The sequence below is a fragment of the Mesocricetus auratus genome, unplaced genomic scaffold, assembly GCF_017639785.1.
Source record: "Mesocricetus auratus isolate SY011 unplaced genomic scaffold, BCM_Maur_2.0 Super-Scaffold_100020, whole genome shotgun sequence".
Lineage (NCBI taxonomy): Eukaryota > Metazoa > Chordata > Mammalia > Rodentia > Cricetidae > Mesocricetus > Mesocricetus auratus.
In genome coordinates this window covers 504,821-648,999 of record NW_024429201.1, presented here as the reverse complement: position 1 = coordinate 648,999, position 144,179 = coordinate 504,821, and the positions used below count along the sequence as shown (strand labels likewise).

General features: G+C 40.8%; 1 protein-coding gene and 1 non-coding gene across 8 annotated transcripts; one reads left to right on the top strand and one right to left on the bottom strand.

Annotated features, from left to right (window-relative positions):
- Positions 1-39,234: 39,234 nt before the first annotated feature.
- Nnt (nicotinamide nucleotide transhydrogenase) lies at positions 39,235-132,634 on the bottom strand. Of its 7 annotated transcripts, none has more exons than XM_040728836.1 (22): positions 132,515-132,634; positions 128,127-128,329; positions 122,070-122,299; positions 118,598-118,815; positions 114,757-114,844; positions 110,524-110,612; positions 106,042-106,229; positions 91,322-91,455; positions 90,601-90,792; positions 89,952-90,105; positions 86,760-86,921; positions 85,592-85,702; positions 84,589-84,734; positions 82,331-82,526; positions 79,946-80,179; positions 78,764-78,924; positions 76,607-76,786; positions 67,133-67,292; positions 59,597-59,678; positions 44,521-44,639; positions 43,133-43,248; positions 39,235-41,188 (listed from the first exon to the last, which is right to left on the bottom strand). In XM_040728836.1, the coding sequence occupies exons 2-22, from the start codon at positions 128,275-128,277 to the stop codon at positions 41,039-41,041; spliced, it is 3,261 nt and encodes a 1,086-aa protein (XP_040584770.1). In that variant the 5' UTR covers positions 128,278-128,329; positions 132,515-132,634; the 3' UTR covers positions 39,235-41,038. The 7 variants fall into 7 exon arrangements, with proteins under 7 accessions (XP_040584770.1, XP_040584764.1, XP_040584766.1 ...); XM_040728830.1 differs by having other exon boundaries at positions 132,295-132,628; XM_040728832.1 differs by having other exon boundaries at positions 128,127-128,326; positions 132,295-132,628.
- Positions 104,720-104,795, top strand: LOC121133229. The gene has a single exon (XR_005870021.1). It is a non-coding gene; the product is annotated as a small nucleolar RNA SNORD36 (small nucleolar RNA).
- Positions 132,635-144,179: the final 11,545 nt, after the last annotated feature.

The following is a 144,179-nucleotide window of genomic DNA, read 5'->3' as shown; positions in this document are numbered from 1 at the left end:
CCTGACAATCCATTAGCTTTCCATCTTCTGATGTCCTTCTTTAGTTTCTTTCTTCAAAGAGTTGAAGTTTTTATCATACAAGCTTTCACTTGCTTGAGTTACCCCAAGATATTTTATATTTTTTGGCTATTATGGAGGGTATTGATTCTCTGCTTTTTTTCCTCAGTCCATTTGTATGTAATTGTTGTGTGTTTTCCTGTTTTATTGGCCTGCTCAGCTGGTGTGTTCCCAGGGAATGCCTGCTGGTGTTGGAGGCTGAGATACAGTGATAAGTGAGAGGGCAGAAGGTAAGAAGGGAATGGTCTGTGGGATCCACAGCGAGCAGCGGGTAAAGTATGCTACAGCTGGTTATCTTTTACAGTGCTGGGGACATGACTGAGGGGTTGGGTCTAGAGGAACAGATAGTTGTTTTAATTTTTTAAGTTCTTCCCAAAACACTCCATGATGAGATGGTTTTCTAGAAAAATTCAAACAAGACTTAACATCAATTCTTCCCCACCAAATTCCATAGAAAGAATACTTCTAAACATGATTTGTAAAAATCACATCATCTTGATATCTAAGTAAAACAAAGACACCTTAAGGAAGGAAAACTGAACAATATTACTTATTAACATTGATGCATCAGTCCTCAATAAAGTATTAGCAATACATCAAAAGCATTACATATCATAACCAATGGAAATTCATCCCTAAAATTTCAAGGCTTATTTAATATGTGTAAGTAAATTAGCATAATGCAGTATAACGACATAATTAAAGGTAAAACACAGCTATTTCGATCGTTACAGAAAAGGTATTTGACAAAGTTCAACACCAACTCTCAGAAATAGATTTTACCAATGCAAAAAAGATTTGTATGCTACAAAATACAAAATGTTGAAATAAAGAATATACATGAGTGAGAAAATATCTATGCTCATAGAGTAGAAAAATTAGTAATGTTAAAATATCAGTACTGGATACTGGCCAGGACCTATGTAAGCATTTTCTGATACCCTTGCTGTGGGGTATTCACCAGAGAAGATTGCTCAGGTTTAACCCTGTAAAAAGTTGTTATTAACTCTGAGGATGTCTATACTGGATGTTCTGGATCCCAGTGCAATCCCAAGACTTTCTCATGGTGAACTCTAACACAGTGAGCTCTTGAGTAAATATATATATGTGTGTGTGTGTGTGTGTGTGTGTGTGTGTGTGTGTGTGTGTGTGTGTGCGCGCGCGCGCGCCGGGTTGACATAGTTCTGTTAACAAGAACAGTTAACCAGACGAGGAACAGCAGAAGCCAAAAAGCAAGGTTAGTACATTTAGAGACTTTTCCAGAACTATGGACTTTAATGAATTAGGTCTTTGTTTTTGTTTTATCAGGGGGTGTTGTCTATGTGCTGAGTTTTATGGCCTGAATGGAACTTCCCTCATGGAGTCAGTTGTGCTAAGGGATCTACTGTAATACTCACAGAGTATCACAATACTCTGGGCTTCCACACTCTTTCTCTACAGCCTTCCTCCCAGTCACATGGCTGCTTGTTGCCCATGTGTCTGACTTTTATGTCAGTTTAAATGGTGTGGCTCCCCCCCATACACACTCCCTTCTTTCTTCCTTTCTCCTGCTCTGTACAGCTGCTGAAGTTACAACTTGGAAATCTTCTTCTAGGGTCTAATAAAATTGTCCTCAAGCTTCAAAAACCACCAGTGCTACACAGTACAATATGTGGATTTGAAGAAATTTATATCCATATTTCACTAGCCTCCACAGAATAGAAGCTACAATCTAGAGATACACTGTGTTGACTTCTCAGCCAACCTAAGCATATCTTGTCTGCTGGACCTGGGGTCTGAAGATCTTAAAGAATTGGCAGACTATGGACTAAGGCTATAGACATCCTTACTTCAGTTTCAGGGCACTTTTATAAGCAATGAAACAAAGAAAGCAACGATCTAAAGAAGGCTGTTTGAATTCAAAAAATGTGATCAGAAAATACATGTAAATAAACGTCAGTAAGCACATACTAAATATTAACAGAGCAGCCCTTTCCCAGAACTTTGTCAGAACAGAACAATTTAAACCCAATTGCCTGGAACGTACTAGAGATTATATCTGGGAAAACATAAAGGCCAGACAGAGACCATATCTACACTTCAGGATACACTGACGAGATTGGGTTCTATAGCTATGCTCTGACATCCAACAAGAATGAATGATTCTTATGAATTGAATGTAAATGTTTGTCACAGGAGGCACAAAATTACATCCAAGAACAATCCAGGGAACAAAATGCACCCGAGGTTAAAGGCCCTCTGCCTTTTTTCCAGGAGCCTCTGTCATGTTTCCCCAAGGCACTGTTCACCATGTATCATTCTTTTAACTGTGTTCCGATAACAGTGAACCACAAAAGACCCCAAATAGCCAACACAATTCTGAGGAAGGAAAACCAAGTTGGAGACATCACAATTCCTATTTTAAAATTACATTGCAAAGTTAGAGTAATCAACAATTTCGTGCCAGTTGAAAACACAGATACAGAGATCAATATAACAGGACAGAGAGCCAAGAAAGAATGACAGACATATACAGTCAACTTAAACAGACATTTAACAAGCAAGGAGATTGAAACAGTAGTAAAGTCTGATGACCTGAGTTCAGTTCCCCAAAAAAAACAACTTCTCAAACTTGTCTCCAGACCTCCACATATGTACAGTAATATATGCAAACAGGATATAAACCTACAGACAGACACACACACACAAACTAAGTAATAAATACATAGTTTAATGTAATAAAAGCATGAAGAATATGTTTTGCTTCTTAAAAATAAGAATACAGGAAATAAAGAATGCTATTAGGAAATTTTAAACGATGAAATACAAATTTCTAAAAACTATGTAGAGCCATTTTTCAGAGCACACAGATCTTGGAAACTCTATTTCCATACCTAGCTCAGGTTTGTATTACACAAATAAGCTGTTTTCTTGGTGTCTCACCTTTTTCTATCAATATGTGATATAGATATGCTCTAAAAAGATTAAATGAAAACTTCACACACACTCTCATTGAAACATATAATTACCCGATAAATATATTAGCACAATTAAAGTTTGAAATGCTCTATCCAGTTAGGAGGGGATGCTCTACAACTACTTTGCTACAAAACCAAAAGGAAAGAAATCAACAAACTATTCTGAAAACTAAACACTTTATGGATCACTTATCAATAATAAATACACATCTCCTTGAAGTGGTGGGAAGGGTTGTCAACTCTACAAACAAAAGGCATAATGGCGTTACTTAAAGCGCCTTGAGTGAGGAGTGCAATCAGTGGGAATTTCCGTTTGTTATAACCTACTCCCATTTCATGGCATTGGTCCATTAGCCCAGTCACTTCCTGCTCAGCCCAGTGTGAAGTTTCCATTGTTATGCCAGCCTGTGTGCTCACCTGCTACCGCATCTCTGAAGCACATTTACCTTTTTCTCTCTGGTGTATAAATATCTGATTGCCCATTTCCGTGCTGTTAATTTTTGTTGTTGCTGCTGCTGCTGTTGAAAGTATAGCATCATTTCCCCCTTCCCCTTTCCTCTCTTCAAGTCCTCCCATATCCACCCCACCGCACTCTCTTTCAAATTCATGGTTTTTCTTTCTTTAATTATTGTCACAAATGTGCATGTGTGTGTGTGTGTGTGTGTGTGTGTGTGTGTGTGTTTCCTAAATACACATATAGAACTTGCTCAGGCCATATAATGTCACTTGTATGTATATCTTCAGGACTGAACTCATCCTTCCATGTCACAGTCCATCATTGCTGTTGAATAGCCAATTGGTATTTGGCATTCAATAACAAATTATTGTGCTGTTATCCAGAAAAAAAAATATATTTCTCCCATTCTCAGCATTCCTTGGTTGCCTGTAGTTTTATGTCTAGTATGGTAGCCTCCTGAACTTTCCCTCTTCCAGGTTAGCATGTCTGTTGGTCTTTATTTGGGTCTTGTCTAGGCAGCCATGTTGGAGAAACTCCATGGTGTATCTTCTAATATTACTAAGAAATAAAACCTCATAGCAAGATCCCTGTTCCTCTGGCCCTTACAGCCTTTCTGTGCCCTATTCTACAATAATCCCGAGGTGTAGGAGTTATGTTGTAGGTATATCAGTGAATAGTGGGCTCCACCATTGATTCTGATCAGTTGTAATTTTCTGTAATGGTCTCTGTCGCAAAGAGAAGTTTCTTTGATGAGGGTTGTGCTGCCTAGTCTTATGTCAAGTTGACACCAGCATTTTGAAATGGGAAACTCAATTTAGAAAGTGTCCCCACTAGCTTGGTCTGTGGAAAAGCCTGTGGAATAGTTTCTTGATTAATGATTGATATAGGAGGGTCCAGTTTACTATGTGTGGTACCACCCCTAGGCTGCTGGTACTGGGTGCTATTAAGAAATCAGGATGGGCAAATGGATGGCACTGGAAGAAACCATCCTGAGTGAGGTAACCCAGTCACAAAAAGACAACCATACTCACTCATATATGGATTTTAGACATGGAGCAAGGCATTGCCAGCCCACAACCCACCGCCAGAGAGTCTGGGGTGCAGGGAGAACCTTAAGTGAGATATGCATAGTAACCCAGAGAAGGATTAGGGGATATGATCTTCTAATTGGATTAGGGGGGAGAAAGGGAGGGTAGAAGGAGTTGGGAGAAAGAGAGAGAGAAAAGAGGAGGGGAGAGGAGGACATGGGAGAGCAGGAAAATTGAGCCAGGGTAAGAATAGAGGAGAAAAGAATGGGAGATACCATAAAAGAGGGAGCCAGTATAAGTCAGAGGAGAGACCTGGCACTAGTGAGATCTTCATAGATCTACAAGAATGACACCAACTGGCATTAAGGCTACCTTAAATGCCCTCCCATGATAATGAGAATGATAACTACCTTATATGCCATCCTAGAACCCTCATCCAATGGCTGAGGGAGGCAGAGGCAGACACCCACAGCTGTGAACCAAACTGAACTCCTGAAACCCAGTTGCAAAGAAGAGTCATGACCAAAGGAATCAAGATCAGGCTGGCAAACCCACAGAGGCAGCTGACCTAAGCAAGGGGGAACACATGGACCCCAGACTGATGACTGAGGGGCCAGCATGGGACTGATCCACACACTCTTCCACCAAACCTGGGTGACAGAGAGGAGGCCTTTGCAATCTGTGGAACCTGGAAGAGTGGAGCAGTATTTATTCCTAACATACATAAGGACTCTGGGAACCCATGCCACGTGGAGGGATGCTCTCTCAGCCTGGACACATGGGGAAGAACCTGGGCCCTTCCCGGGATGATATGACAGACCCTGAAAATACCTCATGGAGGCCCTTGCCCTCCCTGGGGAGTGGAGGAGGGGTGGAGTGGGGGTGATGGGTTGGGAGGACTGGGGAGTAGGGGAGGAGGGGAGAGAGAGGGAACTGAAAGTTTCCTTCAATGGGGAACTGTAATATGGAAGCATAAGTGAAATAGACCCATTCTTCCTCAAGTTGGTCATGGTATTTTATCACAGTAATAGAAACTCTAAGACAAGGAGTGAGAAATAAATTTATCTATGGGTATAAGGACAAACATTTAAGACATAGTTATGGATTATGCTGGTTTGTTACAGTGGAAGTGGTAGGTTCTCCTTCAACATTCAATACATCACTAGCCCTGGGTCGTTGGCTATGTTCCAGTAGTAGGCATGATTTCCCTCTGTTGAAGCAGTTATTAATTTCAATTAGAGAGCTGTTGGTTACCACCAAGGTATTAATGCCACGACTGCATCATTGGGGTCATTGTGCCATGCTAGCTGTTGCAGTTCACCGGTGTGACAGCTGGGTAAGACTGTTGGTTGCTTCTCTCCTTCGGGAGTTTGAATGGCACCTTCTGATTCCAAAATAGCTAGTCCACAGGGAGGAGGTTTTTAGGCAGATACATCTCAGGGCCTGTGGGCCCTGTGTCCAAAGTTCATGGTGTCTTTAACAGTAGAGACCTGCTTTTCACCATTGAGGAGTATCCAAAGGCTGTATCAATAGCCGTTTTTAGAGTCTCTTGGACAAGTCTGACCAACTATTTAAAAAAGAGCTTCTCATGCCTAGTGTTGGGGCTTTTGTTAAATGATCTATGACTCTTGGGGGGGCATTGTCAGCTTGGATGGGAAATTTCCATTTAAACAATGTATATATACTAATATACTGATTTATGTCTATTATAGTTATTTTTAGGTAGGTAATTAATGAGATGATTCTTTATGACTTGTTCAGACATTCTTATTTTTTATAGTTAAATACTTTAATAAAATTCACCAAGTTAGACAGCTTTGCCTGTCATGTCACTTGCCTATGCCAAATGTCTAGATTATGCTATGAATGCTGGGATACTTAAATAACTGGTTTATATCATCCTAGGTAGGGCAAACTTTAAAAAGCTCAGTGTTCTGAAAAGACTGTGAACTTGTATTGGATACAGTCAGTAGCAGCCTTATTGAGAGTCAAAATCAAGAAGGAAGACTCCATTCTTGAGTGTTGCAGAACATGTGTCTAATGTGTTGGAGCACTCCTACAGTCACAGCGTTTTAACTGAGTATTTTCCCTTCCTTCTGTTACATGGCTCAGACATTCTTATCTTATCTTAGCCTCTTTTTTTCTGTATTTATCTCCCTTCATTTATCCCTAATTAGTCTACAAACACAATTTCCCATTTCCCTCTTTAGATCGCTTGTGCTGATAAATTTAATTTTTTATAACAAAATTTATTTAAATTAGAAACAATCTTATTTTACATATCAATCCCAGTTCCCTCTCCCCCCCCATCCTCCCATGCCCCTGACCAACCCCCTCATCCCATCCTCCATCCACTCCTCAGGGAGGGTGAGGCCTTCCATGAGGGATCATCAAAATCTATCACATCATTTGGGACAGGGCCTAGGCCCTCCCCCATATGTCTAGGCTAAGAGAGTATCTGCCCATAGAAAATGAGCTCCCAAAGTCTGTTCTTGCACTAGGGATACATCCTGGGTCCACTGCCAGAGGCCCCATAGACTGCCCAGTGCTCCTAGCTGACACCCACATTCAGGGGGTCTGGTTTGGTTCTATGTTGGTTCCCCAGCTGTCAGACTGGGGTCCATGAGTTCCCACTTGCTCAGTTCAACTGTTTCTGTAGGTTTTCCCAGCATGGTCTTGGCCCATTTATTCATCACTCCTCCCTCTCTGAAACTGGATTCCAGGAGTTTGGCAGTGTGCTTGGCTGTGATTTCTGTTTCTGCTTCCATCCACTACTAGATAAAGGCTCTAGGATGGCGTTTAAGGTAGTCATTATTCTCATTAATCATTTCACTAGATGCTGAAGATAAATTTAATTTTTAAAATAACAGTATTTTTCTCTGTGAAATACCAAATTAAAATATCCTAATTCAAATGATTTTTTCCATAACTGAGAATAAGACTTTAAACATTTTTTTTGCTATTTCAATGTCATTCGTAAAATTTTAATACTGATAGTAATAAGTTGTCAGAGAACTTGCTGTAGAAAATATTCACATTTTACATTTTATTTTAGCTGATATATGAAATGCCAAATGACACGTATTAGTATGGTACCTATGACAGGATGTTCAAGTCAGTGTTCAAGTCAGGTTAACATTTGTATATCTGCAAACTTTTATCATTTGTGGGGGGAAAAACATACAGAATTCAATCCTTTCCTATAGCTTATTTTTAAACATGTGGTACCTAATTGCTGTCTATAATCCCCCTACTGTGGTAATGCACACCAGAACTTCTTACTTCTAAGTATTACTTCCTACCCTGTAATCAACCTCTCTTAATCCGTACCATTCTATTACTTCTTCTGCCTTCTACAAATCACTATGCTCTCAACATCTGTGACAACCACTTTTTCAGTACTTCTGGTTCTATGCCTGGCTTATTTTATTGAACATAATGATTTATAATTCCATCCACATAGTCACAAATAAAAGAATTTCATCCTTTTCGTGAAAGACTGGTATTTTATTATGTATATTTACATATTTTTCTTTATCCATTTATTAGCTGACAGACACTTAAGTTGTTTTCTTTGCTGTTTTTCAATTGTACTAAAATAAACATAGAAATGCAGATGTTTTGTTGACATGTTGATTTCATTTCCTTTGACTATGAATAACCTTGGGTGGTATTTCTGGATCATATAGTAGTCCAAATTTTGAGAAACAATTTTGCACAATGGCATTGTCACCAACAGTATACAAGGGTTCCATTTTATGCTTTAAAATGTTCCTTTCTTTGCCAGGCATTAGTGGTGCACACTTCTAATCCCAGCACTTGGCAGGCAGAGGCAGGCGGATCTCTGGAAGTTGGAAGCCACCCTGGTCTACAGAGAAAGTTCCAGAACAGCCTCCAAAGCTACACAGAGAAACCGTGTCTCAAAAAAAAAAAAAACAAAAAATGTTCCTTTTTAATATGTTGTCTTAGTCACTGTTCTATGGCTGTGAAGAGACACCATTACCAAGGCAACTCTTACAAATGAAAGCATGTAATTGAGGGCTTGCTTACAGTTTTAGAGGTTTAGTAAATTTGCATCATGGTGGAAAGCATGGTGTCATAAAGGCAGATGCTGAAACAGTAGTTGAAAGTGCTGTGTCCTTGACAGAGAGTCTGGGAAACAGGAAAGAAGCTAAGGGATATGCATGGTACCCCAGAGAAGAGGAATGAGGCAAGATCTTCTGAACAGATGGGGAACAAAGCGAGGGGTGGGGGGGAGTGGGAGCTGGGAAAAAGAGAGGGGGAGAAGAGGAAGAGAGAGTAGGTCATGGGGGAACAGGAAGGTTGAGTGGGGGGTAGAATAGAGGGAATCATAGGTTAGAAGACAGATCAGGCGCCAGTGTGACCTCTAGTGATCTAAAGGGATGACACCAACGACACCAACTGGCAAGCTAAGCAATAGTGGAGAGACCATCTTAAATGCCCATTCCTGAAAATGAACCTGATGTCTATAACCATCCTGGAGCCTTCATCCAGTGACTAATGGAAGCAGAGGCAAACACCCACAGTTAAACACTGAACTGAACCCAAGGAACCCAGTGACAGAGAGAGGAGCAATGAGCAAATTGGCAAAGAATGGGCTGGCAAAACCAGCAGAGACAGCTAATCTGAACAGGGGAGAGCTCTTGGACTCCAGACCAAGAGCTGGGAGGCCAGCATGGGACTGATCCAGAACCCCCTGAATGTGAGAGTCAGTGAGGAGGCCTGGGCAACCTATGGGGCCCTGGGCAGTAGATCAGTGTTTATCCCTGGCATACAAACAGACATCGTGTGTCCATAACACAAAGAGGGATGTTCTCTCAGCCTGGACTCTTAGGGGAGTGCCTGGACCCTGCGCTGAGTGAAATGACAGACTCTAGATATCTCCTATGTGGAAGGAAATGGCGACAGGGTGGGAGGCTGGAGGGCATGGTTGGGGGGTGCGGGAGGAGGGGAGGGAGAGGAAACTGGGATTGACATGTAAAACAAGCTATTTAAAATTAAAATAATAAAAAAAAGAAAGTGCTGTGTCCTGATCCACAAGCATGGGCTTTTGAAACCTCAAAGTCTACCCCTAGTGACACACTTCCTCCAACAAGGCCACCATCTCCTAATCCTCCTAATCCTATCAAAGAGTTCCACACTGCGGTGACTAACCATCCAAACATATGAATCTGTGGGGGTTCATTCTTATTAAAACCACCACATATGTGATAATTCTGATAGTCTAGCTTTTTCCTATTGCATTGTAAACTTATCATTTATGGATCAATCTAATAGTGTAGATATACTTTCATTCACATTCTAAAGATAGATTGAATGAGTCAACACTAACAATGCAAATAGCAGCCAATGATGCATAAAGTTCTTACATGTGCAAATAATGCTGAATAAAATACATATGAATCAATATAGGCCAAGTAACAACCTTATAAAGAAAATATTGTCACTCTCTCCATTGTATAACATGGAAGCTAAGACTGAAAAGTTCAAGTCTCCCTGGTGCTTGAATCACACAGCTGTGATTACAAGTACAAGGATTAGAATAAGAACACTGTATGTCAGCAAAATGCACAGAGTTATCCTAGGTCCAAAAATATCCTTCTTTAAAAAAAAAAAAAGCCGGGTGGTGGTGACGCACGCCTTTAATCCCAGCACTCGGGAGGCAGAGGCAGGCGGATCTCTGTGAGTTCGAGGCCGGGCTGGACCGATAGCCTCCGAAACAATACAGAGAAACCCTGTCTCGTAAAAACCAAAAAAAAAAAAAAAAACCAGACTCATGGGGCTGGAAAGATGGCTCAGAGGTTAAGAGCACTGGCTGCTCTTCCAGAGGTCCTGAGTTCAATTCCCAGCAACCACATGGTAATTCACAACCATCTGTAATACGACCTGGTGCCCTCTTCTAGCATGGGCAGAACACTGTATACATAATAAATAAATAATTTTAAAAAAAAATAACTCTGTATGTCATAGAAACTTTTCTCTTTCTCTCTTTTGTGGTCCTACTAGATGAGAGATTTACCACTGAGCTATACGCCATCCCAGAATCTTTCCTCTTAACCATGGTTCTTTAATATTTAGAAATATGTATCTGATGTGGGATGTCCTTCTGTATACTGCAAATATGTGTTGTTTTTATTGGTTGATGAATAAAGCTGTTTTGGTCAATGACCAGGCAGAATATGGCTAGGTGGGAAATGCAAGCAGAGATAGAGAGAGAAAGAAGGCAGAGTCAGGGAGATGCTGCCATGTAGCTGCCAAAGGGGTAAAATGTCAGAATATTACTGGTAAGCCACAGCCACGTGGTAATGCACAGATTATTGGAAATGGGTTAATTTATAAGAGCTACCCAGTAATAAGCCTGAGCCATTGGCCAAACAATTATATTTATATTAGTCTATAAGTGATTATTTCATAAGTGGCTGCAGGTGTTGGTACTTAGGCATTTGTACTGGCCTGCCTTTGGAGTTCTAACAAGATACACCCTCAGCTGCTGCCACTAAGAGCACCACCTGTGCACAGTCACTATGTTCTCTTTTAAGAGGGCCCTGCTCACCTTCCCTGCCTCCCTCTTTCTTTCTCTCCCTCTCTGCTCCTCTCTCTTCTCTTTCCATTCTCCTGCTTCTCCTGTCCCTAGAGGTCAGTCTCCTCCCGCCCCTTCCCCGTTTTTACAGTCCCTTATTTTTTGCTAGGCATTGGTGTCAGAGGCAATTAGATCTCTGTGAGTTGGATGCCAGGCTGGCCTACAAAGTGAGCTCAGGAGCAGGTTCCAAAGCAATACAGAGAAACCCTGTCTCGAAAATCCACAAAAAAAAAAAACCTTTGGCTTGAACTCTGTCAAATGGCATCTTTCTCAAGCTACTTTTTTTTAAAATTACAACAGTGAGGACACACAAGTAGAAGAGAAACTGGCCCAGGGGGACAGAGAAAAACATTCAACTACATGTATCATAATTACTATATAAGCTTTTCATACTATTTGTTAAATAATAAAAATACAAACCCACATCTATAAAAATCATATCTCAACATCTGTAAGTTCACAGTACTTTCAGTTAGAGCCTGACATACATGAATGAACAATGTAATTGATATATTTCTCATCTTGTATACACACACACACACACACTCAAAATGAGCCAATGACTCCATTCAAGACTTGTGAGAAAATCATAAGGGAAATACAGAAGGAATGTTTCAAGAATTTCTGAATAGGGCTTTTATAACACAGTAAGTAGTTGCAAGAATTGACAATTGAGAATATATGAAGTTAAAAAGCATTTTCTCAACAAAAGAAACAGTCATCAGAGTTGTGGCGATTTGAGTAAGAATGGTCTGCATGGGATCATGTATTTGAATGCTTAGGGAGTGGCACTATTTGAAAGTATTAGGAGGTCTGACCATGTTGGGTTAATATGGTCTTGCAGGAGGAAGTGTGTCACTGGGGGGTAGGTTTTGAAGTTTCAAAAACCCAAGACAGGCCCAGTGGCTCTTACTCTCAGCTCCCATGCTCCCCACCATGAGGGCAATGGCACTAAACCTCTGAAACTTTAAGCAAGCCCCCAATTAAATGCTTTCCTTATAAGAGTTGCTGTGGTCATGGTGTCTCTTCACAGTAACAGAATACTGACAAAGACAAGAGTGAAGAAACAACCTACAGATTGAAAGGAAATGTTTTGTCAACTGTACACAGACAGATGATTAATACCTAGGGTATTTAAAAAACTTCAATAATCAAGCAATAAAAATTCCGGGTCATTCAATCAACAAATGGAAAAATGAGCTAAATAGAAAGTTCTCAAAAGGAAAAATGGAGGCTGTAGAGCAGGCTCAGCTGTGAGTTCTCTTAACACTTACAGGGGTCTGAGTTCTGTTTCTACACCCCGCATTATGGCTCATAACCATCTGTAACTGTAGTTCTAGTGGATTCAAAGACCACTTCTAGCTTCTGTAGGCACAGGGCACACACATGGTATATATGCAGGCAAACATTCATACACATAAAATAAAAACAAATATTCTTACAAAATAATAAATAAAAACTTGAGAATGTTTTCAACATCCTTAGCCATTAGGGAAATGCAAATTGCTTTGAGATTCCATCCCACTCTAGTTAAAATAGTTATCATCGAGAAAATACATAAAACAAATGCTGGCAAGAATGTGGGGAATGGGGACTGGAGAGATGGCTTAGAGGTTAAGAGCACTGATGGCTCTTCCAAAGGTCCTGAGTTCAATTCCCAGCAACCACATGGTGGCTCACAACCATCTGCAATTGTGCCCTCTTCTGGCCTGCAGGCATACACGCAGACAGAACACTGTATGCATAACAAAATAAATAAATAAATCCTTTTTTTAAAAAAAGAATGTGGGGAATTGTGATGGAATGCAAACTTGTGTATCCACTATGGAAATCACCACAGCGGTTCATTAAAAAACTGAAAATAGAATTGCACCATGTTCCAAGTACACAACTCTTAGGTATATACACAAAGGACTCTAGATAAACACACTACAGAGATACTTGCTTATCCATGTTTATGGCAGTACTGGTCACAAAAGGCAGGAAACTGAACCATCCTGGATATCAATCAACAGATCGATGGATAAAGAAAACATAAAACTAGCCCTGTGGACAGTTAGTCATGGATCCCTGAGGGGTCCAAGAAACCCCAGTCCTTACTGCTAAAGTGACATACTCTGGGAGAGGGGGAGTCATTATCTTCAAATGTGGACCCACAGGTGAGTTCACCAAGTTCCAATGGATAGTTCCAAATCCATGGGCATATAGTTGGCCATAGTTAAACTCCGTGGGTCAAAACAAAAGACATGAATGTGGGAAAGAGCTTTGCAGAGCAGAAAAGCTAACAGAAGTGGGGAACAGGGAAGAGACAAGGGAGGACGGTGAAGACAGCAATCAAGATACCTTATACACAAATTTTTGAAGAACAAAATCTGTGTCTTAAAAAATAAAATACATGGCATATATATGTATATGTATATATATACACACATTGGAATTTTATGCAACTGCAATAAAAATTAAATCATAACATCTGGAGGAAAATGGATGTAACTGGAAATAATTATGTTAAGTGAAATAAGCCAGACTCAGAAAAATAAATATCCCATGTTCTCTTCTGTTGTGGAATCTTAATTCAAACTTGCAGGTAGGTGCATGTGTATTTGTGTATCAGTGTGTCTGAACGCATGTGTTCGCTTATGTGTGCACATGTGTGGAACTTACAAGACTAAAGGAATTATGGGAAGAGAGGGAAAGCTCACGAGGGAAATGGGACATAAAGAGGGTAGTGGAATACGTGCAGTGCAATAGCAGGAGGAGGAAGGACTCGCTAGAGAAAGAAAGAGAATGCGTGGAAGTGGAGAAGGCTCAAGAACAGCAGTGGATGATGGGAAAAGACCAAAGTACACTGACCGACACGCCCACATGAAGGAGCCGTTTGTTCCTCTTCTCGTGGATTCCTAGTGAAAGTGTGTTTCTACCTAAATGCAACTTTCCACATATTCTGTACACAGAATGAGCAGTTCATTTTGGCTGCAGAGAAGAAAGGAACCACACAACAAGTCTCACTGCACACTTACTGTTAGTAATCTATAACAAAGCTCTTGAGCCGGGCGTTGGTGGCGCACGCCTTTAATCCCCGCACTCAAGAGACAGAGGCAGGAGGATCTCTGTAAGTTCGAGGTCAGCCTGGTCTACAAAAGCAAGTTCCAGGACAGCCTCCAAAGCCACAGAGAGACCCTGTCTCAAAAAAAGCAAAAACAAAAACAAAAAAAAGCTCTTGATACCATATCTTAGCTACTCCATTCACTAAACAATGCTCTTAGAACAATTCTCACTTCAAAAACACCTCCTCCACCTCCCCGCACTCACCTAGAATGGAATCTATCACAACAGTAATTTCTACATGTTCCACACACTCCTTCTACCACTCTGTATTCTGCTTTTCTGACTACTACAAATTATCACTTAACCATGGTCTTATTCAGGGTCAACTCGTCCACATGATTGCCATCTATGGTCAAATAATCAAGACCATCACCTCTATAGTTGTCCCTACTCTTTTCTGTACTGCCAACTTCCCTTCTTCTGAGTCAATAGTATTTTTTCACTTAAGGTATCTTCTTCCCTTTTCTTAAGAGGTGCTCTTATTTCTTGGTTCTCTTGGATGATCTTATTCCATCTCCCTTGATGTTTTTTCTTTATCCTCCACGGTTTTAAGTGTAAGAGCAGAGGGCCTCTTCTAGTCTCTATTCTCTCCCTATGTGAACTCAAGTCTCTTGTGTTCCATTTATAGTTTCACGATCTCCAGTCTCCATTTCTCTTCTGGATTATGTCTCTTACACCAAACGTTGGAAGTTAAAGATTTCGTGGAAGAGGATGAGTCAAAAGAGCATCCATAGAGAAAGATGACCCAAGATAAGAATCATAGCCCAAGTACAGAAAAAGGGAGATCCAATGTGGAAGGGACGTCAGTGTGAGGTGTAAAAACCCAGACATGCTAAGGAAGGACAGGTATTCAATGAATGAACGGTCAGTACAAAATAAGTAAAGCATGAGTCTATCTGTCTGTCTGTCTGTCTGCCTGCCTGCCTCTCTCTCTCTCTCTCTGTGTGTGTGTGTGTGTGTGTGTGTGTGTGTGTGTGTGTGTGTGTGTGTGTAATGGATCATGAAACACAATAAGTCAAACATGTAGAAGATCCCTCAAAAGAGTATGGGCAAGCACATAGATCACGCCTAGCACAACTGAAGTAAAAAGACATCTGTGTTTCCATACTATCGTCAGTAAGTCTATCCTTTCAGGCAAGAGGCCAAGTACAGAGATGGGACCCAAGTACCAAAGTCAACACAAACTAGTTTATGAAGGATCCCAAGACAGGTTTTCATCCAGTGAATCTGTGCTATGCAAACCATGCAATACAAAAATGCCATGATAATTTGTTGGAATGGGAGCAGGTAGTCATTTAAGTATGACCACATTTAGATCATAAAAGATGCAACGCTGTTGCTCAGACAATAAGTACCTGTTTAACTCACTTCCCGTATATAGAAAAGGGGAACGAAGACGATATAGGCAGGAACAACAGCAAGTGCAAAGGACAGGAATCAGTTAAATGCAATTTAGGGCTGAAAGTACTTGAATAAGTCTAATAGGATACTTTCAAAAGAAGAATATAGAACACACATATTCCAGAAAAAAGCTTGTAGTAGTGGTGAACATGACTTACAAATGTGACATCCAGTTCTGGGGTTAAATTTTTATTATTCTGTCCCATTCAGAAATCACCTTTCACATGGCTCTGGGCAAACGCTTAACATTGTAAGCCTCCATTTCACCGCCTCTAAAATAGGAAGTAGGAAACTTGATCTATTTCAAAATTCATTATGAGAATTAAATTAGATCATATTAATTGTTCAGTGGTTCACAAACGTAACTTTGCCTTAAGGGAGATTTAATAGTGTTTGGAAATATTTCTCTTGACTATAGAGATAGGAAGGCTACTATTGGTTTGGTAGGTAGAGATTAGGGGTAGTCTTCATATACTATTACTCACAGGGCAAATTTCTAAAGCAAAATATTATTTGAAACAATATATGAAAAATCTGGAGGTTATGAAGCTCTCACTTAAACAATCTCTGTCTTGGAGTGTGAAGTTGAAAAATGCCATCCAGAAAGAAAGGAAGGAGAGAGGGAGGGGAAAAAAGAAGAAAAGGACGGGAGGTGTGGAAAAGGAAGAAGGATGCTATACAAAGCCATGAGCTTCCCGTAGCTGCTTTTTGCTCCTGTGAATGCCAAAATACCACCACTGTCCTGTACCCTTGCTTGCAGCCATTCCCTGTCCATCTACGTAAAATCAGTTTCAAAGTGACTAGAAAATAATTACAAACTAGGAGGCTCCAGAAGGGAAGTTGAACACTTGACCAAACTGAAGCTTTATCAAGATAAGGAGGGGTGAGTCACCAAGCTGTCTTGTAACTGCAGTGCAGTCTGTCTGGGCTATGTAGGGAGAAGACCTTGTCTCAAGAGGGAAAAGAAGGAGGGAGGGGTGGAGTGAGGGCAAGGAAAGAGGGAGATAATGGGGAGGAGGAGAATAGAAAAAGGGAAAGAACGAAGAAAGAAAGCAAGGAGGGAGAGAGGGAAGAAGGGAGGGAAGGAGAAATGAAGAGAAAGTAGGGAATGAAAGAAATGAGGAAGAGAAAGATGAAAGACATGAATGGGGAAAGTAAGGAAGCAGGGAAGGAGGGAGGGAAGGAGGGGGAAGAAAGAGGGGGAAGAAAAAGGGAAGAGAGAAATCGGAAGAGGAAAGACTACACTACCCTAAAAGTTTTCTCATAGAAAATACAGTAGTAGTGGGGCAGAGACCTCCGAAGAGCATGTATTCCAGAAGACAGTCTGACAAAGGCAACAATTGCTGGGGACAAGAACCCAGGGCACCCTGGCGTGTCTATAGGATCAATGGTAGCACAGCCTTCTTCAAACAAAGCTTCAACCGACCACACTTTGGCAGAAAAAGACACAGAAGCAAGACTCTGCCAACAGAAGCTTGCACCGCAGACCAGAGAGCAATCAGCATGTATACATGATGTGGAAAGAGCCATTTGTCAGACACTGGTTTTTCCCAGCCACAGGCTCATATGTGGTGGTGTCATCTTCAAATTATGGAGGACAGTTTGATCCTATAACTACACAGGCATGCAGAACACCAAAGAAGGATAGTCACCTACAATGACGAGTTAATGCCTCAATAAGACAAGCCGATTATAGAATGTGTCACTTAGGTTGCTGCCTATATTTCCAGAATCAAGTTGATTTTCTTGTTTGAACTGGCATCCCAGGAAAATGGATAAATGCCAGAGCGAGACAGTTTCAACACTAATTTCACTAATTTCACTAATTTCACCATGCATGGACTCTTCAGTCTAGGAAAAGCTTTCGAACTTCTCTAAGCCTCAGTTTCCTTAACTCTTCGATGGGGTGACAATTGTCACTTTGTAAGGATTAAAGGAGATAGCTCAGGTGGATTCCCACCACATCTTGCACCATAGTAGTGTTGGACAAACACCAGCTGAGTGATTGTCACTGGTGCTCAAAAAAGGAATAATTTATTTTACATTCACATATTATCCCCTCCATTTGGAAGCAATAGATCATAGGCCCTGTCAATCATATCACATGATAACAGTAAGGTGGAATGCAGGGGCTCACTCTGGACAAAAACTGTACCACTTGAATTACTCACAATTCTTATGGCCATTAAGAATTCTTTAGTTTTTTTGTATCTATTAAAAGACTCCTTTTTTTCCACACGTGGGAAGGCTTTTCTAACAGGAAGGATCTCACTCTGCAACCCAGGCTAACACCAAGCCAGCAGCAATTCTCCTGCCTCGGCTGCCTAGATATTTTCTTTTGAATCATTTGCCCCTTGTACACTTCTCTTTTTCCTCTGACACTGGCCACCCAGTGACAGCAATCTGTCAGCACTAGCATCCCCCTGCCAGAGGCTCCTTGTCCATCAGCAATAGTTCCATTTCAGTAACTACGACATAAAAATAAACCCATTCCTTTCAGCTTAGAAGTTAAACCCCCTAAATCTACAATTAGACCATAACGGCTTTAATGAAAACAGAACTTAGTACAATGCAAGTGAATTTCATACAAGTAGGGAGAGTAGTAATAATTTCAAACCCTAAAGAGAGGGGAAATAAATGAATATGAAGTGAAGTAGACGTTTGCTACTATTGATGTATGATTTGGGGTGTGCCGGTGTCCTTTAGAAAGTGAAACAATAACACACGTCATTACCATTAATTTTTTGGGTGCCCAGTGTGCCAGACATTGTCCTAAGTCTTCCATATACATTGAATTGTAGTGATCGTATGAGGTGGGAGCCAACGGCGCCTTCATTTTGCACATAAGAAAAAGAAAACATACATGGGCAAAGTACCACCTTTGCATGGTTCAAGTTGACAAAGAATCACAAAAAAGGTCTGGAGCTTAAACTCAAGAAGCATGGGTTCAGAAATGTCTTCTATAATAATGGGATACAAATAAGAGAATGCTACATTAAAAAAAACTGGACAACAAAATAAGATTGCTTTTAATTTAAATTAAAAAAAAAAAACAGGACAACAACCTAATTCATAAAGTATCTTAAGTAATGAATCACTCTCTGCTATTACCAAGTTAAATGTGTTTGCTTCCTGTGAATATTAATTCTGTATTGTAATGAGAGAAAAGAGTAAAGAAACCTTTTAATTCACTGTGTTTAGACAGCCCACATCCAGAATTTGATGATTGCAATTGTCTTAATGAGTAATTTTTTTCTTCTAAGAGTTTGACATTTATACCAGGAAAGACAATAAGGCTCTGTCCAAGTAGTTGAACTTAACTATAAAGGGCTCTCTTAAATTGTTCTAATTTTCATTGCCTTGTTTTATTTAATTCACAAATTTCTCATTTCCTCTTGAGTGAACAAAACTTAATTCTTCTTCTCTTAGCCCACAAGCACCATCTAGTGACGAAGTGGGATAATTGCAGGACGGTTCCAGGTGACGGGTCCGTCCTGTTTTGTTGTATTAACAAAGCCTAAAGCATGCTAATCTGAGGCCAAAAGTACTGTATGTTTTGGATTTTCATTGTCTTAAGGTTTTGGAAACTGGAGCCAGCCTAAAAATATCAGTTTAACATGAAAATAGTCCCTACTGACCTTTCTAGTCTCAGTGGCTATAGATGATCAGTTACTGCACAGTGCCAGCATCCCAGGATAGTTTCTGATGATCCTTTTGGTTTTATGTCCCCCCTCATTCTACTTTCCCCCTTTATTTCATTTATCACACCATGAGATGTTTATTAGCTCTTTTAGAATTTCATACAGTGTGTGTCTATCATATTCACACCCCTCCTCCCACTCTTCTTAGGTTCTATACACTCGTCTAATCATATACTGAGGGTAAGATCTCCCTAAAAGCCCTTGTTCCAGTAGACTGAGTCTTTGGGGAAACAGATTGTGTTAAGTGTTATGGTAGGCATTGGATGCTGTTTCATAGTTTCAATGAAAGCTGATGAAGGCATCTTCTCATCCTAGAGCAGACGTTTTCTTAGCTAACTCTCCCCTAGCGACCTTGTCACATTCGTTGACGAAGTCCACTGTATCTGTAGAAACATTGATTTGTGCCAACTGTGCACTGAATGTTCAGGGCTAGAGGCTTAATCTGAATACCCATGAGTCACTGTCCCTACTAGCTGGCGTATCCACCTAACAAGAGACAGCCAAGGGGTGGGGCTATTGGTATATGTTTCAGTGGTGGAACGCTTTCCTCACATGTAAGGTTCTGTGTTCAACCACCAGCACTGCAAAAGTCAAAATAAGAGAGAGGAGTCAGCCGGGCGGTGGTGGCGCACGCCTTTAATCCCAGCACTCGGGAAGCAGAGGCAGGCGGATCTCTGTGAGTTCGAGGCCAGGCTGGACCGACAGCCTCCAAAACAATAGAGAAACCCTGTCTCGTAAAAACCAAAAAAAAAAGAGAGAGAGAGAGAGAGAGAGAGAGAGAGAGAGAGAGAGAGAGAGAGAGAGAGAGGAGTCATTTGGATTTTCTTTCGAAATATAACCATGCCATATCTATATTTGCATAATGTTAATTGCACAATTGAAGTAATTAAGACAGCAACAAAAATATGTGTATAAGAATTGATGATAAGTCCAACAGAAATAAAACAACTGTAAAAGATGAAAGAAAAAGGTAAAAAAAGAATTATACATCCAAACTAAGCTAAAGAATCTTTTAGGTTTTTCTATAATATATAAAATTGCCTGAAAACTTTAGCTGATACTTACAAATACATTTTATGCAAAAGAGACTATAGCATTTCTAAGACCTCAAATTTTAAAGTAACATGATATTTTTAAAGTGGCATGAATCTATATAAACTGTATTTCTAAAAAAGCAGAAACATAAAATGAGCTAAACATTATGGAAAAATAAAAACAATAAACTTGGTTATTTAATCTGTATTTAGAGAAAAAGGGAGTATGGGAGATAGACATCTTTGGAGACAATGCCATAAAAGCAAGAAGAAAGTAGAAAAGTGTTTCCAAGTACCATATTGCTTTGTTTATTGAAAATACCATTTTAAAAACTGCTCTAAAATAGAAGACTTTAGATGGGATCATAAAACAGAAGATTTTGTAAAAGACCTGTTCCCCTTCAAACTGTTTTTGGGACATTGGGTCTGTAATCAGTCATCCTTGGGGCACAGGGAAGAACACGAGATTGACCACAACAACAGAGGAGGAAAATCACATTCCTCGCTAAATATCCAAGAAGAGATATCACAAATTGTAATGGTTAACCCCATCTCTAAATGGATTATTAAAAGCTCAGACTATGAAATATGAAAGGGAGAACCTGCTAAATGTGGATCAGATTTAGTTCATAAGAAACAAGTGCTACCAGAACTAACTCATTTAGGTTTGGTATGAGTATTGTGCAAGTTAGTTTTCTGTATACTTTTAGAAGACATTTGACAGAGCCCTAACAATATTGACCTGGGAGACTAGTTGGAGAGAGGAGGACCAATGGGAGGAGGAAAGGAAGAGGGGTAAGGTTCATGAATACGACCAAAATGAACATATCTGTGTGAAAGGTCATAATGAAATCAATTGTTATTTATAATCAATATATACTAATTTTTGAAAGTATCGCCGTTTAAAAAAGTTATCTACCTGAAAAAAGTGAAGGAATTAGAGTTCAATATACTCCATTTATTACTATTTCTACCTAATCATCCCAACAGATCACAGGCATGTTAGAAAACAGTTTCAGCACACACTATTCACTTTGCTCTAATCTCTAGGCATGAGGTTGTCTTTTTGGCCTCAGTGAATGCAACGGGATGGTGGACGTTACCCTGCAGAGGACACAAAACTAAAAGGAACAGTCAACTTGGCAGATATCAGACTCAGGGGCCTGATCTCAAACAATAGAAAGCTAGCCCAAGCAGTCAAGATTCTGAAAACTACAGGACTACAAAGGAAAGCAACGAAGATTGCCAGTGACATCTGTGGGGAAAAGTTTAGGGTTTTAGTTAAGTTCAATACTGGGGGGGAGTATCAAAAGAGTTAATGTGCCTACAGACTGTATCAATGAAGATGTAATTCCTAATTAGATGTTTTCCAGTGTTGGCTCACTGGATATTCTTACAGGAATGCCCAAGAAAAAAAGCATTCTTACATCCATATTTAGAAAAAAAAGAGGGTTGTGGTGGGCTTTCAAGAGTGATTTCCCTTAAATAACTAAGGTGAAAGCCAGCAGCAAATGTGTCCAAGGTCTTAAGAGAACATGAGCAAAAAAGAAATTGCCCCTTTGTAGTTTTGATTCATAAACAAAATAAAACAGGGAGTTGGAAAGTCGGCTCAGCGGTTATGAGCACTTGTCAAGCCTCACTCTGCTCCCACCATTCAGATCTGGTAACTCACAGCCACCTACCTGTAACTCCAGTCCCAAAGGACCCCACACCCTCTTCTGACTTCCACAGGCACACACACACACACGTGCACATGCACGTGCATGCACAGAAATTTAAAAACTCAATCTTTTCTAAAAATATATATATAATAGTTTTAAGTGCAAGTGCAGAATTGGACTAGTATTAGATTAATGTTACATTTTCATGATTTAAGCACTGAGAATACCATCAGTTAGAGGGGGAAACTATAATTAAACTCAAGCACTATATGCTTACTACCCCTACATTATCATCCAGCTTGCCCTGTGCTTTGCTTCTAACAGTCAATAATTTTTGGAATTTATTTTTTGTTTTACACTTATTTTATGTAAAAGCCTATCAGACAGACAATGTTTTGTGAAAAAAAATCTTTGTCATTTCTGCCTTAAAGAAAGATCCTATGCAGGGAGCATGGACCAGCATGAGACAGAAAATAAGGGAATGATGAAGAACCTAGAAACTAAAAGAAGAAAGAGTAGTCAGAGAGAGATCTTATCCAAGCCAGGCAATACTATTGGCTTTTTAATTTCCTAGTAAGCTCAGCAGTTAGTGCAAGAACAAAGTGCTTTTGTAGTTAAAGTGTTTGTAATCCACGGCAGTGCTGTGTGTAGTTAATTATAGAATACGGTGAAAAGAGAGCATGAAAGGAACAGGGAAGAAGATAAAAGAGGGAAGAGAGAGACTCAAGAAACAAAAACTCACCTGAACTTCAAAATTAGTAGCTCTGATGCTAGAAATGAAACACATGAACCTCTGACGACACCCGGAAAGATTCTGCATTTCTCCGAGTTACAAAGAATCTTTGAGGGGAAATCAGTCCAGCCAAGTGCATGCGTAAAGTCAAGCAAATGTGTCAGATGAACTTTCCTTTGCTTCTTTGTGCTGTATCCTGGAGACTTCACAAATTACAAGTAGCTCCCATCTTAGCCAAAAACTGTTTCCCCAGAAAATCAGTTCTGACACCATAGTGTTGTGGTTTCAAATGCAGCCAGATGGCCCAGGTTCAAATCCTGATTCCATCATCTGCTTAATTAGTTGGACTCCTATCTGAAAACGGGACACCTACAGGAGGATTGTTCCGCTGTGGTTAACGAGCTGTAACCTGGAAAGTCTTCCAGACCATGGATGATGCTCAGTGAACGGAACGCTTCATAAATGTTAACTGTTGTGATCATCTGCAACCAAGACTGGAAGACAGAAAGGGAGTGAGATCATAGGTCTGTGGTGACGGGAAGGAACAGAAATACCACATCACTGGGAATCAGATCACATACACACCTCTCTATGTGAATAAGATGAAACTTCTCTAAGTTTCTTCAAAACCATAAGGATGCCAAAGGACTCACTAAACCAAATCAAAATAGTTTTTAGAAAAAGAAGAAAAAAAACCACTTAATTAAGTTTATAAATTCCATGATCAGATGGCAATAGGAAGTTCAGTTCAACATATCTTTTCTTCTTGGTGATTCACAGTCCAATTATTAGTTAAGTGACTATAAGAAGAAAAGCATAAAACTTTAATCCAATATTTTCAAAATTTATGTTACCATGGAAGCCATTTTTTCTTTTACCTGCCATTAATATCACACTGTGTGTGGCAGGAGAGGGGTCTCTTCTCTAGGTTAGTCACTTCCCAGATATTCTGAACTGTAGAACAAACACAAGTCACCCCTGGGCAAGTAAAAGCAGGGGGTTTTGATTCACACTGCCCAGAGAATTATAGAAATGTTATTCATAATTTGAATATTGGTTAAGCCATGATTGTCATTCTTACTCAACCCATTCAAAGTCAGAATAGCAATGTTTAAATAAAATCTAAAGCTCTGCCGCTTCCTTTTTTCAGCTTACATTAGTAAACCCACTATAAATAAGTTTGCATTTAAGCCAATTACTACAGACTTTAATGAAGATTAATTTGAGAACTGCAAAGTGTATTAAAGCACTTTAGCTCTTCCTTAACAAAGCTGAAATTATTTAATTGTAAAAGAAAGGGAAGCTTTTAAACTATTATTGCATGGAAAATGGGAGCAATATTTATGGTATCCCCAGTGATGGTTTTACAATGCATGCCAGTACAATGCATGCTAAGTCTTGTTACTTCTGCTTCTGGGAAGACCTAGAATCTAAACAGATGAGACATTGTAGGAGCACCCTCATTTTTCCAACAAGTCTTTATTTTGGTATTTTGGGCTGTAATTTCCCTTCTTTAAACGTCATAGAGTTTTAGAACAGCAAACTTTCTTACCCCCCCCCCCCGCCAATGAAGCAGGAAATTCATCGTGAGAATTTCTGAAGTGGATGTGTATGTGTGTAAAATTGGGAAAGAAAAAAATTTACTAATAGAAAATGATTTCTAAAATGGGAAGGCAAGGGGGAATTTAACTGTTCATAATTTTTGTTCAGGCCTTCATTTATTCCTTTAGCTAATTCGGAATGAGTTCATGGTCAGTGTACGCAATCTAAAGGAGTAGGTCCCTTAGCACTTCGGTTCCCATGGTTTCAGTTACACACACCTAGGCACAGTTGAAAGTTATTCATGTTTCCTAATTCTTCCACTTCTTTTGTTGTTATTATTTTGGTATTGCTTTGTCTCATATGGGGCAGTGTCCTATAACCTAAATTTGTCTCAAACTTGCTAAGAAGCCCATGGTAGCCTTCAACTTCTCATCTTCTTGCCTCTGTTACCCAAGGGCTGTAAGGACAGGTGTACACTACCAAATCAGACTTGTCTTGACTCTTTCAAGAGAGAGAACACATGCACATAACTTTTAATATAACATTTCACTTTAATTATCATATTTTATTATTAGTTTTTGTTAATATGTGTTAATTTGTTAATATAAATTAGCATGCCTAATTTATAATTTTAATTTTATCATATATGTGTCAGTGTGTGTGGTTTGATATTGTCCATGGTTTCAGACGTCCACTGGGGTCTTGGAATGTATTGTCTACAGATAGGTGTGACTCACATAGTGTAGTGAACAAAGCATGCAAGAGCTCTATGCCCTTGGAACTTTTAACACTTCATAGATAAACACATATAAAGACGGCTGATCCAGAGCAGTAAGGGTTCTGAAGGTGAGATATTTTGTATTATGAGCATCTATAACAAAAAAAACTGACTCAGATATCATGAAGGTCAAGGACCATTTCTCTAAGGAAATGTTAGTGGAGTCGACGAGTCAAAAAAGCTAAGCACAGTGATGCACACATGTAGTTCTAGTTACTTGGGAAGCTGAAGAAGGATTGTTTGAGTGTAGGAGTTTTACATTAGCCTAGCCAAGCAATATACCAATCCTGCCTTCCCTCCCTCTGTCTCTCTGTTTCTGCCTCTCTCTCTCTCTCTCTCTCTCTCTCTCTCTCTCTCTCTCTCTCTCTCTCTCTCTCTCTCTCTCTCTCTCTCTCTCTCTCCCCCGTGTGTGTGTGTGTGTGTGTGTGTGTGTCTGTCTGTCTGTCTGTCTGTCTGTCTGTCTCCTTTACACACAGTTGCTAAAAAACGTCATGAAATTTGAAGGCAAACTGATAGAACTAGGAAAAAAATTCTGAGTAATGTAACCCAGACCCAAAAAGACAAACATGGTGTGTACTTACTTTTAAGTGGATATTAGCTGTAAATGATAGCCATACTACAATCTACAAACCCAGAGAAGCTAAGCAACAAAGAGTACTCAAGGGAAGAAACACAGGAATCTCCCAGGGAAGGAGAAATAGACTAAACATTGAAGATAGAGGGAGTGAGGAAGATGGGGACAAAGGAGATCAGGTGGGGAAAGGATGGAGGGAGAGAGTACTGGAAGAGACAGCTGGAATGGGGGGCGGTCTCAGGAATAAGATAGAAACAAGTACAACAGAAATTCCCAGGAATCTGGAAGGATGACCCTTGATAAGATTCCTAGCAATGGGGTATATGGAGACTGAACTGGTCATCTACTGTAACCAGGCAAACCAACCTAGCCACATAATTCGACCTACAATTTGTCCTGTCTGTAGGATATGTTAGGGTAAAGTTGGCACATAAATTGTGGGAGTGGCCAACCAATAACAGGTCTGTCTCGAGATCCATACCATGAGAAGAAACCTACGCCTGATACTGCCTAGAAAGTCAGGATTTAAAGGCTGGATAGCCCAGAGATCTAGAATAGAATCAAAACAAAAAAAAGCCAAGGAAATGGTTCCTAGTGATATTCTGCTATACTCATAGATTGGTGCTTACCCCAGTTGTCATCAAAGGGGATTCATCCAGCAACTGATGGAAACAGATGCAGAGACCTGCAGCCAAACATTGGGTGGACCTTAGGGAATCCTATGGAAGAAGGGGAAGAAGGATTGTAGGAGACAGAGGAGTCAAAGACATCATATAAAGACCCACAGAATCATACAAGCATGGTTCATAAGGGCTCAACAGAGACCAAATTGACAACTAGGGAACCTGAATGAGACTGACCTAGTCACTCTGCATATATGTTACAGTTGTGTAGCTTGGTCTTCTTGTGGGACTCCTAACAGTGGGAGCAGGGGCTGTCTCTGATTCTGTTGCCTACTTTTGGGACCCTTTTTTCCCACCGGGTTGCCTTATGTAGCCATAATAGGAGAGAACGTGCCTAGTCTTACTACAACTTGAAATACCATGGCTGGCTGATATACATAGGAGGCCTACCCTTCTGAAGAGAAAGGGGAAGAAGAATGGGTAGGGGTTCTGGGAGATGGCAGAAGGGAGGTAGGGGTGAGAGATTGGGAGGAGAGGAAGGAGGGGAAACTTTGGTTGGTAAATATAATAATAATAATAAAATTTAAAAATTAGTGTTTAACTGAACTGAACTCCTGTAACCTAGTGACAGAGATGGAGGAGTGATGAGCAAAGGGGTCAAGACCATGATGGTGAAACCCACAAAGACAGCTGACTGGATAAGTGGGAGCTCTTGAATCTCAGACTGATGGCTTAGAGGCCAACAGTAGACTGATACAGACTCTATGAATGTAGTGTCAGTGAGGAGGCCACAGAAATCACTGGGGCCTTGGGTAGTAGATCAGTATTTACCATGGTGTATGAATGATCTTTGGGAGCCCATTCCAAATAGAGGGATGCTTTCTCAGCCTGAACACATGGAGAGGGGCCTAGGTCTTGCCCTGGATGAAATGATAGACTTTGGAGATCCCCCCCAAGGAGGGCCTCACCCTCCCTGGGGAATGATGTGGGGGTGGGTTGGGGACTGGGAGGGCTGGTGGAGAGACAAAGGAGGAGGGGTGGGAGAGGGAGCTGGGATTGACATGTGAAGCATTCATGTTTCTAATTTAAATAAAAACATATATTGAGGAAAAATAGTGTTTAAAAAATGAAAGAAAATCTAAAAATAACTGTATAAAAAAAACAAAAACAAAACAAACAAACAAAAAACAGAAGAGCCTGGAAAGGAGGAGTCAAAACACAGACAACACTTGTTTTTTTTTTTTTAAGTTTAAATTTAGATTAGAAACAAGGTTGCTTCACAAGTCAGTACCAGGTCCCTCTCCATTTACGTCCCCTCCTCCCGTGTCCCCCCAACACCCCCCATTATCCCCTCATTTCCCCAGGGAGGGTGAGGCCATCCATGGGGGTGTCCATAGTCTGTCATTTCCTCCAGTGCAGGGCCTAGACCCTCCCCCAAGAGTTCAGGGTGAGAGTGCACCTCTCATTGTTGGATGGGAGTCCAAAGTCCATGTGTATACTCGGGATGAATACTGATCTACTACCCAAGGCTCAATAGATTACCGAGGCCTCCTCACTGACACCCACATTCAGGGGGTCTTGAACAGTCCCATGCTGGATTCCAAGGCATCAGTCTGTGATTCAAGAGCTAAACCTTGTCAGGTCAGCTGTTTCTGGGGGTTAAACCAGCCCAGTTTTAATCCCTTTGGTCATCAGTCCTCCCTCTCTGTTACTGGCTTTCTTGAGTTCAGCTCAGTACTTAACCGAGGGAGTTTGCCTCTTCTTCCATCAGCCACTGAATGAAGTTTCTGTTTCCCAGACTCTCTGGCCATGGGATTGTAGGCTGGCACTCCCCAGATCTATGTCTAAAATCCATATATGATTGAGTACATACCATGTTTCTCTTTTTGTGACTAGGTTACCTCGCTCAGGAGGTTTCTTCTAGTGCCATCCATTTGCCTGCAAATCTCAGGATTCCATTGTTTTTTTCTGCTGAATAATACTCCATTGTATAAATGTACCACATTTTCTCTATCCACTCTTCGGTTGAGGGGCATCTAGGTTGCTTCCAAGTTCTGGCTATCACAAACAATGCTGTTATGAACATAGTGGAACAGACATCCTTGTTGTATGAATGGGCATCTTTTGGATATATGCCTAAGAGTGGAGTTGCTGGGTTTTGTGGTAGGTTTATTCCCATTTTTCTGAGGAATCTCCATACTGATTTCCAAAGTGGCTGAACAAGTTGGCACTCCCACCAGCAATGGAGGAGTGTTCCCCTTTTACCACATCCTCTCCAGCATAAACTGTCAATGGTGTTTTTGATTTTAGCCATTCTGACAGGGGTGAGATGGTATCTCAGAGTTGTTTTGATTTGCATTTCCCGGATGGCTAAGGATGTTGAGCACTTTCTCAAGTGCTTCTCAGTCATTTTAGACTCCTCTATTGAAAATTCTCTATTGAGTTCTGCAGCCCACTTTTTAATTGGATCCTTTGGTGTTTTGGAGACTTGCTTCTTGAGTTCTTTGTAAATTTTGGAGATCAACCCTCTGTCAGATGTGGGGTTAGTGAATATTTTTTCCCATTCTGTAGGCTGCCTTTTTGTCTTGCTGACTGTGTCCTTTGCCTTACAGAAGCTTCTCAGTTTCAGGAGGTCCCATTTATTAAGTGTCGATCTTAGTGTCTGTGCTACTGGTGCTATGTTCAGGAAGTTGTCTCCTGTACCAATTCGTTCAAGGGTACCACCCACTTTCTCTTCTAAGAGGTTCAGTGTGGCTGGATTTATGTTGAGGTCTTTGATCCATTTGGACTTAAGTTTTGTGCATGGCGATAAACATGGATCGATCTGCATTCTTCTACATGCCAGCCTCCAGTTATGCCAGCACCATTTGTTAAAGATGCTTTCTTTATTCCAGTGTATACTTTTAACTTCTTTTTCAAATATCAGATGTTCATACGTGTGTGGGTTAATATCAGGGTTTTCAATTCGATTCCATTGGTCTACCTGTCTATTTTTGTGCCAATACCAAGCTGTTTTCAGGACTATAGCTCTATAATAGAGCTTGAAGTCAGGGGTGGTGATGCCTCCAGACGTTAGCTTGTTGAACAGGGTTGTTTTGGCTATCCTGGGTCTTTTGTTTCTCCATACATAATTGATTATTGTTCTTTCAAGGCACAGACAACACTTCTTATCAATGGTATCCTGGGTAGGTAGCTACTCTCAGCTGTTTTCTGGGAAAATTAAGTGACAAATTGTGGCTTAATAATGCCTGACATAGAATACTGTTCCTCATCCAAGGATATTTGCATGTTTCATCTTTAAGCTAGAATTCTTAGGCAGAGTGGGAAAACTTGTATTTGCATGATGTTGACATTTTCAAGTGGTAGTGCAGGCTATGAAAAATATTCTGTGGTAAGTAGGGCTTGCCTGTGTCTCCCAAGCCACACTGCCCAAGAATGGATCAGCCATCCAGTCTTCCAGGGGAAGATGGAAATGGAGACAATAGGAAGAAATTAAAAGGAATTAAGGAGCAAGTTAGAAGAACTGTCACAAATGAGTAGTAGACAATTTTATGGGAGTTGTTTTGTTTTGAAGAACTAAGTTTACTGTTGAGTCTGCCATAGCTTGTCTTCCACTGCTCTATGACAAATTATTCAGAATGTTATTTATTGTTTTCAGGAATTCTGACTGGATTCTTCTCCTGGTAATCCTGCTCCATGTACAGTGAACTCAAGCAGCTGCTTTCAACAGATATGCCTGACACAAAGACTAATCTCCAAAGTTCTGTGTTGCCTCTCGTGACTCCATCAAGTATAACATAATAACACAACACAATACAGCATATCATAGTGTGGTGAAATATTGTTTATGATCTAATAAAGCTTGCCTGGAGGCCTGAATGCAAAGTTAGCCACAGCCATAGAAGCTAGACAGTGGTGGCACACCTTTAATCCCAGAACTCAGGAGACAGAGGCAGATGGATCTCTGTGAGTTCAAGGCCACCCTGAGCTACATGAGAATGAATCAATCTAAAAGAGAAACAGAGCTCACACCTTTAATACAAGCACTAGAGAGAATATAAGGAGCTCAGTGCAGTCTCAGGAGAAGTCTGAGATTTGGTGAGGATCAGTGCACTATGGAGATGTAATCTGAGGTTCAGTGAATCACTCCTTCAGTCTGAGCATTGGTAGAGGTAAGAGCTCTCTAGTAACTTGGCTGTTTTGCTTTCTGTTCTTCAGCTTGAACCCCAATATCTATCCCTGGGATTTTATTATTCATGCTGCAACATAGCATAACATAACAAAATTGATTCCCAAGAAGGAACTTTCCTAAAGACCTAGTCTCAGTTCAGAAATACGACTCAAGTTTCTTTTTGTATGTCACTTGTCAGTATCTCATAGGCTAACACAAGCCATTTAGTCAATCCCAGAATCAAGAATGAGGAGGTGGCATTTGTGAAAACAAGTGTTCTTAAGATACATGTGTACACTGTCACAAAGATGCTATTTAAAACATCTGGTTACCTTTTCTCATATCTATAAATGTGTACTTCTGTGCTCTGCCAGAGAAAATAGGTGCTGGGAGTGTTGAAGTGCTCTTGGTGTTGAATTGTTCTTTTGAAAAAAAATCCAATTACTTTGTTAGAGGTGGTTGAAATTATTAAATGTGATATTTTTATTGTCTCAATGACTTATCGTATGAATAACTATAAATTAGCTGAATTCCCACTCTTAATCTGTTGCAAAGGAATTGTATCAAAATAAAGCTCAATCCAAGAACTGTTAAATAATGGGAATGAAGATATTTACTGAGAAGGAGACTAAACACAATTGTGAGTATCGGTGTAAGTATCTATGAAAAGTTCTCAGCTGTTTCTGGTGGTGGCTCTAAAGCAACTGCCATGAGGCAAGTCTTTTGGCTGCACATTAATCAAGAGAAGCAAGGACAAACTGGAGCCCTTGTCTGCCTGTGTACCTCCCTGGTACAGACACGGGGAACCTGCAGAGGCTGCTGCCCTTACATGGGCAGCTGTCAGTAGCCTTTGTCATAGGAAAAGCAGCTAAGCAAAGATATCCACCAGGGGCTTGGGAAGCACACCCATAAGCCTTGAGATGAGTCACACTGCACACAGAGCTCAGGGCATGACCAGGACTTGACCAAACCTCCATGACAAAATGGTAGCTGTTTCACCTCATGCTCCAGATCTCATACAGTTTCTGTTGGAACCCAGCTAAAATTGAATGAGGAAAGAAAATTGTGACCAAACTGACCCCAAACTACATAACTAGAGCCAGTGGCAATCAAAGTGAGGCTGCTCATTGTCTAACAGTCTGATCCTCTGAGGTCAAAGGGAGCAGGCAAACAAGACCCCAGAAGATACACAAGCTGGTACAACTGAATTGCTGATGCCTGGTTTCAATTGGCTCGGTGTTTTCTTGGTAAATTGAGCAGTCTGGAAGGCAAAGAACATGGTGTTCTTCCTTCACTGGTGCTCTGACAAAGGCTGAGTAAAGAACAGATTTTGAGAAATACTGGGATTTTTTTTAAGTTTGCCTTAAAACAGAGCTTTAAAACATGAAGTTGGTCAATGTCAAAATCAACAAATAAGGGCATACAAGACACCTTAGCAGGTAAAGGCTCTTGCCAACAAGCCTGACAACCTGAGATACATCCCTGCAACCTCTGTGGTGAAAGGAAAGAACCAACTCCCATGGGTTGACCTCTGTCCTCCAGACATGCACTCTAGCATATGCAAGTATGCATACAGTCACACATGTATGCAACACACATTAAAATAAAATCAATAAATAAGTAAATATATGAAAAGAACTTAGTAGGCCTACTAGTTTATAAACTAATTTTGAAATATAAAATATTGGGATTGGAAAGAAACTTAAGTGAACACAGTTCTTGTTCTTGCAAAAGACCAAAATTTGGTTCCCAGCCATACATCAAGTGTCTCACAACCACCTGTAATTCCAATGCTCTAGGGTTCCAATGCTCTATTTTGGACTCCAGGAGCACCTACACTTACACATAAGCACATACAGGGGGAGTCTGATCATGGTACCTTGCATGGGTGGGCAATATTACTCCCAGAAGACATGTTATTTAATGAAAATCCAGTTGCCAGACATGAAATACCTCCCTTTAAGGCATTTCTCAAGGAGGTCCCAAAATAACACAGCTATTGCCATTGATCTTAGTTGGTTACCATAACTAAATGATGAGACCATATTTCTGAACACACCCACACTTCGTTGGTAGGACACCAAAAATAAATCACAAACTGATCAAGAATCTCTTGCTCTGCTGACTAACTTGCATAGTGCTGGGAGGAGCTGTGAAGGCTGCTGGGGGAGAAGAGACATCAATGGTCTTACTCAGGGCTGCACTCTACCAACCAACCCATATTCCCAGCCCCAGCTTCTAGTTTGAATTGCAGCTCACTACATCTCTTCCAAAAGTGAAATGAAACCCCCATTTGACATCCTCTGTCCCCATCTTTTTTTCTTTTGTTGTTTGGTTCTTCAAGACAGGGTTTCTCTGTGACTTTGGAGGCTGACCTGGAACTAGCTCTTGTAGACCAGGCTGGTCTCGAACTCAGAGATCCACCTGCCTAAGCCTCCCGAGTGCTGGGATTAAAGGCATGCACCACCACCACCCGGCCCTCTGTCCCCATCTTTAATCCAGAACTATAATGGTTTATGTTCTATTCCATCTCACAAATGTTCCCTTTGTTTCTCCTCTTCTTTTCCTCCCTAACTCATATGAAAGATCCTTTATGCTTATCAGTGGTCACTTCACTCTCCCCACCTGGGTTCAATAAGGCCTTCTCATCCTACTGGGTGGAGTCTATGAAGAATACCTGTCATGCTGCTGCCATGTGTCCTCCTTACAGCCTGTTCCGAAGCCATACTCAACGTGGTATGAAAAGATTAAATCATGGCAACTGTAAACATATTTATCTCTGTTTCATTTTACTCAACTACATTTCTGGAAGGGATATTATTCCAGATGATCAAAAGGCTTATGCATAATATTGAAGCCATGACATTTCCAGAAATGACTAAGAACTCACAATTTAAGGGAAAGCTATGACTTTTGCTTTTCTATCTGCCGCAGAGTAATTACAGGATGTTTGTGGTATGTTTTGCTCCAATTTCTCTAGTGAAAATTGCAACTAGTAACATACAGAGGAATGGCTTTTTTAAAAACTACTTCATGAGTAATACATCAGTACAGAAAAGCTGCATGGCCTAGAAAACAAGAATAATTATCAGTAGAGTTGTGTTTTGACCTTTCTGTCTTTGTTTCATATGTGCTCCAACTACAAATTAATGATTCTTCTCAAATTTTGGCTGTAGATGTAATACCAAAGTATTGCTGATAAATGACTTGAAATTAGATGATGAGGCACTTTTTAATCCTCATAGGACAAAAGAAAAACGCTTCCCAAAACAGTTCAGCATCTCACTACATTTCCTAAAATACAAACTTCTGAAGCTATTTGGCTCATCTCAGCTGATGAAGTAAATGGATCTTCATTAAAACCTCTTTGCTTAAAACAATGGGATGAATTTCAAGCCAAATCATTTAAATAGAGTGCCCAGTATTTTCCTCATGGGAATAGTATTAGGAATAGTCTCATATGAAGGCCATTAAATGTTTTACCCTAAATATAAATTGGAGAAATTTTTCAGAATATTTTGAACTGATCATGCCCTCTGCCTTGTATAGTTAGTTTTATTAGTATTTAGTATTATTTCTGTATCAAAACTCCTTTGTTTAAACCAAAGAAGACTAGAGGCAAGAGGTCATAACATGAAGAATGACAAAAATACATCTCCAACTAGACACATGATGATCCAGGACCTCTCTCATTCCACTCAGTGACAATATGTCACTGACTTTTCCATCCCACTTTGTTTCCAATGTGTCCTCAGAAGAAAGACATGAACAAGGAAAGACCCTAACTTAAAGTCAAATTTCATTCTCTAGTGAATATTCAGGACTCTAAGGAGTAATTAAATTGAGTTGTAGGAGAACAAAGCCCTATTTTGGCACATCTGAGTTTGTGAACTATTGAGAGTCAAAACTCTTTCGCACAAAGTTGGGCTGCAATAGTTAACCATAAAACTATACAGGTCAAGTTGAGTCAGGAGGTGTCACCGGGAGGATCACATGATATGAAACCCAGAGAGGTAGAGGTTCAGTTCTTAAAGATGAAGTGTTCTCACACACACACACAGTTAAATAGATTTATGAAATGTTATCACACACAAAAATGACTATATTTAAAAATAAAAAAATTGTTTTTAGTTTTTTGGAGGTGAATTTTTTCAAGACAAGATCTCACTATATAAGTCCAACTTTCCTGGAACTCACTCTGTAAACCAGTCTGGCCTGGAACTCACAGAGATCTCCCAGATTCTGCCTCACAAGTGCTGAGATTAAAAGCATATACCACTATGCCTTTAAAGGTTTTTTAAGAGTTTAAATATAGTAGCATATTCTTGACAAAAGAATAGATGAGAGCACAAATAATGACTCTATTACTGATAACCTTCCTCAAGTTAGAGAAAACAATAAGAACTCTGAAAATTAACATTTTCTCATCACTTTGTAGGTAGATGACATCTTTTACCAAAAATATGACTTGGATTTTAAAAATGTTTTTGCTTTTGTTTTTGGGGTTTGTTTTTTGTTTTTTGTTTGTTTGTTTTGGTTTTTCGAGACAGGGTTTCTCTGTATTGTTTTGGAACCTGTCCTGGTATTCACTCAGTAGACCAAGCTTGGTCTCAAAGTCACAGAGATCTGCCTGCCTCTGCCTCCCGAGTGCTGGGATTAAAGGTATGCACCACCAACACCCGGCTAAAAATACGTTTTTAAATAGTTTTGTGTGGCATGGTCCTGCCCTTTCATGAATGTCATCATTTAATTATTTTTGTTTAGCAGTAGTCAAGAGACTGGTTAAATGGATTTTACTACCAGCCAGATCTGAAGTTCTGTGGCCATCTCAATGACAGGATGCACTGAAAGCCAAAGGAGGAAGAAAAGATGTTGACCAGCACTGAGTAAGTATTCGTTAACCAGCAGTTATTCTTCCTGGTGTATATGTGAAGAGAAGATGAGCAGAGTCTTTCTATCCAGAATCAAAGAGAAAAATAAGACAAGCCTTCAGATCATGGGTCTTGAACAAAAGTGAATGTGAAACCAGAGTAACTGCCTTTATCCTTCTGTTTTGATTTCCTTCCTGATGCTGAGAATAAGACACTCTGACCAAAAGCAACCCAGGGGAGGAAAGGATTTACTTGGTTTATATTTCTAGGTCATCGTTCATTACTGAAGGAAGTTGGGCAAGAATGTAAGGCAGGAATCTGGAGGTAGTAACCATGAAGGAGGTTGCTGGCTGGCTCTCTAGCTTTGCTTACAGGATCGTGTTTAGCTAGTGTTCTTATACAGTCCTGTACCACCTGCCTATGGATGGTGCCGAGGATGTGAGCAACTCCTCAAGTGAGGCTTTCCTCTCATAAGACAGTAGGCTGTGTCAAATTACAATTAAAGCTAACTAAGATAACCTTTTTCTTCCATACAGTTTTAAATGTGCCTGTGTTGATATTTATATAAACTTAGATAGAAATGTCCTCATGCTTACTTTATCAAGAGGTAACACTCTAGAAATGGAAACATGACCCAAAGTGGTTCATTACATAGAAAACATGCCACTCTGGCACTGTTACCCTTTGTTTCAGAACCGGGCTTCTTCAGACTTTTATTTGGGCTGAAGACCTGTGGCTTTCCAGGAAATTCTCTAGGCTTTCATCGCTGGGCTGGAATAGCTGAGACACCCAGACTTATGGACTGAGCAGCTACCGTGTTCTCAGCCTCTTCAACCTACGGACGGCCATTTTGTACTCCCCAGCCTGAGTGACATAAGCCAACCCCTTCCATATATAATCATTCCACCAGCTCTGTTCTTCTAACAACCCTATTACACCATGCTTATTTTTCTACCTCTATCATAACCATTTTATTCAATACCTATCATATCTAGTTTCTTCAGCCACTTTATATTTAAAAGTTTCACATATCAGTACTTCAGTTACTGTCTCATGCATCACTATGTTGCCAGTATAAATAGCTAAACTGGTTTAAATAGTGGGGAAAAGCTTGAGTGATTTCCTAAAGATAAAACTGAAGAACGAGAATTTTGAGTGCTTTGAAATTCACTTGAGACCGTTTTTTGCTGCTTGGTTGGTCTAGTATTTTTGAAAGCTTTGCTTAGGAAAGTTTTGCTTTCTCCTTGCCAATTAGCTGGCTCTTCTTTTGAGAATCCGATGAGCAGTATGGTTGTGCAAGTTGCTACCACCAGAGTAAAGGACTTTGGTTTGGGATTATCATGTGTGGAGGGGGTTCATATTTCTTACCATTTCTTATATTCTGACTCAATATTTGCTAGCAAAGCACTCAAAAATTGGCAAGAGCTCTAAATTAGACACTTGAACTACTCTCCTTAACTATACTAAAAGCTACCCAGCTTTCCAGTACTAAAATGCTTTAATTCATGCAGCCTATGCCTTGGGGAATACAAAATTTGCCTCTAAGTTAGATGAATATATGAGTTATTAATTACAGAATAAAAGATCTGGGATCAGAAAAACTGAACAACCCCTAAAGCCAGCTGAAACATAATATATTCCACATTTGTGTTGGATCAGAGAATACCCTGGACCATAAAGTATAAGGCCATGACTTGGGTGGAATTGGAAGAATGAAGACTCATTTTCTAGTCAGTATCAAATGCTTACTGATATTCTGTGACTCTCTGAAGCTCTGGCACCTGCTACATAGAGGTTTTAGTGCTACCTGTCTTCTCTATCCTAGTGCCCAGAATTCTAATGTCCTTCTCTATTAATGGAATGATAGCATATCTATATATAGAAACTGTCTAAATATGCTAAGACATAAACATGTATTCGAGTAAAGGAATATACAACTTTCATTTGCATGATTAATTTAAAAACAAATTCCCAAATGAAACAGATGAGAGAAAACTAAAGATGGTCAATAAGACAAGCAAATAAATGGTAGAATTTCAATTATTTGGAGAGGAACATATTGTAGGATACATTGGGCAATACAGTATTACACATAAACACACACACTTGTTAGTGTGACTTATCTTCCAAAGGTTCAGTCTCAAGAACCACTAAGCCCTTTTAGGATGGATACCTAGTGAGGGTAATTAAGTCCACTCTAAGAAATGGATTGCTACTGTTCTAGGGAGTGTAACAAGTCTCCTAAGGTTAGATTCGTTTACTCAAGAACAGGGTCTTATAAGAGCATAAGCCTGGCTTTATCCCATTCGCTAGCTTCCTACCTCCCATCTGGGCTCCTGGCTAAGGCCAGTTTTTGTGCTTCTCTGCCGTTAGATGCCAGGTCAAATTGTTTCAACTTTCTGACCAACCAGTATCCTGAGTCAAATAACCTTTGTTCTTTATAAAGTATTCATTCCTAAGTATTTTGCTAAAGCCCACAAAACAGATCTAAGAGAGCTGACTAAAACAATAATGTAAACAATAATATGAAATGAGTCATATCTATCACCTGTATGACTTCTCAGGAATGGAGAAATGAAACGAGGTTTTATAAAAGTTGTTCTTGTGATTTTTAGAGTTTACCACAAATAATAACCCCAAACCATCACCCTTTTGGAAGTATTTTTGTTCTTATTTGAGAAGTTGCTTTGGTTTGGATTTTGAGATAGACTCCTATGTAGTCATTTCAAACTTGCTAGATGGCTGAGCCTGGCCTTCAACCTCTGATCCTCTTGCCTTTATCTCCCCAGCATTAAAGTTGAAAGCATAAGCCACTACTCCTTTGGAGGGACTGACGTAAGGAGTTAAACGCTTGAAAATCTTTTAACTGAATCTTTTAAATATCTTGTGCAATAAAGTTAAATATAACCAACTGGATCAACTAGATGGCTAAGGATTGGCAGGCATATGTGTGTGTATGTGTGTGTGTGTGCTCATTATAAATAACAAAAGTAAATAAATGTTACTGTGATTGTTTATTTGGGTTTTGTTTTTTTTTTTTTACTTTTTGAGACTAGTGACTATGTATCCCAGAATGGCCTGGAACTTGCTGTCCTACTGTGTAGTCTCCTAATTGCTGCTATTGCAGGCATGAGCAAGCATGCAGCCTGTTCCTGTTTCCCAGTCACTTGCTTTCTTCATTGGAAGGTTTCCTAAAAGCCATCGCAGCAAGAGAGTACAGTCTTAGTGCCCAGTGCTTGTCTTTAGGACTAATGCCAGATACAAAAGAAACCAGGCTACTGTTGCCTTCAACCAAGTGATTTGCCCCTCCCTTCTGGAAATCAATGGCCAGTAATAACACAGAGACTGCTCTGGGTGTGTGTACCATGACTCAATTTCACTTTCCTGACTCATCAGCCTCTGAAGGAGTCATATATAGTATATATAACATATATGATGTATATTAGCAAAGCTCTTCAGTGTGTCTCAAATAGTCCCTCAGGGAAAACAGAGGTCCCCTACCCATTGACCTATTAGGGTGAAAACCGAATGATCAGTGATTAACTACAGCTCCTACTTTGCCCCAGCTTCAGAAAAACAAAAGCCTCAGCCTTCAGTTAGGCAAATACCCCTTTTTTTTTCATATAAACACTATGTGCCATAAACTAAAATTGCTATGCTTTAGATATTGTAAGTAGTATTTAAGCCAACAAGAAAGACATCAGAGTAGAACAGACCAAGGTTCCTCATTCTTGGCACTGTAGACATCTGGGAAGATAATACTGTGCAGCGCACGGTGCAGGAAGGGGTCCTGTGCATTTAGGATGATCACTCCACAGCATCCCTGACCTTTTACCAATTGGGTGGCAGTAGCATCTGCCAGTTCTGATAACCAAAACTGTCTCTAGATACACACCAACAAAAGGTATCTGGGGAAAGAAACAAAATCCCCCCTCAATTATTTTTAGACTTAAATTGTTTATTTGGATATTTTTTCCAAAATGAACTTGCTACTTTCTAGAAACGCCTATGGGTACTTTAAAAGAAGGAAGGGGGCATGAATAAAGATAATTGTTTAATCTTTTCTGATAGACCTTTTATGACAAACCCAACCCTGAAGTTATTAGTGATCTCAGATTTATTTCTTTGACATTTAAAAGGAATCTTTGCTGCTCTAACATCTCTCCCCCCACTCCCTCCTCTCCTCCCTTCTCCGCCCATCCTCCCCCTCCTTCATTCACTCCTCCATTATCCTAGGCACAGCAAAACAACTTGCTCATCAAATCAACAGATCTAGTACTTGATAAGCTTGGTAAAGATAAGCAAATTTTGCATCGATAGTCTTCAGATTTAGAGATAGTTTTGTATGTGTCAATAATTTTGTGTTTGTTTTGTTTTTTCAATACTAGGGATTGAGCTGAGAGCCTCGTGCACACAAAGCAAGCAATCTATCAACTGAGCCATATCCCCAGGCCTCATATGGGTTAACAATTGCTTTGAGAGTTACCAAGTGGAGAGCACAGAGAGACAATTAAGGTAATGTACCACATTTGTCTCCACTTTAAGCACTTTTGAAATAAAGGTAAAGTTGCAAAGAAAATCTAGACTTCTATAAAAGACATGATTTTTTTACTGGTTCTTAAAGATATGGCTAAAAAGTACTGCTAACCACTTTTGAGTATCATCAAATTACATATGACCTCAAAAGTCACTACGGTTTTGAAAGACAATTTGGTCTTCTAAACAATGAGGAGAGATTAATTCAGCCTATTAGGCCTTCCCTCCATATTAATAATGAGTAGAACCATTCAATTTCAGCTCTTTGTCATCAGAGACAAGTCTATATCACTTTGAAAATATGATGAACTCATTTATTAGTCAAATGGCTGCATTCCATTCAAGAGCAGTTAACACAATATCACATTATAAACTGAAACTGGAGTAATCTCCAGTTGACCATGGGGTTTTTAAAAATAGTTAATTACTTTTAAGTTACGTTTTACTGATCATATCAAGTAGACTGCTTCCAGCATCTCTGGAAGGTTATATAGTCCTTTTATGTATTAAAATAGAGGTGAGAAAATAGATCTTTGGAATCTAGAATCTAAAGTACAGCCTGATAAATTGAAACAGATTTGGTATGATTGTTCAGACTATGGATAAAATGCAAGGGGACAGGCCGGGAGTTGATAAAAGTTTCAAATTAGTCACATTTGGTGAAGAAAAAAAAAAACTAAATGCAGGTGCCTGTAATGTTCATACTGTCTAATATTTTTCAGACCAAAATACATCCTGAAATCCTACACATTCAACTTCTGAACTCATTTCTAGCTACTGAAAGAGAATTTAAAAATCCAATATGGTTGCATCTAAAATGAGGCTATTCTTTCACTGTCAACAAAATATTTTTGCCTTTTAGCGACAAAAACTATAACTAGGTAGATGTTGAGACTTTTCAATGCTTTTTGGGGATCAGGGGTTGCAGGTCTTAACAATCTGTTGGTTTGTGGGGCTTCTTTTTGGGGATCAGGGGTTGCAGATCTTGACAATCTGTTGGTTTGCGGTGCTTCTTTTTGGGGATCAGGGGTTGCAGATCGCGACAATCTGTTGGTTTGCGGGGCTTCTTTTTGGGGGTCAGGGGTTGCAGATCTCGACAATCTGTTGGTTTGTGGCGCTTCTCTGGGGCCTTGGGAGCTTTGCTCATCCACTCATGCTTCATTTCTCTGTTCCTGTAACTGAAGACACCAGCTTAACTTTAACATTCACTTCTGATAGGATTCTCTAACTTTGGCCTGAAGAGCATCACACGTCTTCTTGGCATCCCCCAGAAGCATGGCCGTGTTAGGTTTGTAGAAGATTGGATTGTCCACTGCGGCATAGCCAACACCCAGGGACCTCTTCATGACAATGACCTAAGAACCAAAGAGAGAAGAGAATCCATTCAAGAGGACCTGATAGGTGCAAAGTATTGCCCATTTCTGGTTTTGTCATTGTTTTAATTGTATATTATTTCCTTACTTTTATTTAGTTATATGGCATATATGAAAATATAAATGCACAGTTATAGGGTATAGGCAGTATCTCAATACATGTGGGTATCACTCAATACTTAAATCAGGTAAACATGTCTATCTCCTTGGACAACTGATCATGTATTTATGGTGGGAACAGTCAAACTACTCGATTTCAGCTTTGTGAAATGTACAAGTCATTACTCATAGAATCCAGTTGTGCAATAACACACAGGATTTCTTCCTAGAGCGTTAAAAAGACATGTCTCACTATTAATTGTTCTGTACAGATTATTTTTAAATGTATGTTTACATTATATTAATGTTCATTTTTAATCTTATGCCTGTTAGAGGGAAGAAGTTCTTGTTGAAAGTTTATCTCTAAGTGGTAAGATTAGAGTGATTTCTTTCATTCTTGTGCTTTTCTCTACAAAGTCTATGAATAACATTTTCTAATTAGAAAAACAACACTATGAAGTCCATCCATTTTTCTACAAATAATATAGAGAAAACAAACTTAGTGCACAAGCATCCACATGCAAATTCTAACATACATGATTCTTGTCTGTCACTTCAGCATAAACTAAATCAGAAAGTTCTAGGACAAAAACACAGCAAAAATAAAGTCATTTCTCTTGAGGATATAGCTAATAGACTAGAATACATCAACCAAGCACAAAGATGAAGGTTGGTTGACAGAGAAACACTGACATAACATAGATATACATACTGATATTTATCACAGATTTTGGCTATCCTGCCAATATCAAGTTGGTTCTCAAGAAATTAAAAGCCTCTGCATGTCTTCGGGAACATGCCATCTACTCAAAAATGGAAGAAGTGAAAATGTGTTCATGCATCATATGACATTACTACATTTCACATATTGACTACTAGTACGATAATAGCCATATATACAAGAGCAAGGACATTTTGGGTCTACTCATCTCAAACAGTATACTTTAAGCTCATGTATTTGCAACAAAAGAAACAAAATTAATGGGGAATATACATTATATTACTATAATCCCCTTTAACTTTACATTTTATTTTAGTTTAATTATGTGTATGTAGCAGAGTATGTAAATGCAAACTTTACAGTCTGGAAAGTGTTGGACAGCTAGGTGCTGGAAATACTGGGGGTGGTGAGCCTCCCATTGTGGGTGTTAGGAACCGAACTCTGGTCCTCTGTGAGAGCAGTATACACTTTTTAATGGCTAAGAATCCTTCTGGCCACAGCACTGCTATAATACTTACAATAAAAGCATGGCTGTAGATCGAAGAGCATTTAGAAGTCTTCAAATTCTCTAAAATCTAGCAGCTAGCTTTGTGCAGGAGCCATATGCATGAGCGAAGTGTCCTTTCTTGTGCCATGTTATTGTTTGGATTTTAAAGCACCTCTCTGTTGGACAGTCCATAACAGCATACAAATACCCCATAAAAAATAAACTGGAAAAAAAATGTGCTCGTCTTGGTATATGAAGGCGATGATACTGACTCACTGTCCCAGAGGGAAGCCATCTGCTTCTCTGGACTCAATCTGGAATTGGGCCAGACACATTCCAATTGCTTACAGCCCCCTTCTCAGCTGTGGCAACAGATTTTGTTAATCCAGCCACATAATCTCATCTGGTTCTACTCACGATGCAGCGTTCACTCAGGTTCTATGGCGGCCAAAGAACAGAAGGGAGTTGGACACAGGGACCTAGCCCTCAGCTATGCTTGCATGCCTGAGCCTCCTAAAAGGCTTTGTTAATTCTCATCAGGTAAGCAAAGAAAGTTTTGTGTGTATATACTTCAAGTGATGTTTGATCATGAGAATGCATGGTAAGTCTAAAAATGTACCTGCTTAGACTTCCAGACCTCAAGGACTGGCATGCCTGCAATAATGGAGTTGGGGTCTTCTTGAGCGGCTGAATTCACAGTGTCATTAGCTCCGATGACAAGAACCAAATCCGTGTCTGTATTTGAAAACAGAGGAGAGACAGAAAGTATAAAACGACGGAGCACTTACACTTCTCCTTAGGCAAACTACAGTAATGTATTAACAAAAACAAAAATAAATACTTAGACTCACTTGTGCCAGGAACGACACACAGCTTTACCAGAAAATGTCACCACCTCAGAAGTCAGAAGCCAGCAGCCGGGCCTGCACAGCACTTCATGCCCTCCAAAGCCCGCTTTACGCTTACCCTCCCATTGGATCTACCTACCCCGACTTTGATTCTTTTATTGTCCCCAAATTATCTTGCTATTCACATGATTTTATAAGATCTGAATCCATTTTCAACTCTTAAAATGACCAATTAAGATGTAATCTAATGTCAAAAAAAAAACAATGTCTAAAAGTCTGTACTGTATTAAAGCTGTGTCCATAATTCCTGGAACTGGCTGGTTTTACACATAATTTAACAACAGTTAAATTTAAAAAGGAGCATAAAATTAAAATGGCCTAAATTCTCTCTTTAAGGACTATAATTTAAATTACCTAAGGATGCTTCCAGAAATGCCATGTGCATCTAGACATACACACAATTTTGTTGTTGTTGTTTTTTTCTCTAATAAACAGTGGGATGGTTTTTTTTCTTTTTAGTTTACAGTGGAATCTTGCCAGAGGGAACTAGTCTAATTTTAACAAACATGATATTGGCCAAACATCATTACCATTCCACATCTACACAATGACAGCTATAAAGTGCAGTGCCTTATCTTCTGAAGTCCCAGTACTTATAAATGAAGGGGAGAGGAAGGAAGGGAATAGGAAGGAGGGAGGGAGGGGAAGAGAAGGAGAAACAGAACACACGAGCTACTTCACTGTTCAAGACTTGGTACAATTGGGAAATAGTAACATTTCAGACACCAAGAACTGGACCACAGAAGCACTTCCGTAAATGAGGAGTCCGCGGCATGTATGGCGTTCAAGGCTACAAGTTACTGACAGCAGGCACCGGGATTCAAAAGCCAACCCTGTCCAGGCTTCAGGTTCACCTGGGCACTATGCTCCAGGATTTTCAGCATCCTTCAGCTCTTGCAAAAGAGTAAAATTTAATAACACTTTTGATAAATCTATTGCAACCTTCACTTGCCTAATTGTGGCCTTGTATCTACTGTATGCACATCATTCCTTAGCTTGTCAGTCTTCACTAATGCCACATTCATATTCTAAATGTAGTACCGCTTCATGCACAACATTTAAAGGGTGTCTGAAGTGTGCCATCCTCTCCACTGCTTACCTGGGAAATCATGGTTGATCTCATCCATTTCAAGCACAATATCATAGGGCACTCCTGCCTCGGCCAGAAGCACGTTAAGCTGACCAGGCATTCGGCCGGCAACTGGGTGAATTCCAAACCTGGACATAAAACAAATGAACAGCTGGCCTTACTTGATAGGCCAAGTGCACCGAGGTCCCAGCATCCCCTCTGAATCTGCACGCCTTGTTCTTGGCACCCCAGCTTTCTCCTAGCCTTATCTGATTTCTGCAAGCAGAAGGGGAATTCGCAGAGGAGTGCAGTCATTCTACAAATGCTGAAGTTAGAAATCCTGGGTCTTAGGACTTATAAATTATAACTGCATAAAAAATAACAGTTACCCTATTCTTCCATATACATCTTAGGTGCCATGACCTTTCAACAGTATTAATAAATAATATCCCTTCACATTTAAAGACATTATATTCTCTTAGGGTACTTTCTAAAAACTCCTAATTTCTTAAAACAGTAAATCAGTCTGGAATTGTTTCCAATTTAAAGTCAACATTATTCCATCAAATGTAGCCTCCATGTTCCATTTTAGCCCCTATGATAGAAGGTGGAGAAAAAAATACTATACACATAGTGTTTATGGTCCATGGTTTTTCAGAGACTGATAAAAAAAGAAACATGATGGTTATACACTGGAGTATTTAAGAGAACATAACACATGGAGTTCTGAGTTTAAAGCAGAGAGATTAAAGTTTCAAGTGGTTTCTTCCAACCAGACACACTGTCTTTTGTATATTAGTCCTATTTCTTGGCCGCCATATATCTCTCTCAACACCTGGCACATAGGAAGAGATCCCAAAAAAGTAAATGAATGAATTCAGAGAAGAAACGTAATTTGTAGGTCTCTTAGTAGGTATTCATCCAACCTCAGCTTTAGTAGAATTGAGAGAGGATAGAGAGATGGAAAAGAGGACACAAAAAGAGAAAACAACCCTCTCTCCAACCTCAGCTAGTAGAATTGAGAGAGGATGGAGAGATGGGAAAGAGGACAGGGAAAACAACCCCCATCCCAAAGTTTGGACGGAGCTTCTCACAAGCTCAGAGTCAGGAATTCCGGCACAATTAACATTTGCTGTGAAAGGTGCCTAGAGAGAGACAATATTCCTTTTTGCATATAGACATTTCTAATAAGAATGTTAAAATAGCAATGAATTATCCTTAAGACCAATAGATCAACCCTACATTTTGCAGCCGTAATTAATTCAGAGACCCACAACTCAACAACACGTAGGAAATGAGAGACTGTGGAGTATTCAGCCCTAAGTGGGATATCTCTATCACATCCCTCTCCTCAAGGCTCGGGGATATATGTGCAAGAGGGGGAAGAAAGAGGTAAGAGCCAGCCAGAGGTAGTGGATGACTCCAGGAAACAGCACTTTCCAGGCACAACTGGACAGATGCACACAGGAACTCACAGAGACTACACAGCACACACAAAAACAGTTCATGTTCAAGCCAGAAAAAAAAAATCCCAGCACAGAGGAGGGAAAGTGGACACAGACTCCCAGCCGTAGCCAAGAAGCTATTTGCAATTGATAGCTGCTTGGAGAGGAAACGTCAGTTCTCTTTAATGGGATGACATTGAGTATGTCAACCACATGCAGGCCTCATGCTCAGGAGTAGATGGTTAACACAAACTAAACCCCACAGGGTTCTTTGCTAGTTTTTGTTGCTGTTGCTTTGTTTTCTCTTTTTTTTTTTAAGAGAAAGAAAGAACATGAAGTTGGGTGGGTAGGAGGTAGAGGAGGACACTGGAAGAAGGGAAGAATATAATCTAAATATTGTATAAAATTCTCAGCAAATGAATTACAACATTGGAGGAGAAACTTACACATATATGGTCTTACTCTTTTCCTAGACAGAGCCCTACAATTTTTTTTAGAAATCTCACAGAAACCCTACTCACAGCAAAGCATATTTAATAACATCCCCTTACACAACCCTTGTCACTTACATGTGTATTTTACCAGATTAAAATCCTATCCAGATGATTACCACAGTCACCCTATAATGTCACTCAATCAAAAAGAGGGCAAGAGGTCTAGAAACATGGCTCTTCCCAAGGACTAAAAGCACAGCTCCCAGGATCCAAGGCTGTTTGTTCACAACCACCTACAACTCCAGCTCCAGGGAATATTGCGCCCTCTTCTGGCCTCTGCACATACTGCATTCATGAGCACACATTCCCACAGTCTGTGAAACTAGAGTTTCTGTTTCAGCTGACAACCCAATATAGACTCTGTGCTCTCCTTTTAGAATCCAATGCTGGGAGCCTCTTTGCTTCCAATTTTTTTATTTAATTTTATTCTAGTTTTTGTTTTTAATACTGCCTTTATTATCTTTAAATTTCTCTGTCTACCATTTTTATACTTTAATAGTGACATCTTGGACCAAGTTAAAAACTCAAGACTCTTGAAGTATATTAGCTCTTGTTCTTGATTAGCTACAGACTGCATAAAGACAATATTTCTGTTTGGCTAGTTGTGAAGGGTAAATAATCACAAAGCTAACAATCATGTTACAATGACTATCCCAAAGGGGGATCACTTTATATATCTGTTTGCATAATAATTTATTACACTAAGCTTTAGGGCTGTGTGTTTGGAGCAAACTACATGTAAGATTATTAAAAGAGAATGCCAATGTTTTGAGAGAAATAACAGAACACATTCAAATTTGTAGAAGTATATACGCATGCTGATGAGTCAATATGAGTTTATAACAATTCTGGCCAATGTAGCTGGCCAATCTCCAAAGTACATATTAAAATTAATTGTATTAGACACAGGTTGGCTATAACCAGCGATTTCCATGAACTGACCAGCCAAAGCTCATCAATGCCCCATCACCACATAACGAACATCCAAAACTCTGACACAGAGAGACTACCAGCCTTGTAGCTCTTCTCTTTGGGCCGTGAAAATGATCCTTTATTGTGCACATACCTTAAACACTGAGTCAGCTGTCCCTGACCACAACAGGGTTCTACAAAAGGAAAATAACTGATAGCATGCAATCACAGAATCACCATTCACGCACCCAGAACTTTCTTCATCTCCACCTTCCCCTCCTGTACCATTATTACACTGTGCTGTACCCACCAGGGGATCCTAGAGCACAGGAACCATGAGGAGTCCCCACATCCCTGGCCCTCAATGAAAAGAAAAGGGAATTTAGGTAGCATATCCCAAGAAGGTACAATTTTAAGTCTTTTTCTAATGAAAGGATTTAGGCTTTGGGTAACAGTTACAAGTTTTCAATTGCGGGGCTGGAGAGATGGCTCAGAGGTTAAGAGCACTGACTGTTCTTCCAGAGGTCCTGAGTTCAATTCCCAGCAACCACATGGTGGCTCACAACCATCCATAATGAGATATGGTGCCCTCTTCTGGCGTGCAGACATGTCATATTCATAATAAATAAATAAACAAACAAGTTTTCATTTGCACAAGCATTTGGACAATTGACTTCTACGCCCCTTGGTTTCCTCATGAGGATGATGGAACTGAAAGGAGAGCCTCTATGGAGAGTTGTGGGATTTAAATAAGACAGTTAACAAAGAACTTTACCTACACAGTGCTTTTCACCAGCATCAAACAAATAAAGGCCTTCATAACGGTGGCGGTTTGAATAAGAATGGCCCCCAAATCCCAGCAGTGGTGGCGCACTCAGGAGGCAGAGGCAGGTGGATCTCTGTGAGTTTGAGCCCTGACTGGTCTACAGAGTGTGATCCAGGACAGTCAGGGCTACACACAGAGAAACCATGTCCTTAAAAAGCAAAACAAAACAAAATGGAAAAGAAAACGAAAAAAGAATAGCCACCATATATTAGAGTACTTGGTCATTAGGGAGTGGCACTACTTAAAAGGGATTAGGAGGTGTGGCCTCAGCCTCACTGGAGGAAGTGTGTCACCAGTTGTGGACTTGGAGGTTTCAAAAGTGTCCCTCATTCTCTGCTGCCTGTGGATTCAGATGTAGAACTCTCAACTACTTTTCATCACCATGTCTGCTTGTGTGCCACCATGCTCCCCACCATGATAAAAATAGCCTAAGTATCTGAAATTGTAAGCAACCCCCAGTTAACAGTTTTCCTTTATAAGAGTTACTGTGGTCATGGTATCTCTTCACAGCAATAGAACACTAGCTATGAAAATAACCCAGCGCAGTAATTGCAGTATTCTGTTCAAAAATACCTGGGTTACATAAATGCTCATCACACTCAACAATTAAGTGTATATTTTCTAATGTTCATGTATTCCAAAGCAAAACACATTTTACCTTACAACAAATGTTGGTTTTTTTTTAACAACAGTCTAGGTCGCTTTTCTAATTTTTGCCTGGAAATGATACTATAGTATATAGTAAATACTGATATGGTCCCCCAAAAGCTAGAAGTCCTTTGTACTTACAAAAAATTAAAGAAATGGCAATCAATATAATTTAAGACCAATAAGTTTTATCATTAGATACAACTGGGAACTTTGTAATAACTAATATTCAGAAGCATATTTATGCTGACAGAGTCAAATTTCAGAAGTCCACAGCTAATCATTCAACAGATACCAGAAAACAGGCAGAAAAGTCTTGATTTATGACAGACATGGCAAACATCACCAAAGTCAGAGTCTCTGCAAGTATCTTCCATACTTTTTGTTATTTTTGTCTTTCAACTATGAAAATTATGGTCTTTGGGTAGGACCTTATATAACAAAGATACCTAGCACTCAGTTACCAATTAAAAATAGGCTCAAGTAGAAATTGTAACATTGTTACCAGAAATCACATATATTTTCTATCATTTTAGCAACTGTTATGGATATCTTGAGCTATTATTTCTATTCATTGCTACTTTGCAGCCATTGGGCTTTCTGACTAGAACTTGTTCTTCAGTGTATCAATAAATGGATACTTAGTAAAAAAAGAAAGAAAGAAAGAAAGAAAGAAAGAAAGAAAGAAAGAAAGAAAGAAAGAAAGAAAGAAAGCAGGGGGGTGGAACAATCTACTCTAATGAAACAACCCAATCTTCTGGGCTTTAATTAGCCGAGAAGAATAAAAACAAGTAATAATGTACACAGAACTATTCATGAATATCAAATAACTGGATAAAATCTTGGAAGGGAGCAATTCAAAAGTATCATTTTGTAATTGATGATGACACAAACCCCATTCTTGCAGTTTAATTTTACAGACTTACATTAGATTTCAAACACTGCATGTTTTAAAGGAGGCATAACATGAGTTCCCATGATCACAGGCTTTGAAGACAGTATGTCCTAACCAGGGTTCACTGTAGCAGTTGGTCTTGGACATGTGAAGCTATTAAATATTATAAAAAACATTCCCCCACATGGGTTCTACCACAACTGTTCAAATAAACCCTATTTTCCTTTTGACATTATGGAAATGTCTGTCTTGGTCAGCTATGAAACATGAAGAATGGCTTATTGAATCGAGCATTCTAATTCAACAATCAGACAAAGAAACTAAGTCCAGTGGGGCGCCATCCTAAAACTTCTAGTATTTTTTTCCAGCTTGTAGACCCTAAAATTTCAAATACTGAAAAGCTCTCTGGGCATTTTTATTTGTTTGTTTGTTTTGTTCTTTTCTTTAAAGATGTACTTTATAACCTTCAACCACTTGGTTTTAACTCTTTTTAGTGACTGTGAAAAATTATTTCCATATTTAGTATCTTTAAAGGTTAACTTCCGTTGCTTCATGGTGATTTTCATTTTTAAAACAAACTGCAAAATTGGGGCATATTTTGGAACTCTGCCATCTCAAATCCATTGCCTCATAATTCTCATGTTTTGGTGACTAATAAATTAGTAAAAACACAGAGAGAAAAGTAAAAAAAAAAAGGAGATTCACTGTCTCAAAACTTACATCTATCTTAAAACCTTAAATATTTCTTTTTATTAAATAATTAAATATTTTTTAGATTTATTTATTATGTGTATAGCATCTGACTGTATGCCCACAGGCCAGAAGAGGGTTCAGATCTCACTATAGATGGTTGTGAGCCACCATGTGGTTGCTGGGAATTGAACTCAGGTCCTCTGGAAGAGCAGCCAATGCTCTTAACCTCTGAGCCATCTCTCCAGCCCAAAACCATAACTATTTCTAAGTCATTAAAATTGCTGTCATAACTCCTACAGTGGAAGTGGAGACCGTCTCTGACTCTTTTCCCTGCTTTTGGGAACCTTTTCCTCCTACTTGTTTGCTTCATCCAACCTTGATGTGATGATATGTGCCTAGTCCTACTGTAACTTGCTATGCCAAGTTTGGCTGATATCCCTCAGAGGCCTGCTCTTTTCTGAAGGGAAACAGAGGAGGAGTGGATGGGGAGAGGGATACTATATGAGAGAAGAATGAATAAACAAACAAACAAACTGTTGCCATAAATACTTGTAGTTTTATACTACCTCCGTGACAGGTAGACAGAGCTAACTATCACATTCAAGAAACACAGTGTGGTAGTTTGAATGTAATTGGCCCCCACAAACTCATAGGGAGTGGCACTATCAGGAGGTGTGGCTTTGCTGGGATAGGTATGGTCTTGTTGAAGGAAGTGCATCACTGTGGGACTGGGCTTTGAGATCTCCTATGCTCAAGCTAAGCTTAGTGTTACAATTCACTTCCTGTTGCCTGCTGATTAATGTTGATACAGAACTCTCAGCTCCTTCTCCAGCACCATGTCTGCAATGATGATGACAAACTAAACCTCTGAAACTGTAAACCAGCCTCCATTAAATGTTTTCCTCTATAAGAGTTGCCATGGGGCCTGGCGGTGGTGGCACACGCCTTTAATCCCAGCACTCAGGAGGCAGAGACAGGCGGATCTCTGTGAGTTCGAGACCAACCTAGTCTACAGAGCTAGTTCCAGGGCAGCCTCCAAAGCCAAAGAAACCCTGTCTCGAAAAAACAAACAAACAAAAAAGTTGCCATGGTCATGTGTCTCTTCACAGCAGTAGAAACCCTAAGACACACAGCTTAGTGGTCCTCGACATTGTCCAACTTTCTATTAACTCCTTCTTGAGGCTGATCCAGATTCGTCCCCAAACAATTGGTGCTATGCTGCTGTCTCACTGTAGCCCACAGATTCCTATCCATACTTTCTCTAAACTCATGAAACAGAAGTCATCACAGAGAATTTGTTTGGGTACTGCCTTGGACCCAGCAAATAACTGGGCTTATGCTCTCTCTCTCCTCTCTCTCTCTCTCTCTCTCTCTCTCTCTCTCTCTCTCTCTCTCTCTCTCTCTCTCTCTCTCTCTCTCTCTCTCTCCCTCCCTCCCTCCCTCCCTCCCTCCCTCCCTCCCTCCCTCCCTCCCTCCCTCCCTCCCTCCCTCCCTCCCTCCCTCCCTCCCTCCCTCCCTCCCTCCCTCCCTCTCTCTCTCTCTCTCTCTCTCTCTCTCTCTCTCTCTCTCCTCAGCTGCTGACAGAACTTGAGAGTTACCCTCTAATCTTCCCAGCTGGCCGTAATCCATGGCCCACTTTACACTGGGATTTGTAGGTAAGAAACTGCTCCTGTGATGTCACACAATTTATCAGGTTTCCTCCTCTGTCTGACCCGGCCAACACACCCTCTTCATCGTAGGCCTCTCCTAGGGACTGGTCATCATGATAGAATTTACTCCGCATATATCAATCAAGAGACACAAGGGCAATAACCTATTATGAATTAATGTCACAGGCTGGCCATTCAGGCATTAGATCATCCATCAGGAAAACAATGTCATATGAGAGGCACACTATGCACAACCATTGTGCCACCTACCCAGGAGCCCTACCAGGAAAGGGCTAGATTTAAAACACCCTTCTGGCAGAGACACTAAAGCCAAATTAGAGGAACATCACACTCTAATAGTGCAATTAGACCTTAAAGATCCTCCTAGGATCTCAAAGTCACTCTAAGAGAAGAAACAGTTATTTGGAGTTACATCAATTATATAAACACAGTAAATGCAATAAATGGCCTTTCAAGGACCTCTGTATTCTTTATTTGCATGTGACAATAACCTATTCTGAGGAGGGTCCTTGGAAGTAATAAAATAATTTATTGCTAGAGTTAAATATGGCCGATTAACTAAAAAGAAAAGGGCTTTAGGTCTATCAAATGCTTGTCAGAATTTTTGACTGACAATCATAAGTCTCTTATAAACATAAGGAAAGGGAGGTTTTTTAAGGAATAATTTTAGCAAATTTGTTAGAAAATAAAAAAACTTTTTAAATATGAGGTGAGCACAGTAAATGTTATCTAAATCATCTCTGGTCACTACCAGGACCAGCTGGGCAGGTCTAGTCTTTTCATCTAGAGAGAATCACAGTAATGAGATGAATAATCTTCATCACAAGACAGCCTGTACATCAAAATCAATCACCACAAAAGGTCATACAGTTGTTCTCTCTCTGTGAGGTTTCTCAAACTAAACAGATACTGCACTTTCTAAAATGCTGAGTGTTCTTAGAAGTTCAGACAAAGTCACTCATACAATTCCAAATGAAAAGAAATACTTCATTTAATTTCCTATGTCTTGCCAGCATGGGGATAATGCTTTGTACCTTCCTTTCTTCATTTGAAGGCAATTAAGAGCTACTCTAGTTCTGAAATCTGTTATTCATCCATATTCTTTCCTTCCTTGGGGAGGAAAAAATGTTATGCAAGTCAAAGAGCTTATGAAAGTGTCTCAGGGGCACAATTTTTCTAACATAGAATAATGGGCCATGTTCTGCGAGTATGAGTGAAGAAACACTTGACAATCTACAGACATGCCTTCCATCTGTCCGTGTAGCATGCAGCATTGGGCTACTCAAGAGACAATCAGTCTTCCACATGGATCAGGTGCAAAAATCCCATTTGAATGTCAACCCAGTCCTCTGTCTTTCTCACACCAGGAACACTGTGATGCAGCCTGGCCTTTCTATGCCTGAGCTGAATCCAGCTATCTAGTCTAGAGTGGTAATTTCCCAAAACTACTGACGCTCTCTGTTTCCAAAATAATTAACAAGATTGTGAATGGTAATATCAGAGTGGAAATTAAACTTCCATTTCTGACTAATGTTCTAGAATATTACATTCTGGCATATTGTAGTGGTTTAGTTAAAATTATACATAATTTCATCCATTTGCCTGGATAATAATCCTGTTGAATGTTCTTGGAATGCAATAGCTAACGAGCACCGTAAAATGACAATTATAAGCAAGCTACAGAAGAATCTGAACATGAAATAAGAAGAGGACTTTTATTTACACTGCTCTGTCCACATGAATCTCATTGAAGAATTAGAATGAACTGAATTAATAATAACTAATCTTGAACTACAAGTCAAAAACCACCCCTTGGTCAGAAACACTGACTTCATCCTATGGAAGTGCTCTTCCTCAAGTTGCTGACATACCTGGGGGTGGGGTGGGGTGGGGTAGCGATTCTAAGGAATGAGTCCTAGAGAAGACATTACAAAGTGCCTGAAATTATTTGTTACCAGACAGTCTTCGCTACACCCATCTGGAGAGGGTGGAGGACAATAAACCGCCAAATAATCTGGAGAGACAGCTGCGACTTCCAAAACTCTTCCCTGACACCCTTGATCTGGGGGACGGCTGATGAGCCTGTGCAAAGGGTTCAGATCTACATGAATGTATATACTTGCTTTGCTGCTTCTTCCTCTCTGATGCCAAAGGTTTACTGATTTGCATAACTGCATAAATAACCTCCCTCCTGCCCCCGTTCAATCAGGCAAGCCAAGAGCAAAGTAACAAAAGTACTAGCTAAGTCATCACTACCAGTTGCAGCTAGAACTGACCAAGTAATCTATGATACCTCTCTTCTGTCTCTTTTCAGTTAGTTATCTGAAGTTCCAGTTATAAATGTCTCCCAATTCAGAACTGAATTCAGGAATCTACCACCTAGCCTCTCAGTGAATGCAAAGCCCTAAAGCACTGTCGTGGTTTGAAAAACAATTGCCCTTATAGGACTCATATGTTTGGGTGCTTAGTCCCCAGTTAGTGGAACTATTTGGGAAGGATTAGGAGGCGTGGCCTTCTTGCAGGAGGTTGTGTCACTAGGTAATGGTTTTTGATATTTTCAAAAGCCCATTCTCTCTCTCTCTCTCTCTCTCTCTCTCTCTCTCTCTCTCTCTCTCTCTCTCTCTCTCTCTCTCTCTCTCTCTCTCTCTCTCTCTCTCTCTCTCTCTCTCTCTCTCTCTCTCTCTCTCTCTCTCTCTCTCTCTCTCTCTCTCTCTCTCTCTCTCTCTCTCTCTCTCTCTCTCTCTCTCTCTCTCTCTCTCTCTCTCTCTCTCTTCTCTCTCTCTCTCACCTGCTACCTGTAGCTCAGGATGTTAGGCTCTTAGCTACTGCTCCAGCACCACACCGGTCTGCTTACTGACATTATGATCATGGACTAACCCTCCGAAACTGTAAGCAACCCCCCAATTAAAGGCTTGCTTTTGTAAGAGTAGCCTTGGCCATGGTGTTTCTTCATAGCAATAGAACAGTAACTAAGGTAAGCACTATGAAAAAAATGTTTTACTCACTGATCGATCTCCAGGACCGAGAATAGTACTCCATGACTATTTGTTCAGTGATTGATCATAAATATGAATGATCATGTCTTTAAGAAAAGAGTGCTTCAGAACTATCATGAGACTGCTAGATAATGTTGATCTTTATTCAAATACTCTACTAGATCATTCACCTGGCCCACTTTCCATTCCCTTCAGAAGCATGTGCCTTTATAACACCACAAATCTATATGTGGTAGCTTTTTTTGTACCCTAAACATAGCACATCACAGAAAGTTGAATTCTGTCTATTTGAATCTAGTTAAGAGACACAAAAGAAATCATCTTTAAGTGTGTTGAAGAACTGATTTCCTAGGGGAAAAAACATACATTTAAACCTATAGACATACGACATAAAATTATAAAACACCAATAAACTGCAAATACCATAGGCAACTTGATGTGTTAGGTGAAGTGGAACAAACACACACACACACACACACATTTATTTTTAAACCTGAAAATGAAAACAGTTCCTGTTATTAGGACAGATAATTGAAAATGTTCCCTGAGCAGTATCTACTTTATACTCCTGGCTCTACTCCTCTTACTAACATATACTAAATGGAATTTACTCATTTATTTATAGTTTTTATAGTTATATTTATAATTTATGAGACAGGGAACTGAACTTTATAGCTTTGTATTATCAATACCTAGCAGATAAAATACTGTTGGTAAGCTGTTGATAGATTCAGCTCAATATTAACATAAATAAAAAAAGCTGGAGAAATGGCTTAGCAGTTAAGAGCCATTGCTGCTCTTCCAGAGAACCAGGGTTTAATTCCCAAGACCCACAACCATCTGTAACTCCATTTCCAGGGTATCTGATGCCTTCTTCTGACCTCCACAGGCATCAGGCATGCAAGTGATGTTTAAATATGCATGCAGGCAAAACACTCATACAAATAGTATTAAACTAAACTTAAAAGTAACCTACAACATACAAATAGTTAAAGAAATCAAAGTGTTTCTACAAATTCAAAAGGACTTCTACAGTAATGCAAATAATAACACTTTAGGAAAATAAAATCAAGTATTTATTAATTACAAATGAGAAAAAATGCAACTTTCGAAGATTTACTCATTAGAAATGTTATCACTGTTTTATATTGAAAAGGCTATTGTATAATCAATACAAAATTTGGGACATAAAGAGAAAAGAAATACCTGCACTCTTATACTCTAAGGTTTTTGTCTTTAAAAAATGCTCAAAAATCAGCATGAGTTTTCTAAGCTGAACAACTGAAATGATTCTCACTAAATTTTCATGACATCAGTGACCAAAAATGAGTTCCTGTCATGAAATGTCGTGTGCTTCATTATAACCTCAAGTCTTCATGAACATGTTATGACTGTGGCCTAAGTAAAGGGAAACAGTAGTGTCTCTAAATCAATCGTGGGCCATGAAGCCAGACAGACTGTATGACAGATGCAATTTCTCCTGGCACCACGTGGGCGTAACTAATTGATGACAATCGTATGTCCACATTGGCATGTTTCCACAGGGGATGTGTGTGAATATGTCACCACATCTGGATGCTGGGCATGTTGGGGTCCCAAGGCACAAAGACCTGCTAAACCAGAGGCTCGGCAGCTGCTCTCAATGAGCACCGGGGGAGCCGCACAGAGTGATGAAAGGAGTCCACTACCACAAACTGTAAATACAGATTTGTTTCATTAAAAGACGAGGTAACTGCCGCAGCCACCTCTCTCATTCACGCAGACGTGTGCCTCTTCATTAAAAAAAAAAAAGCTACAGCATATGCACGCGTGCATGCGTGTGTGTGTGTGTGTGTGTGTGTGTGCTTTATCAAATTTTCATTTCTCCTATAAAAGGATAACACATACGTGAAGCAAAATCAAAGTTTACCTGATTTCCTCTAATTACAGAAAATCCACACAGAAATTAAACTGGAGAAGTCTGACAGACCACTGTCACCATGTTTGTAAGAATAGTTCCCTTCCATTTCATTCAAAATGTCATGTCCAAAGCCTATGCTGATAATAGTAAAAAATACAATGTATCACATGTAACTCCATTTTTAATATGAAAGGCAGATGAGCATAAACCAGTGTCTTTTTAATGCCTTACAACTAGAGAAATCAGACTGAGCAATAATTTTATTCTGATCCTACATTATGAGCTACCAAGAAATTTGATTATTTTTAACAAGTGTTTTCAACAATTATACAAGACTCTGTGGTGTTTTTTATGAAAAGGTTTCTGTTATATGCAGAAAATCACTTCAGTAAAAGAAAACTTAGAGCTGAGAACCCCCTTTGTATGTATAATTAAATCTCTCATAAACCTTAAACAATTACTCTCCCTATGCAGAGTGGCAGAAAGCATTGTATACAGCAATAGTTTATATATGTCATCACGGATAAAATTCTCATTTTAACCTGATAAGAAACTAAACATTCATTTGCCTGATATCTTTTCAGACTTCTTCATCTCTCTTATCCAATTCCCTAACTTCTTTCAAGTCACTCAACAGTCGTGAGGACCTTCTCTGGGAGGAGGGATACGTGCATGTGTGCATGCATGAATGCACATAGGTCAAAAGTCAAACCCAAGTATCAGAAACTTACTTCACAGGAGTGGGGCTTGCTAATTAGGCTAAGCCGGCTGGTCCATGAGTACTAGGTCCATCAGTCTCTACTTCCTCAATGCTAGGCTTACAAGCACAGGCCACCATGCCCACCTTTTTACACGGGTGTGGAAAATCAAACTCAGGTCCTCATGTTAGGGCAACAAGCACTTTGCCTACTAAACTACCTCCTCAGCCCTTCAGAGTATAACTTTTACACTCCTCTAGCACACAACTGACTTTCTAAGCTGTCTTGTTCACCTGGTTGATGAGTGATTAACAAGAGAGGTATGCCGAATTAAGGACTCCCTTCGCTGACGATAACCAAAACATGAAAGCCACCTTCCATGCTCTGTTTTATTATGATTGCCACTCACCCTCTAAGTGTTCACATGGTGATGGGAGGCGTTACTAATATATTGGACTTGTTCGCATATGGATTGCATTAAGAAAGTAGTTTCTTCTTTAGGAAAATCAGATAAGGCTCTTTAACACATCCTTTTCACTTGTAGGCTTGCAAGTGCTTTTAAATGGCAAGACAGTGGCCAAAAAAGAAAGGACAGCTTAATAACTGATGCAGAAATAAGAATGAGTAACCAAAAATGAGTTCTGTTTTTATACTTTGATGAAAAGCAAAAGTCAATAACTTTTCTCATCCTCAATTTTATTTAAGATCATCACCAAATATGAAAATCCTCCACATCACAGCAATGTTGGTCCCTCCCACCACAAAAAAAGCACCTTGACTCTTTCTGTATTTAAAGACACAACTACATATTTTAGGAAGGGACAGGGCAGGAGTGATAGAGGAAAGGGTAGGAAGGAAAAGGAAAGGAGGAAGGAAAATTCAGCTGACACTAAGACCATCTAAGTAACCTCTGACTTTATGGTCTATGCCTCTTTTATAATTATAAGTGGATAGGGCATTCGAGTATTGAGAGTGAATCTCCATCCAGTTTGGCATAGATACTCTGACAAGAACTAGGCCCCCTGGTTGGGTTTATTTCCTTATCATCTGCCCCAAGACATAAGCGTAAGGTTGACATCTTAAAGGAATTATCATTAACAGACATCAACATCCTAATAAACTAACTCCATTCCATGAATTATCTTGTGTCTGTGATTTATGGTACCAACTCAATTCAACTGCTAAGGAACCCACAAGATGAACAGCAGTGTTCCTATGAAGGAAGACCCCAAGATCTCCCACTGTCTTAGTAGACGCTAAGAAACAACGTCCCTTAACGGGGACTCAGAGGAATAGAACATAAGCACAGCACTGCAACAGCCATGGAGTTCTTCATACAAAAGCCCTGTTTTTGTGCTCCTGGAGACCCATGGGGAATGATCTAGGTGTGCACAGTCCTCCACTCCTTGGCTTCACACCCGCCCAAGAGCACCCAATGTTCCCAAGGCAAAGGGCAGAAGCAGCAGTGAGAGTACAGTTTTCAAAAAGTTCCCGGCTTCAGAAGAGCATTCCAGCAGTCCTTCCTACACACAGCCTCAAAACTATAAGCAGCCTGCAGGCTTTGTACAGGGCTCACTCTCCAAATAAACAAATAAATAAATAAAACACAACACTTCTTTGGAGGCCTGAAACAAAAAGAGCACAACCTAGTGCAACTCAGACTCTTGGCATGACCTTGTCCCAAATCAAAGCACAAAGAAACACAATTTCTAGCTATTCCCATTCATAAATATCCTGGAATTTGGGACAATAAAGTTTCTCTTTCTAAAATGAGTCTATTAGACAGAGCAGCATAACACTAAGCAGAGAGAGGTTTGGAGGCGTTTTGACAACTTCATCTCTTCACTGAGCGTTACTCATCTTAAAAGCCACTTGGAGAGGCAGCCATCCCTCTCTTCCACGCCAAATACTTACACACAATGCTCTCACCTGACTTTTTTGCCTTGCTCGGTAAGCATCTTCACCAAATCCGCGATGGGGTACTGAGCTTTGGCTGCGCAGAGGCCATAACCTGAGACAGGACATTAAGAACACAAAAGAATGTGGCTTTACTTTTTAAATCTATGGATTAAAACCTCTCTCTTGATGAAAACATATTTCTCTTCCAACATAGGCTGTTAACTAGACCAAATGAAAGCAGATTTATTATAAATAATCTTTGAAAAATAAAAACTTAAAATTCTTATTATTTCATATTTTTTATATTTTAGTATTATCCCTACTGTGCCTTTTTTTTTTTTTTGTCTAATGAGAGGCAGAAAGGGTGTGGATCCAGATGGGAAGGGAGGTGGAAAGCAACTCGGATGAGTAGGGAAAGTGAAAAATAATCAGAATATAATAAAAGAAATCAAACATAGGACAGAAAAAAAAAAACATGGTCCGATAATATCCAGGGAATCTGTTCAAGAACATACAGGCATTCATTGCATTTTTCCATAGATTTTCAACACATATTCAAAGCTACTTTTTAAAGCTTAAATAAAGTTTATTTATTCAAAAGAAAAATATTATCCTGCATTTGAAACCCAAAATCTAATGACCCCCTCCTCAATTTCCCAATAAGTCTCATGCTACAGAATATCCCTGCTACACCCCACGCACACACTAGTCTATGTCCCTGCTACATACACCCCACGCACACACTAGTCTATGTCCCTGCTACATACACCCCACGCACACACTAGTCTATGTCCCTGCTACATACACCCCACACACACACTAGTCTATGTCCCTGCTACACCCCACACACACACTAGTCTATGTCCCTGCTACATACACCCCACACACACACTAGTCTATGTCCCTGCTACATACACCCCACACACACACTAGTCTATGTCCCTGCTACATACACCCCACACACACACTAGTCTATGTCCCTGCTACACCCCACACACACACTAGTCTATGTCCCTGCTGCATACACCCCACACACACACTAGTCTATGTCCCTGCTACATACACCCCACACACACACTAGTCTATGTCCCTGCTGCACCCCACGCACACACTAGTCTATGTCCCTGCTACATACACCCCACACACACACTAGTCTATGTCCCTGCTACACCCCACACACACACTAGTCTATGTCCCTGCTACATACACCCCACACACACACTAGTCTATGTCCCTGCTGCATACACCCCATAAACACACACTAGTCTATGTCCCTGCTACATACACCCCATAAACACACACTAGTCTATGTCCCTGCTACATACACCCCACGCACACACTAGTCTATGTCCCTGCTACATACACCCCACGCACACACTAGTCTATGTCCCTGCTACATACACCCCACGCACACACTAGTCTATGTCCCTGCTGCACCACACACACACACTAGTCTATGTCCCTGCTACATACACCCCACACACACACTAGTCTATGTCCCTGCTACATACACCCCACACACACACTAGTCTATGTCCCTGCTACATACACCCCACGCACACACTAGTCTATGTCCCTGCTACATACACCCCACGCACACACTAGTCTATGTCCCTGCTGCACCCCACGCACACACTAGTCTATGTCCCTGCTACATACACCCCACGCACACACTAGTCTATGTCCCTGCTGCACCCCACACACACACTAGTCTATGTCCCTGCTGCATACACCCCATAAACACACACTAGTCTATGTCCCTGCTGCATACACCCCATAAACACACACTAGTCTATGTCCCTGCTACATACACCCCACGCACACACTAGTCTATGTCCCTGCTACATACACCCCATAAACACACACTAGTCTACGTCCCTGCTACATACACCCCACGCACACACTAGTCTATGTCCCTGCTGCATACACCCCACGCACACACTAGTCTATGTCCCTGCTACATACACCCCACACACACACTAGTCTATGTCCCTGCTGCATACACCCCACACACACACTAGTCTATGTCCCTGCTGCACCCCACACACACACTAGTCTATGTCCCTGCTGCACCACACACACACACTAGTCTATGTCCCTGCTACATAAACCCCACGCACACACTAGTCTATGTCCCTGCTACATACACCCCACACACACACTAGTCTATGTCCCTGCTACATACACCCCACACACACACTAGTCTATGTCCCTGCTGCATACACCCCATAAACACACACTAGTCTATGTCCCTGCTACATACACCCCACGCACACACTAGTCTATGTCCCTGCTACATACACCCCACGCACACACTAGTCTATGTCCCTGCTACATACACCCCACGCACACACTAGTCTATGTCCCTGCTGCACCACACACACACACTAGTCTATGTCCCTGCTACATACACCCCACACACACACTAGTCTATGTCCCTGCTACATACACCCCACGCACACACTAGTCTATGTCCCTGCTACATACACCCCACGCACACACTAGTCTATGTCCCTGCTACATACACCCCACGCACACACTAGTCTATGTCCCTGCTGCACCCCACGCACACACTAGTCTATGTCCCTGCTACATACACCCCACACACACACTAGTCTATGTCCCTGCTGCACCCCACACACACACTAGTCTATGTCCCTGCTGCATACACCCCATAAACACACACTAGTCTATGTCCCTGCTACATACACCCCACGCACACACTAGTCTATGTCCCTGCTACATACACCCCATAAACACACACTAGTCTATGTCCCTGCTACATACACCCCACGCACACACTAGTCTATGTCCCTGCTGCATACACCCCACGCACACACTAGTCTATGTCCCTGCTACATACACCCCACACACACACTAGTCTATGTCCCTGCTGCATACACCCCACACACACACTAGTCTATGTCCCTGCTGCACCCCACACACACACTAGTCTATGTCCCTGCTGCACCACACACACACACTAGTCTATGTCCCTGCTACATACACCCCATAAACACACACTAGTCTATGTCCCTGCTACATACACCCCCCACACACACTAGTCTATGTCCCTGCTACATACACCTCACGCACACACTAGTCTATGTCCCTGCTACATACACCCCACGCACACACTAGTCTATGTCCCTGCTGCACCCCATAAACACACACTAGTCTATGTCCCTGCTACATACACCCCACGCACACACTAGTCTATGTCCCTGCTACATACACCCCACACACACACTAGTCTATGTCCCTGCTACATACACCCCACACACACACTAGTCTATGTCCCTGCTACATACACCCCACACACACACTAGTCTTATGTCCCTGCTACATACACCCCACGCACACACTAGTCTATGTCCCTGCTACATACACCCCACACACACACTAGTCTATGTCCCTGCTACATACACCCCACACACACACTAGTCTATGTCCCTGCTGCACCCCACACACACACTAGTCTATGTCCCTGCTACATAAACCCCACGCACACACTAGTCTATGTCCCTGCTACATACACCCCACACACACACTAGTCTATGTCCGTGCTACATACACCCCACGCACACACTAGTCTATGTCCCTGCTACATACACCCCACGCACACACTAGTCTATGTCCCTGCTACATACACCCCACGCACACACTAGTCTATGTCCCTGCTACATACACCCCACGCACACACTAGTCTATGTCCCTGCTACGTACACCCCACGCACACACTAGTCTATGTCCCTGCTGCACCCCACACACACACTAGTCTATGTCCCTGCTACATAAACCCCACGCACACACTAGTCTATGTCCCTGCTACATACACCCCACACACACACTAGTCTATGTCCCTGCTACATACACCCCACGCACACACTAGTCTATGTCCCTGCTGCATACACCCCACGCACACACTAGTCTATGTCCCTGCTACATACACCCCACACACACACTAGTCTATGTCCCTGCTGCATACACCCCACACACACACTAGTCTATGTCCCTGCTGCACCCCACACACACACTAGTCTATGTCCCTGCTGCACCACACACACACACTAGTCTATGTCCCTGCTACATACACCCCATAAACACACACTAGTCTATGTCCCTGCTACATACACCCCCCACACACACTAGTCTATGTCCCTGCTACATACACCTCACGCACACACTAGTCTATGTCCCTGCTACATACACCCCACGCACACACTAGTCTATGTCCCTGCTGCACCCCATAAACACACACTAGTCTATGTCCCTGCTACATACACCCCACGCACACACTAGTCTATGTCCCTGCTACATACACCCCACACACACACTAGTCTATGTCCCTGCTACATACACCCCACACACACACTAGTCTATGTCCCTGCTACATACACCCCACACACACACTAGTCTTATGTCCCTGCTACATACACCCCACGCACACACTAGTCTATGTCCCTGCTACATACACCCCACACACACACTAGTCTATGTCCCTGCTACATACACCCCACACACACACTAGTCTATGTCCCTGCTGCACCCCACACACACACTAGTCTATGTCCCTGCTACATAAACCCCACGCACACACTAGTCTATGTCCCTGCTACATACACCCCACACACACACTAGTCTATGTCCGTGCTACATACACCCCACGCACACACTAGTCTATGTCCCTGCTACATACACCCCACGCACACACTAGTCTATGTCCCTGCTACATACACCCCACGCACACACTAGTCTATGTCCCTGCTACATACACCCCACGCACACACTAGTCTATGTCCCTGCTACGTACACCCCACGCACACACTAGTCTATGTCCCTGCTGCACCCCATAAACACACACTAGTCTATGTCCCTGCTGCACCACACACACACACTAGTCTATGTCCCTGCTACATACACCCCACGCACACACTAGTCTATGTCCCTGCTGCACCCCATAAACACACACTAGTCTATGTCCCCGCTGCACTCTACACACATGCTAGTCTATGCCCACTCTCATGTGTTTTTAAACTCTGAATGTGTCTTTGATGACACTGTAGTCCTGCGGATTCTTCCTGGCTTTGCTACTATTCTTCCTCTAATACCTTGTATAGTTTTTCTTCTGTTCTCCTCCTTAAATGGCCTAGTCTTCCCTCAAGGCTTCCAATTTGTCTGTTACCTCTCCTTAAATCATAGCTAACCCAAGGATTTCAGCAATCGTTCCGGGTCCTGCTGGCTCAACTTGCCATTTGAGCTCCAGCATGCCCACCGTCCACACTTCATGTCTTCAAAGGAAGAAGAAGAACTGAAAACCCTTCTCCTCCAACTCTACTCCCATATTCAAATATATAACAAATAGTTCTTCCTACTTGAGGGTTGCTTAAGTATAACCAACAATGTCAGTCATGTCCCTTCTCCATTAACTCTAAGACTATGTCCATATTACCTGTAGAGTGACTCATCATATCTGTTCATACTTTCCTAGCCCTTCTTTCCAATTGCCAACTCTTTACTCTAAATATCACTTCTGCTTTCTCCTACCCACAGCACCATCCATCCTCTAAGGCTCAAAACAAATCCTAATTTCCCTTCAACCCTTCTTGGGTTCCTCATGAGAAAAAAGAAATTCTATGTGGTCCAGTTTAGCCACTGTCATAACACACTTGACATTATTTATCTCCCTATCTGACTTCTCAACTCGGACAGACAGTGCCTGGAGGAAAGAGACTATGATAAATATATACATACATACATATATATTCATACATATATATATTCATACCTTTACACACAAGCATAGCTTTTTAATAGGCCACACGCTCGTCATTTGGCTAGAACAATTCCCTATGCAGGCATGTCCCATACATTACAGCGTTTCACACACTAACTGGCAGCTCAGTAACAACCAAAACCCACCATTCAGATGTCTTAAAAAAGGAATACATTAAGTTCACGTTGAAATATCACATTTGCCTTACATTTCTTAATCTTATCATAGTACATTCTCAACCAGTAAATTGCCCACATGTCAAGTCAGTAGTCTTTCTTCATGGAAATCTCCTATAATGGCATGATAGAGTTAAAATCTAATGTGATGCTCTGTGACAAACATGACAAACTGGGCTAAGTCTTACACGTTGAAAACTGGGACCAAGAGACATTAAATGGCTTGGTCTGCACCGTACAGACTGCTAGAGGCAAAACTGAGTACAAAGGTGGCGTACTGGCACTCCTATGACAAGTTCTTTCCAGTCTGTCACTTCACCCACTCAGCCAGGACTACAGCTGCAAGATGAGCTCTTTCTCCTAAGTCACACTGGCTACTGTGATCAGAAACCACTTATTAAGCCAGCAAAATCCCTAACAACAATCTAAACATTTGCCCATGCCCACAGATAACTGCAGTTCTCACCTCTTCACTTTGCAACAGAAGGAGACCGTTACAGAAAACCACAAAGATTCTTGATGTACTTTTAAACAAATGGCTTTTGAAAAGAGACTAAACTTACTGAGTCTAATGAATGAGTCCCATGCTTCCACATGCTATACCTAATGTAATCTTCTAGAGCCTAAAATTCACCATAAACAAGACTCACCAATAAAATCACATGTGTCCAGAGCTCAAAAGGATGGGTAGAACATGCTACATCAATTGACAGAATATTTATGTTACTCCAAAATATTAACCTAAATGGAGAGTTTTCAATATTCTCACTCAGTGACCATTCAGTTGTTACTGTTTTAATTGTGTTTTCAAAAATAAGGTTACTATGGCTAGACAGGTCATAGGCCCTAGAGGAAAATCTACTCCTATTACGCTGCTAAATGGACATGGTATTAAACTGACTCCTAAAGACTTGATTTTATTCCCATAGCATCTCTCATCTGTGAACCTTCTAATTGCAACGTGAATAGCACAATGTCTCACTTCTGCTCAAGGTGCAGAGTAAGAGACTGAAGAGTGCTCAGTGAAATGGAGCTTATTTACTGCGGCCACTCTGCCCAAGGCTCCTGGGATCATTGCAGAAGGGACAGAACGCCTTGGTTAGAAGTGACCATGAGGAGACATTATCCACTGGGCACAGCAGGGCAGCTGCACATGCAAATTCACAGTGGTTGTCATAGCTTGCTCTAAGCCTATGCAAATCCAATCCAGACCAAATCCCAACCTGGAGATGGCAGCTGAGCACAAAGTTCCACTCATAGCAATGGGGTTACTAGCAACTGTTAGCTGCTAAAGACAGGGCTCCTGGTGAGTCGGTCAAGTTCCACGAGAGGATCACACATCCACTAGTACTTGGGTAACACAAACTGGTCTTGATGAGGTAATAAAACACACACACACACACACACACACACAAAGTTGAGTGAGTAGAGAAGAAAGAAGGGTCTGGGGATGGCTGGGGATGAAAGGGCTCAAAACCTAGGTGAAATTCTCAAAGAACTAATAGCAATCTTGAATGAGGAAGTTTCGATTTACCATTTTCCTATTATTCAATGTAATCAATTAGAACAGCCATTATAGCTTGTTTTGTGGTGTAGGTTTTACTTTTATTTTACCTGGAGTAATAACAATGCTGTTGGCTTCCCGGATCATGTCAACTGCATTGTCAAGGTTGATTTCTGTATGTGTACCAGAGATTTCCATCGGTTTCCCACCAGCTGTTGAAGTTGTACCATAGCCTCCGAGAATCACATTAGCCAGGGAGCGATTCATTGCCTAAAGAGCAAAATCATCACCTATGAGAGTTCAACCCATGGAATTATTTGAGAAAAGAAGGGTATGTACATGAAACTCAAATCATTTTGAAGGTATTTATTTAACTATTTAAAGAATTTTAGCCAGGCTTCTAAAATTAGTTCAAAATTTAATTAACAGAGACATGTAAGAACCATACCAATTTTCTAAACGGGTCAACTGCACACTAATATGTTTTCAGCAAAAAAATTAAACAACTATTTTAATGCAAAGTATAAAAATTAATGAAAAATTCAGATGTACTATTATCATCTAGATATTGAATAAGCAACTTCTCTGTCCACATTTAAATGTACTTCACTAGAGTGAAAGAGAACTAGAGACATTTATTTGCAAGAAGAAAATGTTCACAAAATAATCTTATCTCTCTCTCCAGTAGATTCTGCTACTGCATGCATGCCATCAGAAGACAACTAGAAGGAATTCAAATGATAATTGCACATTTCATTGGGAACTCCATAGTCCTTCGCATTCAAACAAAGTATGGGTAGGGACACTCTTACTTTCCAAATCTATTACAGCTCCATGAAATCATATGTCTGATTCTCCTAGAGGCAGTTGGATTCATCATTCTAAATGCTTCTAAAGGTTCCACCTACACGGAGGTGGATGAACAGGTGCTTTATTCTTTCTGTCTGGGCCCACCCTTTCACTAGTGAGATAATCTCAGGGGAAAATTCAGAGAAAGGCATCTCTCGTTCCTGATGTGCTCACATGTAATCATCCAAGAATGGTCCTTATATATGCCCCAATTACACCATGAGACAATAAGTGTTCCAGTTTTGTGATGAACAGCTGGAGGCGAGCTGGTAAAAGGAGAGAAACTAAATGTTTTGAGGAACAAAACACATTGTAAGAATTCAAATGACTTCCTGTTTTAGTTAAGGTTTCCCTTGCTGTGATAAAACTCCATGACCAAAAGCAAGTTGGGGAAGAAAGGGTTTATCTCACTTACATTTCCACATCAAAGTCCATCACTGAGGGACTTCAGGATAGGAACTCAGGGCAACAGCTGATGCAGAGGCCATGGAGGACCTGATGCAGAGGTCATGCAGGAGCTGCTTACTGGCTTGCTCCTCATGGCTTGCTCAGTCTGCTCCCTTATGGCACCCAGGACCAGCCCAGGGGTGGCACTGCCCATAGTAAACTGGACCCTCCCACATCGATCATCAACCAGGAAAATGCACCTCAGGCTTGCCCACTGACCAGGTCTGGTGGGGGCATCTTCTCAACTGAGATTCCTTCTTCCAAAATGACTCTTGCTTATATCAAGTTAACATGAAACTATCCAGCACATACACTATCCATGAATCAATGTGTTTTACATGATGACCATTTCATGGGGAACAAAAAAATTCAAAACCATTTAAAACCTACTTCAATGGTTGTAGTCCATCCACTATATTACTTAAAAGTTTACAGTTATTAATCTATTACTTTTTCAAAGACAGCACTCTATTTAAAAAGTTAAAAAACATACAAAGTGTTTAGAAATCTTCGCTAATACCACATCATAAAAATACAGGGCCATCCATACAACAATAAGTAGGCCAGTGACAACCTTACAGAGACATTTACACAGCTGGGGAGGTCTAGCAATAAGAGGGGAGAAGGAATGTGGAAAATAGCCACATTTTAATAAATAACATAAATTTCAAAGATGATGGATAAGGGGATAAGAGAAAGTTTGATGTTTTGAATTAACATCCTAATCCCAGCCTGGCAGGAAGTTTGTAAACTCCTGAATAAAAACTGAAACAGTCACAACTGGGACTCCCCAAATATTCAATTTTTAATGTCTATAAATCTTTTCCAGTTTTGATTGTAAGATTCAGAGATTCAATTATCAAAAATAAGTTATACTAAACTCTCATCATTAAAAATTAAAATTTTAAAAACCTATTTTGGGGGCTGTAGAGGTTGCTCTGTGGTTAAGAGTGATTGCTGAGGAAGCATCAGACGGGAGTTAGATCCCCACCCCATCCCAAAAGTTAGGAGGGTCCCACACAACAGCAGCAATCAGTGCACTAAGAAGCAGCCCTGAGGTGGGTTGCTAGCCTAGGCAAAACCATGAGCTCCAGCCTCAGCATGAGACCCCACCTCAAAGGATCAAGGCAGAGAATGAGAAAGGAAGACATTCAGTGCCCTCTCTGGCCTCCATACATACAGGCCCAACACGCACATGTGCAAAGGCCATACGTGCATATGCTTCACAGGTGCACACACACAAAAAGACTATTTAGACATTGAGGCTGCTGTTACAGCAAACCTTTTTGTCTGATGGACAAAGATCCTCATCTCTTTACGATAGCACCAACAGATCACAGAAGCACATGACGCAGACAGACTTGTGAAGACAGGAGCCTATCTCTCTAGCTTGGCATGAGAAGAAGCATTATTCCTCCTATGAAGCGGAATGGGAGAGGAGGAAGGAATCTCCGAGGACATTTAATTAAAGTGTGCTCACTTGGAATGGAACTTAGGGAGAAAAAATAGTGGCTTAGCCATCAAGGTCTACTCATTAAACACATAAGCAAAATTATATGACAATTATGAGGATTCCATGTGGCCTCTTTAAAATTGCATTACTTTTCATCTCTTAATTTACCATTGCAACATCGTGTTCACCACAAATGTTTAGGGTCTACAGCTTTGTGCCTCTTTTTTTTCCCCCTTATTTTATTTGCTTCCTCATGTGATTCATGAGACTATCCTGTAGCCACTTATTCACAGACTGAGTGGTTCTCAGATTCCAAGACCAAAAAAATAAAATTGTCACACTGTCCAAGGCTGTTCTTTTTGAGCTAATAAGTTCTATAATGCAAGTTGTGTCCTACATTAAAGAGATTATTAACTCACATAATTCTAGTTACACTGAAAGAAATTAGTCTGAAGACAAAAGAAAGGTCATAAAATAACCAAAACTGAAGCAGTAGTATACATGCCATGTAGTACTGCCTTTTGTTTCAATGCTCTCTCCGTTAATCAATCACAAAGAAAAAAACAAAATACAATTCTATTTGGCGTAACTTTTGACTTGTTCTAATTCCACTTGAAAAGAAAGAGGGATTTTTGGGGTTTTTTTTTTTTGGTTTTGTTTTGTTTTGTTTTTTGGTCTGAAAAACAAATGCTTTTCCTGTTTGCTAAGAGCTCCATCTCCCAGGTGATATTACAAGCAGAAGGACTGAAGAATCATAAAGAGATTGGTTATTATACTGTGGTATAAAGCAAACAATGGATATGTGTTTGCTGTTTGGACAATGTCAACTTTTTTTAAGTTTTTATTATATGACTTGTTGTGTAAGCACACAGCACTGGGCTCAGAAGGTACCCAAAGGAATTCATTGTCAGAAGAAAAAATGTGATTTTAGAGATTGTTGGTTAGTCACTTGGAGAGCATTCCACTGCCTCCCACATAATAAAACCACCCTACTTTGGTTTGGACTGCCATGCTTGCTTCAATAAACACTACAGAAGGCCAGTGTGCAGGCACCTTACGGACTCTAACAGCATCTGCTACTATTACCTACCCACAGATGACTCCAAAATAATAAAGAAACTAACAAAACAGCCCTTTAATGTCCTTTAATGAACATTCAAGGTTCATTTACCAAGCAGTGTGTTCATTGACTATTCCAAGTACTAGATCAGGCTTTGTAGGCACACTGATGAGTATATTAAAATACTTAGTCTACAAAATGAGACATTTCCTGCCTCCAAAGCTACTGTAGGGATTAAGCAGAGTCAGCATTTCATCATTTTTTATTCTAAACTACCTTGAGCAATATATTAAACACAAATCATAAAAAAAACAGTTTCTTATACTAAACCAACCTGCTACAAATCAGTGACAGTGGAAGAAAATGTCAACTACAAGAGATATTTGGGATGAGTTAAAAAGCATCTACTTTTAATGCCTTAAAACGTGGCAGGCTTGTTTTTAATCTTTTTATTGGTTTCTCACTGTTTTGTAATTGTGTGTGGGACTGTGGGGAGCAATGGAAGACGCACAATGCCCATCACCAATAAGAGCTTAAGTGTGAAGATCTGAGATCCTTTCATCAGCATCAAAAGTCAACAAAAAGACCCCACACCCTCAGACCACGTCCTTGTACTAGTAAAAACTTACAGAAGGAGATAAAGATGCTTGGAGGAAAGCTGCAACGAGACCAAGTTCAAAACATTTCACACTGCGAGTCTGGATATAGAATGATAGAGCTGCATTTATACTAATATGTAGGCATTAAAAATATATGAGTCAGGAAATTAAACACCAGGGGCTGGAGAGATGGCTCAGAGGTTGAGAGCACTGCCTGCTCTTCCAGAGGTCCTTAGTTTAATTCCCAGCCAACTTCACTTGTGGCTCACAACCATCTATAATGAGATCTGGCGCCCTCTTCTGGCATGTAGACTTACATGATGGCAGAAGACTATGAATAATAAATAAATCTTTTTTAAAAAAGAAATTTAATATTAGAATAGCATAATACATTAAAACAGAATGGACATGAACACAATGATCTGGAATTAGAATATCAAATGTTAACGGTTAAATGATGAGTAGGAGTTATGTCTTTTTATTTTCCCTTAACCTTTTCTATTCAACCGAATTCCTTATATCTTGTACATTTATAACTTCCTTTCTGAAATAAGTTCTTCATAGGTATAAGCAGGCCTTGAAGTCTCTATGCAATCCCAGCTGCCCTCAAAAAGCAATGATCTTCCTACTTCAACTTCCCAAGTGCTGAGATTATAAGTGTGTGCTGCTATGCTTAGCTCATAGTAGGCTTTTTATTTTTGTTTGTTTGTTTTTAAACTGCGTGGTCTTGGCTGGCTTAGCACTCACTATATAGACCACATTAGCCAAAACTCTCATAGATCTGCCTGCCTCTGCCTCCCATGTGCTGAGATCAACGGCACACACTACTGCATCTGGCTTTGGAGTAGTCTTTTTAATTAAGGCTTTAGCTGTCCTTAAATCCAAATAAATAAAAACATAATATTACAGACTACTAATCTTATATCATATATTTATGATCCCAGACAACTATAAGGATATATTAGTATAAGAATTCAAAACATCAAACTTTCTCTTATCCCCTTATCCATCATCTTTGAAATTTATGTTATTTATTAAAATGTGGCTATTTTCCACATTCCTTCTCCCCTCTTTCTTATTGCTAGACCTCCCCAGCTGTGTAAATGTCTCTGTAAGGTTGTCACTGGCCTACTTATTGTTGTATGGATGGCCCTGTATTTTTATGATGTGGTATTAGTGAAGATTTCTAAACACTTTGTATGTTTTTTAACTTTTTAAATAAAGTGCTGTCTTTGAAAAAGTAATAGATTAATAACTGTAAACTTTTAAGTAATATAGTGGATGGACTACAACCATTGAAGTAGGTTTTAAATGGTTTTGAATTTTTTGTTCCCCATGAAATGGTCATCATGTAAAACGCATTGATTCATGGATAGTGTATGTGCTGGATAGTTTTATGTTAACTTGATATAAGCAAGAGTCATTTTGGAAGAAGGAATCTCAGTTGAGAAGATGCCCCCACCAGACCTGGTCAGTGGGCAAGCCTGAGGTGCATTTTCCTGGTTGATGATCGATGTGGGAGGGTCCAGTTTACTATGGGCAGTGCCTCCCCTGGGCTGGTCCTGGGTGCCATAAGGGAGCAGACTGAGCAAGCCATGAGGAGCAAGCCAGTAAGCAGCTCCTGTATGACCTCTGCATCAGGTCCTCCATGGCCTCTGCATCAGCTGTTGCCCTGAGTTCCTATCCTGAAGTCCCTCAGTGATGGACTTTGATGTGGAAATGTAAGTGAGATAAACCCTTTCTTCCCCAACTTGCTTTTGGTCATGGAGTTTTATCACAGCAAGGGAAACCTTAACTAAAACAGGAAGTCATTTGAATTCTTACAATGTGTTTTGTTCCTCAAAACATTTAGTTTCTCTCCTTTTACCAGCTCGCCTCCAGCTGTTCATCACAAAACTGGAACACTTATTGTCCCGTGGTGTAATTGGGGCAGTGGAAACAGAAAAAAGACAAAGACTAGGAAAACATCTAAACTGTGAAAGGACAGAACAAAGGGGGGAAAACGAGATCATTTTACAGGAACACACAGACGCGAGTGTGTGTGACCGGCACCTTTTCCTGGGTAATTCATTCTAGTTACTGTAGAAGTCACTGTGCTGCTGTGGCCATAATAACAAAGAGAGGAGAAGACAAGAGGTAAGGGGCACAGAACAGGAACTGGGAACAAAAATTGCTGCAATAATAGTAATAATCTAAAGAGAACCATTAAAGAATAAAGGGTAGAAATGGGAAAGGCGTTCGGGATGCCCTCTCAGGAGCCACATACCAATCCTTCCCCCAGCCTCCTGCATTGATAAGCCACTAGCATTGATAGAATTCAAATCTTATGCCAGGTGTGGTGGTACATGCCTATAATTCCAGCATTCAGGAGGCTGACGCAGGTGGATACCTACTTTGAGGCCAGCCTTGGCTACCCTGTGATATTCTGTCTAAAATAAGCAAGCAAAAAAAGATAAGATGCTCAAATCTTGCAATTTGATTTTAAAATTCATTTTTCCTTTAAGTAATTGTAAAAGCCTGCTGCCCCCTGCTGGTCATTCAGATTCTCCCAATGAAACAAAAATAGTTTAGAAATTCACTTTTGAAGGAAACTCTAGAACTAAATACAACTTTTCCTTTAAAGGTAGCTGTAACTTAGACACCAGAGAGTCTGGAGGTTTTCAACAGGAAAGAAAATTTCCCAATTCCAAATCTTCCAGACTACTTGGAAACTACTACAACTAGCATAATAATCAGGCTGTTTTAAACGTGGCCTGTCGAGCCCTGTGTTTTACAAGATGAGCAAAAGCACAAAAATACTTTCTTTTACAAAAAGGTTACTTCAGTACTTTAATTAGTGTGATTATCTCTCAGGACAAGAAAATGCCGAGATGTTCAAATGAAGGCTTTGTGTAACTGGAGGTAACCAAAGAAGCAAGGTGAGTGTAGCTCTCATCCCTTACCCAGAAAGCTTTTAGGTTATTATGGAGATCCACAACTGATCAAAATACAGAGAACAAGTGACCACAGGGTGCCCAGCCCCAAACGATGCATCTGCAATGCAGACTGTACACCTAAGCCACAGGGACAACAGAGAAGAGGGAAGTAGAAACTTTGTAAGAACCAGAGGGTGGTGTCTGCAGCTAGACAGTCCCCCAGACATGACAAGGAGAATGCGCCCTTGAAATCTCAGCAATATGGTTGCCTGAAGAAGACCAGCATAGTGACAAGGCCAGTTGAGTGCCAACATATATGGGGGAAGTTCCTCAAGATCTCAGCCCTAGATGAAGACCTACAGGAGCTCGACAGCTACTGAGGAATCCATGTCCTCCAAGGACTTCCAAGTGGTCATCCCTGGACATATGTACATATAAGCAACACTAAATGGACTCAGTATGTTGTCTATACACATGTATCCATATATTACAAAGAAAAGATCTTGAATTGAGGGGGTAGGCATGGGAGAAGTCAGAGAGGGGAAGGAAGGGAGAATGACATGTATAAAGCTCTCAAAATATTAATTTCTTTAAAACTAAGTGGCTGGAGCGATGGCTCCGCAGTTAAAAGCACTGGTTGCTCTTCCAGAAGTATACAGGTTTGAGTCCGTGCACCCTCATGGTGGCTTACAACTATGTCACTCCAATTCCAGCCCTCTTCTGGCCTCTGCAGTTACCAGGCATGAAAGTGGTACACAGACATACATGCAGACAAAACACCCATAACACTTGAGTAATCCTTTTAATTAAAATTTAGTTAAGCACAGAGGTGTATAATTGTCCTAAATATATTATTAAGGTGTCATACATTAAGGTTATCTACAAACCTGAGATGTCTTTGTAAACCTTGGAGTAGGTTTTTTAAGAGACATTTTAATGATTTATTTATTTTTATTTTATGTGGTTGGTATTTTGCCTGCATGTATAACTGTGTGAGAGTGTCAGATCCCCTAGATTTGGAGTTACAGTCAATTGTAAGCTGCAAGGGAGGTGCTGGGAACTGAAGCCAGGAAGTGACCTTTTTTAATTCAAATGTTCAGAGTTATATCTTACATGGTCTTAGTAAAGATATAGACATTGAAAAAATGTTTGGTTCTTTTTTTAAGCCTGTTTGCTATAAAGCAATGCAAGTGGGCTTCAACAATAACCCAAAATGATTCTGTAGAGAATAACAACAATTTAAGCAAGTTTTCTAGTCAAATTTACAGTCATTTGCAAGCTACCATCTGCCATCAAGAAGAGAAATAATTAGGAACAAAGAGGAAGGTGCAAGTATTTACATTGCTACTGTTCTGTTCTGGGTTCTTCTTTAAAAAAGAAAAAAGTCACATTGCGCATAAACCTTCACGGCAGGCATTCTCATAGGTAACCAGGAGGAGGTTGGTCTGAACAAGTTGTCGGGAAATGAACAATAAGAAAAAGCCTCTAACAGGAAATGCATTTTTTCTAAGAACTGTATCTTCCAAATGAAAATGGATGAATGCTGGAGGGAATCATGAAGTCCCACCCAGCTGAGGAACTACCGTTAACTGATGGCCTCTCAGGGCCTCAGGGAGGGAGGGAGATATAGTCTCAGAGAGTCTACCAATACTCTGGCAGATTGTCCTACACTATGCACAGTAAATGGACTTAGTGACAAAAAAAGACAAAACAAAACAAAACAACAAAAACCAGCATGAAATTGGGAAGGTATAGTGGTTGGGGATGAGGGGGAAATGGGAGAGGAGAGGAAAAGGGAGGTGAATTATGCATTCCTGTAATCCTAGCACTTGGGAGACTGAGGCAGGAGGATCAAGAGTTCCAATCCCAAACTCAAGGCCAGCCAGGGCTATGTAGCAAGAACCTGTCTCACAATACAGGGTTGGGAAAAAAATATCTGAATTGAAAAATTCAATATGGTCAAACATGTGAATACACAGTACTATACAAACAAAAAGAATGGTAAAAATAACTAAACTAAATCTTATGTGTTACCCTCAAGATGAAGAAAGACATTCGAAGAGTTTTACTTTTAAGTTTTCCTAATTCTTTATAGTTGAGGATCTTTAAAACAGTCTCAGATATTTGCTCTGGAAATCCTCATATTTCTGCTGAAAATAATTAAAACCAATAGATTTACTTTTACTACAAATAGAAGAAAGAACAAGCACATTCATGTCTCCAGGACATCATTTTTGTTCTCTTTCGCTTGTGTTTCTTACCACACACATGATGTATGACAAGATCGCACCGGAGGAGCCAATAAGCGCACCCACAATGGTCAGCAGGTTGTTGTTTAGCAGGAAGCCCTCAGCACACAAGGCCCAGCCTGAGTAGCTGTTCAGCACAGTGATGACAACAGGCATGTCAGCACCCCCAATAGCAGCTGTCAAAGTCACACCCTAGTGAGAAAACCAAAGGAGAACCCCAAGTGAACATATACAATCAAACCTCTAACACTCCACATCTTGGTTCTTAATCATTCCAGTTTTCTAATTAGTATATTTCCATAGAAGTTCTACTTCTGGTGATGACCAAGTCTCCCATATGACCAACTCAATCACTAACACAGCAACTTGGGACATTTAGTCACCACCACCCCCAAAATCCCCTGAATAAAAGTAGTGATAAAAATTGGCAGAAACTGGAAAGGATCTCCACTAGGAAAAATTAAATGATACCAAGTGAATGTCCTAGCTCTTGATGGCTTTAGACTGAAGTCGGGCCCCTGCTGGTATCAAGTGGAGGAGATAAAACTAAGGCCATCAGACCACAGTCTTACTTGTTTGACGATCCAGAGGACATAGTTTTGATGACAAAGACAGCTGGAAAGTGAAAAAGAAAATCCTACAAAGGAGCGAGCTAGAATGATTTGAAGGTGCCCCAAATGCTGTGTGCAAACACTACCCAAATCTCTGACTGAGAGCACTGAATCCTAACCACTAGACCACCTTTGTCTATCGTGAAAATAAAAAATTAAAAAAAATCTCTAGCTGATACTTAAAACTCTGGTTTAGACTGCAGGCAATCTGTTAAGGATGAAATAGCAACAGGTTTCAGCTGCTGTCCTGCAAGAGACAGAATCTGAAACTTTAGTCTAACCAAGTGAGCTGCCAAAAGTCAAAAATAATATTTAAAAAATGTAAAATAAATTGTGAATGGTTACCAATACTCTAGATGAATACAACAGAATCCAATGTGTCTAAAAAACATCATTGACAACATCCATGATGCAATTCAAAGTTATTAAATATAAGAAAGTAAAGAAGATGGAGAGGGCAGATTTTTAATATTCATTCCATATACGCCTCCATTTTGTGTTTTGTTATCTATGAGAATATATAAGCCAGAAGCAATTTAAAATATCATTTGCATTATAGACACATTTTCATACTGGGAATAAATTCCTTTCAAAAATAACAATTCTTTAAAATTTAAATTTCTATATTATAGGTTTGATTTTTGAAAACTTCTGATTAGATTAAAATACAAAAATTATTTTATTTAAAATAAAACAAAAAAGTCATCACCAGATAAGACAGAAGAAAACTGGATTGTAAATCACACCAAGGCAGAATTTCAAGCCTTTTCCAGTGTCCTAAAGTGCCTGTACTGACCCATGACCTAACCTTATGACCACTCATAAGTCCCATTCATATACTACAGATCTTGTGTTTCTGAATCAGAGAGTCAGTATTTGACAAGAAATCACTAGATGGCTAACTCTGTTCAAGTTCAAATGTAAAGGCTATCTACAAAATATAAGCCAGTCTAGAAGACCGTGAAGAAGCAAAAGTAAATAGGAGAATTCCATGTAATCACATCTTCTATTAATAAAATGCCCAACTGTTACCACAGACACAGAGTCTCTGTTTATATCAATATATTATATACAAAATCAGACAGGGGAGGAAGGGAAAAGTCACAAAAGGAAGAACTCTCTGAGTGAATACACTGGGTTTATTAACTGTAACTCATTTTATGTAATTATTGGACTCCATATCATATTTTCTGTGGAATGTGAGAGCAACTTACAAGCTGTGGCCGCCTTACACATATTATACAAACTTGTTATATAGTAGGTGCCTACTGAACAGAGTTTAAGTGCTTGGCTTTTAAAATTCTTTCTCACCAGCATGTTGGTACAGTGAGAACTCCAAGTACTAAAGCTATCAGATGTAACAACTCTTAAATAGTCAAAAAATAGAATTTCTCATACTTCTTAAACTTTCTATATTCTAAAGTGACGAGCCTGTAGCTGTTAGACATTTTTATTCCCTCGGGGATCTTGAAGAGACAAAAACACAATCAGATTGTAGTCTAACAATATATCCCCAGCTCTTCCCGAAGTATGTGTTTCTCCATCTCCAGCAACTTACCATGACAGTAGAGAGGGCAGCCACAGAGCCCAGACAGGTAATGCCAGTGGTAAAGCTGGGGTCGATCATAAATGGGATGGTTCCACCCACACTAGCAGCCAGCAGGCCTGCGTTGAGCAAGTGCCTTCCAGGGAGCAGCAGAGGGGCTGATTTCAGAATACCTGGGCCAAAGCAGATGTTACTCAGAACCCAGAGTTGTCACTTAATCCTCTTAATAGCAGAATAATAATGTGGTACTTCAGACATCACTTTGCAGCACCAGATATGGAAACATAAAGGCATGTTAAAAGTTCTACATCACACATCAGCAGAGCAGAGACGAGAAAATATGGTTCAACTTAACTGTTCTTTTCCCTACTTTTTGACCACATAATTTCTTTACTCTGTCATGGAATCTTAAAAACCGACTTTTTTTTCCTGTATGACCAACACAGAAGTTGTTAAGTGTGGTTTTGTTTATTTACAACCTCAATACAGAGTCCTGGAACATTAGCATTCCCAGTGCTATCAACTGAGCCCAAGGGAGAAGAACCCGTTAGCTATTTCTAAAGAAAAAGCCCGAGACAAGAATGGGTGAGGCTTGAAGTTCATTTGTGACTTTTTTTTTCATTTAATAACTTGATTGTTCAGAGGCAAAACCATATTTCTACATCGCACACAACTTTCTCTAGGGACTTGTTTTGTGACCACACTGCACAGAGGCTCTCTGGATTTTTCTTTCTGCTTCCATATCCATGATTCAACATTGCAGGAATAAAATTTGCCAAGGCAGAATGCTCAAAACATGTGCTGTTTTTCAGAATGAGTTCTGTTAACCAAACTTAGTGGATAATAAGCATCTCTCTATTCTAGGAAACACAAGTTCATTTCTGCAGACAATACATAGACATCTCCAAGCAAGAGCTATGGAGGTGCTATTTTGGTCATATGTATTATCAAATATTCCTTAGTGTCTTAAAAATTTCTGTGTACTAATTGCTACTATTAGCTGTCTGCAGAAAAAATGTAACAAAGCTTAAAACCTCTAAGAATTAAAACGAATTATCTTTTTACAGGGAAAATCTTTTACATGTGCCTAATAAAACCCCTTCTCTACTGTGAAGGAGTTTTCTAAAATTGAAGCAAACCCATGGATACCCTGAATAATAAATATTTAGCACTATGTTATATCAAATCACTTACCCTGTAATTTTCCATAGGCAATAAGAGACCCACTAAAGGTTATTCCACCAATGTAAGTGCCAAGGTAGGCCACGATCTTGGTGAAATTTGATGCTGCGTCCATTGCAAAATGTGGGTATTCTACAATGTACTCAGCAATGCAAGTGAGCACTGCTGCCAAACCCACTAAACTGTGGAAGGCAGCAACCAGCTGAGGTAAGTCAGAGATCTGGATGCGCTTCGCAATCGCCAAGCCTGTTGGGAAACCAAGGCCAGAGAGACGTAAATGTGACAGGCCTTTGAGAGCAGGGTTTGCATCATTGTCACACATGAAGATTGCCTGGCTCCTAGTATTAACTAAATGCTCCTACAAAGACAGTGTAGAGCAAAAAGCCACTGGCTATATACACATCATGTCAAAATACCTCATTATTTTGCCTCATCTCACCAACATCAAATGACACCATAACACTACACTTCTCCCAAACTTCTAATATTCCCCTGGACAAAAGTTCATGAGGGTATCTTAAAGCTCCAGTTATGTCCCCTTATGGTGTCCCACTGAGTGAATATTCCATGTTTTCTTCTCTATAGCCAATGCTTACACCTGTATGCACAATTAACAGATGGAATTTTGAAGAAATAAAATTAAACTTGGGTTTTCAGGAAAATGGAGCTAAGGGTAAAACTGAAGAAAACTTCTGGGTAATAAACTCTCTAGTGCTAAAGGATTTTAGCAGTTGCAGTGAGTGAACAGAACTACTAGTTGAGATCAGAGTACTTGGCTATAGTCCTGTGTAAGCAATTTCCTATCAGGAGCCTATAGTGCAACCATTTTCCTTCAAACGTCTTTCTTGGGATTGTCACAAAAGAACCCACATCTTTCCTGAGGAAAGGGCAGCCAAAAGCAAACATTCTGCTGGGAAATATTTAACAGTCATCTCACAGAAGCGAGGGGTTGCATATATGAGTTTATAAAAAGGTGAGTGCACAACCTTCAAGTAATAAAACGTGTGAGAGAGAGAGAGAGAGAGAGAGAGAGAGAGAGAGAGAGAGAGAGAGAGACGTGCACTCATGCTCTGTGTAGATATTTATAGAGCCAGAAGATAACATCAGATCCACTGGAGCTGGAGTTGCATGTAGTTTTGAGGTGCCTACATAACATGGGTATTGGGAAGTGAACTTGTGTCCTCTGGAAGAGCAGCAAGAACTCTTAACCACTACAGCAGCTCTCCAGCCCCAACATATGCAGTACCCTTTATTCCAAATTCCAAAAAGATTATGGACTTTCATAGGATGACTTTGTTGATTTTCGCTAAGCTCTTGTGCCTGTAGCAATCCTATAATTTTCTGCTAATAAGCAAACTCCCCACATACACATCAGCAAATATTTTATTTACATTTAAGAGGATAATGAAAGAAAAGCTTCTGCTTGTAGTCTGAATTGTAGGATGCAAGAGAAAATTTTGTTCCTACAACAACCATGTGGGGAACTTTTTCACTAACTATGGTAACAGTTTTTGAACACAGGAAGATTATTTGCTTATTTTTGTACTAATCACAATGTAATCACCTTAGTCACATTTTAAGCTTAAGTTATATTAATTTTTTCTAACACTTTCTTAGGTGTAGACAAGAAACAACAGATTTGTAGTTTGTCAACCCTTCCACCAAGAACAATTCCAAACTGCCAAATGAGGAATGGGGAAGAAATTACAACAGCTTGCTATTACACCGCTTTTCTACTCTTAGCATACAAGGGATATGAATAACCTCAAGTGCATATTAAAAAGTCTAGTACATTAATAACAAAGGGATGCATATGTTTTATTAGTATTATCTTTGTTTCTGAAGTAATTTAGGTTATTTTATTTAATTTTTACTTATTTTTGCTTTATGTGTATGGATATTTTGCCTGCATGTATGTCTATACACCATGTGCGTGCCTAGTACCTTCAGAGGCCAGAAGAGGTAGCTGTGCCCCCTGAAACTGGAGTTACGATGATTGTGAGTCACCACATAGGTAGTGGGAATTGAACCCAGTTCTCTGGAAAAACAGCTGGTGCTCTTAACTGTCTCTCCAGCCCCTATTTAATTTTTAATAATGGCTTTATTTTTTAAAACCAGATCACAAAATTTCTAGAAATCTGCATACTACTAGAGGAAATTAAAACAATGATTTTCCTACTCAGTCACATGTTATTTAAATGTTCAACATTTAAGAGCAGAGTCTACCGATATTTATAATCAGCGGAACAAAAGATGAACCTACATATATAAGTGTTTCAATCCCCTATCCTATATCAGTAAGAGGACACAGTCAGTAAAAGAAAATAAGAGCCTAACCCTCTTCAGATACACGAAGGACATGAGAGCATCTGAAGGTAGAAGCCCACCAGTGCTTACCGATGGTACCACCCATAGCCATTACTCCGGACATCTGAGCTAACAGTTGTGGATCTGGTTTCAGGCCTCCAAGTGTGGCTGCCAGGCCTCCTGCAACTCCAATCATGCCCAAGGCATTGCCGAGTCGAGCTGTTCCCTGAGTGGAAAGGCCGCCCAGAGCACCTACACAGCACAAGCCTGAACCCAAGTACATGATCTTTGCAAAGGAAAGAAGAGAAAAGAGATTATTAAAAACTTCAGTCTGTCGGCTCACAGAAGACTTCTCCTGTGGAACACGATTCTCCAAGGACAATTTAAAGTCAGACAGTCAACAGACAGACCTTCAGCTCTTCGGCTAACATTTCAAACCATTTTCCTATCTATTAGGAATATAAATATATCACATACTTTAAATTGTACATATAGTTATGCCATTTATAGGAGTTGGTTTCTTTCTGGATTTGATAATGTACACAAATACATAAAAGTACTTAAACTTAAATGGGGTTATTGTCAGATTGTAAAACACTAAACGTGTCCAAATGCTATAAAATAGCCAATCCATGTCACTGGTAGCATGAATTGTGCCTTAATTACACCGTAACAGTCGCATGACAGCCACGAGAAGAAAGAACCGTTATCCTCACTTTCTAAAAGGGAGAAGTGAAGCTTCCAGGGATTACAGGACTTCTCCAAAGATCAGGAAGCTGCACATCTGGAGTTCAGACTTGCGTCTCTCAACTCCCTGCTTTATCCCTGTTCAACACAAGATCATGCCAGTGATTTTCCTGCTGTCAGAGAAGCTGTGATCTGGTGGTGCTCGCTGGGAAGAGCTGTAAACTAGGGAAACGCACAGCAAAGCCTCCGTTTGTTTTCTGTTTCACCTAGGAGCTTTCGGAGCTCACAGCTGATTATTTCTCTCTTATTCTATAACATAAAACTGTGTGTGCGTGCACGTGTGGGCATGTGTGTGCCTATGTGCACATGTGCACACGTGCATGCGTGTTCATTGTATACATAGGTCAAAGGATAATCCCATGTGTCCTTTCTGAGGTGCCACTCCACCTTGTTGGAAACAGGGTTTCTCACTCTCCTGGAGCTCTCTGGACAAGCTATCCCTCCAGGCATCGGCCTTTCTCCACCTCCCCGGTGCTAGGACTACAAGCATGTGCAGTACCACACCCAGGCTTGGTGTTTGTTTTTTGTTTTTTCCCCACACAGGTTTTGGCGATCAAACTCATGTCTTCATGCTCACGCAGCAAGCACTTTACCAACTGTGTCACCACCCCAGCTCATACAACTGTGGTTCTCAACCTACGGGTTGTGACCCCCTGGGATTGAGTGGGCCTTTCACAGGGGTCCCCTAACACCATCAAAACACACAGACAATTCATAGCAGTAGAAAAAGACAGTTATGAAGTAGCAATGACAATAATTTTATGGTTGGGGGTCACCACAACATGAGAAGCTGTACTAAAGGGTCACAAGGAAGGTTGAGAGCCACTGCCCTACAACATAAATATTTTAAATTCTATGTGGCTGGAGTGATGGCTGAGTGGTTAAAAGCACTGGCTGCTCTTATAGAGGACCTGGGTTCGATTCCCAGCACCCACACAGTGGCCTAAAACAGTCTGTAACTCTAATAACAGGGATCCAACCCCTTCTTCTGACTTCTTGGGGCACCAGAAATGCATGTACACAGACATGTATGCAAGTAAAATACCCATACACGTAAAATAATAATAAAAGGACAAAATGTGTCTTTAATTTTTTTTTCAAGACAGGGTTTTCTCTGTGTAGCTTTGTAGATCAGGCAGACCACAAACTCACAGAGATCCACCTGCCTTCTGCCTCCTGAGTGCTGGGATTAAAGGTGTGTGCCACCACCACCCGGCTGTCTTTAATTTTTTTTAATTACTATATTTTCATAAGTGTATTGCATAGTGTCTTTTGTTATAAACATTTTTGTTATAAAAATTGTGATATGTTTATGGAGGAGGAAAGCATAAACATTTTCAAGTTGACTACTGGTTACTTCACTGTACCCTCATAACAACCCAGGCAGGCACACAGGGAAAGCACAGTTTCTACACGTGAAAAACTTAAAACAAGCAGGCCACGTCAGCTCCTGGTCTGTTTGAACAGGACGTTTCCAGGTTATTACTGTATTTGCTGACAGAGCTTCATAGTCTTGATAGCTTGAATTCTGCAAGTGGCATTAAATGTTAAAGGAAGAAAGCCATGGTGGTAGAAACAAAATCTCCCCAAAGGTCTCTTACCTCTTCAATGTTATAACCACTGTAGAGGGCAGCCAGATATCCACCCACGAAAGTGCCACCAGGGAGCAGATACAGATAATTGTATTCTGGGGGATCTGTGGGTCGCTTAAACATGTCCAGCATTCTCTGAGTTACCAGAAAGCCACCTTATCGAGGCAAGAGAAACACAAACAGGTAGAGGAATCACACAGGACAACATGACCCTTTTTTGTGTGCTCCAATATACTAGGTATATCTTTATCACCAACCATCACAAAGTGACAACTATTATTTCAAGTAATATCTTTGACCCTCAAAAACAAAAGTCAATCTATTATTAAAGCCAGTCCCCTTAGGATGGAAGAAGCATGGGGAACCCTCACTACAGTTAAGAAGAAAACTTGCTATCAGAATGCAGGGCCAACTGTTTCTGCATGACTAATAGTAAATAGCCATTTAAAAGCTTGAAAATACAAAGGATCAAAAGTCAGTATTTTTCTCTGATGGGTTACTCTGTTTGCCAAACTCTATAAAAAAATGATAAAGGGAAAAACACTGCATCAACAGACACCAGGTTTCTTGGACACATTAAGGAATTTTTAGCTATAAACTAGCATCAAATGAGTGATGTGCTAACCTTTCAGTTTTCAGGAACAAACAAAGTGTGATAAGGCAAAAGACTAAAAGTTTATCTGCAGCTGTACTTATTCAGAGATGTCACGGTGATAGCAGAAGTCAACATAATTCAAGGCTATGCATTCCACAATTTTCCAGTTAGTTTCTAGCAAGACTCATTACGCGGTTGAAAGTATGGACGAATTGGTTCTTTATCAATACAGTTTCTAACCATTACAGATAGGCAAAATATTTGACTTTCCTTCAAAAGGAACGTTAGTGGTCTGAGAGAAGTCATTTGTAATGGTACAGTTAAATGCTTAAACTCAGAAAGTCTACTTTGCATGACTTGATATTTGCTTCCTATACCATCAAAACAGCAATCTGAGTGCTTTCTTCTTCCTCCTACCTGCAATGTTGACTGATGATATGAATGTAGCAAGAGCAGCAAGACTCTGTGGAGTTGTGGAAGGATAAAAATGGCCTCCCATCAATGCCAACCCCCCAACCGCAGTCAAACCTAGAAAGAAAACATCGATGTGATGAATAAGTCCAGTACCCGCTCCAAACTCAATGGGATAACTGAAATACCAAAACAAGACAGCCTTCTTACATCTCCATGAAAATGATAAGAGCAAGAACAATCTCCTGATCTAAACTGCTGACAACACACCTGTGCATCTTTCCTACTTGAAGTACTATTGCGAACAAAGGTTAGCAAGCCTTGCAATCTTTGGCATAAGAATATGACCTTCAGCTTCCTACCTGTGTTCTCATCAAGGTCAGTCAGCAATGTCACTAGAGCACTGCTTAGAGGGAAGTGTGACTGTGGATGGATACCTTGCAACCAAACTACTACAAGGAGCTAGTCATGATCTATGGGTATTGATCAGGTTGCTACCAATTTGAGCTTTTCCTGTATGCTGTACTTTTTGAAACTGGATGTGCTCCCTGTAGAAATCCTAGGAGCTATGCCTGAGACGTCCCAAGAGATAATTATGTGCTCAATCATGTTGGCTACTCAGATGGCTTCTATTCCCTCACATCTAAGCCGCTGATGGAGGTCAAAGAGAGGAGTCCCTAGCAGCTTCAAGTACTCTTCTGAAAACTCTCACCAAAGAAAGATGCCTGGTACCATTCCCTAGCAAGCTGGTTCCTTGTCCCTAACCAACATGGTTAATCCAAACCATACAAAGTCTACTATAGCCTTGTAGATTGAATGTTTAGTTGATTCTAAGAAGAGACCCTAGAGGGTGTTGCAACTGATTCTGTGAAACACACTTTGGTTTTTAAATTTCATCAATGGAATCCTTTCCTTAAATTATATGATAATTGGAAGAAATATTAATGGATCTACACTGTTTGAAATGGGAACACAGGACGGGCTAACATTCTATGGCATCCTACTTGACAAGCCCACTCACCCTTGGGAAACCCCAAGCCACTACAATAGCTGCAGTAGACTCCAGGAGTCAAGATTTGAAAACTGGAATTTATAAAGTTCATTGAAACTACTCGTAGAGCTGAGAAGCCTATGACAGACTAAAAGCAAAGAACAAAAGAAGCAAAGAACAAACCTGAGATCGCATTAGTCACAGACATCAATGGTGAGTGGAGAGCAGGGGTCACTCCCCATACAGTGTGGTAACCAATAATGCCCGCCAAGCCAAAAGTGGTCACCATCTGAGAAAAGGCTAGATTGGGGGCCACAATGCCCAAACCCAGCATCCCAGTGAGACCTAGAGGAAGAGAGAGAAAGTGAGATTGCCTGCAATGACCATGGTAAAATAAAAGTACATGTACACACACACACACACACACACACACACACACACTATAGAATAGTCAGTGTCTTAAATTCTGTCCCCCTTTCCAATAACCAGCAAGTTATTAAGACATTTGACCATTAAGATGCAAGGGAGATTATGGATGAAAATCTACCTTACCTGACCACTCCCCCAAAATGAAATACAAAGCTCTAGTAATATTTATGAGTCACCTTCATAACAATTTGCACATTTTCCTGTGCCTAACTTTGTCCTCTTCTCTGTTTTAATGTTGACTGACAGTGTCGCGTTTGTTTATACATGCATTTTCCATCCAAAAATGACAGGCCTACAGAAGAGCTACCAAGCACTTTCTGCTCAGGCAGGATATAACCTTTATGAGACAGGACTTTTATGAGGCCAATTTTATGTCACTCTGAGTTATGGCTGAGCAAGAGAGGTTTCCAAAGACTAGGAAGGATTTCATTCACTCCAGCGCCTCCCTGAAACATATGGCCTCCACCCACCCAGGACAGAAATTTTGCAATTGCTCCTGAATCTGGACTGAACTGCTAGCCAGGGCAGTCAGCTCCAACCTCAACACCAAGTCAGCAAACAGTTTTACAAAGAAAAGAAGGGGGAAAAAACCTACAAATTAAATTAAGAATGCGCAGAATACAAACAGTCAGTCCTGAACATACATCTTTAATTATCGCCTTCCTTAATAACAAACATGTGGATGGTTGCTCTGCAACAGAAGAAAGGGTTACCAAGTGGTCAGCGAAAACAGAGACACTGAGCTGTGCGGGAGCTGGAAGGACCCTTTCCTGAATGAGGGGTCTTGATTTCTCAGCAAGAGCTACTGCTTTATCAGTGACGGGGCTGAAGGAACAGCTCTAAGTGGGCATTCACTTTGCTTTAAGTTGACGATTCTTGATGTAAATTTCTCTACTCACATTCTGAATCTCAAAAGTTCTAACACATGGCTTGTAAAATCTCTGGAGAGTCAGATAAATATTTTGGCTTTCCAGTTACTGATAAGACACTCTATATAGGGTTAGGATTAGTCATGTTTTCTTAAGTCAGATTGCCTAATTCAAATCCTCGCACTGCTGCTTGCTAATGACTGATCTGAGACATGTTATCTACCTCTCTCTGTTTCAATGTCCTCATCCATAATATTATTAACCCTCCATTGTCTTCCTCTCAAAAAAAAAAAAAAGAATATGATAACGGTCCACATCACTGAGTTGCTATAAGGCATAAATGAGCTAAGGTATAGGAAGTACATAGCACAATGACTGGTACTCATTAAATGCTAGCCATGATTCCCATCACATTAGTCGGAAATTGCTAATTCAGCAATACCCACAGTGTCTCGCAATGGGCAAGGACACAAACAACACCACATATAGGAAGGTTTTCTTATCAAGTTTTTAATTATCCAGCATAATGCCTTGCCTCAATAAACATGACAGAAACCTGGAAAAATAAATCATCACATATGCCCTGCTCCATTTTCTTCTGCACCTCAAAGAGAACTGGGAATTCACAGTCCTGCTTAGAAAACACCCCACCAGCAATGCAACCATCGCACTTCCTTTTGTTTTTTAACAAGTGAGTGCAAGCAGGGACACTACCCCGTCTCCTCACGATGTGTACCCAGCAGAAGCTTTCCAGTTGTTTTGCTGAGCCTTGCTCTTTATTCAAGGGGAGTTACACATTTAGCTTTAAGGCATCTGGGCTCACATGGGAATTCGGGGAATGCTGAGCCTACAAGAATCCTGTGTGCCTGCTGCTGCTCCCTTAATTCGTTATAGTTTGCTTGCATTTTGTTTTTGCTTTGACACTAAGCAGATCTAAACATGCTTCATTCCTTCCACCAGGAAGAAAGCAATTTCCAATCAAATACCCATATTTTAGCCCCTCACAATGCATAGAGCTAGAAAGAATATGTCTCAGTGTTTTATAGTAATTCTTTAGTGATTTCAAAAGAATGACTCTTAAAAAAAAAACTCATGATCATATTAAATGTTAAAGCTTCTTAGTAGGTAACTTAGTATGTTAGTCTAATATTCAAGGTTACCCCTTGCCTCATATTATTTATAATTCCAACAAGCATTTGGTTTCCCAGTCTTACCCAATTATACAGATAGCCCCAACTAGTGTTTTACAAAGCACAAAAGGATGTTGAATACATTTACATACGTTCAACATCAGCACACTCAGATACCATTACTCAACAGTTTATATAGGCAATATTGATGACTATTATTGAAGATGTTTTCTGTAAAATGTATTAATACCCTATGTTATTTCACATCCCTTCACTCCAGTATTTAACACAGTGCCTGTGTTATTTTGGGTAATCAATGCAATCTCCAAGTCCACAGAGGAGGAACAGGAAAAACACAGTAAAGTCAGACCTCTCAGGCCCAGTATAATAGGATCCAAAGAACAGCAACAGTATTCTATTAACTAATCATGAAAATTAACATACTACATACAAAACTCAGTTAGTACTAGGCCTTAATAAATGTTAGCCTCCAAAGGAGTGTAGACCATGCTGAGGAAACCCACAAAACAGTTGACCTAAGCAAGTGGGAGCTTACAGACCCCAGTCTGACAGCTGTGGAGCCAGCATAGGACCAAACCAGGCCCCCTGAACATGGGTGTCAGTTGGGGGGGGCATGAGTAGTCTATGGGGCCATCCCTAGTGCATGAACTAGCTTTTTGGAGCCCATTCCCTATGGAGGAACACTCTCTCAGTCTAGATACACGGGAGGGGGGAGAAGGCTAGGCTCTGCCCCAAATGATGTGACCGACTTTGATGATCCCCATGGGAGGTCTCACTCTCCCTGAGGAGCAGATGGGGGATGGGATGGGGGATGAGTGGGGGGAGGGGAGGACAGGAGGGAGATGGAACTGACATTGGTATGTGAAATAAGATTGTTTTTAATTTAAATAAAAAAGGGAAAAAAGAAAAATCAATGCTATGCTCACCTGATGCATACATGGATGCTGTGGTCAGTGTCTTCGTGTACTGTGACACAGTGCCTGCTTTCTCTGCGTCCAGTTCAGCCACTGTCTTCTGTTTCACTGGCGCTTCTGCAGGGATATTTTTTGGTGTGGGAGCTGGGAAAATCACATTGCCATCCTAACAAATATTAGAAAATAATATTTTCAAAGTCAAAATTACTTACAAAGATGGCTTATGCTGAAAAAAAACTTTTGTGTAAATATAATTTAATGTAAATTAATGTATATGTGCAATAATGTGTATATTTAATTTTAATGTAAATTCATATAATTTACAAAATGGGTATGTAAGGTATAGTGATAGTGTTATACATATATAATTTTTATATCTCTGGGGCACATAAAAAAGAATTATGATCAAACCCTGCAAAGTAAGTACATGAGAGAATAACTCATTTTCACTCTATTAAATGTGTTTCTGGTTTTCAAAAGGGATGTATATTTTCAGTGCTCATACATACTCAAGTCTTTGAAATGCCTTCCCTAAATTATTCTCTATTTTTAAACAATTCTCACTGATGTGCCAATGCTTTACTATAATATATCTCTATTCTAAAATGGGGTTCCTAAACCCAAGTTACATTAAAAACACAGGAGGAGGGGAACGTCCTACCTTCATCACCACAGTTCCTCGAATGACATGACTCATTGTACCAAAGTCAAAATCATCCTTCACTTCAAAATAAAAGTTATCTTTGTCAGGGCTGATGGCCTTAAGGAGTTTGGTGATGTTGTTGGAGTACAGAGTGCTGGCCTGAGTGGCCATCCGGCTGGGAAGGTCCGTATAGCCAATATGAGTAATGCCCTAAATGAAAAAGCATATTGTCACAAAAGTCAGTCCCCTACCCTTACATCCTCTCTTGGACAATTCTCACTCACAGCTGAAGCTCGGTTTACAGAGTACATATCTTTGTAGATACATACATATATATTTACAAACACAAACATGCATTTCAAAGTGAGCTTTAATTATGTCTATTTTTTAAATCTTTCCCAGCTTTTTTTTTAACTTTCTGACTTCACTTTTTACAAACACTTAAGAGGAATAAACAACTCCCACAGAGGACTTGGGGTACAGCTTGTAGAAGAGTACTTCCCTAGCATGCATGAAGCCCTGGGTTTGAGCCCCAGCACTGTAAAAGGGAGGGGGGAAATAAACCCTTAATTCGGGACTGGGGCTAGGACCCAGGAAGCCTTGGGGGAAGGAGTATATAGTCAATACAATCCTAATACATTGTATTTGTATATTAGATTCCCAAAGAATTAGGAAAAATATCTTTTTAAACCTCACAAATCACTAGAATCGACAGGCAGAAAACGATTTCTTGGTATACCTTGTGGACATAAAGTTCTCCGGGCTTAGTGGTCTCAAAATTCCCGCCAGCCTCAGCAGCTAAATCCACAACAACTGAACCTTCCTTCATTGATTCAATCATTTCCTTACTAAATAAAACGGGAGCTTTTTTACCTGATGAAATCAAAGAAAACGGCACAAATTAGGATATGCTTCTCACTGCTTCAGTACGCTGTGTGTTCAAGGCTTGGTTATATGAAAAGTCCATTCTTTACAGGATACACGTAAGACTAGAGCATGAACGAGACCAGCCATCCACTTCCGGCAAACATGTACGTGAGGGCTGCAGAGAGGGCACTATTCAGTTGGCAAGCAAGCCTGGCCGAATGCTTGGCCTGAGTCATCCCAGCCATGCTCTTCCCAGCTGGCTTACATCTAGGGCCCATTTACTGAGAGGTTTTACTTGTTTAAAAAGAATACGTAAAATAAGCCATTATGGAAACCATGTCCACCCAAGCTGAACAATTCGAAAAAGGTCATACATGTCAAGAGTACATTCAGTACTAATTTATGAATTACAAAATAGGATATTTCCATTCCTTTTAGAAAATGTCACCAGATTTTCCAAATCATTACGCACCTTAATTTAACCCAGGATAGCAACTAGAAGAGACCAGAAAGGGCCATGAAATAAACACTGTAGCATTGCAGGGCTCCAAGTAGTTGGGAAGCCCGCCGGTATTTCCATTCCCAACTGCTGGTGCTCTGCCTGCCAAGCCAGGCCTCTCTGTACCTGGTGCTGGGAGGGCAGAGAGGTAAGCAGCAGCAGTCCCTGTTCTCGAGGGACACGTTCTGCTCATGCGCTATTTCACAGTTTAAATTAAAGGTGTTTTAGGAGGCTCACTAATTCCTATATGAGATAAATTCCCAACAAATACCTGAGCCAAAAGAGAAAGGAAATGTTTTTGCAAGATCGGTAGACTTTTAAAAGCTGGGCACCAATAGCTTCGTCTCTATCCCTCCTCATTTTCAATTTTACACTTACCGGCTTTTTGTAAACATGCCGTCTGTTTCATATACTGATGTCAATTATACATTACATTTACATTAAAATCATCTCCCATTAAAATTATCAAACCACTTGACTGAGATTCATATGATTCCAAAAGGAAAAAATAATATTTAGTTGTAATACACATGAAAACAATTATAAAGATATGTGTGGGTGTTTGGTGTTACCTCAGTCTTTTTGGTACAAACTTCATAGAAGATAGAGTCCAAATCCTTGTTCCCGAAGGGTTTTCCCCCCTGGGTGCACAGTTCTTTCTAACATCCCCACTGGTTGCTTCCCTTCTGGGCCATCCAATTCAGCAACCCTGGACCAGCCATACCATAAGATCCCCTGATGACATGATTCTCCCTGCCGAGTCCCCCATTAATGAGCAAGAATCAAGAAGCATTTTCTCCCAGTCAACAGCCACCAAGTTCTAGTAGCTACAGTGTTTTTTTTTTTTAACTCCTTGGCAGTATTCCTACTCCCCTTCTCTTCCCAGGTAGTAAACAAAGGCACCTTGGATGTTTTTCTGAACCTTGAGAATCTGAGAAGGGAAACCATATATATCCAGAACTTTTCCCATAGAGAAACCCATACTTCTCAGTTCCCTGGAGATTGGTAACCGAATCAAGGTAGCTGAGTCCATACAAAGGCAAATCTAAGGTGCGAGCCTATACTTTTCAGATGTGTGCCGTCATCGCCACGCCACCGTTTTATGCAGAGCTGCTGCTTAAACTGGCCACATTCTTGCTGTAGCTTTTACTCCTACCTTATTTATGGCCCACAGGCCTAAATGCAGGATGGTCCCCTCTGGCTTCTGACTAACACACACTGTGGCTACTGATGCCACAAATCTTATTTGTTCTGCTACGGTAATGCTGGATTCTTTTTATGTTCGTCTATACCTGACAAAAAAAATTTAAGTGTAATTGTGTATGGGGGTAGACCCTTAAAGTGTCAAGGGTCTGAGGCCAGCTGTGGGAGTCAGTTCTCTCTTCCTATTGTATGAGTCCCAGGGATCAAACTCAGGTCATCAGATTTTGTGGCAAGTGCCCAACTCTCACCAACTCTGCTATGTGCTTTTGACTTGGAAGTATTTGTTTGTTTGCGTTCAGTTTGTTTTTTTTTAAGGGGGATTTGGGTTTGGGTTTGTTTTTTGTTTTTCCCTTTGGTGCTAGAGGCTGAATCCATGTCCTCAGGCAAACTAAACAATTGGTTGACCTCTGTAACTATATTTCTAACCCAAATTTCATCTTTTTGAAATATACCTCCATGGCTTATCTATAACTTCAGTTGCATTTGGGGGACAGAGGATGTGATTTGGGAGAAGGTCTCCTATAGCCCAGGCTGGTCTTAAAGGCACTATGTAGCTAGAGCTGGCCTTGAACCTCTGATCATACCACCTCTGCGGTACGAGTACTTGGGTTACGGGAATGTGTCACCATACCTGGCTAGATCAAATGGTTCTAGTGATACCCTATGCTCTTTACACTAAGTAAGTAGTCAATGTGAAGTAATATACTATTGTCTCAAAAAATGACTGAATTTCAGAACAATAGTAAAAAACAAACCATCTAAGTTATATCAAAACACCAAACTGGCAAAGGTATCTTTTGAAGGCTGTGTCAGCTATGGCCAAATTTAATATATAAAGGTTGAATAAATAAAATTAGAGAAGCTGGAGTCCAAAAGTTTAGGCCATGTGATGGCTTGCTCAATGGCAGTTTTCAAGTTCAGTCACTGGTCATACATAACAGAATATGCATGTTTAAAATACATATACCTACTTTATATGTGCATATGTAAGTTATCCATAGACTATATACCCTGTAATAAATTCTGTCATATAGCACTCACCAACATCAGAGTATATTTAAGTGGTAAGACTGTTTTCTTCTCTGTACTTTCGCTTATCTCCCAAATGCCCAAATGTCCTAACTTTGAAATTAAGAAATCTCAATAAGGGCTGGGGGGGGGGGCGGGAATTAACAATGAAGGACAGCAGCACAGCTGCCTGCAGGCACTCACATGTGGATTAGCATTTTTTAATTCTGGAAACTTCAAAACTAAAAATTAAAAACAGAAGGGGAAAGAATATAGCCAAAAAAGAAGCAGGAGAGTGAACAGTGTTCAAAATGAAAGATTCCCAAAAGAATAGTGGAGAGGGAGAAAACTGGGAAGGCGATTTCAGAATAGGATCTTCGTGTAAGAGTCTGTAGGATGAAAGTGCAACTGCATGATCCATCAAAACATAAAGAAAGACAGGGCGATGAATGGCTTAGGTAGGTGTGGGGGCAAATCTTCTATTCAAACTGAGCATCGTATTTTAACTACGGTCCAGGTAGGTTATAATTAATTGTAAGAGAACTGACCCAGGAAGAGAAAGAGGGAAGTAAAACACTTTAGAATCTTTCTCTAGTCTGTGGACTTAAAATGGGATTTCCTAAACTTAAAACAATAAGGAAAATTACAAAAGACAAAAGTAGGCTTAAATAATTCCAACTCTATGCACATCTGGATGCTTACACAAACACACACACACCAAAAAACAAAAACATTTTTTTCAGGTCAGACTGGTTCACATAGAGAACTCCAGGTCAGCAAGGCCAATAAAGTGAGATCCTGTCTCAGATAAATAAAATTTGGGGGAAAACAAAAGAAAGTAAATAAAAAATAATGTCATTCACGGAAATTAAAATAAAAAACAAAATACTAAGAGCTTAATAGAGAGTTAGAGAGATGGCTCAGTGCTTAAGAGCACATATTATTCTTGCAGAGGACCCGAGTTTGATTCCCAGCACCCACATCAGGCAGCTCACAACACCCGCTAACTCTAGTTCCAAAGGATCCAATGACCTCCTCCTACACAAACACACACAAAAATAAAAATAAGTGGAAAAATTTTTAAAGAAAATGGTTTTGAATCATTTCTAAAAAGATCTTAACATTAACTGACAATATAAACAAATGATCAATTTAAAAACAGTGACTAATTTTTAACAAATGTTTACCCCCAGGAAAATTATAGAAATATTAAGTATAAAAAGTGAGAAATTGTTTTGGCTTCTCAAAGTAAGAGCCTAAAACAATACAAGAATAGAGATGGGAAAGAGAACAGATGGTAGAGGGCATAGGGGTGGGTAATAAGGAGGTGAATATGATCAAAATACATTACATGCACATATAGAAATGCACAGTTTATATAAGCTAATAAATAGAAATTACTATACTCTATATTTAGATGAAACAATCGGACAATCTCTTAATGAGATTATGGACTACAAAATCTTAAGAAAGTCATTGGGTACATGTAAATTAGCAAAAAGCAATACCGGAACTCATTAGTTTTACCTTTTATTTTGGAGAAGTAAATGAAAATGCAGACATACGAATTATACAGAAAACGTTATCAGAGTATTGTGTCATCTCTCCAGCATCATATCTTACTTTTGTTTAGCAAAAGTAAAGTATTCCTGGATTATCACAGCCAGTTCTCATTTAAGAACTCGGTTTAATATTTATTACCGAAAATATTAGAATATCTTAGGGAGAAAAAAAATGGGCTGACCTATTTACTTACCCTACCAATCCAAAAAGTGTGCAGAGCTGTGCTTAGGACAACCTGACTGAAGAGGGTGGAGACAACTGTGTAACAGTGACCTCCAACACCCACTGCAAAACCTCTCAAATAGAAGGTAAAACAAAAGAAGGATAAAAGGCAAAATGAGAATTTCATGTTTCCTAAGATGTAAACGCAGAAGAAAGAGGTCTGGGGAGGGCGCTGGGGGGTTCTTGCTTTTCAAGGTACAGTTGGGCTTTCCCATCCTGAAGCCCAGGGTTAAAAATTTAGTCACTTCTCAGCCAGGTGGTGGTGGCATACGCCTTTAATCCCAGCACTCGGGAGGCAGAGGCAGGCGGATCTCTGTGAGTTCGAGGCCAGGCTGGACCGACAGCCTCCAAAACAATACAGAGAAACCCTGTCTCATAAAAAAAAAAAAAAAAAAAAAATTAGTCACTTCTCTAAAAAAGATAGGATTTACAAACAGGCCAGGATGGTTACATTTCCAAACACCACCCATCTAAAAGTTAATAAACAAATATTTTTAAAAAGTAACAAGGAGAGAAGATCATTACATATTTCCTGGCAAGATATGAACTCAGTGAAAGATTTAACACAATCTTCATGAAATGTTTTTTTGGCCCTTCCCAGTTCAGGGACATTGAGTTCCTCCTCCCTCTAGTAAAGCTACTCAGGTCCTCCCATTTGGGAGTTATTTCCATTCTTCTGCCAAGACCACGGTAAGACATCTGTGCTCAAAGTCAACACTCAGATGTGCATTCATTCACAGACTCAGCTGGTGACCCACTGTAGGCCACCTGACCACTGTAGGCCAAATCTGGAAGGAAATAACTCATTTAAAACCCTTTTTTTAATTTTAAACTGCTTTAAATTTTAAATTAAGGCTTTCAAAATAGATTTAAAAGATAACTACTTAGTCATGGATTCACAGCTAACTGAGATGAGCGCCTGGACACTAGGGATCCTTTCCCTGCTAGAAAAGCAGCAGGGTTCTAAAAGCACTCATCTGGTGTAGTGGGGGGGAGGGTCTGTAGCTCAGCGTGAGAGCAATTGCCTAGCATGCAGGAGGCCCTGGGTTCCATCCTCAATCCCTAGTGCCCAAATAAATAAATGAAAATTCTAATTATGCCATTTTCTGTTCGATTAACTGTTGCGTGAGATGAATAAGAGTGTTTCAGGTGCTTCCTGGAATGTCTGTGTCGCACCATAAATGTAACTGTATAGTCTGTACAACCTGTTTTCTGATATAAGCATATAAGGTTGTAACTCATCTAAATTGTGTTTGAGTCACAGTCTCGTGGCACTCAGCCTGGTTTCAAACACTGAACTGGTAATCCTCCTGCTTCTGTTTTCCAAGTGCTGGAGTTGCAGACATGAGACTACAAAACTAGGCTCTTCCTGAATTTATTTTTGAAATGTTAATAAACTTACAGAATCTTTTCATGATCATGAGTTCCTCAGTAAGTTTATGCTGAGATGTATGTAGTTTGAAAGCGCTGAAATTAGAAGCTACTAGAAAAGTTGCTCATTTCTGCAAACAACTTCAAGACAGCTTACTGACATAGAGCAAAAGAATACATCCTCGGCTCCTCTACAGCACTAAATTCAAAAAGAGTGATTTCAGCTAAGCTAAATAACAAACTATTTAACTATTTACTGGAAAATCTTGTAATGTACCTCTCTGAATAAAAGAAGGCAAACATGATCATCTGAAATCAATAGATTCTCAGAGGCTATCGTATAGGGAAAAGAATCAAAGCCTCACAGGCAACTTTGATCAAGGAGGGAGCAGGGAGGGAAGGAAGGTGGGAGAGGAGACAAGACGAGAAGGAGGAAAGGAGGGGAGGACAAGGAGAGAAGGAGAGGGGAGAGGAGGGGAGGGGAGGGGAGGGAAGAGGAATTAAGAAGCCCCTAAAACTATTAAGAACAAAAAGACACCAAGATGAAGTGGATTAACCACAAGTTTTTATAATGATTCCAAAAAGCACAGAGAATTATTTACTGGAATTACTCAATGGCATGTAATCATGGGGAAATTCCTAACTTCCTGGCCTGTAAAGCATCAAATTAGAGGCTCAAGAAAAACTTTCTGCATTAACACAGCATGATAAATTTGACTCCATACTCACAGACGTGTAATATAACTCATAGAAGCTGCTTACCTAAAAACAGATTCCTCACCAACACACATACTACAAAGCAATGCCATACTAAGTGTTAACTAAACAAAAAACTGAAAACAGTAAATAAACTAGTTTGATCATCAATCAGTGCTCTACATATTTAAAAACTTCATTATAAACTGGGTATGAGCAGTAGGTGGTGGCGCACGCCTTTAGTCCCAGCATACGGGAGGCAGAGACAGGTGGATCTCGGTGAGTCTACAGGGTGAGCTCCAGGACAGGCTCCAAAGCTACACAGAGAAACCCTGTCTCAAAAAACCAACCAACCAACAAACAAACAAATAAACTGGGTATGGTGGCATATGCCTATAATCTTATCACTTGGGAGAGAAAGTCAGGAGGATTAGGGATTCAACCTAGTCATCAGCTACAGAGCAAGGTCAAGGCCAGTCTGCAGTATATGAGACACTGTCAGAAGAAGAGGAGGAGGAGGAAGGAGGAGCCAGTATAGCAAAAATTTTGCACTTTTATGGTTTGAATATGAACTATCCTCCATAGCCTTGCATAATTGGGGTTTGATTGCTAATGGGATGGAGGGAGGTGACTGGATCCTGAGGGCACTGGTAAATAGATCAATCCTTTGGCAGATTCATAATATGACGACATTTTTGGAATTTGGGGGAGAAAGGGAGATGGGTAGACTTCTTGGAGAATGCAGATCACTAAGGACAAGCCGACAGAGACAGCATTCTCAGTCTCTTTTCCCTCGCTTCTCTCCTCCTCGCCTCCTTCCTGTCCACCATGATCTAAGGCGCTCCACCACAGCTGGTGAAAGATGCATGAGTACCCTCTCTTAGAATTGATATGTTGATTCCTAAACCCCAGCAGTACCTATGAAACTGATTGGGTTAGGAGATAGGGTTGTTAAAGGTGTGACCGAATTAACCCTGGGCCTCAGCCTAACTTTATTGATATCCTTAAAGAAGGAGAAATGAAGTGGCACCAGGGATGCATACACACAGAACAGAGGCTTGAGAAAGGCGCCCATCTTCAACCAAGGGAAGCAGTCTTGGAGAGACCAATCCTGCCAACAACCTGATAATAAATTTCTAGACCCGTCCCCCAAAGGGTGAAAAAATAAGTTTCTGTTTTGTTTTGTTTTTAAGCTACTCAGTCAGTTGTACTTTGAGAAGGAAGCCTTCCCAGACTAACATATGTCACCTTATTCTTAGGCACACCACTAAACAAGAACTCCTAGATTCCTTCCCAGATGGCTCTGACCATGTGACTGGGCTTAGCAAAAGAAAGTGGAAATAAGAGTGATATGTGACACTTGCGGTGACACAGCATGCACCTGATGTGTGACACCACTCATGCACACTCCTCAAAATAGACACCATGCCCAGGGGAACCTTCAGAGGCTCATGGTGGTATAAGCAACACTTGGTCACCCCATGAGGTGAGAATGAGAGCTACCACCTGTCAAAGTTAAGTGTACAAAAAGTAGATTTCTACAAGAACCAAACAGTTTTACACTCTCAGATTAATGTGTTACAGCAATGATGGCAAACCCCTAACAAGAAAGGATGGCAGATGGAAGGGACTTGGGATTCAGAATTGCTATGTCATAAGGATAAGACAGTAATGATAGGTCCTCCTAGAAGTAGTGTCACCTCCCGAGCCTCAAATCAGGGACTGGCAGGGAGAGGAACCTTAATACTTTTCCATCTTGCAACATACTTTTGGAGAAATAACAGACCAAACCAGAATATAACTCTGTGGCAAAAATTTTCCTAACAGAACATTTGTTAAACGTGGCTCAGCAATTCACGAAGTGTGTCAGACACACCCTAAGAAATCAAAACTGACAAATGGCAACAGAAAACTCCAGAATTCTGGCACCCTCCATCTGATGACAAGTGGCCCTATCTGTGTTGAAAGCTACCAAGAGGTATGGAGGCAGTCTGTGGTTAGCAATCCTTGATGTTGTAACACGGAAGCATTCTTCTCTGTCTTTCAAAATTCTCAAAATGAGTGGTAGTGTGCAAGCAGTGTTTTAAAATTCCATAGTCATAAATGACATGAAAGTGAGGGGAGCATGAAATATGAATCAGTCAGAAAAAAGTAATATAATCTCTAAAACATTGGGAGTCACTGACCTACATGGTGTAGTTTTGACTCTTAAGATCATAATGTCCACCAAGAAGAAAAGACTCTGAAAGATAAATCTTCTAACTTTTTAAAAGATGTACAGTTGTCAAAACAAAAATTATCTCAGTAGAATTCCACGAGCTGTTGTATTATTATACTATCTAAAATCACAAGTCTGAAAGCCATCTCTTTGGATTCTTATCCTATCCTATGAATAATGCATTCGAAAAAATATATGGGCAGCATTCAATGCAGAATTGATGTGGACTTCCCAGGAAGCTGAAACATCTCAGGTTGAGCCCCATCAGTGGAAAACAACTGCTTCCCAACTCTTCCCCAGTCGTGGAGGGTTTAAATGTCTGTGACAAGGACATTTTATAGACTCTAACCAGCGTAAATGCAAAAACACTGCTACCTAATTGGTATTAAGTCTAAAAACAAATTCAAGTATACAATGGCCTAAGACATTATAATTTATAATCAATGAATATCTTCCTTCCTGCCAAAACACTTCACAGGTCCTGAACACACCCTCCAATACTCCTGATTCAAGTGCCTGAAAGGTCTAGCTACTAGCCACCTCAAATGCAGACTGAGCAGGTATCCTAGTTTTGAATAATTTAAGAAAGCTAAGTTTCCAGTCATAAATTAGCTTCCACAATGTTCCTACAAAAAAAAAAAAAAAGCGAGCCAACAGAATGTTCTATCCACCTCTCTTTAGATAGACTTGAAAAAAATAAAAATGACCATGTCAACCAAGACCTAATAAGGACATGCAGGATTATGAGTTGAGCAATATTTGCCGAGCCACTGTTGTGTATGAATACTAGGCCCATTACTGGCCATGACAGATGATTGGAAAACTTGTCCTGTGTTCACAGGAAGACAGGACAATGAAGGGCAGATGGGACTAAGCGCCGCCGCCGGGATGTGGAGCACAGGGAAGTGCTTTGAGTGCATAAAAATTAATATCTACTGTGAAAGAGGTGGCAACTGACTGGAGTGGGACTTCAAAAGGCAGGGAAGAAAAGGGACAGTGTGACCAAGCAGAAAAGCAATGTACAAGAAGTTACGAAAGTATCTTAGATTATTAGAGGTGCTAACTGACCGGCGTTGACTGACAGCAGACACTAGATGGACATAAGTTCAACAAAAATAAACCAAAGACATAAACTTTATAACACAGGTAACTGGGAGCAGGGGGCCATCATCTAACCTTGATCAATCTAGATACCTTCTAATGACGCTGGGAACCTGAGTGGACCAAGAAACAGTCACCATTACTCAATAAAATCTCAGGAGTAATGGGCCATTAAAAGAACATTGAAAAGAACAAGGCCTAATACTGGGATTGGAGAGAAGGAAAGCCATATAATCACAGTCTTCGTGAACTTTTATTATTTTGTGTGGACAATATGTGCATGTTCATATACATATGTGTTGTTTACATGCACGTGTGAGTGTGTGCCTGTTGGTGCACATGGGAAGAGGCCATGTGCGGTGACCAAGGGTCAGCATCAGGTGTCTTTCTCCACTGCTCTCCACCTTACTTTTCTTGAGACAGGGCCTCGCACTAAACCTGGAACTGCCGTTTGGCTAGACTGATTTGCCAGTAACCCTCCAGGATATACCTATCTCCACCCTTCCCCTCCAGTGCTGGAGATGCATGCGCATGTCACCACACCGGGTTTGTGTGCCAGTGCCCAGAATCCAAACTTGGGTCCTCACGCTTGCATGGTAGACATTTCACCTGCTAAGCGATCTCCACAGCCCTGATCATGAATTTTTAATTGGGTTATCACCAGGAATGGTTCTCAATGTGAAAGAGGTCATTTCTGCCACAGTAAACCTAGCAGAGGCTAGACAGGGAGCTTGGTCACTTTCTCCTGTGCATTCAGCACCACTGAGACTGTAAGAAGCCTATCCTGAAGCTACTAGCATTAAAGTAAAATTCTCCCCTTTAGCCCATCACCCGACCCAGTAGAGGCTGCAGCACAATTACCTCATTCCACATACAATCTGTACTAATTAAGTGCTCTCTCTCTCTCTCTCTCTCTCTCTCTCTCTCTCTCTCTCTCTCTCTCTCTCTCTCTGTGCCTCTGTCTCTCTCTCTCTGTCTCTCTGTCTCTCCCTCTCCCTCCCTCTCTCCCTCCCTCCCTCCTCCTCAGGATTTAAACCATCCGGCTCTGTGAGGGACAATGTGCTGACCACAAACTTCCTGCAAGTTTAACACAAAGATCATGGCTTCAGAAATGCAACAAGAAATACAGTGAAATGGGATGGCAACACCTCTTTAGACAGTCTTCAAGATTACCACACAATTGACCTTCTACTACAATACACTGAGTGGAAACTACTTGCAAATAAATAAACAACAGCCATCTAGAATCTTGTAAATCCAGCACTTAGGAAACTTAAGCAGGAGGATCACAAGTTCAAGGCCCATCTGGGCTATATAGTAAGATCCTGTCTCAAAGCAAGCTGCACAGGTAGGCCCAAAGCTCGGTATATTTACCTAAGAGAGCTTGAGTTGTATCACTCATAGTTTTATAATCAATAACATAGCTATACACTATGTCAAAATTACTGCCATTTCTTTATTAGGAGTTTGAGTTGATTAATACTAGCTAGCTTTCTGTCCTAATCATTTACTCAATGAGCAAATGTTTTAGCACCATCTACTGGCCACTTGTTACATACTCATCAGCTCCTTAGGTGCTCCTAAGACAGGTGACGGCTACAGCATGGATCGCCTAACTTCTTCGGAGTCACTGTCACAAAAGGGGGATCCTAGGGTGCTCTCCTGACACTGCTTGTGTGTCGTTTCCATCCTAGCTAGCAGATCCTACAAATACTGTACTGGATGGCTTTCAATATGTATCCATGACAAATTCTCAAACATAAGCCTCATTTCTATACTCAGAGACATGCCCATGGGCGGAGCCCACATCACCCTCCTGCCTACCTGCTTCATCTAACAGCACTCTAGTGGAATGATGGCATCTGGAGAAACCAGCTCACCTAGCATTTGTATAAAAAGAAGTCATTATAATAATAATAGTAGTAGTAGTAATAGTAATATAATAGCAATAATAAAGGAATTTTGGCTTGAGACAAGAACAGAATTTCCATCAATGACCCTAAACAAAATTTTGCCATTTTCTACTATGTACTAAGTATGCAAATCAGTATTCTCAAAATTGATGATTATAAAATGAAAATATCAATCAACTCTGAAAAACTATTGAAAACTATCTAGGTTCTGTAGTATGGAATGTTCAGCCCAAATATTCTTTATGTAAAACAAACAAGCATATTTGTTTCCTTAGTATGCAAATCTACTTGCATCTTAATAAATGCTAAAATACATATATACTAAAAATTGCTTTAAAATAAAATTCTTTCTGCTCTATTACCACTAAATGTCTGATTCATATACCTATATACCTAGGTTCATGTAAAAATTTCTCAGGCAAAAGAGTCATGAGGAGGAAAATGTAAGTTTTGATATAAAGAAGAGGGAGGCTCCCTGAGTAGAATCAAATACTAGCAACTATGGACTCTAAGCTCTTTTTGTCTGACTCATTTTCTTTCAGGAAGCAGAAAGAAATTAAAGGCAACATGGTAGTCATTGTTCAACAGCAGAAACAAAGGATGGGGAAAGAGGTAAGAGAACACAAGATGGAGACTATCTTCTTCACTCTACAATTTACCCATACCAAACTACTGTTTACCCACCAATTAATGTGTATTGGTTTGACATTATGAACTTAGCACAAGTATTATATAGAAAATAGTAAGATCTGAAAGCAACCCCTGCCGTCACAGATCTCACAATCTGGTTGAACAGAACAAACACACAGTGGCTAAGAGCACTTACTGCTCTTGGCAGAGGACCAGCACCCACATCAGGTACCTCACAACTGCCCCTAACTCAGCTCCAAGGAATCTGCTGCCCTCTGCTGGCTTGTATGCACTACACTTGTGTGGCACACACACACACACACACACACACACACACACACAGGGACACGTGCACATAGACGCAAATAAACATGATAAATCTTTCCACAAAAACATGGCAAAGGAAATAATAAGGAAAAAAGTGCCATATTCTTAAATAAAAGCATCTCCTGGAAATCCCATAAATACATACACATACACATAAACACCTTCTCATATGGAAACATTATCATCAAAATATTAGTCATGATGATCTCTGACGGAATTTCTGACTTGTTTTTAATTCTTTAGATGTTTCAGTGCTTTCCAACAATGAAAACATAGTGTCTTGAAGAGAGCAGAAACAAATTAGCACTTTATCAGAAACTTAGTAAAGACAACACTTAATAGAAAGTTGCACATAGAAAATAACCTATGATATAAACACGGTTACATGAAAATACACTGAAAGAATGCGATGTTATTAATGACTTCTGTGCAATAGGGTCTACAGAGACTTTTGTCATGTGCTTTTTCACTTTCCTAGTACACACACACACCTCACTTAAAGAAAAGAAATTTAAACAAGTACAATGGTGTGTGAATTTCTTCAAACTGAAATCACTATGGAGAGTGAAATCCAGCCTTTAAACCCTGAGTCACAGACAGCTTCTATAACTGCTTTTTTGTGAATATAGCAGCCCAAGCACTCAAGCAAAGTAGTTGCGAGTTCCAGGGAGCAATACAGTCACCACCTTGGCGAACAAGAAAGCTCAGCTGGTGGCAAATGCTCACAACACAGACCCCGTTGGGCTGGTGGTCTTCCTGCCTGTCCTGTGTTGTAAGATGCTGGTCCCCTACTGCTGCATCATCAAAGGAAAGGCCAGGCTGGGGCAGCTGGTCCACAAGAAAACATGCTCCACCACGGCCTTCACACAGGTTAACCCGGAAGACAAGGGTGCTCAAGCTAGGCTGGTGGGAGCTATTAGGACCAATTACAATGACAGATAAGATGAGATCCGTTGCCACTGTGAAGATATATCATTGTCAATAGTTTAGTAAAAAGATGAATGGTCAATAGCTAGGCAGGAGAGACTAGTCAGGACTTGGGGCAAAGAGGACTCTGGGAAGAAGAAAGGCAAGATACCAGCGAGACTCTGAGAAAGTTGGACAAACAGTACAGAGCAGAGCCACATGCCAGAATGTAGATTAATAAGGACAGGTTGTAAGAACTAGCTGGGGAAAAGCCGAAGCTAAGGCCAAGCTTTCGTAATTAATAAAAATTCTCCGTGTCATTATTTGCAGGTTGGCAGTCCCCTCGAGAAATTACTACTGCAGGTGCTAAATCTGTGACTCTCATTGCAAAGCTGGAAAAGGCAAAGGCTAAAGAACCTGTCACTAAAACGGGTTAAAAGTCCACAGCTAAGTTTTCTGTACATAAGTATAATTACAAAATTATCTTCCATGTGTTTCATCAACTTGATACAAGCTGGTGTCATCTGAGAAGCGGGAACCACGATTGAGAAGATGCCTCCGTAAGACTGTGCTACAGGAGAGACGGGAGCATTGTCTTAGTGAGTGGTGTGGGGAGGGCCCAGCTGATTGTGGGTGGTGCTACCCCTGAGAAGGAGGTCCTGTGTTGCAGACTGAGCAGTCTTGAGGAACGAGCCGGTATGCAGAACTCCTCAGTGGCCTCTGGTTCAGTGCCTGCCTCCAGGTTTCTGCCCTGACTTCATTCAATCAGTGATGTCACCTGAGAACTGTAAGCTGAAATGAACCCTTTCCTCCCCAAGTTGCTTTTGGCCATGGTGTTTTATCAGAGCAACCAAAAACCTAACAACCCTCATCTTACATTTCGAATTATCATTTGTAAATGCACCTTAAAGACAACCATTTTCCCAGTAGCATACCTGGAATCAGCGCTGTACTGATAAGGATGTCCACCTCCTTGCATTGCTGAGCGAAGAGCTTCATCTCAGCATCAATGAACTCTTTGGACATTTCTTTCGCATACCCTCCTTGGCCCTCGCCTGATTCCTTCAAGTCCACCTCCAAGGGTTCAGCACCAAGAGACTTGAACTGTTCCAAAGCTGCAGCTCTGGAGTGTTGAAGGGAAAACAGTACATAATTAGACCCCTGATAAATACATCAAAATCCTCACTTACATATCCACTTTTTTTGGGGGGGGAGGGTTCCAAGACAGGGTTTCTCTGTGTAACAGCCCTAGCTATCCTGGAACTCACTCTGTAGACCAGGCTGGCCTTGAACTCACAGAGACCCACCTGCCTCTGCTTCCCAAGGGCTGGGATTAAAGGCCTGTGCCACTACCACCAGGCTTTCAGTCAGGGTTGTCAACCTTCCTAAAGCTGCAACCCTCAAATACAGTTCCTCATGTAGTGTCTCATAACCATAATATTATTTCATTGCTACTTCATAACTTTAATTTTGCTACTGTTATGAAACATAAGGTAAATTTTTTGGAGGGAATAGAGGCTTGCCAAGGGGTTTGCAACCCACAGATTGAAAACCACTGCTTTAAGTAAACCCTACAGAGTCAAAAACCGCAAAGTTTATTTTGTTATCTCTGGCTTGACTGCTTCAGTGATTTTTTAGACTTAGGCAATTCTTACATACTCTTTCTTAAGGGAATAAAGAAGAATCCCAACTTCTATTAAAGAAGAATGTTACTACTGCCATATCAGTTATGGTCCCAATATTGATAATGATATGATATTTGATATACATTGAGATTTGATATCACTCACATCATACACATTGAGGTTTTACTTTTACAAATGCCCTGAGTTTGTTCTCATTGTAACGTTTTCCACATAAATGACTTTTATCAGAAATGCTTTACAATTTAAACAAAGTGATTTGGGAGCTTCGGTCCTCATAAATTGGTAAACTGGTTTTTAAAAAACAAATGGATGTAGTGACACATGCCTGCAATCCCAGAATTAGAAGGTAGAGGCGCAGGAGGAGGACTAGGACCTCAAAGAAAGTCTAAACCATGAGACAATGTCTCAAAAGAAAACTGTAAATGAATAAATGGTAAAATGTGAAGAGCCAACATATTTAAATTATGAAAATATATTCAATTTAAAATAAATAAGTGGCATGCAATCACTATTTTCTAGTTGGAAAATGAAAGCCAGTAAAGGTTTCAGTGGTGGAAATCACTAACATCTCTGCTACTACAATAAATTCCACACCTCCTTAATAACAGCAAATATAGTCATCAAATATTTTACATAAAGAAAGATATTAACCAGGTGTGCTGTTTTGAAGGAAAGTCTCCCACAACACTCAGCTTCCTCCTCCAGCCACCATGCCACCGATCTGCCTTACAGCACTCTTATCCCTGTGGAATCATCAGCCAAATACACCCTGTATTTGGTCATGGTGTTTTATCACAACAGCAGAAAAATACCTGATCCACTAGAGCTAGTGTGCACACCTATAGCAGGGCTGATGTACAATGAACTCACAGAGGTTGTGATGGCATGCTCAGGGCCTACAGCAGTTCCAAACAAGACAGGGTCCCAGCACTGAGATGGAGAAGTAGACAAAAGCTCTCATCTCCAACCAAGAAGTTATCTCTAACTAACAAACTCTCATAGTGAAGCCTCCCTGGGTATACAAACCACACTTAAGGGTATGGCCTATGCCTAGTAATAGATGCCAAAAACAAGATGAACTCAATGATATTTTTGCTCATATTGTTTTTTTGTTTGGGCATTTTCTACCTTACTAGTCTTCTGCTTTTGTATTATGGTTTCTGATTTTGTGTTTTTATGGGGGGGTGTATTTTTCATGCTCTTTCTGTTTTTTTATTAGTTTTGTTTGTGTGTGGAGAGTTGTTCATTTTGTTTTATTCTTGTTTGTTTGTCATTTTTGATTTGCCTGTTTGTTTTCCTGAGAGAAAAAGAAAAAAAAAGGCATGAAGTTGGAAGGATGGGAAGGTGGAGAGGATCCAAAAATAGTTGAAGCAGGGGATATGTTGTATGAAAAAAATCATTCTCAATTAAAAAATGAAATCGAAAAGTCTGCAGGAAAATGGACTTGGAACGTATAATATTAAATAAGGAAAGTTAAACCCACAAATAAAAAATAATAATAACCTTGTGTTCTCCCTCACATTCAGACCCTAGCCTGTAATGTATACATGAATGTGAATGTATGTATGCAAATGTATGTACATGTGGGTACAGAATAATTTAGAGAGGAGAACAAGAACGGACAATATTAGGCGATGCAGGCAAAGGACACATGAGTCACAATAACTATTCTTCTAGGCTTAACTCAGTCATGGTATTTTTTATGATGCACCAGAAAAATGTAATTGATAATAAAACTATAAACCCACAACTTCAGAATGGCCATTCCAACTGTATAGAAATTCAATGAGATGGATGGAGTTTGGGACTGGGCAAGGGTTTGCTTGGGTACCTACATTAAGCTAGCTGCATGATGTTTTTATTACATTACAATGTAATCTGTAACATTATGGTGGTTTTTATATTAAGTAAATATATTACAAATAAAAGTAGAATCTTAGTTACTTTTCAATTGCTGTGACAAAGCACTACAACCAAGGCAACTTAGAAAGCATCTAATCTGGAGCTCACAGTTGCAGAGGGTTAGAGTCCACAACCGACATTGTGGGAAACATGGCAGCAGGCAGGCAGGCTTGACACTGGAGCAGTGGCTGAGAGCTGGCCTCTCAATCCACAATCATGGGGCAGAGAGAATGTTAACTGGGAACTGTGTGGGCTTTTCAAACCTCAAAACATGCCAGAGGAACACATCTCCTCTAACAAAGCCACACCCCCTAATCCATCCCAAACATTTCCACCAGCTGGGGACCAAGTATTCAAACATATGAGCCTTGCAGGAAGCGGGGAGGGTCAGTCCCATTCAAACCACCACAACCAGACATACACAACAGCAGGACTCTAGCTGCCTATTCAGTTCACAATTTGAACAAGGACATCACTACATTAAATGCTCAGTAGCAAACCGGGCAAGTCTCAAGTCATCTCTAGGTCAACCTACCACTACTTTAATATCATTATCCATTATATTGAAAATGTAAACAATCCACTTTCCAAAGGCTTCAAGGTTTGGGGAAAGGTTTGGCTCCAAAACCACAGAGAAACCCTGCCCCGAAAAACCAAAAAGAAATAATAATAATAAAGGACAAAAGCAATGTCACTTTTGGCCCCAACTCTCCCTAGCTGATATCATGGCTATCCTGGAAATGCCTCATTTTCTCATTGAGATGAACTGGACTTTATAAGCACCTCACTTTTCTAAGGTCAGGAAAGGGCTGTTGGTCATATTCCATGAATGTTTAGAAGTCACAGTCTTGCCAACTTTTTTTTCTATACTCATAATTGGCAGTGGAAGGATATTGTTCAGTTGGCAGGGGATGCGCTGAGCATACAGATGGCCCTAGAATGGATCTCTGGCACTGGAAAATAAATAAGTAAGATTGGCAGTAGTGTTATTACTCTAGTGCCCTCGTTGATGATAAACACCTATGTGTTTTGAACTGCACCCCCAAAAATGAAACAACAAAATGATCATTGGACTTAATAAGCGTTTAATAAATGCTGGTATCTAGCATTATCAGCAATAAAGAAGAATTTTAATTAAACTTCCTTTTGCAAACAACCTAGGAAAATGTTTTATGGCTGTCTTAGAGAAATACAGTGTACACAGAAAAGTAGTTTCTCCCACATGTTCTATAATCTTCAGAATTGTCAGTTCACTCTATATATCCAAAGCAGATGCCTTAGCATCAATAGTACAATTAATAGTCCATGTGCTGCTATTCCTAGGTAAGAAGTGATTTGAAGGCCTTATATGTATATAGCTCAGTGATACAGCACTTACCAGCATGTTTGAGAACTGTGTACAATACCCAGTCTCATCAGACAAAAAAGCATTTGGAGATTGTCAGCAGTCAGTCCTAGCTGCTTCTATCCAGTTAATGCTTAGCATAGTCTCTTCTCGATGTACACAATGGCTTTGCTTATGCCCTCCCTAGTACCAAAAGTATTCTGAAGATAAAAAGGACACAGTAAAGCAACATGCTACAAGCACAGAGACAACTGTAGCCCCATTGTCAATCTACACAAGGAACAGTGGCCTATTAATTTTCAATTACTTTATTATTTCTGCTATGCTGAGGTTAAACTTGTCTCATTTTTCCCAGTAAACAATACATTTTTTATTGAGCCAACTTTTAAAAAGAAAAAAAAACATTTTTAATTGGAAAGAGAAAAATAAAAAAACTTCCGTGAGCTATTATTATCTCTAATGTAATGGGCCCCATTTGAAACAAGTGTTTTCAGTTAAACATTAATTACTAGTTAAGTGTTCACCTTGTATCAAATCCTCGGACAACTGCGCCCATTGACTTTGCTGCACCTGCAGAAGCGAGTCCAGCAACACCACCACCAACTATCAGGATCTGAGAAAAAAGAACAAGGAATGTTTTTTGTTCTGGTTTGGTTTGGGTTTTTTCTTGTTGTTGCTTGTCTGTTTTGCTTTGTTCTTTTCAAGACAGGGTTTCTCTATGTAGCTCTGACTGTTCCTGGATCTTGCTTTGTAAACCAGACTGGCCTCCAACTCACAGAGTTCCACCTGCCTCTGCCTCCCAAGTGCTGGGACTAAAGGTGTGCGCCACCAATGCCTGGCATGGAATGTTTTAAAGCTTGTTACCAGATGATGGCAAAAGATCACCGGCTGGCAACTCCTGGGGTCTGGCACATAGTTAGCACTCGATCAACAGTGGGAATGGCGGTGCGGATCGCCACATAGATGAAGCACAGGGTCTGGCCTTCAGCTGAATCATCAGTGTTTTTAAAACCAATCAGAGAAACAGCCTCTGCCAGTGACCAACAACTTTCCCTAAAAATCTGGCAGTCAGCATCCCAGAGCAGGAGCCATGCAAGCACATTCATTGCCCCACATGTCGAAGACTAACAAGCTCATTCTCACTGTACAGAAGCCACCACCAAAGCGCCAGTGGCACTCCAACTACCTGTCCCTCTCTCCAAAACCAAGACATTCCTGGGTTCATAAAACACAAAAAAAAAAGGCCGTGCAGTGGTAGCGCACGCCTTTAATCCCAGCACTCGGGAGGCAGAGGCAGGCGGATCTCTGAGTTCGAGGCCGGGCTGGACCGACAGCCTCCAAAACAATACAGAGAAACCCTGTCTCGTAAAACCAAAAAACAAACAAACAAACAAACAAAAACAAAAAAAGTGTCACAGATGGGCACAACTTTGACAAAACATCCATGCCAACTGATATTTTGAGCTCAAATGCTTCGGAAAACCTGGTAACCAAGTACCAAACTGAGACCGGTCTTGAGTGACTCACATCCGAAAACTGATGCAGTTTAAGTGAATCTCCCTAACCACAGGACAATCAGAGCTGAGACAACCCAAGAATCCCACAGAAACTCCAGCCTCCCCCGCCTGCACAGAAACACAGTGAGAACAGTGTAGCTTCTAGCCTTGAATGGGCTTTCCTGAGAAAACAACACTTGTTGTGTCTCCCATAAATGGCTCAATGAAGGCAACTCCTTGTTCCTGTAGGAACAAACAAATGTCACCCACAGAAATAGGGAAGTTTGTAAATTCTCACCCACCCATCAGGCCCAGGCTCCTCCTGCTTTTCTAACAAATCTACGCGGTCAAAACCGTATGCTCCAGTGTCCCCCTAGGCAGCGCCTCAGAAACCAGGCCAACGGATGTTGATGATGGTGGTTTGTTCAGAAGAGGACAAAGTTCACAGAAATTAGGTCCAGAAGGGACCTTGGCAAACAAACACCAGGGACTAAACTCCAAACCAACCCTGTTCTACACAAAAGTTCCAATAATGCTAATAACAACACCCAGTCTTAAAAACGTACAGGACTAGGCCAAATCTCCTGTCAAGAAATAGCACAGATACATAAAATCATTCTAATCATATTCTAAAGCAAGGAGGATTAGGAGTTGAAGGCCAACCTGAGCTATTAAAGCAAGAAGGATAAGGAGTTGAAAGCCAACCTGAACTACAGGGCAAGACAGTCTCTCAAAAACAGAGAAGAATGAAAAGGGCACATGATTACAGTTAGGAGGAAAAAAAAAAAAGAGTCAAGAGATCTGTTGTACACCAAGATAACTAATAGTTAGGCTAGGAAGACAGCTCATTGCTTGATGTACAAACACAAGGACCGGAGTTCAGATCCCCAGTTCCCACATAAAGAGCCAGGCACAGGGAGGCACATCTATCTGACCTGCAATAAGATAACCTGTAGGGACGGCCCTGATTCACCCAGCCAGACCTTGGTTTCCCACATCACCTTGGATCACCCTCCCCCTTGCTCATCATCACTCTACAGAGCCAATAGCCTTCTTTTCCTAGAACACACAAAACTGTTTTTCCATTTCAGTATTTTATATGCGATGTTACCTCTGGCCAGCATCTTAGATCCTTAGTTTCAGATGACAGGGAAGGCCTCCCCGTGGTGATATTTTGTTTATGATCTAACAAATAAAAAGCTTGCGTGAAGATCAGAGTGCAAAGCTAGCCACACTAGTTAGCCATAGATGCTAGGCACTGGGGGCACACACCTTTAATTCCAGCAGCCACACTAGTTAGTCACAGAGGCCAGGCAGTGGTGGCACACACCTTTAACTCCAGCACTTGGGAGACAGAAGTAGATGGATCTCTGTTAGTTCAAGGCCACCCTGAGCTACATGAGATTGAGTCAGTCTAAAAGAAAAACAGCTCACACAAAAGTGATCGCAGCACTTGGGATCCCACACCTTTAATCCCAACAATAGAGAGAAATATAAGGTGGGAGGAGACAGAAGCTCAGAGCAGTCTGAGGTCTGATGGACACATGCAATCTGAGGCAGTCTGAGGAGCAGTGCTGTCTGGAGATGGAATCTGAGGACAGGATTTCTCCTTTAGTCTGAGCATTGGTAGAGGTGATAGTCTCTAGTGGCTGGCTGCTTTGCTTCTCTGATCTTCAGCTTTAACCCCAATATCTATCTCTGGGTTTTTATCATTAAGAACAAGTAGAATTCATGTTACACCTTCCTATCCCATAGCTTAGGAGGTAGAACATTGTCATCGCACATCATCCTATCATCTAGTTCATTTTTTATAACTACATTTATGTCGTATATTTATCTGGGTTTTCCCATCCTCGTGACCCACACTGGAATGTAGTTTTTGTGCAGTAGGGGTGGTGTTTATGTTGTTCAGACTTGTCTCTCATTTTTAAACTGAGTACTCGACACATCGTATGCATTTCAATGATTTTACTTCATTCTAGACAAGTTTAAAAACAATTTTTAAATATTCTACATGATAAGCCTCAACGGATCTAATTCTTCAATTTTAAAGAATTGTTTCTCATATCAAGTCAAAGCTACTTAAGCTGAATTTACTTCTTAGTGACATGTTTATTTATTAGTGTGCAAGGGGGAGGGGAGGGGAGATCACGCCACGGCACACTGGTGGAGGTCAGGGGACAGCTCACAGGTGTTGGTTTTTTCATTCTACCACTTGGTCCCAGGAACTGAACTCAGGTCATCCGACTTGCAGGCAGAAGCCTTCACCCCTGGGCTACTGAATTCTAACACTAGGAGACAGTCACCTTTCCACCTTTTACTAATTCACTGGCTTTCCTGTTCAGTCTCTTGGGTTTTGTCTCACAGTTTTAATCCCCTATTAGAAGTTACCTCTAAACATCCACACCTTTCTACAAAGATCCTAATCAAACCAAGTTGTTGGCTCACACAGCGACACATTGAGCCAGCTTAGGAACGGCATCAAGTTTCTGGCCAGTTTGCATGCCAGACATTTCCTCGTGATCTTATGCAGTAAGATGAACTTTCATATGTCAGACATATGCAGTATAGAGTCTCGTGTACCAGGCATCTATGGAGTTCACGTATGCATTCTTGCTTGCTAAACACCAGGCCTTCGTTTAAAGGACTTGCTTCCCGCCCGCCTTGGCCTGCTTTTATTTTTTCCTTCATAAACTTTATACCACCTCCTGTTACTTCCTGTCCTCTTGCCAAACCTCCCCATAAACAGACAAGGGTGAAGAAATCAAAGTGTTTCCTACAAGCTATGATGTTTCAGGAATCAAGAATCCCAGATTTACTGAAAAATACCTCGAAGCATTTTAAAAAATAATAGTAAATTGGCCCACAGATCAACCCAGACAAAATCCATTTAAGAACTGAAATAAGTCAAAAAAATGAAAAAAAAAAAAAGACACCGGGAGTTGGTGCACGCGGGAGGCAGCAGCAGGTGGATCTCTGTGAGTTCCAGGCCAGCCTGGTCTACAGAGCAAGTTCCAGGACAGGCTCTAAAACAATACGGAGAAACCCTGTCTCAAAAAAAAAAACAAAAACAAAAACAAAAAAAAAAATACTAGACCCAAGCCAAAAGTTTCTTTCTCAGGCAGTATTAAATGTTCAACACTAATGCTTTACTAAGTACAAAAGCATTAGTGAAGCTAGCACACAGCAACGTCTTTAAAGATAATTATTTTATGACACATTTGATTCATCTCTTGAATAAACACTGGAAGTTGTACATACCTTAGCTGGGGGTACTTTTCCAGCAGCTGTGATCTGACCAGTAAAAAACCTTCCAAAATGATTCGCTGCTAAAACAACAGCCTTATAACTGGAAGAAAAAAAACAGAAAGCTCCATAAAATAAAAGGCAAAGAGTCCACAGATTATTATAACCTGCTAGCTCCATAACTGCAGAAACATAATGTTTATATGTTATTCTATGACAAGATTATTTCTTATCATTATTTATGTACTTACCCCTTCAGCCTGCTGTGGGATATTAGTTTAAGATGTGTTACATTTGTTCGTGCTATGGAATATTTGTTTAATGATGCTAGGGGACTTTCACATAGGCATTAGGGATTGAACTTGGGTCTTTCAGGCATGTGCACCAGGCACTATGTTGACCGAGCTACCACTGCAGCTCCCAAAGCATGTTAACCTTAATAACTTTAATATATGACAACCCTCATGAATGGAGTGAACAGCTGAAACACAAAGTAGATTCTGTGGCATATTTGACACATGGCATAGTTTAAATATTACATCTAAAACATAAAACTTGGGCCAGTGAGATGACTCAGAAGATAAAAGCGCTTGCCATGTGAGCCTCACAGACCGAATTTGATCCGAGAACCCAAGTTTTCAAAGCTGAATGGCGGCAGAAATCTGTGATCCTAGTACAGCTCTAGCATGACAGGAGGTGAAGACAGGAGAATCGCCTGGAAGACGAAGCAAGCCAGCTAGCCTGGAGCACATAGCTCAGTACAAACAAGAAAGAGGTCTTTCCTCAATGAGGCGGAAATACCTACTCCTGTAAGCTGCCTATGACCACCGTACATGCATGCCCAAACTCACACATTCACACACAGAAAGAATGACAGACTTAAAAAATAAAAACCTAAGAACCTTCCAGGTCACCCAAGATTCTGTGAAAGACTTCATTCATATTGTTGTTTTTTGCATGGACTGTTTTCCCTTTTAATACTTTCATTGATACCTCACTCACATTAGCTGAAAATCTAATTCAATTAGTTTCTTTGAGAAGTTGTTTTGCTACAAATTACCCTACTCCAAATGTTCCCACCCCTGCAGGAAGTCGATGGTCAACCCTGACACTAATGACATGACAGGCATTGTCATGGGCATACTTTCTGCAAGCAGAACGAATCTGAGCAAGCCTTTCTAACATTCCATAGAAGACACTTGGAATCTCTCCCATTCTGTGGGCTGCCTCTTTCTTTGATTAATAGTTTCCTTTTTCTGTACAGAAACTTGTTCATTTCATGAAGTCCCACTTGTTGATTGCTGGCCCTATTTCCTGAGTGACTGAGGTCCTATTCCGAAAGTCCTTACAGAGCCAGACCCTGAGTGTACTCCCTCTTAGAAATCTTAGAAATTCAGATCTAACAGTGAGGTCTTTGGTCTACTTGGATCTGATCTGAGTTCAGGATGAGAGGTAAGGACCAAGTTTCTTCTACCAGTAGATATGCAGTTTTGTAAAAGATGTTATCATTCCTCATCTTGTGAAAAACCAGTTGACTGTAGGTATATAGAATCTGGATTCTTAATTCTATTCTATTGATCAATATATGTCTATTTTTATGCCAGCACCATGTTATTTCAATATGAATCTGTAGTATAATTTGAAGTCAAGAATGGTGATGCCTCCAACAATGTTTTAATTGCTAAGGATGTTTAGGAAAGCCATATGGAAACCTACTACTTTTAGAAGTTTTTATAAGCATATACATATGAGTTTAATTGAAGTTATTCTACACATGGAGATAATGCTCCTCCCAGAAGCCATGAATTGCAAAAAAAAAAAAAAAAAAAAAAAAAAGTCAGTAGTGAGGATATAATAGTGGTACAAATGTTATAGTAGTAACCAACCTGGCACCAGGGAAATTTCCAGAGATCCACAAGGATGACCCAAACTAACAATCTAAGCAATAGTGGAGAGATTGCCTTAAATGCCCTTCCCTATATTGAGATAGATGACTACCTTATATGCCATCCTAGAGCCTTCATCCAGTAGCTGATGGAAGCAGAAGTAGAGATTCACAGCCAAGCACTGAGCTGAACTCCTGGAATCCAGTTGCAGAGAGGAAGGAGTGATGAGCAAAGGGGTCAAGGCCAGGCTGGAGAAACCCACAGAAACAGCTGACCTAAACAAGGGGGATCTCACGGACCCCAGACTGATAGCTAGGGATCCTGCATAAGACCGAACTAGGCCCCCTGAACGTGGATGTCAGTTTGGAGGACTGAGCAGTCTATGGGGCCTCTGGCAGTGGAACAGTATTTATCCCTAGTGCACGAACTGACATTTTGGAGCCCATTCCCTATAGAGGGATACTCTCTCAGTCTAGATACATGGGGGAGGGCCTCGGTCCTGCCCCAAATGATGTGACAGACTTTGGTGATTCCCCATGGGAGGCCTCACCCTCTCTGAGGAGTGGATGGGGGTGGGATGGGGAGATGGTGAGGGGAGTGGGAGGATGGGAGGGAGAGGGAACTGGGATTGGTATATAAAATAAGATCATTTTTCATTTAAATTAAAAATCAATAAAAAAGATTGTTTAGAATTATAAAAACATTATTTTTTAAATAAAAATAAGGTTCTAAGGGGGGTTGACACACCTTTAATCATAGCACTCTGGAGGCAGAGGCAGGAAGTTCAAGGCTAGCCTGGTTTATAAAACGAGTTCCGGGACAGCCAAGACTACATAGAGAAACCCTGTCTCGGAAAGAAAAAAAAGAAAAAAGAGTTCTAAAAAAGAAATATAAACAGGGAAAGTAGCAGTGCTGACAGGCAAAATGAAGTCCATCATCGTTGTGGCCTCAGAAGCAGGAGGACAGGCTTATGCCAGAAACACAGACTTTGACACCAGGTAAAACTCCACTCTAATGTGGAAATGCTCTTAATTCATTAACTGTTCTGTGAATTTTCTGGAGGAAACCTAAGCAAGATAATCACCTTAGGCATCATAACATGTGCCTGGAATTTCAGATCTCAGGAGGCCGAGAGGGGGTGATCACAACTTTGAGGCCTGAGGCTACCCTGAACTACATATCAAGTTCTAGGCCAGCCTGAACTTCACAGTTAGACTACAAAATAGTTAATTAATTAACCAATAATACAGCATGCCAAGCACTCCTAATATAAAATCCAAAGTCAGAACTGTTCCACATTGGGCACTGACATTATTACTAACAGAAAGTCCCATACCTAACCTCCCAGAAAACATGCAACAGGTCACAGTTCAAATACAAAAATGCTCAACACAGTATTCAAAACCTCTCAAAGGGAAAAAAGACCTTCTGAGATGCACCATTTCATGGACAATATTACCAAAACTTATTTACAAACTACCTATGTATATAAAATGCATAAATTTCAGGTGTACACTTGGAACCCATGCCCAAGACACCTTATTATACAAATACTCCAAACCTGAAAAAGCCTGAAATCTGATATGCTTCTGGTCCCAAATTTTCAGTGGCTCTCAACCTGTATTCCATTAAAACACATAAAACTGCCAGTATTCAACTACTAGTGACCTATAAAAACAATGATTTCAATATAATGCATGTATACACAACATAAAAATATAGCTTCCTCGTGCAAACTCTCTGGCAGCTATTTCCTTTGGTAGGTGTAGATATTTTCTTCCAACTACAAAGATAAGGCATGTAACATATATTACTATAAAAATAAAATGAATAATAAAAGCTAATTTAAGTGCAAAAAGCTCAGTGCCCAACAGTTATGACAAGTTAAAACTCTAGAAGACATGCAATATGAATGCCCATGCCCCCTTCCTGTGTTTTAGTTCAACTGAATGGAGAAAAAATATACCTACCCAGAAATGTTGGCCATGGAGCTGAGAGCATCGTACCCCTGAGCAATTGTGACTCTTGGAACCTGGTCCATTGCCAGAACTGTAGTTTTTTTTTCAGAAAGTTTATTTAGCAAGTCTGGATTTTGGGCGGGGTAAATGAAGCTAATGAGAGTTCCTGATGGCTTTAAAAAGTCAACTTCATGAGCGCCTAAAGCTGGATTAACCATGGGTGCTCTCACCTGAAAAAGTCAAACCACAGATTAAAACCATCAGTGCCTTCATCATGTCTTTTAAGTAAACAGAATAATTTATGTAAGACACTGCTGCTTAAATAATACTTCTGAGGTAAATCTATAAATGTCTGCCTCTACTTAACCACATGAAGATATATACTACCTACCCTGTGACTCACACCTTTTTTTTTTTTTTGGTTTTATGAGACAGGGTTTCTCTGTATTGTTTTGGAGGCTGTCAGTCCAGCCTGGCCTCGAACTCACAGAGATCCGCCTGCCTCTGCCTCCCGAGTGCTGGGATGTGACTCACATCTTAACCACGTGAAGATTTATACTGTCTACCCTGTGATTCTCATACTTAACCACACTTAAGTGTACACTACCTACTCTGTGACTCACATCTTAACCAGGTGAAGATGTACACTGCCTACCCTGTGACTCACATCTTAACCAGGTGAAGATGTATATGAAGATATATACTGCCTACCCTGTGACTAACGACCTGGGTAAACTGTTCTGAGTAAAATGCACACACTCTGGGAATGCACAGCACCAGATCAGGTGTGACACCTGCAGAGCACTGAATATTGTAAAGATTTTACAATGACCCTCATCTCCCCAAACTTACTACTCTTGTTAGAAATTAACAGATATTGGGGGGAAAGACAAAAAAAACATTTGTTTTGTGTTGGAAGACTCAATCTTAGAACTGAGTGTTGTGTGCATAGTTAATACCAGCACTGCAGAGGCCGAGGCCAGCAGCTCTCTGTGAGTGGGAGAACGGCCTAGTTTACAAATCCAGTCAGAAGCCAGCAAGGGTTACATAGGGAACCATTGTCTCAAAAAGAGAAAAAGAAAGAGACTCAATCCTCAATTCTTACTAATTTGGGAAAATATAGGGGGGAGTGAGACACAAATAATGCTGTCAACTAAAGACTCCATGGTATATATTTACATCACTCTAAATTCCATTCCTATAAATGAACACAATTCAAACCAGTAATCTCTACTGAATTAAGCTTACCCTAGCTCCGGTATACTATTATAATGACAATAAATATTTATTGTCAATATATATTGATACAGCATATTATATATGCAGTATGTGTATATATATATATATCATACATATATGAAATTATATACGTGTAAGTTTCACTATATTTGTTTTGTGTAAAATAAATATACAAAACACAGCCTGTATAATTTACATTTTAAATATAAACAAAAACACTGGTTCCATCGCTTCCTACTCTAGCATTTCATCTTAATTTACCTGACACCTTTGCCCATTATTCCTATGCCAGGTGTCGAGCTGGTGATTCATGTGACTCTGGGCTGAGAACTTTGCAGACTCTTTGAGCTACAGGTGTGATTTGGTAGAGTACTTACCTGGCATTGTGAAACCAGCAACACACACACACATGCCACGTGCACACGTGTGTATGCACACACACATAACCACCTCTTTCACAGGGTCTGTTTTTTTTCCCATAAAAATCTATTTCAGATTAAGCAAAATTAGAGGACTGCTAATTAGAGTTGATTCTACTGACCCTTGTCAACTGTGCAGCTGAGACTACCATCACCTGAGCATGTTAATCCAAGTGACTGTTTTCCTGAATGTGTTCCTCAGGACGTGAACAGGCTCCATTCAGTAGAGAGGTCTAGGTTTTCATAGTACACGTTTCTCAACACAGCCTTAGCTTGCTCATACACTTGCTTAATAACTTGTTCAATGTTAATTGAATTGCTAAGAGGAACACAGAATATTTTCAAATTCATGTAATTACTTAATATCTCTCCCTTCTCTTTTGAGATATCTCAAAAAGGTTTGGGCCCTAAAACATATTCTGAAATGGGTTGTGCTTTTTTTTTACTTTCTATAAGTTATTTTCCTACATATCAAGTGTATCATCAAGTTTATGTAAACCCAAAACTTTTTTTAAAGCTTTAGCTGAAGTGCAACTTATTTTTACACCATAAAGCCTATAAGTATAACTTTCTATAGCAAAAACTGATTTTGTGTCTTCTCAAAAATCACCCCTATCATTCTGTCAGGATGTCACTAAGTGTTAGAGCTCATGCTTAGCATGCTTGAGGACCTGAGTTCATTCTCAGCCTCGGGAATACCATTATGCTATTCATTAGAGTTGTGGGGAGGGAAGGAATACAACTATTTGAATGATTCCTCTTATGAATTAATAAAGAAAAAAGCTTATTTTTTCTATATAGAAAGTGAGTTTGCTTTAACCTAGTAATCACACTTTTCTCATCCCTATTTCTCTCCTTGCCTAAGTTGCAGATATTTAATGGTTTAAATTTAAGCCGCTACTATAGGTATCCTCAATGTTAAACTCAGTACAGCCTTTTAAATGATTTTTAAAGTTCCTCAGCACATAGATTTCCGCTGTCTGGTATCTCAAGACCATTCTTTATTCTTATTTTTTTTTTTACACGCATTGATGTTTTGCCTGCATGTGTATGCCCAGGTAAGGACGTCAGGGACTGGAGTTACAGACAGTTGTGAGCTGCCATGTGGGTGGCTGGGAATTGAATCTGGGCCCTCTGGAAGAACAATTAGTGCTCTTAACCTCTGAGCCATCTCTCGAACTTTAAAGGTCAGTTAGCCTACTGGCCACTCAACCCAATGCGACCTTCTCCAGCATGTTCACGCTGTTTCTAGAACAGCACAGTGTCAGTGTAAATAACTGCCTTCAGTCATCAGACACTGCACATAGCATCTCAGGCTGGATTAAATGTCTTCTTTTCATCTTAGCGGTATATAATCAACAGCAGGAAGTCTGCATATACATGGGCCATGCGGCAAAAAAATTTCCCTAGTCAATTAAAAGGAACTCCCACCCAGGGAATATAAAAATGAAGATCTCCATTTCCCTTCCACGGTTAAAAACTGGTCACATATCCTGGGCCATAAAGAATATTCATAGTACAGAATCATGTCATTGAGGAAAAGAGCATGATTTTAAAATAGGAAAAGCTGAACTGGGTAATGTTTAATATAATGGATATGCAAACTGCTCTGATTTGATCACTGCTACATTGTATATACATGTCAAAATATTGCAGCGCATGAACATGGACAATTATTATGTGCCAATTAAAAGCAAAGAGAAGAGCACTGAGAAACTGGAAAAGTCGGGTGTGGTGGCTTTAATTCCAACACTGGCAGAGGCAGATCTTTGTGGGTTCCAGGCCAGCCAAGGAACTATAAATGGAAGAAAGAAAGGCATAATTACTTTGACCACCAGATCAGAGGCCAGGACTTCCTTTGTCCCTTGGATTTGGGCCCCTGCTGCTCTGTAGAGATCATCTGGAAACCTGGAAGCTTCGCCTGCTCCTGATTCCACAACAACGTTAAAGCCCTGCTTGACCAGGGCCTGCACGCCAGCAGGAGACAATGCTACTCGCTTCTCATTTTGGAAAATCTCCTTGGGGACCCCAACTGTCAGCTGCTTATAGGGAATTCCTGAAAAAAAAAAAAGAAGAAACCAAAGTTTAGAAAAAGCTGAAGAGCATGTTTCAAAGGAGACATCAGGAAGTCTGTTCTTTAAAACATACTATGGACAAGTTGTTACTGAAAATAACTATTCATAATTGTGATCCATTATCTTTCTTTTGAAGGTGACAAATTTTTGTACAAACTATGCTGAATGCACTAGATATTTTATTTAATTGGATGCCTCTCTTTAAGGCACAAGTTTTCTCTATTCATAACCGAGAAATACCTGAGTTGAGACACCACACACCATGCTAACCTCCCTCCTTCACCCTTCTGGGGTTACATTCTTCCTATCCTGGCCTTTAATAAAGACAGAAATAAATTACTGCTGAATAACTTTACAATAGATACTTCACTGACTGCCATATCTCAACTCTCTTTTCTGAAAATTTGGTCAGAGGGAACTTCTCCGAGATTTCTAACTGCTGGGTTCTTGAGACTGTACCAGCAACTGATTGGGCAAGAGTTCAGCAACCAGGTCAAAGATAACCATCTATAAGTCAAACATGAGAGAAGCCAGCAGCCACTATGTATGACATGACTTACAGAGGAATAGTGGGTTCAGGACAGTCCATGTCAGCCAGTGATTAACCTACGAGGTTGGCTAGTTTTATGTCATCTTGACACAGATGGAACATTTAGGAAGAGAAAATGAGAGGGATTGAGAAAATGCCTCTGGAAGATTTGCCTGTAGACAAGTCTATAGTGTATTTTCTTGGTTGATGATATTTTATGCGGGTCGGCCCAGCTCACTGGGGGCAGTACCAGCCCTGAGCTGATTATCCTGCATAGTATGAGAAAGCAGGCTGAGCAAGTCACAAGGAGTAACCCGTAAGCAGTATCCTCCATGACCTCTGCTTCAGCTCTTGCCTCCGGGTTCCTGCTTTAAATTCCTACCCTGGCTTCTCTCAACAACGGAATGTGGCCTGAAAGTTGTAAGCTGAAATGAACCCTTTCCTCCCCAAGTTGCTTTTGGGCATGGTGTTTTTAACACAACAACAGAAAAAGGAACTAAAGTACGTACCAAAAATCATATTCTCTCCCAGGAGGCTTAAACAGAGAAGCCACAGAAAGAGACTACGAGAGTGAATATATGGAAGTTATTTGTAAATGAGGCCAATAGACAATCATCAAAGAGAAGTCATAACCGGGAAGTCCAGAGTGCCTTCTACCTCTCCAAGATGGTGAGGGATATCCTGGGCCCTCTCTTCCCCCAGTAAAACTCTCAGCACAAAATACAAGCCGATTGTGATTCCGTTCCTTACAACCCTAAAGAAAACATCTAAAACAAACATCTTTATGCAGAGTTCTGAATAGCTTTACCTCTAGGACATTAGTTTCCTCTCATTCGTTAGTCAATATGGAGCCATGAACACTTTGCAGAGCGTGGTAACACAGGGTTTCTCTGTGTAGTCCTGGCTGTCCTGGAACTCACACTGTAGACCAGGCTGGCCTCAAACACAGAGATGCACCTGCCTCTACCTCCTGAGTTCTGGAATTAAAGGCATGCGCCACCATGCCCAGTCAGTAACATATTTTTAAATAGTACAGTTCTATATAGGCTTTACTATAGTTTAAAAATCCATTCTTGCCACTGTATAACTAAAAGTTGAATCCAATTATAAATATGGAGTAACTTATTGAGACTTTAGACTGATTAAGGCAACCTGAAAATATCCACATTTGAACATAGTCTTATATTCCCACACTACTTACACACTAATAATTTACAATATACTAGAGGCAGATAAATGCTTATTTTCTACTTGAATCAGGATAAAAAAATAGGAAGTTGGCAAATATTTAGATCCCTATGTAAAATGAAGTCAGATATGCACTTCTCTGGAGTTGCCTTCTCATCTGACAACCTCAAATCTCAGCCCCACACTTGGAAAGCCAAGGCAGCTACTAAAGATGACAGAGTCGAGTCAAAAGTACTTAAAGGAGCCAGAAGTGATGATGTACACCTTTAAACCCAGCACTCAGGAGGCAGAGGTAGATGGATCTCTATGAATTCAAGGCCAGCCTGATCTACATAGTAAGTTCAAGGACAACCAGGGCTACAAAGTGAGACTCTGTTGCCAAAAAAAAAAAAAATCATGTTAAGACCCAACCTAGTGCACAGGCTGCTCTTCCAGATGACCAGGGTTCAATTACCAACATCTCCAAGATGGATCATCACTGTCTATAAACTCCAGTTCCAGGAGGTTCTCTTCTAGCCTCCATAAGCACCAGGAATGTAAGTCTGCACAGACATACATGTCGACAAAAACAGCCATAAAATAAAATGAAAAATTTTAAAAGAATGATGAAGTAGTACACTTCCAAAGACATTATAATCCATGAGCTCATGTTGAGTATCAGAAAAAAGTACTTAGTATTTTAAATGTTATTGCTCAACTTGGAGGGAATATGCAATGTGATGGGCAGAGCAACGGCTTCCCAAGGATATCCACATCCTGATCCCTACTGCCTCTGAATACATTATCCATAGCACAGGAGAATTCTGATGGCAGGTAAACTTAAGGTTGCTAATCATTTGGACTGCAGTAGGAAGAATACCCTGGGTTATCTTGAATGCTGCATGCAATCACAGGGTCCTTACATGTAAAGGAGGGAAAACAAAGAGTCCTAGTCAAGGAGCAATGAGAAGATGCTACACTGAGGCTGTCAAGATAGGACAGGGCCACAACCTGAACATCAGAGGAGCTCCCCAGAAGCTGGAGAAGTACAGGAAACAGTTCTCCCCAACAGTTCCTTGGACGTTGGCAGAACCGCCAACATTTGGACAGAGGCCCAGTGACAACTCCTTCGGACTTTGACTTCCAGAGGTTAAAAAGCCAGTAGGCTCATGATTATTTATTACATGGGGAAGGAGGGTGTTAGGAAATCAGTACATAGGGGAACCAACCGTTAGCAAAACTAATAAGTCATGGGAAAGAGCATTTTTTCATGGAGATGGAGCATTCCAGTTCCATCTCAAGACAACTAAACAACAGAGAAAATGTGTTTCTTTTATAAGAAAATTGTAGCTGATAAATGAAGAATGAAGGATTCTCACCATTTCAAAAGCCCTAATAAAATCATGAGTTGAGTTAAGGACCATCAATCAAAGCATCTGAAAGTATATGAATAGAAAAAGAGCTGACAGGTACTTCATAGCTGACAGATTGCAAAAGCAGCACCAACACTGACCAAGCATTCTTCCTGATGTAATACAATAATATACAACACCACCAGCGAGGTATTCCTGCCAGAAATGTATCCTTAAGCTGACAGAGACTTCTGGTGTAGCTGAATGTTACCAAAAAAATATGAGGACAGAAACTGATTCAGCAGAACCAATCAAGGGAACTCCATCAGTCAAATTTGGAACACTGAAATTCTACCGAGTAACAAATGTACTCTTCAACAAGCAAAGGGAGACAGGTAGGAAGGAGGGGCTGAGGATGTAACCATGTGGTCACGTACCTGGCCAGCATGTTTGAAGCCTAGGTCTGATTTCCACTAATGAAACTCTTTTATATGTCATAAGAGACATAGCAAGCAAATACAGCACATGTATTCTAGACCATTCTTTGAACAAGCCTACTGCAAAAATAGAAGCTGGGTATGGTGGCACACAACTTTAATCCAAACATTAGGGAGGCAGAGGCAAGACAACCTGATCTACATAGCAAGCTCCAGGACAGTCAGGATTATGTAGAGAGAGATCTTATCTCCAAAAAAGGGGGGGAGGGGTGGTAAGAAAGAAAAGAAGCAACTGAGAAAACAGAATACTGACTGGTAGCACAAATAATAAAAACCCACAGAAGATATTGGGGGTCAAGCTGAAGACCAGAAAGCAAAGCAGCCAACCACTAGAGTTGTTTGTTTTTTTTTTGGGGGGGAGGGTTTACAAGACAGGGTTTCTCTGTATTGTTTCGGAGGCTATCGGTCCAGCCCGGCCTCAAACTCACAGAGATCCGCCTGCCTCTGCCTCCCGAGTGCTGGGATTAAAGGCGTGCGCCACCACTGCCCGGCGAGATTTTTAATCTCTACCAAGGCTGGGGTGATCCTGTCAGTGTGGCTGGAGACTCAATGCTGCATGAGACCCTGAGCTCCTCTCTAGTGCCGGGATTAAAGGTGTGCACCACCACTGCCCAGCCTCTACAGCTAACTAGTGTGGCTGCTGGGGTTAAAGGTGTGTGCCTGGCCTCTATGGCTGTGGCTAGCTTTGCATTCTAATCTTTAGGCAAGTTTTATTAGACCATAAACAATACATCACCACACTGACTGGAATTACTTTTCATGCTTTTCAATGTGGCAATTAATATTTTATTATAGAAAAAGAATACTTTTTTAAAAAATATTTGAGAAAAAAAATTTTAAATCAGAAGTTAACATATTAATGCAGAGATCTTGATGTCTACAGACTTATTCACAAGTACAGTCCTCATTTGCTTCCATCTTATCAGCCTTATCACTAGGTAACCTGGCTTTGCAAAGCAGATTAAAGGAAAGTTTTTGAAGATAAACTTGGGAAAAGGTGCGATGCCAACAGTGATTTATCAATTGAGAACACGGAGAGTGGCTACAAAGTCTATTCAAGGTAACAGAGCTCCTTGGTAACTAGACAACAGCCCTGCAAGCCTTAAGAGGGAGAATAAATATCCACGCCATTCTTTCATCTTAGGAATTAAATGCCATTCTTAGCTGGGCATAATGCCATCTGGAATAAAAACTAAATGTCTAAGTCTTACTAACAAACGTCCACATGCTTAAGGTCTGTCCAATGAGTGGCAGTGTTGCCGGGACAGTCCTTGGGAAGACTGCTACGAGAGAAGTGACTCAGCTTAGAAGGTGACCCCTTGAGCCTCTCCTCCATCCGGCCTGCACCTAGAACAGAAACAAGGGAGACTTCTCCTATCCGAGAAGACCTGATGGGCCGCTGGAAACTTTCACTGCTGTTCTCTGAGAGCCAAGCAGACAGTAGTGGTTTTGAAGAAAGGACTGGTGTGCTCTTACGGTTTTAAAAGGGCATGTACATTATCATGTGCAGGACGAACAGGAGGAGGGCAGAGACAATTTAGGAAACTCATCCATCACTTCAGTGGCAGAGAATGATGGTTTGAACCCAAGTGATAAAAGTGGTAACGGTGAAGCTGGAGAGATGGTTCAGAGGTTAAGAGTGATTGCTGCTCTTCCAAGACACCAACAAAACTGCCTGTAACTCCAGCTCCAGGGGACCAAACACCACTTCTGGTCTCAGAGGATACCTGTCCATGTGTCCAAAGACACACTGACATATAGATAGATAGATAGATAGATAGATAGATAGATAGATAGATAGATAGATAGATAGATACAAAAACAAAGCTCAATAGTAGCTATTAACAGCATTAGGAGGGCTAACACTTCTGACATGAACTACGGTGAGGTTCCAAATAAAGGACCATTCTTGTAGATGAGTTAATACACTTCACTGCTAACTCCTGAGCAGAGGTGAACTATATATATGGTACAATTCCCCAATCCCTTCTAGGAACAAAGGAAGGCTGCTAGGAGAAATGGTTACTATGAGCAAAAGGCTCCCAAATACAATACAACCAGTTAACCCTTTTTCCCATTATTTTTATCTTCTCTGTTAGCAATGGCAATGGAATTTCTATAAGTGGAAAATATGAAGAAAAAAAACAATGCTCATTTTGTCTGTGTATAATGATCACTCACAAGTACCAGGTCATAAAAACATAATGATTTTCCTTGCATGTATCATCGAGGACTTGAAGCAAACAGTGAAGTAAATTTTTACCTGGCTTTACAGGTGATTTACACCACAATGCCTGATGAACATGAAATGTTCGTAAAAAGTCTTTCTTCCCAGGTAGAACCTTACAGGACCCGAAGTTGCTAAGGAAAGGACATGAACAGCCAGTCACCACCGTTTTCAGTAGCTGCGCCATGTTGCTTTGTGCTCCCAGCTTTCCAAATCACTGATTCTTTGAAGGTGAACTACTAAAAAGAAAGGAAAGAAATGTTTATACACCTAGAAAAAACTACCTTGCCATTTGAGCATGATAAGCTATACAAATGGCCCATCTAAAGGGTCTGCATCTGGGAAACATTTGTATGCCGCCATCTACAAAGATTTGGTTGTCAAGTCTTTTAGTTGTAGATAACACTTCAAAAGTTGTTTTGAATTCGGCTGTTAATATTTGAAATCCATTTCCTACCTAAAATTAGGATTATAAATTTGGCATCAGATTCTAAGCCTGAGTCACCTAAGTATGTGTGTGTGTGTGTGTGTGTGTGTGTGTATGTTATAGAGTTTTTATATATATACACACACCTACAGAGCTAAGCCACATCTTACACTAAAGTTATCTTCTAAGTCAACATACTTTCCAAAAAGTTACATATAATCAAGTTACGTTTGAATTTCCCCTAAGTTATCTGAAAAAACACTGTTAGGCACTAAGTCACACAAAACACATTGCCATCCTATCCACTGCAATAAAATACTTAGTTCTGCCGGTAGGATCTCCTGATCCATGCCTAAATGAACATGATATTCATGTTTACCTCTCAAGAAAATAAATATGCATAGCATAAGACTCAAAAAAATCTCATAATATCTTTACTACCTCAGGCTGTGCTTGCAGATGTGCATATAACTGTGAACTCTTTTGGAAGTGGTTCTCAACAGTGGCCAGTATTATTTGCAAATAAAGTTTATTTAGCCAAAATGTGGCCACTTATTACCAATCCTAACAGACCCAGCTGAAGTATCACTTTGTTGTTGTATCTTCAGCACCTTTGCCCCGTTTGACAGATCACCAGAGGCACACAGAAGGCATTTCTACACTCTCCACGTTCCTCTACATTTCTCTTTGCCTCAAGAATGGGAAGACGCAGAGGGTCCAAAGCCTGTCAGTCAAAGCTGGATAATATTACCCGCTACACCTATAGGTGCTGATCCAGGTCATGGATTCTCACTGGGCCAACCATCCGATCCAAACTGGCTCTACAAGCACTCTTCCAGGCATCAGAGAAGTATTAGCTCATTTTAAATCTCAGAGCTGTTACTATAACTTCCTAAATAAATTTCTTTAAAACACCTAGAGAGCACACTGATGACAGGAATTGTCAATCCAGGGTTTGCTTATTAATTAGATGCCCTTTAATTCAACAAATGTGGCCCAAGGACAGAATCTCAGAGGCCCTTTCTCTTCTTGGGTCATCCCATGTCCCTGTAACCACTGTTACTGGGTGTGTTAGCAAAACTTCCCCAGACTTTATCAGCAAATCAATGACACTGGCCTTAATGGAGCCCTGCACGACCCAAGTCTGCCACTTTCTGATTGTTTAACCTGAACTACTTTGGGCATCAACCCATTAGCCAATAAAAGTGGTAGAAAACTGCAGTTTGCTAAGGTCCCTTTAGACTCTAGAAAATCCATGATTGTCTTGTCTACTTGGAAAATAATAATTTGGTGTTGAACAGATCTCTAATAGGGGCACCATATATCAGGAGCCCAATTTTAAGTAAACAAAAAGTTATTCAGGACTTATATATATAAAGCAAATATGAGGAGGTTGTTTATTGGCAAGAAAAATCCAGCACATTTGCCCTAATTTAAATATAAATGGTTCTGAAAGGGATTCAGAAAATATCTGAACCATTTCATCATGGCTAATTCATATTTATTCCAAAAGTGTCACATTTTTCCCATTTCTTCACTTCAAAATCTCAGTTACCTGATCTTCCATATACTTCTCAAGCCTTGATTCAATATTGGGATAATTTTGTAACTCAAAGCTTAAAAGAATAAAGCACCTGCTTTTTATAGCATTCATAAAGCTTCATAATGTAAGTTATAAGGATAACTGCCTCCCCAGTAGGGTGTGTGTGTGTGTGTGTGTGTATGTGTGTATGTGTGTGTGTTGTGTATAGAACCCAGGACCTTACACTTACTAAGAAAGTACAGCACCACTGAACTACATCTTCAGCCTTCCCCAAACAAATGTTAAAACAAGCAGCTGACCTAGCAAAAGAAGACAGCATAGAGGACTACAAGTATGAACTCTGGGTTGGAAGCCCCTTCTGCAATTACAGGAGTGACCTTCTTGAATCACCCAGTTTCTCTGTACCTGATTTCCTTGTCTTTAAGGTCAGAATAATAGTAAAGACTTACCTCATAGAATTACGAAGATTAAAGCAAAATGCCCTGATCACAGGGTTGTGGAGATAATTTAAAAAACACAAACTCCTGATTGGTTGTTCTACTCACAGCTATTATCCTTCACCCAGTGCCTTGCACTAAACAGAGTAAGTCAATTAATATTTTTAACTGAACGCTTAAATGACCACACTGAGGATCCCGGAGTCATTTTGCAATAGATTTCTGAAACAGAGTTTCAGAACTTTTCCTTTGAAAACAAAATGTTTGTGCAGCCTTGTAGAAAACAGATCCCATCAGCAAATATAAACTAATTGCCGATACTAGGATAATCGTAAACTGTCCTTGTAATAAACAAAAACGAAAAAAAAGAAAAGAAAATGGATGGAGCTTATTGGTGGCTCATAGTTGTAGATGCCTGCACTGGAGAGGTTAAGGCAGGGGAATCAATCAACTCAAGTTTAGAGCTAGCCTGGGCTATACATAGAGTTTCAAGCCGGTCAAAGCTACAGACTGAGATCTTCTTCGTCTCAAAATAAAAAAATAGGATAAGAATACTAAAATAAGGACAGAAAAATAACTGACATTTACCCAAAAAAGGGGGTTCAGTGGGCAAGCAAGCCCCATCCTTCTAGACAAAGTTTCCTAATGACTGCACACCGCCACAGGACAAATAAAGGGCGCCGGCAAGCACAAAGTCATGCTTCTTAAAGCTAGGCGTACCAACAAGGACACAGTACCCTACCCTGGCAGGCAGCATGACCTCGTCCCAAGCCACGAGTGCCACAGCCCCTGTCACAGGTGGTGCCCCTCCCTCAGCAACTAAACTGCCACCCGCTGGCACGTGCAACTGGACAGCTATTTATAACCTGCTGTGGAAGCCCATTGGCTCTGACTACATAGTAGCCATTGTCCTTCTCAAGTTTGAACCAGCTCTGCCCAGGCCTATACCCCCACCCCACTCTCCTGTGTCGCCAATCCAAGGCCCTCCCCGCCTTGTAGAAACTGGCACCCCACTAGCACCGCTCAACCCCGACCTACACTCACACCTTTTCTTATGTACCCAACTGGGCACCCTCAAGGTTCAAGTACAACTTGCCATTCTTCTAGGTCCACCACCCATCAAAAGTCCTCTATGACCTCTCTTCCGATCCCTCTTTAGGCCAAATAGCCGTATACAACTTTTGCAGCCCTTGCCTCCACCCTCACCCCAGGACCCAAGATCTGCACCTGAACAGCTGTCGTCGTGGCCTGCCCTCTGCCGGGACCCTGCTCCCACATCCACCCTCCCACACACACACACACACACACACACACACACACACAGGGCCGCGAGGCACAGCATTCCTTCTCCGCCTGCCTGTCTCCTGCAGGAGCCTTTGCAGCCCATTTGCTAGACTCTGCCGACCCCGCCCCCCCTTCTGCTCTCTGACAGGTCCCCTTCGCCACCGGACCTGGGGTCAGCGTTGGCTGCCCTCCTTCTCCAGCAGCCCCCAAGCGCTGCAGGGCCGGTTGGCTCACCTGGACCAGCAGGCGAGACAGCTGGTGACCCCAGGCTGCGAGCAAATGGCACGCTGCACTGGCAGACCCGGGCTCGGCCCGCGGCGCTGCGCCTCCAACCCGGAAGAACAGCCCCAACCCTGAGGCGGCAGCGACGACCACGTGACACAGCACTGCCCCCACCCGGACCCGTGCCCCCTTCGGCACCCCCCCTCCACCTCCCCCTGCCTCCTGCCATGCCGGCTTCGCTCGATCACCCGCCCTCCCCTGCAAAGGAGAAAGAGACGTCACCAAACGCACCCTTAGAGCGCAGCAGCCGGTAAGGGTCCTTCCTCTCCGGGTGACCGCTGAAGCCCCTTTGTCTCAACCGGGGCCCTTGGCCCGCAGCCCCGCCCCCCCCTGCTCTTGCTCAATCGGCCTCTTGTCAATCAAACCTGGTGCCAAGCACAGCAAAAAAGTTTTTAGGAATTCATGCCTCTTCTGCCCCTGGAGACTGAGTTACAAAGCTTGATTTCCTCACCCAGGTCCCAGAAGAACAAATAAGTGGATACTCTAACTCCACTCTTGGTGCCGGACTTTCGTCTAGCTCTCTAGGAAAAAAAAATCCAAACTTCTGTAACTGGAGAGGACTTAAGCGGGAGGAAGCCGAGGGCGGGAATGGGGGCGTTGTTTTTCCATTCTGGACGGGAGGTGGGGTTAAATTCCTCACCAACGAAGTCAAGGCCTGAAAATGAGCACACATGTGCGTATTTGGCTTTAACAACGAAGCCAGCCAAGAGGAAACCCTGTGTTACTGTTAATATAGGCAGCGTCTGGAATGTACCGGTAGTTGACTCTGTCCCGCGTTCCTGATTAGCTGAATTCAAAACATAACGACCTAGTCAGTAGTTAGTGATTAGGGTCTGTTACTTGTTCTGCAGGTGCATTCTGATTAAACTTATTAAACGCTGAATCGACAAGAAATATCAGTGTAATGTTGGTGGGAGCTTTTTAACTAAAATATTTAACAGCCAGAAGAAAAAATAGGTATTCCGTAACTTTAAAAAAAGTAACAACCCTCAGAGAAACACTTTGAGAATGTGTCTTGTATGCCTACCGCACAAAAGAGTCATTGGACAAATGAGTCTCGACTGTAGTCCAAAGTCAAATCGGCCAGTGATGGAAGAACTAGAAGGTAGGAGAGGACTCCGCCTCGTGTTTTAAAATAAGAATCATAAATCAACAGGTAGAGATACTGTGGGTACTATGAGGCAAGAGCGGAAAACTTTAAACTCTTTTGTTCCGGGGACTACCGCTCAGTGTGGTAGGGTGTTCATATGCAAGGCTCTTCTACAACCAGCAAATCTAGCCTTCAAAGACATCTGCCTTCATGTTCCCTTTTGTTTTTTTAATTGCTTTCTTAGTATTTTTTTTCATACTCCTTCCCTTCATTTTGAGTAACACCCTCCTGTCCTGTTCCTTCCTCCACTCTGCCCCCCATCTCCCTCTTGGAACTGTCCCACAAGCAATATTTCCCACCTTCATTTTACCAAATGTTCTATCATCCCTCCGTCCTTGGGGGAACTCCCCACCCCACTGGCTGCCTTAGTTTCCTGGCTCCCTGAGGTTCTCCAAGTTAAACACACAGAACTAAAGAATTGAGGATAGGATCTGCATATGAGAGAAAACATACAGCATTTGCCTTGGGTTACCTTGCTCAGTATATTTCCAGTTTCACCCATTTAACTGCAAGTTTCATAATTTTATTTTCCTTAACAGCTGAATAAACTTACATTCTGCACGTGTACCACATTTCACTGTCTGTTCCTCAACTGATGCGCATCTAGACTGATTCCACTTCCCGGCTTTTGTGTATAGTGCCATGGTGACCGTGGATGTGCAAGTGTCCCTGTAGTAGGATACAGATTCCTTAGACAGGGTTCTGTTGCTGTGAACAGACGCCATGGCCTCTAAGAGAAAGCATGGAATTGGGGTTTGCTTAGTTTTGGAGGGTTAATCCTTACCATCATAGCCGGGAGCACCCTGGCAGGAAGGCAGAAGTTACTGAGAGTTCTAGGTCCAGATCTGCAGGCAGCTGGAAGAGCCAGATACTGGGCCTGTTCTGAGCTTTTGAAACCCCCAAACCTAGCCCAGAGACTCTAACAAGGCCATACCTACTCCAAAGAGGCCACACCCCCAATCCCTTTCAAGTAGCATGCCTCCCTAATAACCAAGCAAGCATTCAAATACATGAACCTATGGGGACCATTTCTATTCAAACAACCACACTTATATGCCCAGGGGTGGTATGGCTGGGTCATATTTCTAGTTTAGAGGAAATTCCAGATGGATTTCAAAAGTGATCGCACTAGCTTATATTCCCATCAGTAGTGTTTTATAAGGTTCCCATTCCCCCACATCCGCAGCAGCATTTGTTACCATTCGGGTACATATAAATGTAAATCCTGTGAAACTGTGGAGACCTCTATGCCAACAAGGGTTTAAAGGTAGTATTATCTTCTAGAAAATCTATCCGATTCACAGCATACCATTACCATCAACTTTAAAGCCAGAAAACCAAAGAGGTACCTAATACTCAAAAGTGTAAACTGAAGCTGCGAAGATGTGCTGTTAATTAAACACTGAACTCTAAGACCAGTCTGGGATGCATGAGACCCTGTCTGAAAAAGAAACTTAAATAAATACTGAGCTCCAGTGATAACTTGTTACCAAGATCTGACATCTAGTTGAAGCCAGGCCAAAAATAAAAAATAGCTAATATAATGTATTTTTATCACGGTTACTATTTTTGTCAGTGGCTTGCTATTTCAAGTTTCCCTTTCATGAATATAGTGGACAATCCGGGTATGCATGGTTCATATGTGTAATCCCAGCACTTGGGAGGCTAAAGCAAGAGGAGTGCCCCAAATTAGCTTTGGCTACATAGTGAGTACTGGGCCAGGCAGCCGGTCAAAAAGACCTGTCAAAAAAACAGTGATTATTATTCTTGGCTAATTGAAAGGCTCCGTGAGATAAACATCTTAGTTGATAATATCTAACAATCATGAACTTGGCAGGTTTAAGACAACCATCTTTAGGGCTGAGAGTGTGGCTCAAAGTACTTGCCAAAAGAGGCAAGATGTCGAAATTAATTCAGTTTTAGGACGACCCATCAAGAGTGTTTGACCTCAGGAAATAAATATATTCATGAACTAACTAAACTGCTACTAATCAATATTAACTGAAGAAAACTGACACCAAACAGCCAATACAATGTCAACTGACAAGTTCATCTATGAAGTAAATGCACCTGCATTAGGAATCACTGTGAGGGCCGGGCGGTGGTGGTGCATGCCTTTAATCCCAGCACTCGGGAGGCAGGGGCAGGCGGATCTCTGTGAGTTCGAAGGCCGGGCTGGATCGATAGCCTCCAAAACAATACAGAGAAACCCTGTCTCGTAAAAACCAAAAAAAAAAAAAAAAAAAAGGAATCACTGTGAGCATCCACAAACCTAACTTTTGCTGCTTAAGGTGGCATCAGCTCCTGGGGAGTCTGAGGCAAGGGTCTACCTTGAGCCTAGGAACTGGAGATGGGCCAGAGCAACATAGCATGGCTGGGCCTCTTAAAATAAAAGCACTAATTGAACAGACTTGTGTGATAAGTGCTAACTATACAAATCTTTGCCAGGTGGTAATGGCACACACCTTTAATCCCAGCACTCAGGAGGCAGAGGCAGGCAGTTCTCAGTGAGTTCAAGGCCAGCCTGATTTACAGAGTGAGTTCCATGACAGCTAGGGCTACACAGAGAAACCCTGTCTCGAAAGACAATAACAAACAAACTAGAAAAATTGTATCTTTGGGGACCTGAAAAACAATAAAGGATAGAGTCTGTTAGCATCCTTGTAACAAATTACCATGAAGGAGCTCAAGCTAGGCTACCCTGAAATGTTTCTTTAGCATATTACTCTCCAGAGAGACTGCAGACAGAAGGAAGGCCACTCCTTTTGAGGTAGTTCTAGTCAGAGTAAAAGGCAGATGCACACAGGCTTTCCTGGGCACCACATACCAACCAAAGAACTTTCCACAAGAGGAAGAAACTGGGGATCTGACACCAGCCCAGACAGGGACTGACAAATGTGACTGCTGAAGACCAACGACAACATGTTACCTTTGAGGCCTGACCAGTCTGATAACATGACCGTTAGTTGGGTGCTTTTTCAGCATTAGCTCAAAATGCTACTTAAGCTTTGCTTCTCCTGCCTTCCTTTGAGTTTCATTCAAACTTGCAGCATACGCCTTCAAAACCATAAAATGTCTTTAAAAAGCAGCAAAGAGTCCCCAAGCTAGTCATGGTGACCTCACACCTGAAATCCAAGCACTGAGGAGGCTGCAGCAGAAAGAATCCCATGAATTCAAAACCAGCCTGGAGCTACATACTGACTTCCAGGCATAAAAGCCTGTCTCAGGCTGGAGGGATAGCTCAGCTGTTAAAGGCTAGGCTCACCACCAAAATAAAAGCCTGTTTTGAAAAACTAATTTTAAAGGTATGGATTAAATAGGACTAGCCCTAGACTTATGTGTTTGAAGCTTGGCCCACAGGGAGTGGCACTATTTGGAGGTATGGCCTTGTTGGAGTAGGTGTGGCCTTGTTGGAGGAAGTGTGTTATTGTGGGTGATCTGTGGGGTATTATATGCTCCAGCTGGGCCTAGTGTGACAGTCTCCTGCTGCTGCCTGTGGATCAAGATGTAGAACTCTTACCTCCTGATCCATGATGATAATGGGCAAAACCTCTGAAACTTATAGCCATCCAATTAAATGCTTTCCTTTATAAGAGCTGTGATGGTCGTGGTGTCTCTTCACAGAGATAGAAACCCTAAGATAAAATTGTAGGTGAGAGACTAAGCATACAGTTCCATATAACCCAGCAGTTATTATACTTCTGAGCATTTATTCCAGAGAAATAAGAATGTATTCTCTCACCAAAACCTAAACATGAAAGTTGGTAGTAATTCAATCTAGATGTTTCTAGTGATTAGTGAATGGCTAAATGGACTATACTACCTGGGAGACCATTGTACATGACTATTATGAAATACTACTGAAAAAGGAAGACATAACTTGGATGAATTTCAAATATACTAAAAGGAAGAAAGCCAATCTCAAAGGTTATATAACATGGGATTCCATTTATACAACATTCTTGAAAATACACAATTATGGAAATTGATTAATTGATTAATGGTGACCAGGGTTTAAAGAAGGGGTGGGTATGGGAGAAGTAGATTGACTACGAACAGGTAGCCAAGGGATTCCCGTGGTACTGGAGATGTCCTGCAGTATCACTGTACCAATGACAGACAATACCTTAGCTGTGAAACTGTCCTATAGCTTTGCAGGATGCTAATATCGAGAGAATCCAGGAAACAAGTGCAGAGATTTTATCTTTTAAGCCATACAATTTCATGGAAATCTATGACTACCTTGAAGTAAAGATGTTTAATTGAAAAACTAAGTCTACAAGGTATAGTTAAGTATTAATGGTAGGCCGGGCGTTGGTGGCGCACACCTTTAATCCCAGTACTCGGGAGGCAGAGGCAGGCGGATCTCTGTGAGTTCGAGGCCAGGCTCGACCGACAGCCTCCAAAACAGAGAAACCCTGTCTCATAAAACAAACAAAAAAATTAATGGTAGAACCTAGGAGAAAGATGTATGAACCCATGAACTTTTTTAATTTGCTGAATCTTTACATTGTCTCTGAGTTAGAAAAATAATATACTAACTCTCACAATTATTCTGAGACTAAGTTATTGTTAGACTTTTCTTTGGGCAGCCAGCTCACAAATAATGACACAGAGACTTACTATTAATTATGAAAGCTCAACCTTAGCTTAGCCTTGCCCCACTAGTTCTTATAGCTTAAAATAACCCATTTATTTTCATCTATATATTTTATTGCATGAATTATTACCTCATCTCTCCACATTGCCCATGCTACTCTTCCACCTCTGGCTGGTGACTCCCCCTTCTTCTCTCTCTCTCTGCCCCTGGAAGTCCCGCCTATCTCTCCTACGTAGCTATTGGCCAGTTCAGCTTCTTGTTACACCAATCACAGCAATACATCTTCACAGTGTACAAATACCCCACAAAATACTCTTGTTTCTCTTCAACCGCATAAATCTTTCATCGTTTACAAATACCCCACAACATTAAGTTCCAAAGAGTCTCATCATGCAAAAGATAAACATAACATACAGCCAAATTATTTAAAGTATCCGGTAGCGCTTCTTTACCTGTGGTATAATTTGTTGAGAGGTTTCTCACTGATGGGGCTTTTCTGAAGTAGAGGAAGCAATGTGCTGGTTCAGGAAGCCTTGTCCTGAACTCAGAGACAAGGATTTTAAAACTCTCTGCTCCACCCCATCTTTATCCAGTGTTTCCAAAGTATTTGCCCTAGTGCTGGTTAAATCCTCTCCCTGCTGGCTCTTATAACCTTTTTCTCCTGAGTGGTCAAGGTTCATTCTAAGGATTGCATGGCTCAGACCTTCTACTGCTAGATGACATATCAGCTGCTACCTCTCCCCTGTGATGGCTTTTGAGAGAGGGGACATTATGGCATTAATTCAGTTTTATGGTTTTTTGGTTTGTTTGTTTGTTTTTTGTTGTTTTGGGTTTTTTTGTTTTGGGTTTTTTTGTTTTGTTTTGTTTTGTTTGTTTGTTTGTTTGGTTGGTTGGTTGGTTTTTCGAGACAGGGTTTCTCTGTATTGTTTTGGAGGCTGTCCTGAAACTCACTCTGTAGATCAGGATGGCCTCGAACTCACAAAGACCCGCCTGCCTCTGCCTCCCAAGTGCTGGGATTAAAGGTGTGCGCCACTGATGCCCGGCGCTAATTCAGTTATTTTTAAATAGTTGGGGGGGGGGATAACTACTTTAGGGGTTATATTTCCTTGTCCCACCAGCCAGACCCCAAATAATGATAGAGACTTATTATTAATTATGAAAGCTCAGCTTTAGCTTAGGCTTGTCCCACTAGCTCTTATAACTTAAATTAGCCCATCTACATTAACCTACATTTTGCTTCATGGCTTTTTACCTTTCTTTCATTCTGTATGTCCAACTCCCTCCATGTCTCGTTGGCGTGTCCCTACTCTTCAGTTATCTCATCTTCTCTCTAGTTATCTCATCTTCAGTCCAGAAGTCCTGTCTAGACTGCCTGCCTAGCTATTGGCCATTCAGTTTTTTATTACACCAATCACAGCAACACATTTTAACACAGTGTACAAACATTCCCCAACAGGGGCTTAAACCTCAGAAACCTGAAAATTCCCTATAGAGCCATACTGACTGTTAGGAATGTTATGTTTCCTAATTTTCTATAAGGGGTATAAGAATACAAAAGCATATGCTGTGGTTGTGATTTGAAGATGAAGCACCATTCCCGAAAAGGCTCATGTGTGTTGAAGGCCCAATCTTCAGACTAGTGCCACATCGGAAGGTATGGGTCGTAAGGATGGGTTAATCCACTCTTGAGTTTGTACTGAATGAGTTGCTAAGAGGCGGGGCCTGCTGGGAGGAGGTGGCTCTTTTGGAGGCAAGTCTTTGAAGGCTCTGTCTTGTCCCTGGGTCCTTTGTGTCTTTGTCTTTGCTTTGCTTTCTGCCACATTGTGATGCAGGGACAAGAGCCAAGAGCCCACTGTTGTGCTTTGTTTTTGCTCTTTTGGGTTTTTTTGGTGGGGGGCTGCCACCCAGCACCCAAGTAAATCACACATGGAGTCTTATTATTATTTATGAATGCCAGGCCTTAGCTTAGCTTGTTGCTAGCCAGCTTTTCTTAAATTAACCTGGCTACCTTTTGCCTCTTTTTTTTTTTGTTGTTGTTGTTGTTGTTTGTTGTTTGTTTTGTTTTTAAAGACAGGGTTTCTCTGTGGCTTTGGAGCCTGTCCTGGAACTCGCTCTGTAGAAAAGTCTGACTTCTAACTCACAGAGATCCACCTGCCTCTGCCTCCCAAGTGCTGGGATTAAAGGTATGCGCCACCAACACCCCGTTCTCTTCTGTATATCTTACTTTCACTCTTACTCTGTGGTTGGCTGGCCGGGTGGCCGGGTGGCCGGGTGGCCGGGCAGCTGACTCCTAACATCGTCCTCTCCCATTGCTCTCCTTCTTCCTCATTTCTCCAACTATTTATCCTCTCTGCCTGACAGCCCCACCTACCCTTGCTCCTGCCTTGCTATTGGTCATTCAGATCTTTATTAAACCATCAGGTGTTTTAGATAGGCAAAGAATCTCAGCTTCACAAAGTTAAACAAATGCAGCATAAACAAAAACCACACACCTTAAAATAATATTCTACCACAGCCCACAAACTGAAACCTCTAGAACTATAATCCAAAAATAAATCTATCCTCCTTTGATTTATTCATGTACCTTTGACAGTAATGAAAACCTGGCCAGGATAGGCATGCCACAGAAAAAATAACAGATATGTGATGCTTGAGAGTTAACAAAACAGTGTGACATGTATTACTGTCTTAGTTACTTTTCTACTGCTAGGAAGAGATACCATGGCCAAGACAAGTTATAGAGGAGTTTATTGTGGCTTTCAGTTTCAGAGGATGAATCCATGGCCATCATGGCGGGGAGCATGGCAACAGCAGGCAGACAGGAAGGCGTCTCAGATACCAGAGCAGTATCTGAGAGCTTACATCCTTATCCTCAAGCAGGAGGCAGAGAGAGCTCACTGGGAACGGTTCTGCCTTTGAAACCTCAAAACCCACTCCCAGTGACACACCTCCTCCAACAAGGCCACACCTCATAGCCCTTCCCAAGGAGACCCACCAACTAGGAAGCACTCAAACCTATGACCCTACGAAAGCCATTCTCATTCAACCCACTACAATTACCTCACCTGAACATTTCAGTCACTATAAAAATAAGTGCTGCTATTTCTATGTTAAGATAAAGGAATGTTGGCGTGATGCATGTAAAACTAGTTGAGACTCGAATGTAAGTCTTTAGCTCCAATTTTGATGATTCCTGGTGGGCAAGTCTATCTCTAGATAGACTTAAATGGGAAATGTTCCTCATAAGTTCATGTGTTTGAGAGGGGCTGTCTGGGGAGGTTATAGGACCTTTAGGAGATGCAGGCTTGCTGGAAGACGTACTTCCCTGGAGGAGGGTACCTCTCACCCCCACTTCCTGCTCTCACTGTTTTCTAATATGCACACAAAACGTGATCAGCCAGCCTCCAGCTTCTTCTGCCTTGCCATCTCCATTATTGTGAACTCCAAGATGTAAGGCTAACTAAACTCTTCTGTGTTACTTCCGGTCACGATATTTTACCACAGTAACACACAAAAACAACTAATATAAAGGGGGAGGTGCTAAGATGACTGCCCCATGTGACTAAGAGACACACACGGAGAACAGAAGTGCCTTCTGAGAAAGAGAGGCAGATACAGTCTGAGCATGGGCCTGGTAAATGTGAAAGGATGCTCGCTTTCCCACTCATTTGCCTCCACTGTGAGTATCAATTCATCATCCTCTATGAAACAGGACCTTCTCACAGGACACTTTATAGCTCACTCAAGGTTCAGGTGGGTGTCTTCCCCTTAAAATCCAAAAATTGCTGTCATTTTAATGTTTCTAACTCTGTATCTTACGTTAATCAGACTGCTAAAGCAAAATGTCAGCTGGGCAGTTTAGAAGCAACGGAAATTAATGTCTCGCAGTTGTGCGGGCTGAGACGTCCAAGGTCAAGGCACAGGTAGATTTGTTGGGAGCCTGATGGTAGAGGGCCATAATCTCACATGACCAAAGGTCTCTTTTGGTCTCTTCTATAAGCCCATCAATCCCACTCATGAGCCCTTCTGACTTAATCACCTCCCCTAAGCACCATTCCTTAACACTATCACCCTGAGGGTTAACATTTCAATATATGTAGGTATCGTCTGTATTAATCTCTAGCGTCTAATCTCAGGTTGGCCTCAGGAGCGGCCAGCAGGTCTCTTATAAGCGCCTCCTTTCCTAATCAGCTTCCTTTCTCAGGGTAGCTTTTCTGACCTCAGTCCCCACTGCTGTCATTACCAGCTTCATTTATCATCATTCCATTCATGGTCATCCATTCATTGCTTTGTACCTGGCCTCTGCGGCTTCCACTGTCCTGTACCTTGGCTCTGTATCTCATTTCAACTCTGCCGCTAAACCCAGCCCTGCAATCCTACAGTCTCTGCTCTGTAGCTCATTTCAACTCTGCAGCTAAACCCAGCCCTACAGTCCTGCAGCCTCTGCTCCCCGGTACCGCCAGCAGCTCTCCAGCTGGGTTCATTAATATCTAAACACTGCAGTGGCTCTCTGCATCCCTCTCAGCTCTGCCTCCTCCAGTAAGGCCACTGAACTCCTCTAATGATGCCATGGCCGATGCCCGCTATTGAGGGAAACCAGGAATGCTTTGCAAATTGCAGTCAATAAAAGTGATGCAGCGTGTGGATTTATTGTTATTTAATAAATTCTGTTATTGTGGAAAGACGTAAACATGCCTGTCTTCGTTTCTGACATGGTACAGGAAGGACATAAACATTTAGTCTACCCTGCACTATTATTGTCTACCTGTCTGATTTTTGCACTTACACATAAGTTCCTTACACATAAGGGCTTGCATTTCGTCTTACTCATTGACAGGCTATCCATACCTAAAAGGATGTCTAGCTTCATTATGCAGTAGGAAAATACTTCTTAAAACTAAAAAAATGTGTGAGCATATTATAGTAGTTAAGATAGAAGGAAGAGGGACTACATTTATGTCTCAGCAGTTGAGGGAACTGGCTGCTCTTTCACAGGACCAGGGCTCAATTCCCAGCAACCACATGATGGCTCACAGTCTGTAACTCCAGTTCCTGGGGACCCCACTCCTGCTTGGGGCCTCTGCCAGCACTGGCATTCAAGTGGTACGCAGACATCAATGCAAACAAAATACCCGTACACACTTAAAATTTTTTTAGTAGAATACACTCACTTTGCCCACATGTCAATAAAAAGGCAAGTGTGTAGACTGAGTTAGAGAGATATGGACACATAATACACCAGGAACAAAAGACCTCATGGCTGATATTTATGTTGATATTTATGCATTAAACATTAATACTCCATTTCCTTTGATTCAAAACTTGGACTCTGTTCACCATCTGATTGATGAGTCATTCCAGCTATTATACTACCTACTGCTGGCCAGCAAGCACTCCATTCAATTAGTTGACCTGTGTAATTAGAATATTGAATATTGTAATTGTTCATTCAGAATATCCTTTAAAATTTTCCACTCTTATAACTCAGGCTCTGGCTGAGCCTTTATTTGCAGGTTCCTTATTTCTGACTTCCGATCGCCACTTCTGTCACCTCCCTTTTTTCCTCAGCCCTTCTCAGTCTTGCCTCAACCATGAGGCAGTTTGCAGTCCTTTCTACCTTCATGGCATAATGCAGCTGGGTTCCCACTAACAGGCTTGTCAGTTCATCAGGGGGTAAGAGGTGACTTTGAGGGCTCTCTCTTTAAATCTGCGGCACCCAATCTCAGCTTGGCAGCAGCAGCAGCTGACAGGTCTCCTTTCTCCCCAAACAGCCGGTACAGACATCGCTGCTCCCTCAAGCTCCCTGTCTGGCAAGTCTACCATGCTCCATCTTAGCAGACGTGTCCTCCTTCCTTGTGGAGGACAAGGAGATCACTCCTGCACTACACACATCTCCTTCTATTTCTTAGTGTTCACTTCTCATCCTTTCTGATTATGCTTGCTGCCTAGTCTTTGAATTTGAGACCTGTTACCTTTTACTCCATTGATGATGACCCCTTTCCCTGATGAATTCCTTTGCTTCATTTGTCTTTAGCTGACATACTGGTGTCTGTGTTTTGTTTTGCTTTTAATTCTGTCCCTTCCCCTGATTTAATCAAGATTAAATAAACCTGTCTATATTCTCTATATTTCCTAATCCTAAAAATTACTTGCAACCAAATTACTCACAAATCAATATTATTCTGACTGCTATTAGAACACCACCAAGTTGCCTCCTTACTGACTTACAGTAAGAAATAGACCTCAATGAGACTACGATATTTTGTGTCACTGTGGTCCATTTATTCTGGAGGTCTTGTGTAGCATTTAAGCTTGTAGACTCTACCTAGAACAAGAACGATCACTACTAAGTATGGATCTTGAGCA

What these genes read in the sequence shown, in the direction of transcription:
- Nnt (XM_040728836.1), bottom strand. Translation starts at nt 128,277, where the DNA reads ATGGCGCAGCTACTGAAAACGGTGGTGACTGGCTGTTCATGTCCTTTC. An exon ending in CCTCTGATCTGGTGGTCAAA is followed by an intron (nt 118,816 to 122,069) that starts GTAATTATGCCT and finishes TGACTTTTTCAG; the next exon opens with GTGAGAGCACCCATGGTTAA. An exon ending in CAGTACAGCGCTGATTCCAG is followed by an intron (nt 91,456 to 106,041) that starts GTATGCTACTGG and finishes TGATTTCATCAG; the next exon opens with GTAAAAAAGCTCCCGTTTTA.